This window comes from Nymphaea colorata, chromosome 1 (assembly GCF_008831285.2).
Source record: "Nymphaea colorata isolate Beijing-Zhang1983 chromosome 1, ASM883128v2, whole genome shotgun sequence".
Taxonomy (NCBI): domain Eukaryota; kingdom Viridiplantae; phylum Streptophyta; class Magnoliopsida; order Nymphaeales; family Nymphaeaceae; genus Nymphaea; species Nymphaea colorata.
The window spans coordinates 39,725,100-39,849,692 of record NC_045138.2 but is presented as its reverse complement, the minus strand read 5'-3'; the positions used below and the strand labels follow the sequence as shown (position 1 = coordinate 39,849,692).

General features: G+C 38.6%; 14 protein-coding genes and 5 non-coding genes across 27 annotated transcripts in view; 7 read left to right on the top strand and 12 right to left on the bottom strand.

The window, feature by feature from the left end:
• Positions 1-3,808: 3,808 nt before the first annotated feature.
• On the bottom strand, positions 3,809-3,882 carry TRNAT-AGU (transfer RNA threonine (anticodon AGU)). The gene has a single exon. It is a non-coding gene; the product is annotated as a tRNA-Thr (tRNA).
• A 2,436-nt stretch (positions 3,883-6,318) lies between these two features.
• LOC116252225 (50S ribosomal protein L34, chloroplastic) lies at positions 6,319-7,978 on the top strand. Its single transcript, XM_031626356.2, has 2 exons — positions 6,319-6,556; positions 7,612-7,978. Exons 1-2 carry the CDS (start codon positions 6,367-6,369, stop codon positions 7,860-7,862), a joined length of 441 nt encoding a protein of 146 aa, XP_031482216.1. The 5' UTR covers positions 6,319-6,366; the 3' UTR covers positions 7,863-7,978.
• A 946-nt stretch (positions 7,979-8,924) lies between these two features.
• LOC116246087 (uncharacterized protein YNL011C) lies at positions 8,925-28,085 on the bottom strand. Its single transcript, XM_031617784.2, has 14 exons — positions 28,037-28,085; positions 27,699-27,800; positions 25,695-25,811; positions 25,428-25,560; positions 24,133-24,229; positions 23,451-23,494; positions 19,651-19,807; positions 19,414-19,485; positions 16,538-16,621; positions 14,513-14,614; positions 13,541-13,588; positions 13,179-13,304; positions 12,236-12,328; positions 8,925-9,506 (listed from the first exon to the last, which is right to left on the bottom strand). The coding sequence occupies exons 1-14, from the start codon at positions 28,083-28,085 to the stop codon at positions 9,387-9,389; spliced, it is 1,344 nt and encodes a 447-aa protein (XP_031473644.2). The 3' UTR covers positions 8,925-9,386.
• Positions 28,086-30,013: 1,928 nt separating this feature from the next.
• Positions 30,014-35,833, top strand: LOC116263257 (DNA replication licensing factor MCM4). Its single transcript, XM_031642923.2, has 20 exons — positions 30,014-30,161; positions 30,277-30,475; positions 30,555-30,765; positions 30,863-31,091; positions 31,204-31,332; positions 31,442-31,523; positions 32,058-32,190; positions 32,312-32,383; positions 32,468-32,605; positions 33,205-33,318; positions 33,403-33,615; positions 33,698-33,796; positions 33,917-34,077; positions 34,206-34,302; positions 34,519-34,680; positions 34,795-34,875; positions 35,010-35,088; positions 35,168-35,304; positions 35,383-35,433; positions 35,530-35,833. The coding sequence occupies exons 1-20, from the start codon at positions 30,119-30,121 to the stop codon at positions 35,602-35,604; spliced, it is 2,505 nt and encodes an 834-aa protein (XP_031498783.1). The 5' UTR covers positions 30,014-30,118; the 3' UTR covers positions 35,605-35,833.
• A 1,610-nt stretch (positions 35,834-37,443) lies between these two features.
• LOC116256433 (ubiquitin-like modifier-activating enzyme atg7) lies at positions 37,444-43,627 on the top strand. Its single transcript, XM_031632801.2, has 14 exons — positions 37,444-37,745; positions 38,444-38,661; positions 38,812-39,003; positions 39,128-39,182; positions 39,275-39,369; positions 39,548-39,737; positions 39,851-39,956; positions 40,036-40,180; positions 40,261-40,419; positions 40,502-40,690; positions 41,654-41,839; positions 41,958-42,073; positions 42,448-42,604; positions 43,386-43,627. Exons 1-14 carry the CDS (start codon positions 37,571-37,573, stop codon positions 43,545-43,547), a joined length of 2,145 nt encoding a protein of 714 aa, XP_031488661.1. The 5' UTR covers positions 37,444-37,570; the 3' UTR covers positions 43,548-43,627.
• A 466-nt stretch (positions 43,628-44,093) lies between these two features.
• Positions 44,094-48,486, bottom strand: LOC116256443 (stress response protein NST1). Of its 3 annotated transcripts, none has more exons than XM_031632820.2 (8): positions 48,300-48,486; positions 46,991-47,460; positions 46,842-46,894; positions 46,698-46,735; positions 45,466-45,513; positions 44,903-45,320; positions 44,500-44,765; positions 44,094-44,388 (listed from the first exon to the last, which is right to left on the bottom strand). In XM_031632820.2, the coding sequence occupies exons 1-7, from the start codon at positions 48,350-48,352 to the stop codon at positions 44,553-44,555; spliced, it is 1,293 nt and encodes a 430-aa protein (XP_031488680.1). In that variant the 5' UTR covers positions 48,353-48,486; the 3' UTR covers positions 44,094-44,388; positions 44,500-44,552. The 3 variants fall into 3 exon arrangements, with proteins under 3 accessions (XP_031488680.1, XP_031488672.1, XP_031488687.1); XM_031632812.2 differs by having other exon boundaries at positions 46,991-47,472; positions 48,300-48,485; XM_031632827.2 differs by lacking the exon at positions 45,466-45,513 and having other exon boundaries at positions 46,991-47,472; positions 48,300-48,485.
• A 1,323-nt stretch (positions 48,487-49,809) lies between these two features.
• Positions 49,810-59,478, bottom strand: LOC116245718 (uncharacterized protein At1g03900). 3 transcript variants are annotated; one of them, XM_050075447.1, is made up of 8 exons: positions 58,910-59,478; positions 57,618-57,649; positions 52,380-52,480; positions 52,176-52,248; positions 51,468-51,499; positions 50,768-50,858; positions 50,516-50,627; positions 49,810-50,447 (listed from the first exon to the last, which is right to left on the bottom strand). In XM_050075447.1, the coding sequence occupies exons 1-8, from the start codon at positions 59,006-59,008 to the stop codon at positions 50,133-50,135; spliced, it is 855 nt and encodes a 284-aa protein (XP_049931404.1). In that variant the 5' UTR covers positions 59,009-59,478; the 3' UTR covers positions 49,810-50,132. The 3 variants fall into 3 exon arrangements, with proteins under 3 accessions (XP_049931404.1, XP_031473091.1, XP_031473090.1); XM_031617231.2 differs by having other exon boundaries at positions 49,810-50,432; positions 58,910-59,475; XM_031617230.2 differs by having other exon boundaries at positions 49,810-50,435; positions 58,910-59,467.
• A 1,158-nt stretch (positions 59,479-60,636) lies between these two features.
• TRNAG-GCC (transfer RNA glycine (anticodon GCC)) lies at positions 60,637-60,707 on the bottom strand. Its single transcript has one exon. It is a non-coding gene; the product is annotated as a tRNA-Gly (tRNA).
• Positions 60,708-61,863: 1,156 nt separating this feature from the next.
• TRNAG-GCC (transfer RNA glycine (anticodon GCC)) lies at positions 61,864-61,934 on the bottom strand. Its single transcript has one exon. It is a non-coding gene; the product is annotated as a tRNA-Gly (tRNA).
• A 665-nt stretch (positions 61,935-62,599) lies between these two features.
• On the bottom strand, positions 62,600-62,759 carry LOC116246504 (U1 spliceosomal RNA). Its single transcript, XR_004170693.2, has one exon. It is a non-coding gene; the product is annotated as a U1 spliceosomal RNA (small nuclear RNA).
• A 2,663-nt stretch (positions 62,760-65,422) lies between these two features.
• Positions 65,423-65,582, bottom strand: LOC116246521 (U1 spliceosomal RNA). The gene has a single exon (XR_004170706.2). It is a non-coding gene; the product is annotated as a U1 spliceosomal RNA (small nuclear RNA).
• Positions 65,583-66,894: 1,312 nt separating this feature from the next.
• On the bottom strand, positions 66,895-67,859 carry LOC116245871 (uncharacterized). Its single transcript, XM_031617467.2, has one exon. The coding sequence runs from the start codon at positions 67,814-67,816 to the stop codon at positions 67,160-67,162; it is 657 nt and encodes a 218-aa protein (XP_031473327.1). The 5' UTR covers positions 67,817-67,859; the 3' UTR covers positions 66,895-67,159.
• Positions 67,860-70,095: 2,236 nt separating this feature from the next.
• LOC116245659 (uncharacterized) lies at positions 70,096-71,321 on the top strand. 3 transcript variants are annotated; one of them, XM_031617154.2, is made up of 4 exons: positions 70,096-70,252; positions 70,647-70,811; positions 70,886-71,034; positions 71,130-71,321. In XM_031617154.2, exons 2-4 carry the CDS (start codon positions 70,680-70,682, stop codon positions 71,170-71,172), a joined length of 324 nt encoding a protein of 107 aa, XP_031473014.1. In that variant the 5' UTR covers positions 70,096-70,252; positions 70,647-70,679; the 3' UTR covers positions 71,173-71,321. The 3 variants fall into 3 exon arrangements, with proteins under 3 accessions (XP_031473014.1, XP_031473012.1, XP_031473013.1); XM_031617152.2 differs by having other exon boundaries at positions 70,104-70,264; XM_031617153.2 differs by lacking the exon at positions 70,096-70,252 and adding an exon at positions 70,274-70,547.
• Positions 71,322-72,062: 741 nt separating this feature from the next.
• LOC116251900 (54S ribosomal protein L19, mitochondrial-like) lies at positions 72,063-79,118 on the bottom strand. The gene is made up of 2 exons (XM_031626086.2): positions 78,802-79,118; positions 72,063-73,266 (listed from the first exon to the last, which is right to left on the bottom strand). Exon 2 carries the CDS (start codon positions 73,235-73,237, stop codon positions 72,770-72,772), a length of 468 nt encoding a protein of 155 aa, XP_031481946.1. The 5' UTR covers positions 73,238-73,266; positions 78,802-79,118; the 3' UTR covers positions 72,063-72,769.
• A 1,417-nt stretch (positions 79,119-80,535) lies between these two features.
• On the top strand, positions 80,536-85,368 carry LOC116254938 (pentatricopeptide repeat-containing protein At1g63080, mitochondrial-like). 2 transcript variants are annotated; one of them, XM_031630609.1, is made up of 2 exons: positions 80,536-84,106; positions 84,443-85,368. In XM_031630609.1, exon 1 carries the CDS (start codon positions 80,604-80,606, stop codon positions 83,739-83,741), a length of 3,138 nt encoding a protein of 1,045 aa, XP_031486469.1. In that variant the 5' UTR covers positions 80,536-80,603; the 3' UTR covers positions 83,742-84,106; positions 84,443-85,368. The 2 variants fall into 2 exon arrangements, with proteins under 2 accessions (XP_031486469.1, XP_031486476.1); XM_031630616.1 differs by having other exon boundaries at positions 84,440-85,368.
• A 1,292-nt stretch (positions 85,369-86,660) lies between these two features.
• On the bottom strand, positions 86,661-87,616 carry LOC116254950 (light-regulated protein, chloroplastic-like). Its single transcript, XM_031630629.2, has 3 exons — positions 87,365-87,616; positions 87,027-87,188; positions 86,661-86,937 (listed from the first exon to the last, which is right to left on the bottom strand). Exons 1-3 carry the CDS (start codon positions 87,523-87,525, stop codon positions 86,859-86,861), a joined length of 402 nt encoding a protein of 133 aa, XP_031486489.1. The 5' UTR covers positions 87,526-87,616; the 3' UTR covers positions 86,661-86,858.
• A 2,299-nt stretch (positions 87,617-89,915) lies between these two features.
• On the bottom strand, positions 89,916-106,488 carry LOC116258797 (ADP-ribosylation factor GTPase-activating protein AGD3-like). Of its 2 annotated transcripts, XR_004173813.2 has the most exons (20): positions 105,773-106,488; positions 104,765-104,841; positions 104,192-104,292; positions 103,535-103,605; positions 100,070-100,132; positions 98,866-98,910; positions 96,724-96,789; positions 96,590-96,637; positions 96,322-96,417; positions 96,198-96,239; positions 95,273-95,488; positions 94,965-95,096; positions 94,639-94,857; positions 94,402-94,488; positions 93,954-94,295; positions 92,110-92,255; positions 91,921-92,017; positions 90,580-91,151; positions 90,292-90,480; positions 89,916-90,188 (listed from the first exon to the last, which is right to left on the bottom strand). XR_004173813.2 is itself a non-coding variant. In XM_031636195.2 (19 exons), exons 1-19 carry the CDS (start codon positions 105,818-105,820, stop codon positions 90,363-90,365), a joined length of 2,586 nt encoding a protein of 861 aa, XP_031492055.1. In that variant the 5' UTR covers positions 105,821-106,488; the 3' UTR covers positions 89,916-90,362. The 2 variants fall into 2 exon arrangements, 1 of the variants encoding a protein (XP_031492055.1); XM_031636195.2 differs by having other exon boundaries at positions 89,916-90,480.
• Positions 106,489-113,836: 7,348 nt separating this feature from the next.
• Positions 113,837-118,242, top strand: LOC116246783 (U-box domain-containing protein 7). Its single transcript, XM_031618649.2, has 2 exons — positions 113,837-114,610; positions 116,875-118,242. The coding sequence occupies exons 1-2, from the start codon at positions 114,165-114,167 to the stop codon at positions 117,740-117,742; spliced, it is 1,314 nt and encodes a 437-aa protein (XP_031474509.2). The 5' UTR covers positions 113,837-114,164; the 3' UTR covers positions 117,743-118,242.
• Positions 118,243-123,117: 4,875 nt separating this feature from the next.
• Positions 123,118-124,593, top strand: part of LOC116246187 (UBP1-associated protein 2C) — a 7,353-nt gene continuing 5,877 nt past the window's right edge. Inside the window, exon 1 of the mRNA XM_031617923.2 lies at positions 123,118-124,562. Coding sequence (XP_031473783.1) covers positions 123,291-124,562 — 1,272 coding nt within the window. The 5' untranslated portion in view covers positions 123,118-123,290. The remainder of the gene's footprint in view (positions 124,563-124,593) is intronic.

Sequence of the window (124,593 nt, the reverse complement as noted above, 5' to 3'; positions counted from 1 at the left end):
CATGCCGGACCCCACTTAGCTCTGCCCTGTTTCTATGTCTAGCATTGCACACGAGCCTAGTCGAGTTCAAGCCGTTCAATGGCATCTTAAATAATTTGATTCTATACGTTCGGATGATAGCACCTCCTCGATACAGACACAAAAAATAGCAAAATTCTGAAACCCATTGGAACTGTCTGTTTAATGTGATTAAAGAGATCTGGATTAGTTTTCACCGTGTGGAATAATGTAATAACAAATTCATAAATATCATTTCTTGTCAATTTTCCACTATAATAAAAGGTTAACAACGTCCCCCCTCTCACACAATAGTCTGAACCAGTGGCGGAGTCACATATAAACTGGTGCGGTCAGTTGCCCACACCAGCTCCTCAATTTTTTTTTATTTTTACATTGAGGTCTTCTAATATTTACTTTGTGATACATGTAAGCATCCCTTCAAGTATGAAAATTTGTGGATTAGTGCCCCTTCAAAAAAAAATTTTTGCTCCGCCAGTAGCCGTAACCCGTCCTTGTCTTCGAGAATATAGGCTGCATCAGCATCAGCGATGGCCTTAACTCGACCAGCTACATCATTCCAGCCATTCCTTTTCATCTTTGTGAGGACAAATAAAAGAAAAAAAAAATAAGATTGAAGCAAAAGACTAGATAAGCCATCAATAAAAAATTTCATTTTCGAACTGAAAATCCAATTTTTTTTTTCATTTTATCATCTTATGGTTTTGTGGTTAGTTTAGGACCCGGCCCACTTAAAACCTTGACCGACCTGCTCCTTGGACAGTACACTACAGACGAATCAGTCTTCATAAAAACGCCACTAAAGGTAAAAACTATCCATGTCAAGACTTGGTGCCACTAAAATATAAAATGATAAGTTAATAATGATGGCGTGAAGTTGGATCTGCCTGTCAAAGCCCCCACTGAAATCCACGCACGTTGTCCCTTGCATAAACACACGATATAAAATTAACATTATATTTTGTCCTTTTCTTAGAATTTTTTTTAATTTTTTTTTTTAATGTTAGGGAACTCATGAGTTTTTTCTCAAAAAAAAAAAAAGAAAAACCTCTTAATTACTTGGTGAAAAGCGGTCTTATGTAAATTTGGCAAGTTTTTTTACTATTCGTTTCAACTTTTTACAAGTCACGTAGATTTGAAGGAAGAGTAAGAAATGGAACTAGGAAACTTTTTGTGTTGTAAAATTACCTAAATACCCTCTAGTAAAACACCGGGAACATGTCGTAGAAAGTGTCTTTCAAACCGACTATGCCAAAAGAGGGAAAAAAAAGTTGGTGCATTTTGTATTTTGCTTGCTTTCTTGTCAAATACCAAAATAATCCCATAAAATTGAGAAATTGTCAGTGGAATAAGATTATTGCATTTTGTGCAAACGCTTAGCAGTAGGAAATGCGCTTTTTTTCTGATCAGAATTGAACAAAAGTTGTCATTTATCTACTCAAAAGTAGAAAGAGACATCTTATCTACCAGTATTATTGTTTTGTTAGCACAGTTAAAACTATCATTTTCTTTTGGAGTTGAAGGTAATAATAAGCTCAAACTTTTTATTTAGACTCATGAAGTTTCTTCAAATTAAGTGTATTTTCCTTATTAACAAAGGATATGTGCGCTAGATCTAAATGAAACACCTTACTTTGAAAAGTTTAGTCTTATATCTAAGATTGTGAAAAATTTTACGGACTTTGTAAAAAAAGGTTGTTAAACAGTTGGTTGTTCTGTTTTCTAACTTTTTGCTGGTTGAAACCAAAACTGCTACGAGACAAGTTGAGATCTGTCAATTCATGAGCCCAAGTTCAATCAAAGATTTGGTTGGGTTGTTACACTAAATCACTTGCGGCTCAAATGTCACAATCATATATGATCCACGTTGCTTGCAACTTTAATGTCACATACCTTGCAAAGGTATGTATCCCAAGACAACTCATTTTTTGTCTCAATGATTTGAAGATGAACCTTCTTAATTGTTTTCTTCATTGAATGATGAGGAAAGAGCATTCAATAGACACATTTGCATACATTGACAACTTTTACAGTTGTATGGACATGTATAACTCTCTATTATTCTCTCATTGATATATAAACAAGGAGTATTTAATAAAAGTAATTGTCTGAACTTTAAGTTTGTAATTGCGGTGATGCAAATTTGGATCTTACAACTGCGAACTTGTCAACGTAGATATGTATGTCTATCTCTTCTTTATAAAGCATGCATAATTCGATCTAACAAATGCAAACTTGTGAACCTAGATATTTATTCCTATCTCTTCATGATATATGCATGCAGGGGTGGGGAAGGAACAGTTATACAACTCACTGAATAAAATTTCTCAAAACTTTTTTCAAGGGCTAACCTGTATTTTTTTAAAGTTTTACAGGGGCCAAACTAACATTTGTTAAAATTTTAATGTGTAAAATTTAATTTTTCAAAATTTTAAGTTGGAGGCATGGCCCCTGCCGCCCCCAGCTCTACCCTCTGTGTATATCTCTCTCTCTCTCTCTCTCTCACACACACACATATATATATAAACCCAAAAAGAAAATAGCAATTAAAAATTTGACTACCACACAAACTCTATGCAAAGCTGCTTCGAGGACTAATTCTGGGAAACTGCCATAAATTTGGTGTTGAGAAGTTGAAGGGAACACTTGGTAGGAAATTTATTCTAATAGGGAAAATCAGCCTATCATAAGTGCATACTAGTGTCACTTGATTATGAGAATAGTAACAAACTTTTTTTATGAATCGGTCTCAATTTTTAGGATAGATTCGTAGAAGCTGTTATTATTGTCAAACATTTTCATTAGGCTATTGCATGTTCCCTAATCACAATGTCTTAGTTGCTGCTTGGTAGTCAGCAGAAGGAGAGAGTAGTTGTATAGCACCGATGACAATTGTAGTGGCTGCAGCTAACGCATTTACTTAGGTTGCGTTTGATAGCTTAAGATTCGAGGCTGCATAAAAAAGGTGTGTGCTACATGTTTTAAAAACCATGAATTTAAGGTCAGGTATGGTGGAAGGGTCCAACCTTAAATCCATGGATCTAAGTACCTATAATCTCATATCAGCACAGATCTCAGATACACGGTCAATAAATACAACCTTAAGGATCTTAAAGAGATCTTGGTTGAAGGATGGATGATTTGAATAAGATGAAGATCAAAATTGTTGATTACAACCCCCAAGATCAACAAATTAAGAATGAAGGATGGATGATTTGAATAAGATGAAGATCAAAATTGTTGATTACAAACCCCAAGATCAACAAATTAAGAATGAAGGATGGATGATTTGAATAAGATGAAGATCAAAATTGTTGATTACAAACCCCAAGATCAACAAATTAAGAATGAAGGATGGATGATTTGAATAAGATGAAGATCAAAATTGTTGATTACAAACCCCAAGATCAACAAATTAAGAATGAAGGATGGATGATTTGAATAAGATGAAGATCAAAATTGTTGAAGGTTGGGGATGTAATTGGTGCAAACTTCGATAGTTGAAATGCCATGAAACCAAATTTTCTGGAACTTCGCACAAACAGAAGAAAGAGCACACAAAAATAAGCATAATGGATACATTCTTTTACATCCTTGGAAGCGATCGATAGACGAGAACAAAAGAAGCCACCATGAAGAAGAGAGCCGCCATGATGATGCACAATTATTTGTGCATTGCAAAAAGATTTACATAAGTTGGTAAATGACGGCCCTTCGTCATGCACCAGTTCTTCTTCTTCGCTCCAAAGCGGCAGGAGTGGACGAACCGATGGAGAGTGCAACAGAGGAATGCTTTCATTGAGATTCGAACTCAAGACCTCCCGCTTACTAAACGGGTGCTCTAACCAACTGAGCTATGAAAGCCAACTGCTACCTCCGACTGTTTTTTCAATGTGATTAATTTAAAGGTGAAGCCCGAATGCCATGCAGGGTGAAACTTGGTCTAGACCCTTTTGACGCGCTTGGTTCACGTCCTATGGCCACCGGCTCATCACATGTTGTGTTGTTGTTGGTCTTTTAATTTGTCAAGTGATCAATATAATATCTGGTCTGCCTTGAAAAGAGACTTTGAGTGCCAAAAGAGTCGTCGAATTACACATTTTACGATGAGTGGAGAATACTAGGATCGTGTTTGAATGGTAGACAGGATGTCTCACAGTGTATTCATCTCAGCTCAAGAGCACGAATTCATGGAGGGCTCGTGGTGGAGAAGATGTAGCGGGAGAGCCTGCACTGAAAATTGGAGGAAGGACCTGTGGCTCCAGAAATGCATGCAGAGAGTCAAAAGTAAGGGTTGGTTGTCCAAGTGTTGGAAAGTAGCTTCCTTTATAAGGTGCTGGAAGCTGTGGTGCCACAGAAACAGATGTGTTCATGATTGATATCGGATTGATTGACATGAAGACTCTGGCTGCCATCACAATATGGAGATCTTGCAAGGTGACACCTTCTAAGGTGTGAAAATTTCTCCCGCAGAACAGCATGCTGCCAAGCTCTGGTTGAGGACAGGGCTTCATTGTCAAGGCAAGAGACAGGATCATTCCAAAGAAATTTTCATTCACATCAGTAAGGTGAGGGTTGATGAGGTGACTAATGTAGCTGGAATTAGCTACAATGGACTGCGAGAGAAGAAGCATATTGCATGCACGAGAAGAATGGGATCTTATTCCCAAGAAGCAGAAATGAGGGTGCTACAGAAAATTCTATCATTTCATAAAGAATATGGGGACTTGATTCATATTATGACATTAGAGATCGATTGGATTGAAGCAGGTTCAAGAGGGTCGGAGAAGGAATCCAGACTGGAGCAGTTTTTGTGGGGAGTCATTGTTCATTCTGTTCCTGGTCAGTTTTTGTTAAGGGTCAGGTTGGCTTTTGGTTTTCTATCTCTGTTAATGGAGTGAGTGGCTGTCTGTAAGACAACCCCTTTCATGACTGCTTCTCTAAGCTGAGTTGTCGAGATTCAAAAACACTTCAAGCGACAAAATTTTCAATGATCCCAAATGTATAGGTATATATTGCCTACTAAGTTTCAAATGACAGTTATGAAGAACAAAACAAAAGTCATCTGAATATTTATATATTTATATTGTAGAACGCTTATTACAAAGCGCACCAGAGATAAGTGGGTTCTTTCTTTCATTTTCAAGGGCCAATGTACAGGAGTAGGTTATTTATTAGGGCATTTCACCTTTGATGGTGAAATAGTTCAACCACCTGACACCATGCTTTAGTATAGTATGCATGTCATTAGGTGGTTGAAGCACATTCCACCATCACAAGTGAAATACCTTAACACCCGAGTCTCCCAATCCACCGATGTGTTCTACAATTTTTTTTAAAAAAAGTTTCATATATACAGAATGATAAAAAGTATATATTCATAAAATAATTTTGACAAAAAGACGTGCGAGCTGTGGTGGTTTAACAAAAATGTGCTTAAATTTTTACTTTCTTTCAGCCGCCTCTTCTATGTGCAATTTGATTAGGCGGTTAAAGGAAAGAAATTTAAATTTAAGCATCTTTTTCTTACACCAACAAATATTTTATGCATTTTCTCTACATTTTGGTTTATAAAAGGGCAACCTAGATATTCATTCACTTGGTTATTCTTATCATTCCGGAGTTTCAGAAAGGAGTTTTTGAGTGCCAAGGATATGTTTCGTGATTAATTCATTAGTTAGTATGAAACATATGGCTAAGTTAACATAAAATGGTTGAATCAAAAGAATTCGAGCTCACGGGTTCTTCTATACAGTTTCTCTTAGTAATTTAGCTGACTAGTTTCATCTCTATGTTCAGAAGCTACAAATGTTCTGGTCCTTTAAGCATTTTTCGAAAAAATTAACATAAAATCTATATGAAATACTTTTAAAGCTAGAAGAATAGGAAAGGAATCGTCAAATTCAGATTAGTAAGTCAAACTACACGAGTCTAAAAGGACAAGGACTTTAATCTTAAATTTTATATAAGCACATGGATCGCGTACCGAATTTAGCTTAAGCAGATCTTACATAAATGGATTTAGATTCGGATTTTATTTTTTAAAATTTGATCGAGATCTCACTAGCATAAGAATTGAAATTTATATGTAACCCCTGTTGAACTTTTATCAGGTCTCTGAATCTTACATCTCATCTGCCAAACTCGGATTCGAATATGAAACTACGTAGTGGACCAAATCCGATTCAGTTTCTTTTATCAAATTCGACCAAATGGATTCAAAATCGAATCGGTAATGCATTATATCCGATCCATTTACGTAGGGAGCGAGAGGGAGGGGCCTTATCCTCAACCAAAAGAAAACGGGCCATTAGCCCGCGAGGGTCATGTAGACAAAGAGGAGGAAGAATGGCGGTCTCTTTGACGCTCGCTCGCCCACCACCAGCAATGGCCTCTCTCCCTCTCCTCACCAGGACGGCCTCTCCTCCGAAGGCCGCAGCGCTGCCCTGCTCCACCTCCTCCTCCTCCTCCGGGCTCGGCTCTTCCTTTGTTCCCTCCACGTCTCTCTCCTTGCGGTCATCGTCCTCCTCATTCTCAGGTACCCAGTAGACGCCCATTCTCCTCTTTGCTTTTCTCCTCTTTCTCCTTTATCTTCCACATCTTATTTTCAAGATCCCATTGACTTATTGATGGACTGAGAGCTCTCTTGCCGCAATACCCCGTTCATCTTTTCGAATTTGGTGGTCCTTGGGTTTTTCAAGACGGAAATTTCAGTGGGTTTTGGTCTTCCCCTTCTCTTTCTGATTTATGGGGGCTATATAAGATTTTTTGGGCAATGCAATGCTATGGTGCAAATGTTTGTAAATGTTGAGCGCGGTTAGTTTGGCAGCTACCATCGTATTCGTTTTTTCTTTCTTTTGTTGGTAATCATCTTAATAAGATTCAGACCAAATGCCAGTCGCATCTGCACCTATAGCATGGTTCTTTTTTTTTTTTATGAACATTGAATTGCACAGTTGCTTTTACTTGATTTTCCACCACCCAACATGTTCCAATGTGCCACAGAAAATGAAGTTCCATTTCTCTCTTTTGATTGAATATGTCTTAACTAGAGCATGAGATTTTGGATGGCTATTACAAACCTACGGCTTGGAGAGCTGTATGAATTTTATTTTGTGGAGAAAAGGCTAGTTATGTACTACCGACACAATCACATTCTTGGAATAAGATATCCTGGCAGTTAAGCTCTTTCTTATCATGTCTAAGCTATTTAGCACGCATGTGAATGTGAAATGCAACTATACATAGTAGAGCTGGACAAAAATTTGCTGTTTTCTTCATTCATCGATGAGTTATTCTTCTGTGGCAGAAAAAACTAGACGGTTCTCGACTAGAGGAGAGTGCATTTCGAATTATCTTAATGTTCGGAGAGTCCAGAAAGTTCATGTTTCAGGATTCTTTCTTTTGTTCAAATTGTATCATCTGTTCTATGTTCTCTTTTTCTTTCTTTTTGTCTCAGAAAATAAGCCCCGTTTAAGAGCTTAGCCGTGAATGTCGTTACTTTTCCACACGCGTATGAATGATGTGTCCGAGCATGAAAATAAGGTAGGTTATCTTGAATGGCCTCTAAAATTGTTTCTACCTCGTATGCAGGCCTGTCCTTGACAATTAATTTGAATTTCAACAAAGTTGTGGAGAAGAGTCGCACTCTTCAGGTTAGAGCTGGGAAAGCTGCTTTGTGCCAAACCAAGAGATCCAGATCGAGGAAATCACTAGCTCGCACCCATGGCTTTCGCCGTCGAATGAGAACAGCTACTGGAAGGGCTGTATTGAAACGAAGACGTGCGAAAGGCCGGAAAGTCCTTTGCACCAAGTCCAATCCTAATAGCGGGAAGAGATCTTGATCAAGTAGTGCCCAGTCTGAAGCTTCAATTTTTAGTTTTCTTCCAAGCAATTGTAGTTGGATTCTTTCTGTCTTGTCAACGTTGGTCCATATAAGGTGCTTATTGGTTTCGCTTTTTCCTTGTCTCCTGAATTCTGTCATTTCTGGTTTATACTGAATTTTTCAAATCATTCTGCATTCCTTCCGTTGGCATTTGCTTCATCTGTCACTTGAACTGCTAAATCGAAAATGTGCAGAAGAACATTGATTTCGTGTACGAGAACGTGGAAGAGAGTGGTAAAAATGTTCCAAGAAACTCTTTCTGTAAATGGTTCAGAGAAAATAGCTCCAATCTTCTTCTCCCGAATGAACGTTTTACCATGTGATCCCACTGTTAGGTCGTCTTGACTTTCTCTTTTGATTTCGGTTCTTGCCTTGGCTTTTTCTAGACTAGATCGAGCGTGCACTTCCGTGTTGAATGCACCCGATTCAGAGAGTATAGTATTATAGATGGCTCGCGTTTTCAGTGCTCAAGTTCTTTTGCTTGCTCAAGTTCGCTGAATCATTCTCTGGATGATTTTTCAGGTCTGTGTAACTGTGTTTGTTAATTCTTTCATACTTTCTGAATAAAGATGGAGAAGGCTCTCCCAGCAGATTGGCATCGGAAGTTCTCTGAATCATCAAGTCGACGTAAGGACGGTACATCTATAAAAATGATGACGCTGCCCTTCTTTCTAAATGAGCGAATGGCCAACTGATCAAATTCTACAATGCTTTAAATTTTCCTCGCTTAAAAATTTGTTTGCGATTATAGAGTTTCACGAGTTTGCCTCTTAAATTTGAAAAATGAATTAATAAGGCATCTGGATTATGTATCATAACGCGCTGTGAACCATTAATTTCTAGCTTTATAAGGGCACATAAATATCAGCAAATTAATAAGCATGTTATCTTTAACAAATAATAATATTTTTATAGTCTGACAAACAAAAGTCTTTTCATGTCATCAAAAACTATATACTTCTCTTCCATGCATATACCCTCAAGATCCAACAGCTCCAACACGCAGAGATGCACAGGAAACTTAAATATAAAATTGCAAAAACGTTTTACTTATATTCTAACAAGCTCACTAAGGATCTTTCCACTCCATAAACTTTGCGAGGAGTTGGACCGAATTGTATCTGCTTATTGTTCCTTTTCCAACAGATGGTTCACATGGATTAGGCATTTACATGGTACAACATAGTCATCCCTGGTGCGCACGCCCAAGTGCGCATGCATGCATGAAATGCCACACCAGCAGCGTCCATCTTATAACGATCATGTCTCGATCGAAAAAAATTTCAGACAAACCTTTGTAGTGACTGAAAGAATGGCACGATAATGGCAGAATAAATCAGACAAGGACGACGTGGATAACACTGAGGAACAACAATAAGAATGAAACACCGTTACCGATGTGAAAGTGTCGTACTCAAGAAACTATTTTCAGCCAGATAAGTTTGATCACAGTTTCCTTCTATTCTTGGCTCTTGAATGCCTTCTATGTAACATCATCATGTGTCCTTCTGTAGTCGTGTATTAGATCAGAAAGAGCATGGATCAAGGATGCTGGATCAAAAATCCTTCCTACTTTATCTTCAAATACAGAATCAACTGTCACCTGCAATGGAATATAATGGAAGGCTTCAAAATGGGTCTTTTGGTTATGTTTATGCATATGGGAAGGCTTTGTCACACAGTAGGTTCCAAACCTCATCAGCAAAATTTCATAAGCCATAACCACGTGTTTTCATGAAATAAACCATGTGTAGACAGAAGACTTCATCTTAAATTTTAAGCTCTTTAATTTTTAATGTAATGATAGGATCTCATAAACATTTTAAAATCAATCGTCCAAAAAAATCCTATTTAAATGCACACACCTGATTTTCGCAGTCAAACCCTAGCTTTCTGTACAATGAAAACCACAACCATATGGTTAATTCCAAAAAGGAATGGGTTTTCCGCTTGGAACCTCACAAATAGAGATGCTTCCTAGTAACATGTTTGCATGTGTATTTATAAACGTGTGCGTTTTTCATGAATAGTAGTCAATAAATGTGACAAGGAAAACACTGCTACAATATTATAACTTCTGTACATGCAATTGCTACACTAGAACAGTTCCATCAAGCAGATCAGAACAGGAAACCTGAAAACTTGTTGGTGAGTTAAAATAGTACATCATTAGGCAGGAAAATAGCATATGGGTTTCCTTGATTTTAATGTATCTATTAAGGATGGCAAGAAAAAGAGGTTAGAGAATTAAGCAAGCGACAATTTCACACATAGGTTCACTACTGAACATATAAACAATCCAATGATCTTTTGTCAAGAGGCCTGAAGTTCTAAGGAGAGATGCATAAGGCCGTGTTTCTTTTTCTTTTTTTTTTTCCTAAGAAAAGACAACGTTGCCATTCCATAGACAATATTAAGCTACAGTCAGAATATAAGGTCTGAATATTGAAACTTCCAAAAGAAATGATTCAGCAATAAAGTGGCCTTAGAATTTAGATTGTATGGACCTATGAAGATAGGCAATGAATACCAAGGATAGTTAAATATTGAAGGTTAGCAGAGTATGCATAAAAGAAAAATGACACCACTAGAAAGAAGGAAAGGATAAAACATGCACAATTAGAAAATTAATTAAATACAAGGCTATGATAATCATAATCATATCCATGTGCAACAAATAATGGGGTGCAACCTAGGGAGACAAGGGATTGGGTGGAAGGTTCGGCTCTCTGTCGAGCAGTGGGTCTTCCCCGCTCACCCGAAAATAATGGGATGCAGCATTTATTTTCTTCCTTCCTTTATGTACTAATTTTGGTAGATAATATGAAATAAAGAACATGGAAATAAAGAACATGGTAAAATAAATAAATAACCACCATCACTCAAGGTGTATAGTCTGTGTGAAAGCATGAGTCCAGTGGTGGAGCCAGAAAAATTGGCCTGGGTCACTCATTCAGAAACTCTCATATCTTAAGTGTGAGCACCTGCCCATATGTGGCTCCACGACTGTGTGCATCATAAACTGGCAGAAAGTACAATTCCTTCTAGAAATAAATATTCTATTGCATATAGGTAAAATTCTATAAAGCAAAAAGAAAAGAAAACATATGGTACTAGGCCAATTGGATCATTAAGGTAGCATTTTCATCCACTTATAGATTTCGTTATTTGTAATGACTTACAATTAAATTGAGATAATTTGATAACACCTGCAAGGGCCAGCAGCCACCTTCCTTATCTATCAGAATCTGTTCAGACTTATCTCCACTTTTTCCCCTTCAATTCATCTACTCACATGAATGCACACTCAGGTTGACTCCAGCAGGCCAGAAATTAAAGATTTTCCTCTCAAATTTCCTGGTCACAATGAAACAAAGAGATGCACGTTCTCCTCCTACTCCAATAACCATCCCCTTTCTCCTCATGCTGAATGGAAAAAGAGACACAAGTCCACTAGTTTTTCAAAACAGGGTTCTACCTCGGTCAGATCAAGGACCATGCTTCTCTTATAATGGCTGGTTTTCTCCTTTCATATGTTTATCAGAAAGCAGACTTAAATAACTTGACACCCAAACAACCGATTACTTAGCTTCTTCATTCATAGATATGCACACCAGTGTTTTGTGGATCATTACACAATAATAAGTGCAAGTGATCAAGACAGGGCCAAGTAACCACGAAGACCCAGGCTTAGAGACAAAAGCCTAGCCTGCTAGTTAAACTAATAGACACCATTCATTTTGAAAGCATCAATTAAATAGGGAACACGAGGAATGAAAAACCAGCAGTAAGATGCTGACCAGTGATTTAGTATAATATTTTTCATTAGGTCTGCACATCTAAGCATATTGGGAATATCAAAGTCCCAGGTCCTAGCACTAAAAAGATTAATAACTAATCTGTTAACGTCAATCTTGGGGCATGATACCCAAGTTCACTTGAACAGTAATAATGCAGAGAATTCCTCTCGGAAAATTTAAAACCAAAGTTTAGGCAGATTTTTCCTATCAAAAAGCAACATAAGAATGCATATGGAAAATGCTAACCAATAAGAAGGACCTGCTTGTTTTTGACAAGTGTTCCTTTGTTTTTGTAGGAAACAATTTCTTTTCACATTGAATATGGACGCTGTTGAGCAGAAAAAAATACCATTGATCCCCAAAAAAAAGGAATATAGGACGTGTATGGTGGCTATATCAAAGTGGCATCATTGTGCAGTTTTGAAACAGTAACACAGTAATACGGTACAGTAGCACCATGGTGCAATCACATAGTCATATCGATATACCAATCAAGATTTAGAAAAAACAACTACAAAGAGGGATTATTTACCACATGGAAGATTCCTTGAGTAGCCAAGCAATCAATATCAACAGTAACCTCACCATCCTTCGGCACTAAAAGGGCATTAACATATGCGTCAGGCTGCAACATCAGAAGAATTTTGCAATCAGGAAATTCTTGCAAGTAAAAAGAAGTGCTCATGGAAGTGGTAATGACATTCATTATTCCATCAAATGTGGATAAGGGACACTATAGAAAATTTTATCTGCCTTAAAAAAAATGGAGAGATCAAACTTTAACAAAGGAAATATAATTGGAACACAATGTACAGAGGGCACTGTATTACAGTTTCCTAGTTTTGCAACATGCTAGTGTAGTAATGTGTCCTTGTTCATGTCTAGTATCGTATCATGAAAAAATTGCTGCTTATGAAATATCTTGCACTGCCTTTTAGAGATCTAATAATTACATCCAAATATTATCAAGTCTATAGGGGTAAATCATGAAAGAACCAATGAAAACAAGAAATGGCGTAAGAAAAAGGTTTATAAGGTTTATAAGTTGTATTATGTAAGGATTGAAAAGAGAAAGGAGATTGAAACCACACTTCTCAATAGATTTGATGTGGTGGAACTTGGATTAATAAAAAGGGGGGACACCGTAATAGGAACATTTACAAGAACACCCTCAGACATATTGGATATTTTCAAATATGCATATGCAAACACTTTAATTGCAAACAACAGAAATTAGATCCATAACTGAACCAGGTCCAATATCAATGAAATAACAAGTCCCTTAACAATGCATTGCCTAGTCTGCCCTATCTAATGAAAAAAAGTATACACTTCCCAATTATGCCATCAGAAAACTTTGTAAGACATGAGAAAAAAGAACAAAGAACTATAAGAATTGTCAGATATAATGGAAATAAAAGCATGAAAGGCAGTATGAGCATAACGGTATTGCACTTAAGCATGACCTAACATACAAGATTATTGAGATGCTTAAGAGGATTCCCGTGTGTATGGTTTAAAGCATCAGTGATCGCTGTCACAAATCCGGAAGCAGATAACCCAGCAGTTTCTCTATCATGAGAACCATTCAGCATAAGCACCTACACGTGAAAGAAATCATGCAGATGAATTTTGTCAGCAGAAGAGAGGCCATTGCGGGAAGAATAGCCAAAAATCACTGTATTGAAGAATATTTTAATGGGAGGCAAAAAGGTTCAAGAAAACCCATGCTAGCAGTAGACTATGAAACGTGAACAAAAGAAAATCCAATTCAGCACCAGTTAGGCAGTTCAAGAGACTTCACAAAAGAGTATCAGGTTTATAAAAAGGGCTTGACCTTCAGACATGATCTGGAAGAAATTATCTCCCCAACCCCGTGCAATACCTACAAGAGGGACATCTGAAATCCATCAAAAAAAGGCCATAAGTGAAACGTTCAATCATACATATGCAAAATTGCACAAAATGTAATCGCACAATAAGAATGGTATCCAAGATTGCACTTAAAAAATCAAATCTATACAAAAGCTAAATATCTCCAAAATACATAAACTTGCAAATTTGTATACAAACATCACATTACTGGCACAAGGCTTCTAAGAAAATAAATAGCTTGGACTAATCTGTTTTTTTGGAGAAATCCTATCAAAACTAATAAACTATCCTCCTTATATGCTTGTCCACTAAATCCTGACACTTAAAAAGATTATCAGTTCTATTCACACCTAAACTTACTTCGCCCTTAATGTTACAAATAATCTCAACCAAAGACGCCAATAACTCCAAAAAAAATAGACTTTCCCAATTCCATTGGCTGTGTAGTAACTTAATCTTCCCCTTGCACTCGTCCTCCACTAAATCAGCAACTTATTAAAATAACTGAAATATAACTTAACGCATACACAATATGTATCAAGAAATGAATAGGATCATTATGGTAATATCACAATATTTTTGCAAGTTTCTTAAAGAATATTTTTTATTTTGCTTATATATTTTGTTCTTCTTTTTTATTATTGGAAGCCTAAGTTTATTGTTTCTAGCTTTGCAGGAAAAACGTTAAAAGCCTATTGAGACAAGCCAAACTTAGCAAAAAACACATGCAGCTAGATTCATTTCCAATCTTAATGCTTGCTATTAAACGAGCCTTAATTGAATTTAAGAATATTTTAAAATATGAAGTAACAAATTTAAAAATTGACATCTCAATCAAATATAGGAAGTGAAAGAAAATACAAGAACACCAGCAAACTAAATTCACATCATCATGATAATAAGAACCATAACACAACAGCGGGTCTGGAATTACCAATGATGGGCAAACTGATGTAAATAAAGAGCCCATAGCATAAATTATACAGTCCACTTTTCTTAACTGCTCCAGAACCATAGGGTTGACATTGGGAAATACCTTCACAACAAGAAAAACATGCTTAAGAGTAACTTTTCATGCAACTTGTAGGTATCTGACATGAAATGATAAAAGGCAGTAAGAACTAAGAATAACCAAACAGCTTAATCAAACTCCAACAGTACATCCTAGAAAGGGTAAATCCAGTAAAATCTTTTTACTAAAATAACATAGGTTCCCAAATGTGATTGAACCATGAAAGCTATCATCATCCATGACCATTTGCAGAGGCACTCAAGAGAACAGTTCATTTATCATAACTTTGCAATTCACTGGCAAGGGTAGTAATTTGAAAAGCAGGTCACAGCCTCCACCAGTGTTTGTTGATCCTTACAGAACCTAACAGTGTCAATAACTCATGCCCTTATTTTTGCAAAATCTCAAGGTCAGATGCTTAGAGGTTCATATAAACCAGGGTGGGCAACAAACTGGTCAACCCATATTTCAGCTGATCCATGGTCTGATTGACCCATCCCACCTAAAGGTTGTGCTGGTTCAATAATCTGCAAAATCGCTAGACAGGCTGAACAGTCTACGACAACCTAATTGAATGACCAGCATGTTCATTGGACACACGTTAATCAAGCTTCTCTGACTGACAACAGGCCAAGTCAGGCTCAAACTGTCTGCCCATGCATGGCCCTTGTAAGCAAGGGAATTTGAGGGTGAAAACTTCTATTGGTTTATTTTAGTGCAATCCCAGTCAAGATCGACTGATCCAGCTTTTTAAATGCAGTTTAGGTGAAAAAACTTTTAGTATAACATTTGCTGGCAAATAAACCGTAGAGCTTTGCACACAGCCACACAACAATATATGCTCTTAGATAGTACAGTTGCAAAAGGTAATTTCTTCAAACAGAAAGCTCCTTGGCATTTTTATTAAAAACATACTGAGCCCATGCAATTTCATCTAGTTTCCAATACAGAATCAAATGGATGACATGTCAGCAAGCACTTCTAGGGTAAACTCTTAAGGCATAATTTTAACAGGTCGTTGTCAATAAATAAAAAAGTAACTGAATTTTTTTTATGGCTTGACAAGCAATTCATTAACGAAAAGTTAGCAAGCAACTGAAATACCATCCCAGTATTTTAGAAAAACTTTACATAGATCAATTCAAAAATACCTAAGTAGTCCCATCCTGCACTGTGTCAGCAAGGTGGAAAATATTAAGAAAAACAAGATCAGAGAGAATCAAAGTATAATAAATGCAGGTAAGTCATGGCAAACTAGATATGTTAATTGATGATAAAATACCCCCAACAAACTGAAATATTGTTCCCGAGTCTTAAAGTTCATTCATGAGTCCATAAGATGGAAAATATTAAGAAAACAAGATCTGAGGGGAATAAAGTACACATTTTCCAGGTAGGTCATGAAAAATCAGGGGGGAGAGAGAGAGAGAGAATCCTATTCCACACACACACACACACACACATATATATATATTAATGGCAAAATACATAGACACAAAAACAAGACTACAAGAGTTTCCAACCTATCATGTGAAAAGGTAAAGAATTCAAGAATGGACCAAGAACAATTAACTACCATACAAGACAATCCACTTTCCCGTGTTGAATAAGGAAAAACCATGACGTCCTAACTTTCTGTTTCAAAACAGACATTCTCTAGGTGTAGGAATAAACAGCCTAATCTATTCAGTTAATGACTCAATAATAATGAAAGAACACCAGCAAATCTTTCAGAAATATAAACCTGGAATAGAACCCTTGGCCAGAAATAGCACGTCCATGTGAGAAAATATATATCCAGGATAAATAAGTATAAACATGATAAAGAAATAACTCGATGCTTTTCGCCATACAGTTCTGTTGTTTTCCATTCCATCGAAAGGAACCAGCGCAAGAAAAGAAATAACAATAATAGCAAGAACTAGATTAAAAATAACTTCAACTTACTTCATGTAATAGATTATTTCCCTCACTTGATAAGTAGAACACCCGTTTTATTCTTGATGGAAGTGATGGGATTAATGAGCCACACTGGAGAAAAAAAATGTATACCTAATCTTGTTAGTTTGAAATACAGAAAGAACTTTTGGAATGCTAAAAATTCAAGAAAGGAACTCAGAATATACTAATAGTGTTTGCAGAAAAAATGTTTATAGCATGCCGTTCTCCACTAGTTCTGCAAGTGTAGTACAGCTATCAAGAAAGAAGATAATCATTCACAAACATGGGAAGGCCATGCAAGGAACTAGATAATGCACCTCAGATATATCAAACAAAACAAGGAACGAACTAAAGAAGAATTTGTGCTCAAAATTCTTCATTGTCTATGCAATAGTAAAAACCTTTTATTTCTTTTCCAACAATGCTCATAAGTAACCCATTATGCTATCTGTGTGAACCAGGTTGTTATTTTAGCATAAATGTATGAAGGAGATCTAATACTGCATGTAATGTGGAAGAACGATTAGAAAACATAGCCATGATGTCAACTAATCGAAATATAAGAGTAATAGACTATAATCAAGGTGCTAGCCTGCCAGGCAGGTGGCTAGGAAAGAAATTTAAATGCAATAACAGAAATAACAAAAGCAGCCACAGTATTTAATGTAAACATATCAAAAATACGTAGAAGGCAGCAACCATGTTTTTAATGTTGATATTTATAACCAAAAAAAAAAAAACTGAAAGGGACATAAAAGGCCTGGAGTAATCAAACATTTATATAAACTCTTCATCCTACTGTTATTACATCAAAAGCACTAAGGTATTCATGTTTACACACTTAAAATAGACAGTACTCCAAGTCTTCATGAGTGAACCTTTTTTCAAGTTCTTCTATAGTTCTATTACTCTATATATCATGGCAAGTTGGCAACCCTATGTAACAAGGACAATTGCAAAAGGGCAGGGTACCTGTGCCTACACGACATGACACAAGTATGGGTGTGGGTTTGGACATGCCTTGGGTGTGGCTTTGACCATGTTGGGTGTGTAAACAAAAAACAAGGCCAAGTCAGTCAAATTTTGGACTTGGTCAATTTTGATCAAGTCCAAAATCATCCAAAATTTAAGGTCTTTTTTAGTTCACTGTATATATACACAGTAAACAGCCTTTGACCAAAGTTGAGGCTGTTTTGGTACTGTGTGCTACCTGCAAGAACATGGTCCAAGCTATCTTTGATTGCCAGAAACCTTCTCCAGCAAGGTGCCAAGTTCCTGGAGTGAAGACACTCTTCTCCAGTAAGCTTTTTCAGTCTTGTATCCTTTCTTCAATTGCCTGTTCAGATTTGTGACAAATTTGTATGTTCAGTGAATTATTTAATTTTTCTTGTGTATGTATCAGATCTGTCAGATTTATGCTACCAGATTTGCTGAGTGTTCATAAAATATCCAACGTTGTCTAGTATATCTGTGTTATCTTTTATAAATTTCACATGTATGTCTGTGTGTGTATACAGCCATGTCCTAGTACCCAAGTTTTCTAAAATTGCTCCAGACTCTTACCCCTACCAACACCAATACCAGCACTTGTACCCACACCCATCTGACAAAGTGACAAAGCCTCTATGGACATGTTCAAAAATTATTTTCTAAGGTTCACAACACACAAAAAACAGAAAATCTAACAGAAACTACTCCTGCCTCCTTCATTAGCTTAATTGCATCGATCGATCAAGTTATGAGTAAATTACATAGCATGGATGCATTGTCACAAATGTCATTCTCAGGAAAAACTTGGTGAGGTTTTTCTTGAGCATTTTTCTGCAAAGTTGTTCTCCTTGAGAAAATTTGGCAATTTGTAAAAATTAAATAAAAAACCATAAAAAAAATAAATTGCAAAAAGATAAAAATATTAAAATATCAGGAAAATCTCAAAAAAATAGCGAGATTTTCATTTTTGGTGAGATCTTCAAACTCTCACGATATTTTTCCAATTTTTTGGTTTTATTTGATTTTCTCATAAAATATCATGAGATTTTCAAAAATCTCGCGATGTATGACGCTGCTTGGATGTAAGCTGAAGAAACAACAACAAACATAGATTAAGTTAAGCTTTTGAATCTCTTTTGCAAGATTGGACAACGACAACTGCATAAGCTAATTTATGCTTAAGGAAGACAATAGATTCTGAAGTCTTACCCATAGACAAACAGGTTATTTGGTGATAGACTGCATAAACAAATAAAAATTTTAACTAGCAATTCGTTTTATTTATCAATATGTGGAAAAGCAAACACAGAGACCAAGGACTAAGGAACATCTTGCACTCAGTTCCATTATCCATTTGTTAGAAATCCACACACATTTGCACACAAAAACACACACCCCAGTCCACCCAAACCCATGGCTCCCACGTCAGAAATGCACGGCACAAGGACATGTATCCACAATAGGCACACACACACACAAGTACAGGACTTTCTAGTTGTATCCATGCCTTTACATTTTGTTACTACATCATTCTTCAAACTAAACAATATCCATTGACATATGTATGAGAGTTCAGCTGTTCAGAGTTATAAAATATGCCAAAGCAGGCAATTCAAATCTGTTAGAACTTAGGCCATTTTTGTCAAGAAAAAAACTAAAAGATATTAATGGTGGAACAGTGTGGCTATGCCTTAAAATATCAAACGGCATGTAAAGCAGTAGAGCTATTCCAACTGCAAATCATGATCTTTACCATTAGTCCATATTTGACACAAACAATCATCAATGAATGCACTCAATAATGGAGGTTTTTGCTAGACATTTCAATAAAACTAACATCTTTAGGCATCAAACAAAAGGGGAGAAGAACGAGATGGAAAACAAAAGAAGACCTTAATTACAGTATCAATTTGACTGTTTGCTGGATGAGAGATCTCATTTTGGCCTCTTATTACAGTTCCATCCTTTGAAAGGGGAAAAAAAAATCAAATCAGTCAGGTCTTTTTAACTCCTAAAAACAAGAACAGACACTAGAAATAAAAGAATTGTTCCAGTAACGTATTATAATAATCTCCACAGAGGGTTTTCTTTCATAATCTTGTCCAAGAAAAGAGTAAGAGATCACATACCCACAATTCACAGCCCAAGGTAAGTCGATCATTGGTGGTTATTACCGGAAGAACAAGGCTTTCTGTGGGAATATGTGAGACACGAGAAAATAAAAATATTGCCGCATCTAAGGATTGAAAGAATATCCGTGCTCCAGCAAAGAAAAAATTCCCGATACTACAAAAAAATTCCTACTTTAGTAACCAGCAAATATAGAACAAAAAATCACATGAAATTACAAAATCAAATTCAGGAAGCTTCTCTATAGTACACAAATAGACCTATTGTGTCCTCAAGAAAAAAAAAAACAATTAGCATATCTTGCCATCAATATAAAACCAGAAGAACGTTTTTTCCCTAAAACTAGAAGAGAAAAGGATAACCTTACTATTGACTTTTTTAATGATCATGATTACTTCAACAATGCTGATCTCTCCTTCTCTTGTAAAAAGGGGACTGATCATGTTAAGACTATTCAATACACTATGGCGCTGGAACTCCATCCTTTGGTGCTAAATAATTTGATGTTAACCATCCGTTGGTTAATTATGTGCCTAATATGTGCATACTACTCAATTGTTCAATGTTGTTGATTGCCTTTTGACTTTAGCTAGTAAGGAATTGTCATTTGGTCTTTCATGACAGCATCTTCATATTTTATTTTCCCTGAGGTTATGTCATTATTTAGGTAGTATCTGTCATTTGCTAGTACTGAGGACCAATAATTTGCTTATATATATATATATATATATATATATATATATATATATATATATATATATATATATATATATATATATATATATATATATTAAAAAGTATGAGGGGGGCTATTTGTAATTCTGAATCTCTGATTATCTTTTCAAGTTTCTTTTTATTTTTTTTAATTATGGTGGACCTATTTGTAATTTATTACCTATCCCTTTTGAGTTGGGATTATATTTAATGCGACAAAATAGAATCTTTCTCCCTCTCTTTTTTCATTCTCCCATCTCTTTCTCCTTCTCCCTCTACCTTCTTATCTCTTCCTTTTCATGGACTTCAACATGGTATCAAAGCAGGTGATGAACCTACACACATAAACTAGATTTGAACGAAGGGACACTGTCTTCTGCTGGAAGAACCATCATTGTCGATGTTGAAGATCGATCTCCCGCAGGAATTTGATCAAATTCAGATATTCAATAAACTTGACCAAGGGCGTTCGGTTTATGCTTCAGTTTCACAAACAGATCTCTTGCTGTAACTATGAATAGTCTAAATAAAACCTGAGAGGTGTGCTTCCAATCTGGTCGATGTAAACCAAAAGATCCAGGATGGTATATCCTGCTGGTGAGGCGAAAGTTATGTTTGAATTGTCCTTCACTGTGGCTGTGGGCGCCTCATTGGAAGAAATTTTTTTTGATATGAAATGTGATTTTCTGCTGTGGTCATGGAGGTCTGCCTGAAATATCTGTTGTGATCATGGAAGTCTAAATGGAAAATCTTTCTTTGGGATGCAGAATCTGATCGAGGTAGTTGGATACATATAAACAATGATACTGTGTACTGAGGTTCCTTTTGCCGTGAAAATCAGATTCTGTTAAGGAATCAGATCAGATTTGATATATGAGGAAAATTGGATCTTGTGATTTTTTTTGGTGCGGAATCAGATCTGATGTTGCCTGATAACGACTGAAATGCAATTTGATTTGTTGCTAAAGCTTTCTGGTGTTAAAAGATTTAACTCTTTGTTTCAGTGAAACTGATTGTGACCTTTTAATCAGATCTAATGATTAATTCAAAATTGTGAAAAGGTATCATATAAGGGGTATTGGCATGTTGTCCTGTTTGCAGTATATTATTGATGTGCAGCATACTCTCATAGAGGTTAAAATTAGAGTTGTCTCCTCTCTAGTGGCAGAAAATTTAATTTGATTTGGTTGTGTAATGCCCTGTTTTGAGACCATATATTCAATGCAGGAGAAACATGGCAGATTCTCAAATTCAATCCAGTGAACAAAAGATGGAAGTCTTGGGCAAATATAAAGTTTTCACCAAACAATTTTCGTATGGGTCTTCTATGAAACTAGATGATACAAATTATGCAATGTGGTCATACATATTCATGATGCCTATGCCTGGACATTAGAAAAAACATATTTTGTTGGAAGTGGAGGCCATTCAAAAGACAGGAAAACATGTCATTTGGGAAGAGGACAACGATACTGTCATGTCTTGGATAATGACTAGTATACAGCCCCACATTGTTAAAGGGCTCATATATTATACTACTGCAAGAAAAATATAGGATACCCTTCATGATGCATATTCTCATGAGACTAGTGTCACTCATATTCTACAAGTTGGGCAGGAAATTTATTAATCGCATCGAGGTCAGACATTAGCATAGAGCCATAGACTATGCCTCTAATAAAGTCAGCATTTGAGAGACTCAATGAACATAGACCACTGTGTTGCAACAAACAGAAAAATGCATATAAAATGGGTTTTAATAAAGTCAGCATAGACTATGCTCTAATAAAGTCGGCAATCGGCATATAATTGGGTTTTCAGATTCAGGTAGCCAAGAATCAGAGTCAAAGAGATGGACCTTCTTTTAAGACAAAAAGCTGCGAATAAATGCATCAAGCAAAGAATACAGTCAGATCTATGAGGAACAACCTTTGGACTTATAGGAAACTATTAACGAAACAAGCAATAAGAGGTAAGAAAAGAATCAAGAGAATAGGAGAAGAAAATAGTTTAGAGAAAGGATTATTAGAATAAACGAAAGATGAAAGGACTAATAGAACTACGATATGATTACGAGATGATAAAAGAATGAATAACTATATATAGAAGAACCAAATGATTTTGTAAATATTACCAGAAATATTGTGCCAAATTGCAAAGCACAATGAAAACTAAACATGAACACTTGGTGTGTGCCAAGGCACACAACAGGAGAACTTTATTGAATAATAAATCTGAGTGCAAGAAAGACCTAGAAAGATTAAATCCCAAAAGGGATAAGAAAGAAGGAGCTGCCCTCTTTTAGAGGAGACAGCCAACGGGCTAGCTATTGTGCTAGCTCCAACAGCTAGAAAGCTAGCCGCTGGAGCTAGCTAATGGCTAGTTTTTTTTTTTTTTTTGAATAGTGGCAGCAAAAAAAAATATAAAATACAGAAAATAAAAAATAGAAGATAGAAATATTACATAAAATAACAAAAAAAAACTTTATAAAATAATCGATCATACATTATATATTTATTCACAAATACATACGCGTGTATACATGCTCACTGAAATGCATTTGCACATATTGAATATGTATATAGTATATAAAATATGTATCAACCAACATATAATACATTTACATATATATTCTAATAAATTTTGATGAAGATGATTAAATGAAAACAATTGAACAATATCAAAATCATGAAAAAAATGACAGTAAAGAGAAGATTAAATTATTTCTTCCATACCTAGCACAGTTCATTCTAAAACCATCTCAAAAATGTGGTCATTCTTGAAATAAGAAAGAGCAGTACAACTGATTTGGCTGGAAGACATATAACAATCAATTTCAGCTTTGTCTTGTCTCATTACATGATATTATGTAATGACACAATTAAACGCAATCAATAAATATGAAATTTCTATCTATTATCAATGCACAAAATAAACAATAAATCAGAAATGACTCAAAAGTTCTAAATACGCAGCAATAAAGACAGTTCATAACTCATAAGACCAAATAACAACATTAGATCAAAGAGAGCACATAAATTACATGACAAACTTTTAAGCAAGTAGATCTTGTATGATAAAGCACCTTCCATTTTTGAAACAAAATGCTTCACTTGACCTTTGAAGGATCTGTACAACAAAAAAAATATACACCATAAGGCTCATAGTCTTCGGGCACAAAAGAAAACTTACCTGCAAATAGAACTTGACATTTATATTAAAATTTTTATTTACATATTTACACTTTTGTTCATATGAAATCTGCATCAATTGCATCCATCACTAGAAGGTGGTATGACCAACATAGCCTGCTTTCAGATGACTTTCAGTTTCATGCAAGATCTAATGGTCTAATCAACTAGGGCATGATCCAAACGACTACTAATGCAGGGTGAGCAAAAGGATACGAAGTGGAACATCGAGATGACCAACATATTAAGCATTAAGAATTCACTTTTCCAATTTCAATTACTATTATCAAGATCCTTTGGATTTTGCTCAATAAACTAGAAAAGAAAACCCCATATCATTTGCTTGACAAATGTGTATATATATATATATATATATATATATATATTGGTTAACATAGAATAAAGTTGTATATCAGAATTCTTGTAACTGAATGAATATTAAGCAATAGTGCAATACACATATTATTCTCATTCACCTTTTCATTTACACTTGAGCTGGCAACTAGCACAAAGGAGCATCAGAAAACAGAATCAACCACGAATTCCTTCCAAAAAGATAACAAGATGGATCTTTACCTGGTTCTGAAAATAAACAAGAAATGCACGTATTGTTTCCCTGTAAGGTTTCGATACCCCTGTCCATAATAAATGATCCCCTTCAACAATTTCGTACCTGGAACCATTTTCAAGATAAGTGGAAAATTGGAAATCCAACATAAAAGGACGTTTACAGTGCATTACATGATCCATATTTAGCAGGATAAAAAGTGTAACCAAATATCATTATTTTGATTGGTTAAAAGACAATTAAGACCCATTTTGATTTGATCCATTTACCATACAAAGGATACATATAACTATTACTTGCTTTTATTTGAAAAAAAAAGGAAGAAGATTTGTGTTTATCAAGAAGTAATACGTTAGTCCAACTATCCCTCTTTAAGAATTTGGCAAAAAATCAGAATTTCACATATCTAAACAAAACTTCTTTGAAAGAACAAACAGGACCATTTTTTAAGGTAAATGATGTAACCATTTCTTGCATGTATATGTGGCCAACTAAAAACAACTGTTGGTCCTTTTGTGCCCAGGGAATGACTCTTGAGATCTGTCTTCCCCCATCAGATTACAGTTGACAGTATCACAAAAGAAAAAGAAGTGATGGCTGCCACAATCATCTGCAAAGCTGACAATAAGCTGAATCCAGAACAGCCTTCACACTGAAAATGCATGTGACAAGCAAGCACAGATAAAGCTGCTAAACCACCACACATGAAGACAACAGGAAAAGAGAAAGGATCCACATGTGATGCAGGGTCAATAAGGCAACTACATGAGCAACAACAATCAAGGCTTCTTCAAGTAGCAGTTAAAAGAAAAATTCTGACAACGTGGATTTCCCACTCAAAGCATCCTTGTAGCAACCCAAGGAATCTAACAGACAAAAGTTGAATGGTTCCAAAAAGCAAAATTGAAAGGTCCAAAATTCATGCCAAAAGAACATAACCGACTAGGTAAAACAATGACTGACAACAAACACAAAGCAACGCAATCGTTATATAAAATATTAAGCCCACAATCTAACTATAAACCAGTCACAAAATATCACTGACATTTTCATGCGATCCCATTATTATTACCATTTTGAAAGCAGCCAATAATATCAGTAAATATTGCAATATTATGAGCAAGAATATAAATAAAAGATCAAATAACCATCAAACAGTCTATTATGTAACGCAAACATAAGCAAACATGTAAATACAAAAACGACTGTACTTAAAAAATTATCTTTGCCACCATGAACTAAGCAACATATTGCACCATTAAGTTTGGAAAGAAAATAATGAGATCTTTTAGTTAAGGACAACCATTCCAATTTTGCTTGCAGAGAATCAAGAGGTAATCGGTGTCCGAGCAATCTTTTCACAGCAACAGCCTCACATGTGCTTTCATCGGACAATCTCAAGCATCTGGAGCGTATGTCCCCAACAGCAGGACCACCTATCTTATTTTACATCAAATGATCTCAGATAACATACCAAATAAGATATTCTACAGCGAGAAATGCATTGAGAAAACCTAATTTTTTAGAATGAAAATTAATACGTATAGAAATTTGAGGGATTTCCACTAACCAAGCACACGAACAATCTCTGCCGTACTTCCACCATCATCAGAAACGGGAAGAACATGTGCAACTCTAATTGTCAGCCTTTTCAGCTCTTCCACGACACCATTGAATGCAGTGCCACCTGTGATTAAATTAGGTGTCAGTAAAAAGTTCATTTGGACAACAAGCATGTTGTAATTTCAAGGACATTGTTCTGCACAATGAAGAGCAGATTTTTAATGAACGTGCTAATGTTGACAGAGGTTCCAAAAACATATTCAAACCTTCTTCAAGATGAATTGAGGCCAATACAATTTGGTCAGATGACCATAAGCATGCCATTTTAATCAAGCAATTAACCAACGTGTTAAAGCAATTCAATTAAATAATTCAGATGCAATAAAAAATGCAACAAATATATCAAACGTCAACAATGATCCAACCTGCTGCTGTCCCATGGTACATTAGTTTAGTGCTCAAGCAATTTAATAAATCACGAAGCACTAGAGATTTAAATAAAAAGGATACAGATATAACTAAAACTACAGCATTGTCCCCTTCTCCAACCCCACTCTACCTCTCTCGATAGGCACTGGGAAAACAGGGACACAGAAAACACGCAACATAAGTGCAACCAACCAGAGGTTATGAGGAAGTAAACCAGCAAGGATCAGGACGTGAAGGTGTGACAGGGTAAGACAATAGAGGGTAGATGTTGTGAGGGGAAGTGGTCCTACTCATGAACTTAAGGGAGAGTGCAGGTAAATGTTTAGAAGACACCTTCAAAGTTAAAGCTATCCAAGAATTCAAGAACGTTTAACTCCACAACAAATCCAATGCCAATAACAGGTGAATGCATGAAGTGTATGTTATTCATTGCCGCAAAATTTGATTGATCAAGAACTAACAGAGACCCATCAAATTTCTAAAAGAAAATTAAAAACTTTAAAATCGACACATCGCTCTCTGTGATGGAAATGTGCGTCACAGAATCTCAATGGTAATGAATTCATTAAGGAGGGCAACGGGCATACGTATGCTTATCAAACTGGAATTGAAGGGGAAAAAAGAAAGAAAAAAAAAAACTCGATTCAAACAGTAACCTTAATTCTTTTGATGAGTATGGAGGATATTCAGTTCACAATATAGTCGTTAAGAACTATCACAAAAAAAATATACGCAACATTGACGCATTCTCGACCAAGAAAGCAACTAAGGATCTAGGAGACTAACTCGTACAGCGTTTGCGACTTTCACCCAGGGATAATTGATTATATTGAGCACCAACACAATCGAACAAGAACCACCGGAAGACAGTGTAACAACAGATGAGATGCAATGGCTCCCAAAAAAAAAAAGTAACCATGGGCCAATTTGTTTATTAAAATTATGTGACAACAGTGGAATATATTGCGCTCCAATATAATCGTCCAGTAACCATCAGAAACAGTATACACGACCTGCGACGCACTCTTAAACAATAACCGCCAAACATCCATGCAATGGGGTGGAAGCGAATCTAGTCATGAAAACACCTTATTGTTTGGAAAGAGCTATGTCATCCTACCTTGGAAGGAGTAAGAATTAAAACCCAACTATTGGTATGCAAAAGTAAACATGGTAATGGCTTCACCCCAGCCAATAAAAAAAATAAAAAAACGTTGAAAAAAATAAAATTTTTTAATTGTGCCATGTATTTTTTTTGTATTTGCAGATTCTTGAACTTGGCTCCGCAACTTATAACAACTTATAGTCTCTCTTTCATATGCGCTCGGAAGAAAATAAATGCGTCCAACCCCACACCGATTCCACCCTAACTCCCCGCAATGACTACGAACCACATTGAGTGCAGGTATAACCCATCAAGAACCACTAAAGAGCAAACATAAATCACTATATGCAACACAGTAAGCACCATTAACGATCCATGGGAGCTCGTCTGCAGGCCACGTGACCCGCTCCTTCTTTCCCGTCTTCCGCTGAACGCCAATAGAAAAAGAAAAACTGGATGCAGAAAACGGGGACGCACCTGAGAAGACGAGCAAGGCAGGCTGGTGAGGAGCAGGAGGCGAGGGAGCGGCAGGGGGAGAGAGGCCATGGTGCGGGTGGATCTGGGGAGAGGAGCGAGGGACTTACATATGAATGGCCCCAAACAAACCGCCATCTCCCGCGCCTTCCTCTCCGCTTTGTTGCTGTTCACCCGCGGCCTGTGGAAACGTACGAAAGTAGGACGTTTGCTGAGTGGGGAACTGGAAGTGAACACAATCGGGAGGAGCTGACTCGGTCGTCCATCAAGCTCCAGATGCAATCCTTTATCCTACGTTTGGCTTTTCGCTTTTTAACTTTTTACCGTTCCCTTGGCCAGACCTTGCGGAAAACTATCGCCGTTATTGGGTGGCAATGTCGCTAAACGCATAGACCGATAAAAATGCCGGCAGATAAATTGATGCAGGGGTTTCTAATAATATGGTATTCTTGAAGCACATGATCTTAATATTTTAACAATATTGTGTTTTTGATATAAAAAAAAAAGAGTGTTTATATCTCGCGCCCGTAATGTGCTTGGATATTATTTTGCTTTGTTATCGTAGTTTGGTGTAATTTTTTGCTTTATTTTTATGGAAAAATTGCAATCAAGTGTAACTCATCTAATCAGAACTATTCACAAAACAGATGGATGGTTTGGTTGATAGAAAAATAAATAAACAAAAAATATAAATTAGAAATAAATGACGAAAATGTACATCACAGACAGCCCTTGTTAGCTGGGTGGACAACTTATTTAAAGTCACAATTCAATCTTCACAATAAACTTACAGATAACAACAAATACAAAGTTTAGGTCAACGAAGTTAACCGATGATATGTAAAGAGGAATAAGATGTGTTAATTGTCTTGTTTCATTGCTCCACACTATTTTTTTTCAAGAATGTCATCAATAAGGTGGCATTTGATGGCCTGGAAAATTCTAATTGGAAATATATTTCTATAAATATAATTCTTGAAAAAAATGAATGGGAAAAAAATTTTCGATTCTCATTTTGATGTGTGTGTGATGAATGAGAAATATAATTCATAAACTGTGTTTATTAGTTTAATAAAAACAAATATATATTTCCATAAAATTATTTATTAGTTTGATAATAAGAAAACATATTTTCATATTTACATAATCTCTAAATAATAAAAAAACTCGAAAGTTTTTAACTCATATAGGTTTTTAACTTGGCCTTAACAAAATTTTGGCACGTCGAGGGCCAAGGTGACACACCAAATAAATAAACACCCAACAATGTCCAGTCTTATTAGTACACAAGTAATCAACCCTCCAAGAAGCAGTGAATTGTAACGACAAACAACCATTAAGAACAAGAAGCGTCACACTGTTCAGTTGCTTCAGTTATAAATGCTATTGCCCATTAAGGTTCAATGGCAGCAAACTAAACACAAGCATCAAAGATAGAACAGATGCATATGCAAAAGCACTGAGATGACTATAAAAGTGAAGGAAGAGATTAGAAGGCTAAAAAAAAGCTCATTTTAACAAAAGGCAATTCAACATAAAATTGATTATCTTAGTTTAAAAGCTCCCACCTTAACAAAGCAAAAGCAAGATCAATGTAGATTTCATCAATAGCATTATGGTTGTAAACAATTTAACATGCTGATGTGCAAGAAATAGAAACTATAAAAGCCTTTTAGTCCAAAAAACAACTCTATGTAGTCTATCTTCTTACAATGACCACTTAAATTGGAAAAAAAAAAACTTGAAAAATCAGAGAGGATCACAGCTTAATTGTAATTGATAGAGCTGAACGACCAAAAAAACAGATTTCACATGGATTTTTTTTTTTTTTCAAGTACAGAAGGGCGGACAAGCAAGGCGAGGTAACCCACGCGAGTATACAGCCCGCAATTACACACTGCCACCTATACAGATGTTACTAGGAACAAGAGGAACGCATTGTGAAGACGGCCAAAGGAGTAACGTGTAAGAACGAGGCGACTGGCCTTGTTCCTTGGGCGAAATCAGGCGTCACAAATCACAATAGGGTAAAGTTTTTCTGCGTGAAGATAAATTTATATTTGGAGAAGGGCTTGTTTCCGCAGTTACTTTCACAACCATTTTGGTTCATTGTGAAACGGCAACCAACTAAACGTAGAGAACCGTCGATCGCGAGATGGACGGACAATACCGCAAATGAACAAAAAAGCAGGGTGTCAACGTCAACCGTCCATCTCCGGATAAACGGACGATCACAGACCCGGACTCTTTCCACGTAGACGAACACCCCTAGATAAAGCCCTAACGTCTCCCGCGCTCTCTCTCTCTTCCCCACACGCTCGATTTGGCGGGAAAACACAGTCTTTTCCCGCCTCATTCATTGTCTCCTCCTCCTCCTATTCTCTCTCCATCTCTCTCTCTCCGTGTCACTCCAGCAATCGGCGATGGCTTCCGACTCTTCTCCTCTTCCCAACCGACGACGGGCCGGTAAGCAATCGGTATCTTTCTTTGCTGGATCTCGCGTACAGAAGCGAAGAACGCGACGAAAGCCCCATTTCCCCCCTCCCCTCAACGCTCCTATTGATTTTGTTAACACTGGCAGGTTCGTCTTCCCCACCGGATTCGATCAGAAGAACCCCCTCTGCATCGTCACCCGCCACTGGCAGACCGCCTTCCTCGACGCCTCGGCAACGGAATCGTCGGGGCAGGAGGAACTCGACCGCGAGCAACTCTTCTGCTGGCTATGACACCCCTTCTTCCATCTCCGCGACGCCGTTGACTCCTTCATCCGTGCCACCAACGTATTTTCATCTCCCCGGATTTCATGTTATTATCGAATAGTTCGAAAGATGAGTTACATTTGGCTGGGTTTTGTTTCAGAGGCTCGAATTTCGGTGGTGGCGGATTCCCGCTCCCCAACACCCCGACGGACGATGAACCCCCTTTTTCGTCGGAGGCCGGAGACACAGCGGATACCCAGCCACCCACGCTCGTCTGGGGTACCACCATCAGCGTAGAAGAGGTCAATGCTGCCATTCGCAGATTTCTGAGCTCCCATGACGGTGGGAAGTATGCAAAATACATCGAACAGGTCTATGATCCTACCGGATCGTGTACATTCATATGCACATGAACCTGTGCTTCCATGGTTTATTCATTTCTGTACTCGCATTTTATTGAACAAGTAGGTGATAGAATTGGAGGGGCATTCCTTGAACGTCGATGCTCAAGATATCTACACTTATGATCCAGACCTGTATAACAAGATGGTGAAATATCCGCTAGAAGTTCTCGCTATTTTCGACATAGTAGTGATGGATTTCGTGATTAAACTCAACCGCATGTTTGACAAGCACATCCAAGCAAGAATATATAATCTCCGATCAGCTACAAACATGAGAGACTTGAATCCATCTGGTTCGAACCTTACCATTTAATTTCGTTTTGGTATATTTTTAATAGTTAATAAAGTGGTCATGTCGGTGATTTTTCCTAGACTCTTAATCTGTTTGATTGATGTCGTTTATAGACATTGAGAAATTGGTGATGGTAAGAGGCATGGTCATACGTTGTAGCTCCATAATTCCGGAGATCAAGGAGGCCCATTTCAGATGTCTCGTCTGTGGTCACTTTTCTGATCCCGTTGTGGTTGTTAGAGGTGATTTTGATGTTGGCACTTGATGCTTTTATTTCTAAACCTGAAAATGCAACCACAGTACGTTATAGCTTTTCATGACCATTTGTGTATCTATCATTGTGTATGACAGGTCGGATCAACGAGCCTACTCGATGTTCTCGACAAGAATGCCTTGCGATGAATTCAATGACGCTTGTTCATAACCGATGCAGGTAATCAGAATCAAAGTGATTTATCCTCTGGGCAAGTGTTACGTGTCATTCTAGAATGCAAACTAAAAATAGAATGATACTTCGTTTTACTTTATGAACTTTTGCTCATGGTGTCTATATGACGTTTAATTGAAAATGAATTGTAGTTTCGTTGTCATGGGATGCTTGTTTACTATTTTATACGTGACTTAAACATGATTCCGGTGCGATCTGAGCTTCCGGTTTGGCAAACCAAAAACGCCAGCAACTTCTCTGTTGTTTACTAGTTTACGTGTGCATTTGTTCTCCCGAAACTCCTTTTTGCGCTTTTTCTCAGTGGACCTTCATGAGACTCATGACCCTACCAGTTGCATCTGGCGTTGAAAGCCTTTCTATTCAACGAATTAAAAGTTTTTTTAGTTTGATGGCACTCTTCATCACATTTTTGTTTGAGTTTTACCATCTTCAATCTTGCATTAAGCGTGACACATTGCTTCATCTATTCACGGTTTATGGATCATCTAAAGGTCGTCCTTTTGTTTTTGTTGTCCATAGGTTCGCAGATAAGCAGATCGTGAGACTACAGGAAACACCTGATGCTATTCCACAGGGAGAAACACCCCAGACTGTCAGCTTGTTGATGCATGACAAACTCGTGGATGCAGGGAAACCTGGTGATAGAGTTGAGGTAAGAAACTTATCCGATTCTGGAATTTCACTCAGGTTCCATTTTTTGGGGACGCCCAAAAACTTTGATGGCCAATTCTCATATCAGTTGTAGCTATAGCCTTTTAATCTATCTTTTGTAGATAACTGGTGTATACAGAGCTATGAGTGTTCGAGTGGGACCAGCACACAGAACTGTAAAATCTTTATACAAGGTTAAGGATCTGCTGAATTAAGCTTATTCTTTCTCTTTGACCACAGAAATCCCTTTACTTAAACGTGAGAACTTGCTTTGACAGACATACATTGACTGCCTTCATGTGAAGAAAACTGATAAATCACGGATGCAAACTGTGGATGACATCAGTTTAGATAACAGCGATGTTGCTGCCTCATCAAAAGAGGCTGAGGATGCACCTCTGGATTATGAAGAAAAGGTTTGCCACTTTACATGACCTATTGGTGTATTTTTTGCAAATGAAATTCATTATTTATCCTATTTCCTTCATAATATGCCCTTTTTAGTTTTTACGCATTATTTTCAAATAAGAATGCTTCTCATATGCTTAGCCTCTGGTCCTAGCAATGCTTTACTTCTCTTGCTGGAGATGTCTGTGTATTTGCCTGAAATTATTTTCATAAAGTAGCCAATTTTTGTGTTGCAGCATCCAAACAAATAACCCGGCCTGCTGCAGCTATTCAGTGTTCATTGTCACACCCGTGGATGTAGGTGTTCATATTTATGTTCGTACCTTATAGTTATACTGCCAAGCCAAGTACAGTTATGAAAAAAAAAGAATAGTTATTCAAAATTTGCATCTGGTTAGCAACAGGTTTAATGCTAGAAATGCTCATCACCTTAATGTGTGAAAATACCAAAAGTTTAGCAAGTTGCAATTCAAGGTCTTATTTTGTTCAATGAAATTAAATTGATTTATCAATATGTTTTGATGTGGTTTATGGCATCAAAATATTTTCATTTGAAGCTGTAATCTTGATATGTTCTCTGGAACATAATTTGCAAACTTTGTCTCAGGTAAAAGAGCTGCAAGAGTTGGCAAAACAGCCGGATATTTATGATAGGTTAACTCGTTCATTAGCACCAAACATATGGGAGCTGGATGACGTGAAGAAGGGGCTTCTTTGCCAGGTCTGATAATCTTATTTTATTTGCATTTTCACTTCATCATGAGAAGTTCAACTGCCCTCTCTTAATTTCTGCATTTGTATTCAGTTGTTTGGTGGAAATGCTGTGAAGCTAAGTTCTGGTGCTAATTTTCGCGGTGACATCAACATCTTGCTTGTTGGTGATCCTGGCACTAGCAAATCTCAACTTCTACAATACATTCACAAATTATCACCCCGTGGGATTTACACTAGTGGCAGAGGCAGCTCTGCTGTAGGCTTAACTGCTTATGTCTCCAAGGATCCTGAGACTGGTGAAACTGTATGCTTTGCCCCTGCTATTTTATGTCTGCAAGTTTTAATAATTTTATTTTGAGCAACTAATAATGTTTATAAATGTACAGGTGCTTGAAAGCGGAGCTCTTGTTTTAAGTGACAAAGGCATTTGCTGCATTGATGAATTTGACAAAATGTCTGACAATGCACGTAGCATGTTACATGAGGTCATGCTTGTTGTGCCCTATTTTTTTTTTCTTCAAATGTGTTCATGCCCACAAAGTCTATTAGATGCTCTGTTGTCAGGGAGAAGCTCTTTCTGATGTCCTGTTTCTACTATTATGCAGGTAATGGAACAGCAAACTGTCTCAATTGCAAAGGCTGGTATTATTGCTTCACTTAATGCCAGAACATCTGTTCTTGCTTGTGCTAATCCTAGCGAATCCCGCTATAATCCACGTTTATCGGTTATTGATAACATTCATTTGCCTCCTACTTTACTTTCCAGGTAAAGGTTCATGTTAGAATTGTCATTCCTTTTAGTTGAAAATATTGGTCTCCTTTTCAAAAAAAGTATGTTGGCATGACACGTAGCCAGGCTTTATCTCATTATTTGCTCATGCATCTTATCATCAGGTTTGATCTTATTTACTTAATTCTGGACAAGGCTGATGAGAACACTGACAGGAGGTTGGCTAGACATATCATTTCTTTGTTTCATACAAGACCTGAGGTTAGATACTGCTTTATATATATATATATATATATATATATACATACATACGCTACTCTTTCCCATGTTCCATTTAAAACAATCATCTTTTTCTTTGCTCTCTCTCTCTCTCTATATATATATATATATATATGTATATGTATATGTATATATGTATATATATACACTACTCTTTCCCATGTTCCGTTTAAAACAATCATCTTTTTCTTTACTCAGAGCAAGTCACAGGATGTTTTAGACCTGCCAACTTTGACAGCATATATTAGCTATGCAAAAAAGCATATACAACCCAAGATTTCAGATGAAGCTGCACAAGCATTTGTAACAGGTTATGTGGAAATGAGGAAGAGGGGAAACTTCCCAGGTAGCAGCAAAAAGGTGCTGGAGTTGTTTTTTCTGCTGACTAGTAGTTATTGCTTACTTTTCTAGATCAAGTTATTGCAACAATCTTATTGTCTTTCTGCTTATTCTCCTACAACACATGTTTAACAGGTGATAACCGCAACACCCAGACAAATTGAGAGTGTAATACGTCTTAGTGAAGCTCTTGCTCGAATGCGTTTCTCTGAGTTGGTAAGTGGTCATCCTGGTTTGTTGTCTTTGAGTAAGTGGTCATCCTGGTTTGTGGTCTTCGAGATAGAAAACATGCTTGAGCGTGCACAAAAGCATGCCTATACTTCTCTTAATATTTTAAGTCTGTATGTCAGGTTGAAGTAGAAGATGTGGAGGAAGCATTTAGACTGCTAAAAGTTGCTCTACAACAGTCAGCAATGGATCCTGCTACTGGTACAAAAATTTTTGGAACTCTGCTTATGCAAGTAGGATTATAATGTATTCTGAAATTAATAGAGTTGTCACATCACAGGAACAATTGACATGGATCTCATAACAACTGGAGTGTCTGCAAGCGAAAGATTGCGGAAGCAAAACCTAGTGGAGGCTGCAAGGAATCTAATAACGGAGAAGATGCAACTTGGGGGGCCATCCATGCGGATTACACAGGTAATATTGATTCCTCGTGTTCTTTTTCAAGTATGAATGACAGTTTACTGGTATATACTGAATCTGTGAAAATTTTAGCTGTTGGAGGAGTTGAGAAAGCAAAGCACAGCCGAGGTCCACCTTAATGATGTAAGTGTTGTAGGTTGGATGAGGAGTTTATGTCGATGCCATATTGCTAATTTGTGGTATCAAGAAGCTAACTTCTGATCTTTTGTTTCATGGCAGCTTCGTGGTGCATTGTCAACTCTCACAACTGAAGGTTTTGTCACTGTTCATGGAGACAACATAAAGAGGCTATGAGTGTGGACAATTATCTTTGAGTTAATGGGCCTATCTAATTGTTACAGAGGATGTGCTAAATGCTCCTTCCCAGCCTGTTGTACCTTTCAATGTTTCTTGATCAGTAGCACACAAAATAAAAAAAGAAAAGCTGTCAATTGAGAACTATTCCCATGTGAAAACGCACTTACAGGCACACAAATGAACAAATTGTAATCCACTAATATCTTAATTTTTTTTTATTTAGATATGTGATCTGACTCATTATCTACTCTACATTCACCTTTTAGTTTTATTTGCGTTGCTCGTCCCGGATAACAACCCTAACCCAACTTTATTATCGTCAAATTCTCCGCCCTTTTGCCTTTTCTCTCTCCTTTTTCTTTGGCAGGGAAAGGTTTGTTGCCGAGTTCAAAATGATCTTTGAGGCATCACTACAATTCCAGGAAGCATTGTTGAGAGCAGCTGCAAATCCTACTCAACCAATATCCCATTCTCTATTTTTCCCCATTTTATGCCATATTCTCTATGAATTATTAGTAGTATGTTCCAATCTGAGCTGAAAAACTGTTGGTGCAAGTTATTTGGGGGTTCGCCTAAAACTGGCGCGGATCCATATTCTGCGTATAAGTAGAAAAACTCGGTCATATCATGAAGAATGAACTGATATAACCATTGTAGGAATAATTCGATCCCAAGCCAACTAACCTTTTTATCGTCTCCCGTCTGGCTCAATAGGCAAAGGTTTAATAAAATCCCACAACATTTTCGCTAGATGTACACTCCTGCGTTTCCTAACTTGCCTTCTTTGTACTCTTTCAATTTAAAGGTCCTAAAGTGAAAGATGGCAAGTTGGAACCCCCCTCACTAGATTGACGAGCCTCTTATTCCCCTAACTGACTTACCTACGGGCAGAGCCACATTGGGCTTAAGGTGGGCGAGTGCCCACCCCGACCTAAAAATTCTGAATTCTAATAGAACGAGTTAGGGCGTGCAGTGCTTACTCTGAGTTCCACTTGTGGCCCCTCAGCGCTGCTTAGCCTGCAGGTTTCCTACCCATTCCACCTGTCTTACATCTCTTTCATTCTTATATTGCTATAGGATGGCACCATTTACTCTCTCTCTCGTGATAAAGGTGGGCTACATTCAAGCGATTAGCTTTGCAAAATATGGACTCTTTATGTTTTCAACTTAATGTAGTGGACTAACTCAAACTAGGTCACCTGACGCTTTCATGGCTTAGAGAAGTAGTCCTGGGTTTGCCCTCATCTTGAAAACTTTTTCATGACAAAAATGTGGACCCTTACCCACCTTTTGATCACACAAAGGGCCAATTGTGAGCTGTAGATAATGCCCTTAGAAAACTTTTTCATGATACAAATGTCAAACCCTTGCCCACTTTAAAGTTTTTGCGTTAATTTTAATAAGGGGATCTATGAATAATAAGGATTCTTAATCAAAGCCTTGAGGAGAGTTAATGTTGTTGGTCGAATTGGTGGGCTGGTGAAAGCACAGTAGTTTCGATTTTTTTGAGTGCTATTCTTCTGAATTATAAATAGTGGATAGTTAAGATGTGTATTGTTTTTAAACACTGACGTCAGCAAAGAAGCAAAAACTTCAGCATTAAAAAAAAACGATGTCATAATTTTTGCATTTACTTAGTTAATATATTTTCATGGTCTTGGGTTAGATTGCATTGTGTATATAATAAGTTTGCAGTTGATAAGTTGGCAAATAAGACTTCGCCACAGTTGCTGGTTAAGTGACCGTGGTTTATGAAACGACGTTTACCTCAGCAAGTCCCACGACCGTTGGCTTCACACCGGCTCGATTACTCACAAGATTCGACTCCATACCCGCGTCTCGGGGTCGGTGAGCCGCTGCTTCGTCGGATGAGATTCATAATCGTCACTCCCTTGTTGAGATCGGTCTCCCACAGAGAGAGAGCGAGAGAATCGAGCGGCTTGTTCCTGATCGATCGTTGACCATGGCGGCCTCTTCTTCTTCTTCTTCCTCCTCCTCCTCCGCGGGAAACGCATCGAAGAATCCGATCCTCCAGTTTGCGCCTTTCCAGAGCTCCGTCGATGAAGGGTTCTGGAGACGCCTCTCCTCCCTGAAACTTAATACTCTGGGTCTCGATCAGGCCCCCATCAGCATCACAGGCACCTTTCTCTTTCTTTCCTTTCCCTTAGGAAAAAGAAAAGAGTTAAAGCCCTATTTTTACCGCTTGCCTTTTGGATTCTTCAGTTACACGAACGCGAGATCGGTATCATCGTCCGGCCTGCTGTTGTTTTATTCATTTTTTCCTTTTGAGTGGTTGTTTTTTTGGATGAATTTTCTCTTCGTATGCGATATATTTTGTCCCTCCCTCCTTTCTCGTTGTCACTTTGTTCCGGTGAGGAATTTCTTTTTCTCATGAGGAACGTCTTGATTTGCTGAAGCTTCTTTGTATAATACAGTGTTTTTGGTTTTTCAGCTAATTCTGGTCAACCCTTCATATTAGATTTTAACCCATTCTTTCTCTCGTCGTTAAGCTGCTAGAGGGTCGTCATTGCTCTTCAGGATCGATAATTTGAACTCCTGTTTAGCCTGAGGACTTTTGATTTCAACAATGATTTGTGCCCAGATTGTTACCATGGTTATTTTTCACATTCTCCTTGCATTGTGAACGTTGAAGTTGGCCAAGCTCCATTGATTTCCTCTGTGCCCTCTACGTTGGTAGTTGGTGTCTTCTTATAGATATGCGCAACCATATATGTCACTAGAACTATGGACTAAAATCAATTGTTCCTTGAACTGGATGCGTGATCCTTTCCCTAGTTGATGTATGATTACCTGAAAATGTACAATAACTTGACAGGTTTTTATGCACCATGTTCTCACGATCAAGTTTCAAACCATTTGAAGCTTCTTGCTGAATCATTACCACCCGATCCAAATGGTCAGTCAACATCAAATGAATTGTCGCTAGGGAATAGGAACCGGTGTCCCGTTCCAGGTGTCCTCTATAATATGAATACACTGGAAAGCTTTCATGCACTTGATAGACAGAGTCTTCTAAAAAGTGAAGCAAAGAAGGTGCTGTATCGTAACATTCACATTCTTTTCTCTTAAATCTTATTATAATTTTATTGTCAAGCTTTGTCGTGCAGATAATTTTTCTTCATAAGTTGCTCATCAATTTCATTTGCTAGTTGTTTTACATGTTCTAATACATTGGTACCTCAGATATGGGAGGATATTAATTCTGGAAGGGCGGAGGAGGATTGCTCTGTTCTTTCACGTTTCCTTCTTATCTCATATGCTGATTTGAAAAAGTGGACCTTCCGCTACTGGTTTGCATTTCCAGGTCTAGTACTTGATCCTCCAGCAATTGTCACTGATTGGAAGCCAGCCACAGATTTCTTTAGTCCTGAAGAGGTATGGACATGCAGATCCTTCCTAGTCATGGTCGGCCTGCTGTTGCTTTCTGCAAAGCAAGGCAGTTTCTTACTTTATTCACTTCTTACAAATTACATCTACATGGTAATTGTTTGTCCCACAGAGAGAATCTCTATCAGCTGCTTGCAATGAATGGCGCAGTTCAAGCTTGACTGCAGGTTTAGCATTCACCTATTTTCATATGTTTTTTGATCTACTTTTCCTCTCTTGGATGGTTTGATCGTGTAATGAATATTGAATTTCAATGCAGCCACGCCATTCTTTCTGATAAGTATATATTCCAATTCACGTGTAACTCTTAGGCCTCTCAGAGATTGGGCAACTTGCCAGCATGATTGTAATAAGGTTAGCTCACATAACTCTAAGTTTGTTAATGTATTATCTGTGCCTAATCATTCTCACATATCCTTTTTTTGCCTTGAAACTTAAAGTTATCAAATTTTATGCGAGCATTAAATGCATAGATATGCCAAAGGATGAAAACACTAATTCTTTCTGTTTCTTTTTGCTTGATTACTTGCAGATGTTGTTTGGCTTCTATGACCCCTGTCATCTTCCCAGCAACCCTGGTTGGCCTCTCCGAAACTTTCTCGCATTTATTTGTTCAAGGTGGAAGTTAGAGAAGGTTCGCTTTCTATGTTATCGAGAAAAACATGGTTTAGCTGATTTGAATAACTCCATTGTTGGCGAAACGTTGGTTGCAATTCCACAAGGTAGCGAGACAGAGAATGGGTAAAGTCTCCTTTCTTCATTTATTTACTCTTGTATAATTGCTGAATTTATGTTGATAGTCACTGTGCATACTTAACTGGCATATCTCTTTCAGAGTGGAAAACTTCTCAATTTTTCCCTAAAGCAGTGGGATGGGAATCATACAAAGGGAAGTCTACATCCAGATGTATGGATCTTGCTTCGTCCCTAGATCCAATTAGGTATTTATGGCATTGGCAATTTGACCATTTAAAGACTCTCTTTCTGTTTGCAGTCTAAGTTGTCAAAAGATTTCCTCAGGTTGGCGGTTTCTGCAGCAGATCTGAATTTGAAACTTATGAGGTGGCGTGCTTGGCCAGCACTTGATTTACATGTCCTTTCTAACACTAAGTGTCTTCTCTTGGGAGCTGGTACACTTGGTTGCCAGGTTGCACGAATGCTAATGGTAAGTGTGTATGCTTGTTAAAAATGTTCAATTATCACTCTGTCCAGTCAATGATGCAAATATTTTATGTCCACTTGAAGGCTTGGGGTGTTCGGAAGATCACACTGCTAGATAGTGGTCGAGTTGCTATGTCAAACCCATTGCGACAATCGTTGTATACGTTTGAAGATTGTATCAACGGTGGTGAGTTAAAAGTCATTGCGGCTGTGAAGAGCTTAAAGCACATATTTCCTGGTGTGGTAATGTCCTTGACCTTTATTTTATTGGTTGGTAAGTTGGTATGGTGTGTATCATCTACTAATCCTCATGTTGTTTTTTCAGGAAGCAGAAGGAGTTGCAATGGCCATTCCAATGCCAGGGCATCCGGTTTCAGTTAAAGAGGCACCTAATGTCCTTGAGGATTTCTTGCGTCTTCAAAGCTTGATTGATTCACATGACATAGTTTTCTTGCTTACTGATACAAGAGAGAGTCGTTGGCTTCCGACACTTCTTAGTGCGGCTTCTAATAAGGTGAACTATCCACTTTTTGTTGTTCATATTGTTAGCATGGTCACAAAGGTAAAATGATCAATTTATGTCATTTTGAATATTGAGAACATCTTATTTATGCCATATTTGTTATTAAAGGTTGCAGAAATATCTGTAGGTGAAACTAAGGTAATTAACCTCCATACTAAATCTTGAAAATGCCTGAAACAAATTTTTAGTGATTACAAGTTTTAAATGTATCTGCAGTGTGTGTAGTTTCATCAATTATTATCTGGATCTGAAAATGATGCTTTTATATTTAGCACATATGGAACTTAAGAATGAGCTGAATTGAAGATTTAATCATGAAACATGTGTGTTATAAATTAATGAAATGATCCAATGATCTGAATACTGTGCTTCTGCTATTAAAGATTTTTCTTTCCTAACCAAGTAATTGCTCCATAAGGAAAACCATGAGATTTTATTCATCTGAAGTCTATGTCATCCTTTTAGTTCCATCATTCATTGATGTGTCAATTGAGGATATTTGATGAAATGTTATCTTTGAGACTTGGTGCTAACTTGGGATGATGAAGTTGTTTTGTGGGATGTTTTGGACGAAAACTTTTTGCTCGAACATTGGGAGTATGACTTCATACTGATCGCCTAAATTTATTGTCACAAGCACAACGTGCACTTACTTTTGTTTTATGTATTTTGGAAGCAAGGAATCGCTTTGATGGCTGTATTTTTAGCATAAACTTGTCTATGCACATTTAACACATACTGTGTTGATCTCAATCTGAAATTCAGCGGACATCATGCAACAAGGACATGCATGTTTTATCCATCTTTATGTCGGATCCTTTTCAGTGGTGTAGAACACTAGCACTACAATCTTTGGCTTCTATTTGTGCATCTAGTTGTTTTGTCTTATTGTTGTTTATTGCTTAAGGCAGGGTGATTCTTTTAAGTTGATTGATTGTTGCACCTTATTTGCAGATTGCAATAACTGCTGCGTTGGGATTTGACAGTTTCCTGGTCATGCGCCATGGTTCTGCACCACCTTCTTCAACTCCTACCCTGTCTGGAGCTAAAGGTGGAGAAACTGAGCACTCTGGTCTAGCCTCCGACCAACGACCTCGTCTTGGCTGTTATTTTTGCAATGATGTTGTTGCTCCTACTGATGTAATTACTGAAAAACCTAATGATCATTAATTCTACTTATGCTGTTCTTACTGTTACTGGCATGCCATTTCAGGAATTAACACTATGAGACATTTTATTTTCTTTCTGCTGTCTTCAGTCAACTACAAACCGCACACTTGATCAACAGTGTACTGTTACACGTCCTGGCCTTGCTCCAATTGCTGCTTCTCTTGCTGTGGAGCTACTAGTGGAAATTCTCCAACACCCAGATGGGTACAGTTCCTACTTCCTAGAGCTGGATACTTTTAACTGACAGTTTTGATATCTTCATATACCACACTTAGACATACTTGGGGAGATGTTCCAACTCAGAACCATCTAGGAAACAATATATGCCTCTGACTATTAATCATTAAGGTGCTTAACGCTGCCAAGATATCTGGAGCTATCATTTTGCCAACATCTAGAGCAGTAGGCTCTAGTGTGACAAGGTGCATAAGTGGCTGTAATTGACACTCATTCTAGGTTATGGGCATGGGTAGTTCTGTTTTTATCACAGCATTTTGCCGACTGTTAAAATTAATATCTGGGTTACATTTCATGTTCTTCCTTTAATTGAGGCTGATGCATATATTGGTAATTAACAGCATAAACGCTCCAGCTGATGCTGCTAACTCGTCTTTGGGAGATGACGGGCAATCACTGGAGATTTTGCCACATCAGATTCGTGGTTCCCTTTCTCAGTTTTCTCAATTTACCCTCATTGGACATGCTTCTAACATTTGCACTGCCTGCTCTGCAACAGTGAGTTTTTTTGCCGTATTCTAATTTTTCTTACGTCAAAATTTAAGAAAAAGCTGTTTTCAATGTTTGTATGTATGCAATTTCTCCCTATAGTTTATATGCTCAATTAATCAATTGTTGCTCCTCTCTCTCTTTCACACCCCCCCCCCCCCACACACACACACACACACAGACACACATAGCAGAATCTTGGTCTGTTTGCCTGGTGCTCAATAAACGCATGGAAATGGATGCTGGCATGTAGTTCCTATTCTAAAATTTTTTTGTGTGGATATGTTATTAAATGAATTCGACCAGTATTAAAGACATCCAAAATTGGTTTTATTGATTAGCACGTATTTCCAATTTTTTTTCAAGTTATTTGAAGCTAGTAGCATCATAACTTGTATCCCACTTTTTACTGGGATATGGTTTTTGATGAATAAACAATGGCACACACACTTACAGATTTGTCTGTGTGGGTGCTTATGCTCGTGTGTTGTTTTGAAGTCATTTGCTTGTAGTAGGATGTATATGGTACGTATTTTGAAGTTATTTGATTGTCCTAGGATCATTCGGAGCGTCTTCACCTAATATCTCATAATCAGGCTCAGTTTTTTTTTTCAGATTTAGTTAGTTGAATTTCTTATTTCATATATATGTGTGTGTGTGTGTGTGTAAAGCAATTATTATTCACTGTGGAACTCCTGGTCAGCATTCTTTTTGCGCCCTTGAAGTTAAAATAACATTATTTTATAGGTATGTAATTTTTCTCATTAAATAAGTCTTCACATGTATACAGGTGGTGTCAGAATTTAAGAACAGGGGAATGGATTTTGTTCTCGAAGCTATAAACCACCCTACGTACCTGGAGGACCTCACAGGGTTAACGGAGTTGATAAAGTCAGCAAGCTCTTTTCAATTAGATTGGGAGGGTGAAGATGTCAGCGGCACAGAAAATTAATGTAATTTATCATGTGCCATTACTTTTACATGTCGACCACTAAGTGCATAAATTCATTGCAGCAAATGGTTCTCTCGCTCTCTCACTCTCAGAATGGTTCATCCAACGCTGCCGTTGCTGATGAACAATTTCCGAATCGCGCCAATTGAGAATACTATGTAGCTTACCGTTTAACTTTTATGAAGTCTCGTTAAGTTGAACGAATGTCGCAAGGCCAACGTGGAGTATAATTGCATATCTCCGTCCAGAACTAGGGATTTAAGTGCTTTTGAGTTGGGTTGTGTATCTTGAGTGCAATTATTCATGGAGAGCAATTATTCATGGAGAAAAGAAAATGTTTCGACGAGTCAAGACGCACTGCTGATGGTACATATTTCGTAGGGCAACGGAGGGGCTGAGCCTAGACTTTTTCTTGTGGGGGTAATTATGTTTTTCAAAATTTTTACAAGAGGCAAATCAAATTTCTTGAAAAAAATCTCAGGGGAGGCTGTGGCCCCTGCCAGCCCCACGCCCGTTAACAGAAACCGATCTCGTAATTCAGCACAGTTAGATGGAAACAGATTCATCAACATGTATAAGCTTTGCCCACATCAATGTCATTTGTACAGGCACAACAGACACAGCTGAATCAAAGATTAGAGGTCGTCGGCACCAGGATGGGCGAAGTATGTTGCTTGCTCTCATCGATGAGTAACATACATGGCCGTGCCTTAAAATTGCCATGGAATCCTATACACCCATGAACACTGGTTAAGTCGAGGCAGCCTGCTGGGTCAGCTGGAGATGGAGGCAGCTTTCATCCGCCCCTCTTGGTCAAATTTTTGCATGTTGGGGAATAAACCTGAAAATTTCAATGACCAATAAGAGAGAGAGAGAGAGAGAGAGAGAGAGAGAGAGAGATGCCCGAAGGAAGGCTGAAAGTTGAATCAGAGACCAAGGGGGAGGTAGGCACCTAGTATTCTCAAAAGAAAGCTTCATGGCAGAAGAAGAATTTCCGTGACCATCTCAGGTTTCAGTCTCCTCGTCAGACCCTTTAGATGTTAATCTTCCAGCTGACTGTGCCCTTTGAATTTTCGCAGCTCGTATCTGGTCAGCAAGTGAAACTCCCCTTCGCATGTTCTCCTTCTTTACAAATTCCAGATCCCATTTCTCAGCAGCAGGCTGCGAGCGACTTGTAACATCCTCACTGCCTGCTGTTGCCATTGAAGATTTCTTAACCTGAGACAAGAAAAAGCACTTGTGACAACAGGTAATTCACTATTGGCAGAACCAAAATATGGATCAATTATCTCTATATAAGTTTTATCTGCAAAACCTCATACTGATCTTAGTCGGCTCTGCATAACAGCTGTTACCTTTGGTAACTTGGCCATGACTACCAGCTCTCTAGAGAAAAGGGACCCCCTTCTTTCTTTTTCCTTTTGTGCCCTCTTCTGTTCAGCTCTTGCTTTTGCTTTCTCTGCCTTTTTCAATTTTCGCTCTTGGGCTAACAATACCTTTTTCTCTGCCTTATCCTTTGCTCTCTTTTGCCTTGCAATTTCTTTCGCCTTCTCTTGCTCTGCTTTCTCTTGAAGTTCTGCTTGGCGAATCTCCAGTTGTTGTTTGTCATAGCTATCCCATTCTAGTTCCTGTTGTTCAATTCCACCAATTCTTGCTGCTTCAGCAATGATTCCTTGCCATTCTAAGCAACACTGCTGTTGCATAGACATTCGCTTTAACCTTCTTTTCCAAGCTCTTTTCAGTGCAAAACCTATCCTTGCCTTACTTTGCTCACTGCAAGAATGTTAAATTAATACAGTTAATGGAAAGGATGCCTTTTCAATTGATTCAGGCTCCAAAATAGACTTCAGTTATCTGACTGGGGGTGTGCCTTTTGAGCAAGCACCATCCCAATTGCACAGAGGAAGATATTACTAACAAGTGGAGTACAGTAGCAGCCAAACTCACAAGCTTGAATCCGTGTTTGCTGAAAAAGATTTCCAAAATCAGTAAACAATTGTCCAGACTGTTGCAGACATGCTTGGAACTTTTCAATTTTCATAATCACATCATCTGAGCATACATTTAGGCATTTCTCAGTGTCGTCTTTAAACAACACTTGTTCCCCTCAATTGCATGTCAGTGAAATACACTAGTGACTATCCTTCCATGCTATAATACTTGAATGAGATCTGACTGGCAAGCAAAACCAGCCAGGCTCTATTTGGATTCATCCCTACCTGATTGGAACTTAGCCCATCAAACTTTTTCGTAGGCAGGCTATTATTGTAAAACAGTAACCTTATCATTTCTCTTTTCGAAAATATGGCTGTTAATGATGAAACTAATAACGCTGCTTTTTGGTGTCATTTTCATCTCACCTTCTTTATATAGTCTTTGGCTAGTGGTGGATATGAACAGCGTAGCACAATGTTATAGATAATAATCGGTGGAGTAATTCATGTCACCAACTCCCACGAGATGCACGGAGACTGTTACACATTGATAACAAATGCGCAATTTTCTTTTGTGATCTCACCGTACAGAACCTAATGAGAAGTTTGCCAACGCAAAATCATCTGCTAGATTACACTTTTTTCCTATGTGAAAGTATAGATACACATATAGATACTACAGGGAAGAGTAGGAGGCATCAGAGAATTACCTTCTTCTAGGATTTTCTATCAGCCTCCATTTCTTGCCAGTCATTGAGACTGAACCACAGCGGACCCTTTGATAGCTCAGAGTCCAACATTGGTAATCTCATTAATGGAGGTATCAAGTTGAATATCTGTATGAGAGGCATACCATTTTTTGCAAGGCCACGCTCTCCAGGACTTTAAACTGCATGGTGCAAGCTTCATGCAGTATAGTCCACAACATTGGGATATTCTAGGAACTATAACGAAGATAATGGTGAAAATATGAGAAGCTATATTGATTTTGTACTTAAACAGCCACAACCGTGGTCTGATAATCTTGCTAGATAATTTTAAAGAGATGCATTATTACACATACATGATAACACCTCTTTGGTGGAAAGGGGGCCATCTGCAAGTTGTTGGAAGAATCAATTTCAGGAATCCTGAGAAAAATTCCATCCCATTTTCAAAGGGGTACATATGACCATGTTATCAGTATAAAGGCAGTTTTCCTGTTAGTAAATCATACCTATGAGAACGAGGGCACTCCACCATCTTTTTCCTCACCTAGGAAACAAGAAGGAACTTTTAGTTGAAATGAAGGCTGAAGCGCTTTTGAATACAGGGTTACACACACAAAGCATGTAACTTCCACTTCTTACATGAAAATCACCTTGGGATCTCTCAAGGCCTCCAAAGTTCTCCTCTTGATAAGTTCACGTGTTTCTACATGTGGTAAAAGGGTACTCATTGTAACTTCTAAATGAAACGAACAAAGATTGTTCTTTGAGAAAGAAGCATGAAAAGGTATCCAGTCATTACCAATTGAATGCCGCTTGCCTTTGTTCCACGGTACCTTTCCCTTGTTAGCTTCTGATATTTTCCTCCGTCTTTCCATTTCATTAAACTCTTTCATTCGCTTTCTTTTTGAGGATCGCTCTTTTTGTTGATCAATTACCTGTTGCACATCATCTACTAAATCTTCCACATTATTTTCAAATAATGTGGAAGTCATAGAACTGATTCCTGTTGGTTCTGTTTTCCTTCCATGCAGATGATTTCCACCAAGACGTGAATCATCCTCACCGATGCTAAGCTGAAGTGCTGCAGAGCCTTTCACTCTACTAAGTGAACAAGAACCAAACGCGTAATAGAAATTTCTCCTCTGCATTGTGATATAGTTTATCAGTGTCTTAGTAGGGTGGAAATGAGCCGTATCCATCTTGTAACTCCAGTTTGGACCAAAATGTGAATCTACAGCAAGATCAGGTGGCCGACTTGTGACGGGTATCCTGTTAAACCAACTAAGCGGAAAACAGAAGCGGGGTGCACAATGTCAGCAAAAAACATGAAACCTGTCGAGTAAGAAATAACACATTTCATGCTTAATAGGCCACAATATACTGTCTGCAATTCGGTCCTATCTCTCTTGGTTTTGTGCAGGCAAATCACAACGTTCAAAGCTTATTACAGGAAAACCAGTATTGTCTTCGCAAGTTTTGCTTGGTATTGCGAAAAGGAAAAAAAAAAAACGATAGAACTTAGGGGAAAGCCAAGATCCTACTGAAGGAGAAAAATAGCTCATTGAAACATCACGGCACTGACAGTCGAGGGAAAAAAAAAAAAAGAACATCAGCAACTACTCCCATCGCCGGCAGAAAAGGAAAAACTCATCTGCAATGCAATGAAGTACAGGGGAAAGCTACTCATTCATGAAAAGAAAAGCCCAAGATGCAACTCCAGCAGTTTTCCAACTCCAATCACAACAGAATGAAATACTATAACATTCACAATGTCTTCAATTAAATACTATAACACGCCTTCTGTAGCTTAAAAAGGATAAAACAAGTGTCAAGAATTTCACCGCCATTATCCACCCCAACAATAAGCACGAACTCTAAATGTCACCTACAATCCCAAACATCCATCTTGCCGCAACCAAGGCATGAAAACAATCCCTTTAACAGATATTCCTCACAATACGCAGAAAATGCCGAAGAAGGCAAAAGGGAAAAGCTATCCGAGAGCCCACTTCATCAAATAAGCAGACCGAGATACAGGTGAGGATAAGTTTTATGAACAGACCCAGATGGTAGAATAGAACCAAGAAGAGCTAATGCAGGCAACTTACAAATGAAAGCACGGCATCCTAAAAAATAGTTGGGTTCCCGCGACCAATTTCATTGACGAGCCTCACCATCCAAACTTCATTTCCTCAGAGAAATAGAGAGAGTAAAACCTATTCAAGGCAGAAGGACGAAAAGGGATTGAGGGCAGGAGCTCGTTATTGTTCAAAGAAACAAATGAACAGCGAAAACAAGGGGAACTTATATTATCGGGTTTTCCGAAAACCGTTTTCGGAGTATTTTTCTATTTTCTCTGGTTTTTTTATTATCTATGGACGAGACTGGTGGGACCGTGGGAACGAAGAACGTGAGCGGCGAAAAAGAAAAGAAAAAAAAACCAGTACGACAGAACAAGGGACGTAAAAATGACGGGAGGAGACTGAGATTTGTCAGATATTCATAAAATGCTGCTCTTTTGAGCGCTTTTCTTTCTCACTGCGTATGCCGACTACAATTAATTTTGTTTGTATTTGCTGAAAGAAAAATAAATGATGAACCAAAGAACATTAAAGCCAATACAGTAACAAATATCGGCGATCTTTTTCTAATGTCGCTATTTTTTCACCGTATTCTCAGGGTCCCTTATGTTCCAGAAGTCAGGTTATCAGGTGCTTTCCAAAATATCAAATCAGATAGAGAAAGAAAATGTTAAAAAGAAAAGGGAAAAATAAAAAGCCCACACACTCGTTTTAACATGTATTCTCAGCTTTCACATTTTCTTCGTCAGCCAGAAGTTTCATAAAACGATAAAAAGGCAACACGCGTGCAACTTTCATTTTTCCGGCCGCTTTTTAGTCCAATGGCTGGTCAATGACGAAGCCTACATGGACCGATAATTGCCGATGCAGCCGTGCAGGAAACAGGGTCTCGAGAACTTTTGGGAACTTCCAAAGGATTAGATTACAAAATATTGATCAAAATTGGCGTAATTTTCTCTTTCACGTCCACCACCCAAATCGGCATTCACGATTCTCTGGAGCTTTCGATGCTACCTTGCCCATCATCAGAAGAGAAACTTAACGGTTAGAATAGAGCCTTCAAAGTTTTATTTTTCTACAAATATATTGATCCCCACCGAATCCAATCCTTTATATCCTTAGATTTTCTCAATTCTAAGTCATTGACACCCCCAACATCAAGAAGAGGCCTATTATCTATTGACCATACTCCACCCTTTGCATAAATAGTTTCCGAGAGGGTGGCAAGAGATACATTCACCTGCCTTGGATGCTTAGGATTAGGTTGTTAAAAGATGAAGGTCGAAGAAGAAAAAGGCAAAGGGAGCTTAGCATCTAGAGCGCATTTCTTGGCATTATCTAATAGGCGTTTGGAAACCACATGTTTGCTAATCTTCAAAAAGAATATCATGGTGTAGTCAATCTACTTCTCCAATGATGGCTAATCATTGCAACTAAAGTCAAGGTCATTAGAAGATTAGAGAGAATTAAGATGACTAAATTGCAGAATGTCCAGTAATTATGGTCAGGGGTGGCCAGATCCAAACAAGTAGAACCCTTCAAGAAGAAGGTCCTTTATGCATGTAAAAAGAACATTCAAAATGTGGTTAAATTGATGACAGACTAAACCCAGAACACTCGGTTTAAAGAATAATACAGAGCTATTATCTCAAGACACCAAACAAATTTCATACACTGCGAGTTCAGAGTCCGATGTGCCATAGAGAAATGGCAGCGCAAGACCAAACCAGAGGCTCATCTCCAAAGGTTAGCCCCAATGCTTAACACTCTTGTCGCTCATCACCAGATTGCAGTGACTCAGAAGGAAAGAACGGGCCTGAGAAATGATTCTCAACTGTAGAACTTATGCAAGCGTTGGGATCATTGTGCAGCCTGAAAGTCACCAAAATCATCCTCCACATTTTGTGTGGCAGACTCCTTTGCAGAATTAGAGGCTTCATTAATCTCTAGTTCTTCTGTAAAATGTGGGAACGAATCATCAAGGCTCCCCTGGGTCCTCAAACCACACCGATAGGGTGGTGATTTCTGAAAAGGACTGGAGGGTAGACTCTTCACCGCCGGTGGTGGAGGTGGAGGTGGCTTAAGACTAACCGTTGGCTTGTCATCCGATGAAGGGCGATTGTGGTTTTGATCGATAGGTTTGGCACCAGAAGATCCTGTCTGCTGCAAGACAACCTGTATCAGCATCAAGAGAGTGGTAAACATGTCCAACAATAGGGTCTATGAAAAGTTTAGGTTCTAACATTCTTTATGTGGAGAACAATCTTCTCGCCTTCTTTCAGACTGTAATCGGTGGATGGCTTTGAAGAATAATTCTGTTCCATCTCCTCAGCAGCTTGCTTTTTGTTCAAATATCTTTCTCGTTATCAAGGAGAGGCATCCATAAATACTATTACCGTATTACCTTTGGCTATTTTTCATAGCTTCAGCAGCTATTTGATGGTCCATTAAAAATTGGAACTAAAATATGAGAAAAGCAAATGCTTGAAGGATACTTCATGTGGTCATGAAGCGCAGCTTGAAAGTCATAAGCTTGAGGTCTTTCTCGGAAACCAATTCCAATGAATGCATGTCTTATGCGGCCATCTGCATGAAAGAAAAAGAAGGACCTTTCAAATAGACAGAAACTGTAAACAAACATGAAACAAAGTTAACATGGACATTATTAGAGGTTATTTGTATGCTTTTCTTAACACAATTGCACAGGAGTAGTCGGGGGAAAGAAAGGGGTGGGGGGGCGGGGGGTGGGGGAAGAGATTTAACCATGCATCTTTAAAGTGGAAATGACTTGTATTCTAATATCTTTTTGTTTGTTTATCTATTTACTCTGAAGTAGCTTCATTTCAGGAACTATTAGATAAAAGACTACCTTAATTGACTTTAACCCATCCTCCATGGAGAGTACACTTTATTTAATGTGAAATGAAGGAAAAAAGTTTCTAGAGCTTGGCAATGTTGATATCATCTAGGCCATTGCAAAAGCAAATAAGAATCAGAGAAACAATAAGAGAATAAAACAGACTACTGCTAGCAATAGTTTTACAATGAAACAAAAAGTAAGGTTAGATCCGTCAAATTTCAGAGAAGGCCTTGTTAGAACTCCAAATTCCAACATGTAAAAGATATCAAAGAGCAAAACAACACAGATTTTAAGACATCATTAGAATAACTCTTAAAGAAGGATTGAGATGATACCAAATTCCTCTTCGACCCGTAAAACAAAGTATCTGCACACGAAAAGACAAATGGATTAGATGAATGCAATATCATTAAATGATAAAAAAAATCAGAATAGATTCACTACAAAGGTGGTGTATGTGCAGTCTGCCAAAAAGATGAACAGAATCAGCACTACCTTAGTACAAAATGTGTTGGCATCAATCCTTATGCAGACACTTGAAACCCGTAATACCCCTATTCTAATCAAATAATGACGCAAGCTACTTCTCTCATTAGTTTAGAAAGTGGCAGTAAGCATCAATGACTACAGAATGATGCCTTTTGGAAAGTGATGGACGGGCTTGTGCATTATATTTAACTACCAAGCAAGCCCAATCTTTGTCCACCATTAAGAGGAGAAGAGGGGAATAAAAGGTAAGAGTGCATAACTGTATCACAAAACAACCTTAAAATAAAAAACAAATCTTAAGAGTTTAATAACTATGTCCAAAACGCTGGTCCATGAAAACGACAAGAACAAAGGTATGAACCATATAAAGAACAGAAATGTGAGCTCTCAAATTTGAATTAAAAAAAAAAAAAGCAGTTCACCCTGCAATTTAAACAACTACATCTGAGAAGAAGGTGATCTACTAATTCATTTTGCAACAAAAAGTGTTTTTAGTTTGACTACCAAAAGAAAACATTATCGAGAAAAATCTAGGGGTCCCAAGTGAACCTGACCTGCTGCTGTCTATTACAGGCTCCACTGGATGTGGCTCCCCGTTTCTTAAGAAAGCTTGCGCATAAAGCTCTCCTGTATCAGAGAATTGTATGTATTAAAAAGAGTGCAAGACAAACAGATGCAACCAGATGAGGGAAAGCTTGGAAATAAAGCACATATTTACTTTCTTAAATATTTTCTTAGTCAATGCATTGTTATTGCACCTGTGGATTTGTCTTCAAGTCTTATTATGCATTCTTCTCCTTTGCTGACAACTTTCAATATCCCCTCCCATGCCCATTTGTTTACATTCCACTCATCAGCCCTAGAACAATAAAAGTGTTCCATCCAATGAGCATGACAGCATGAGCTACCATCACAATACATGCTAACAAATGCTGAGTATATGTAAACAATCATGTAAAAATCAAGAAATAATCATTTAAATTTTAAAGAGCATATGTGACTACATGATGCTATTCTAGTAAATTATCCAGACACCTTACGTAGACTGCAATCAATTGGCACTTTTTTATTGTATTTGGCTTAGACTGAAGAAATCTCTTGGTGAAGAAATCTCTTGGCATAATGGAGATCAAGAAAAGTTCTACCCTCACAGGTTTGCCTATCTTAACGAATCACAGTTTAGTTTCTAGAGAAGGAAGGAAGTGCATTCTTCACGAGGAACACTCATTAGATGGAGAACCATCTCAGAGTCACCGATGCTGTTGCGAACCACACAGAACTAGATAACATCATTAATATCATGATAAAATAAAACAATATGTGGCTTATTTTAGTCAACATAAAAAAAATACAACATTTTAATATTTGCAATGGCTTAGGACAAATGCACATTGCAACATTATACTTCCAGTATCTTCAAATTTGATGATTAAGTTATCAACAACATTTCACAATGTAAAAGGGGCAGTACGGCTTTATTCTTGGGAAAGCTGAGGGCTCGACCTTGATGTTTAAACAGCAAAATATGACAAATATACCAACCAGTCCCTTGGTTGGCTGACCTATGCTGCGATAGGCCAAGGAAATGGCCAGCCTAATTTGTGGAGATTTAGTGATGCACACTTGAATCACAACTTCATACAATCACCAAAGGAGCATAACCATGGTCTATATTTGCTGAATGAAGCTGGAGTGCAGATCTGGGTAATGGCAATATTGAGACACATGCACTGTGCACCTACATAAACAGAAGTCAGAGAATTGGACATAAGCACATGAAAGCATGCACACTATGTCACATGGGTGTGGGTGCCGGTGCGGGATGCGGAAGTTCCAAAAAAAATTGAGTACGGGTGCAGCGATAGCATATAAATAAATAAATATATGTGTGTGTGTGTGTGTATGTATACACATATCTTATATAGATATATATGTTATTTGTCATATAAGTACTTTTGTTTGTCTATATTGTTAATTTTTTTTTTTTTATCAAGGTTACTTTGAATCGATATATCAATAAAAACTCAGCCAAAACATTTTTCAGAATGGCCAAAACTCATTTGATGCCGTGTCAGGCCGCACCAGCACCTGCACCGATGCGGGTGCAGGTGCGCCACCATAGTTGTCTCACCACTGTGACTTAGATGCACAGTTACTTTGAATCGATATATCAATAAAAACTCAGCCAAAACATTTTTCAGAACGGCCAAAACTCATTTGATGCCGTGTCAGGCCGCACCAGCACCTGCACCGATGCGGGTGCAGGTGCGCCACCATAGTTGTCTCACCACTGTGACTTAGATGCACACCCCTGAAAGCACAACTACGTACTACTCAGCAATTGAAGGCAATAAAAAAGTGTTCATAATCCATATAGCAATACCTATACATTGTTTGCAGTTATTTTCTTGTCAGTACCATATTATTTTCATTGTTAATTTACATGGGAAAAATCATAAACAATGTATAGAAGGAGCAATCCAAAACTAATATACAGAAAAAAAAACTATATAGGAAATAGCATTATAAAAAAGTCTACAGTACTAACTGAATAAGACACAAATAAACAGAAAAATAAAGTTTACAAAAGACTTAGAAACAATGCAACAGATGAAATATAGCGTGTCTCACCTATGAGGCATCCCTAGCCTGATAAGGTGCACTGTGCTATTTATAGGTTTTTAATGTGTTTCAGTGCATGCTATACTGGAAAGTACAAGAACATGTTTCATAACATGCTCTTGACAACTGACTTCAACCAAAAGGTTTAAGACTTTAAGTTATTATTTATCAATAATATCATCATATCATGTTTCATATGAACAAGTTTTGCCAGACCAAAACAAATGTCCAGGTATGTGCACTCAAATAAATGCAAATGACTTAGTTTATGAAGCATGTGTTCTACTTAAAATGCAAAGAAAGTTGAAACCATGCTCTAAAAGCAATTAATACTATGGCCATTGCACACTTTAACATATCAACTGAAGGTTGTTTCTTGGAAGCCACACGGCTACGACTTCAGAGTTAGGCACTTTGAAAGCTTGGCTTCTTGCCACAAAATAGACTCGTCTTCGTACACTAAAAGCATAATTGGTTTCTGTTCCCATGGAAATTGTAACAACATATACTTTGCACTTTGAAAAGGAAAAGGTCATTAACCTTATAAGAGAAATATCCTAAATTAACAACCTTCAACTTATGGGTTGTAAAAGACGTTGTTCAGGTCCAAAGTTAGAGACATGGATAGCATAATATAAGATAAAAAAATTTCACAAATTTTATTTCTTAATATGAAAAGAACACAAAAAATAATATAAAAAATAAAAGTGGAAATGAAAACATAAAGTATCTTTGAAAGCATAGATTACATAAACATAAGAAAATAACAAGTATATGCTATTCACAACATGCACATTTTTACTAGAGAAAATTAAAATTGACCACTTAAATTACTCTCAATATCTAAAGAGATATCAAACAATAAATTGTCTTATCTCTTATCTATGACTTGTTAGAGTGTTTTATTTTATTTTTTCCATTTTGGAGGATAGAGATAGACTCTCGTTCGAAAACCACACAACTTTTTGCATGAAATCAGCCCATTTTTTAAATTTTTAAATGCATACAGATGCCATTCATGACAAACTTATTTAAGTTCACAAAAGAATCTCCTTGACATCTTTTGGTGCTGTAAAGGTGTAACATAAGATACATCTTGTATTGTACCATAACATAAGACACAAGCAGTGCATCATAAGTTACACCAGATACAATACCATTAAACCTTTGAAACCAGTTTCAGCAAGGGGTGTAATTTACTGATTTCCCACGGTACATATTGTCCAACATGCTATGAAACTCAGAACACTGCCTATGGATAATGAAAGGAGACCTCCTACTCACTTCCTTCACACATCAAGTCAAGTTATGTGGTAAAGTAAACTAACAATTAGTAAGGCCTGACTAACTGCTTGTCAACTCTAGTCGCTTCAGCTCTGGTCGGTGGTCGCCAGTATACTAACTAGCCTCCAGCCTCCAAATACCCAAGCCCTAGGTTAGGACTAATAGGTCAGGTTGAGCAGCTAGTGGTTGACCAACTAGTAGCTAATCTGAAACCATTAACTTTGCATTTGGTAATTTTTTTTAGCTGTTTCCTTTGTCTTCTGTTATTTAGTTTTAGAAAGACAAGTTTATGGGTTTTCCCTTTTTGTACAAGTTTTGGAAATAGTTACATAATTTGCTCTACCAGATGCAATTCCCTAATCCATCCCATTAATCTATTAGGAAGGCATTCACTGGGACTGGCTGAACCAGTCCTCTAATTCTATTTTTATCCTCTCACAATCCCGTCTCATCGTTAATGGCCATTGAATACTAAATGAGAAGAGAGGGAGGAAGGGGTGGGAGAGATAATGAGAGAGAAGTGAGAGAGACTAGAGAGGAAGAAGAGAAAGAGGGGAGTGGTTCAGCCAGTCCCACAAAGGATTGGCTATATATACACACACACACACACACTCTTGGTGGTAGGGGAAGGGAGGATTCATCCCCCCTCAGCCACTGGACAGCAGCACCCAGCCCCTCACCGGTGCCGCCCAATTCGATCATCTGGCGGGTTACTCCTCCCTCTTCCACTGTCGTGCAGTAAGTGCATAGCATGATAAAGAAAAAAAAAAGCATTGGCAGGGCCATCCAATCAAAATGATGGATGGCCATAGCTTGTTGTCCCCAAATGTCAGGGGGTCTAGAATCACGATTCAATTTTCCTGCGTGTGTGTGTGTGTATATGTATGTATGTATGTATATATATATATATATATATATATATATATGTTCTTATTTTCCTTTCTTCATTCTATTATTGTTATTATTATGATCATCATCATCATTATTATTTATCAAAAAATTTACATACATATAGACTATGTCGCATCGGTGCTTTTAAATGTCTGCTGCACCCATGTCGCACTCGACCGATGCTGGTGCTGGTGCTTCTCCGACACAGCACATCTGGTTCGGTCAGCCAGACCAATCCAAAACTGACCATTTTAAATGTGCACATAACTAAACTATCGCTAGTACAAAAAGTTTATATCTAAATATAGATAATGATTTATATACATATATACACACACATGTATATACATCCTCGCCGCACCCGCACCTTTTTTTTTTTGAAAAATTGCTGTGTAAACACCCACATCCACAGCCGCAGCGGCACCAACACCCCACACTTATGTAACATAGCATATAGGACACTGCAACTTCACAACCACCAAGCCTAGCAACTCTCACTTTGATCTCTATCTCTATCATTACTTGATGTGATTGAATAGAGGAAGGAGAGGAGATGAAGAGATATAGAAATAGTAGTCAAGGTTGCCTGGATCAGTAGAAGTCAAGATCCAGTTCCCTTTCTATATATATATGTGAAACATTTTGTCTACGTATCTCATGAATTCAAATTTCTGACATATCAAAGTATACATTTATTATGATTTATAAGGATATTTTTATGTTTTCTTATTACTTTTGGCATTTTAAACGTGTGCTCATACCTCATTGATTTTTACTTTAGTCAACAGAATTGGACTGACAAGTCGCTTCAATAACTTGTCTCTGACTTTCAATTTTAACAACTTAGAAGTTAAGTACCAGAAAATGTGATTTTGTTGATCATCAAACTATAGTGCAAAATGATTTGTTGAGGTTATGCCACCCCAGAAACACATTCAGCAAAGCAAAATGGCTTAAGTTAGAATATACTTTTCCTGCTAAATATTCTTCCAAGAATAAACTTGTGAGTGCATGTCAGTATAGCAGTTAAAAATTTAAAATTGTCCTCCTTAAAGAAATTTATAATGTTTAGGGGATAAGAGTCGTAAGACTATCTGGAGCCTACTTACTACTCTAAGACGGCAGAAAAAAAAAATCAAATAGAAAGTCTGCATGTTTATAGCATCTGATCAAAAGAAAACAGATAAAAAAAATATTACCTGCAAGAGGCAGCACTTTTTCTTGGAGGTATCTACCAAAAAAAAAAAAAAAACATAAGTTTCAGCAAGATAAGGGCAGTTACTTGAGCCACAAGAACGAGATTTACTAAAAAATTCATGCCAAAAAAAAAGTGTCTAAGAAGCATATATGCTGGGACTTTTTACACAGGTATCAGCAGCAAGACCGAGTAAATTTCGAAGGCCGAAAGCAAACTACATTGTTAATACCAAAACCAAAATTTGCATTATTTTCTGTTCAAAGAGAAACTATATATGCTGATGTACCATGCTCAAACAACAGCAAGCCTGATACAGAATAAATAAGATAGTTACAACTTATATAGATAAAAAAAAAAAGAACAGTAATTGCTAGATATTGGACATCCCACCAACAGAACAGTAATCACATAGAGATATACAGAAGGAAAGGAAAAGAAAACAGGAAAAGCAAGCATGCAGCATTCTTGTAGCTGCCAGCAAATAGTTCAGCAATGTGTATGTACATGAAACTCTTTGAAACTAAGCGCTTCCGTAAAAAGAATCCCAAATGGTGTAAGTTTTGCTACAACTTTTCACCTTGCTTTTTTCTCAATGATGGAAACCCAAAGAGGCATTTTCCGGTGGTTTGGTTTAAGACATTCAAGTTGCAGGAGCTCGGTAGTACCGCACCCACAGGTGTGTGTCCCTTTAGAAGTGGGCACTGGAGGTGTGACTTTTGGGCGGATTATAAGTATGCCACGATGTCTGTGCTTAATATGCAGTTCCCACTTGAAACCGACAGTGAATTTAACCATGTACAAGATATCAAAATTGAATGTGGGTAAGAAAGTCCTCCGTCGAGAACATTTGCTTCTATAACGTTCTAAAGATCCTTGGCATGGAAATATAAATGCGATGTTAAGTATTCCTGACAACGGAATGCGACTTTTTTTTCAACACCGAATTGCAAAAATCGCGTGGCAAATATCCTCAAATCAAATACGAGATACTTTATCCCCTCAGGATATCAAACTAAAACGACCAACAAAACCAATTCATCTGTGTGATCGATGGCAAACAGATTTAGATCCAACCTTAACGTTTATACGATTAATCACGATTACCTAATCTCTTCAATCACCGAAAAATAATATACCCACTTTCGCATCACACAATCGCAACATCATGAGCACCACAGTCACAAATTAAGCGAAATCTTTAAAAGAAAAAAAACAAAGACGGCAGTCCAAAAAACTCCAGGCTAATCAACAAAGAAATTAATCTTTAAGCGAAGGCCGTGTGTCAAGGCCTACCAGATATACATAGCACTCATTTACATGAAAGAGCACCAATTCCAGCGACTCCGCTGCTTCGTCGTCCTTGTGGCTGCGGGGATCGAATTCTTCCTCCATAAAATAAGCAACAAGCGGCGAGATTACGTTAACTTCTTGTCCCTTGTAGACAGAAAAGGGACACCACCAACGATCGAATCCTCAAACAGAACTTCGAAGGGAAAATAGTAGAATCGGAGATGGGTGTTCGAGAAAAAATGACAAGATGGAGAAGGATATCCGGTTACTTGTTGCAGAGAAAGAGACAGCGAAAGAGAAAGGAATCAGGATAGGAATGATGCCGCCTCCCGTTCGGTCAGAGGCCACAACACAGACAGAGACACATAGGCCAAAGCCGGCATTTCTCCCAGAGCCTACAGATTCGAGCGACCAGCATTGGGCTGGCGCTTGGGTTAATAGAGATTAAGTGGAAAAGGTGAATTTAATTCCAAAGAGGCCCCGATGTGAATCTGATGGCCCGTCCTGAGAGCGTAGGAAAGGGGGAAGAAACTTCCTTCTCTGCTATATTTTGGGCCCTCTACCGCCTAAGCAATTTTATCGGATATCCCCGAAGAGACCTTTACCGCCTTAACCAACGCGGGAGAAAATTCACCCACGGAACTATTATAGCCCACCGCCATGAAATTCCTTTTTTCCATCTACTTTTTCCTTTTATGAGATTTTAGTAAGCACTTCACTTCCATGGAAACTGTCAAATAAAGATCTGAAGTGAAATTTTTTAAATTCTTTTTCTTTTTCAACTAATAGCTTTCTGTTTTCCAAATTAAGTTCATACCTCTCATTAAAGACCCGCAAACAAGATTTTTTTTTTCTTAAAATTATAAGTAAAAGAAAACCCTCGAAATTTTCACCTGCGGTCCATGACGGAGCAGGAACGAAGGCTGGTAGTTCTGACTGCGACCAATAAACATCGTGTGAGCCCCAATAAAAATCAATCTCTTCTCTCTCTCTCTCTCTCTCTCGTACTCTAGTCAAGTCCATGTGCGCAAGTGCGTACTAAAAAAAAAAAGACTACCACAATTGATTAAGTCAATTTACATATGTTAAATTCCAATAAAAATATGTTTTAATTATTAGATATTCTTCAAGGTCATCCCGCTTGTATTAATAGAACAAACCATGCCTCTAATTCTTATCAAGACAACAAATACACGTTCCTCAAGACAATAAATACACATTTCTTGTTTGTTTGAAACGTTGATCAGACAGCAAATAAAAGTTCGGAATGTATTACATTATAGGTGTACTACTCTCTACTAAAGTCTCAAAGTAAAAATTGCAATGAAAAAAAGAGGACAAACACTCCCAAAAAGTTTTCACCATTAGTTTGGAGCAAATGTATGGTCACATATACGGCTTTTTATGTTATTTACATATTCTCATATGCAAATTACTTGAGGTACGAATATTTTCGAATCAGATGGTTTCATCTGCCACATGTTGGCAGGTTTTACGTGTGTGCACCTATGTATTATGATGTCGATCAAATTTTGCAAGAGATCAAAATCCATGCTTCATAATGTTCAACAATAAGTAACAAAATAATCAAAATTCGCGCGCTCGGGTGTGTGTGCACCTAGCTATTGTGAAAGGAGAAGTTGGGTTGTTCCGCTTAAAAAAAATGAGGAAAACGCGAAAGTGAGCTGGAAATCGAAAGGAAAAAAAAAAAGATGAAAGGGGGAAAGTTTTGCACCAGCCGGGAATCGAACCCGGCTCTGTACCGTGGCAGGGTACTATTCTACCACTAGACCACTGGTGCCGATGTTGAAATGGTCAAAAATAATATAAATGAACGTTTGCATATTAATGAGGCTAAATCGTCGAGCACCATGATAAGGACGTCAAAACCTGAATTCCCTATTTTAGATTCCTAGAGAAAAAAGCTTTAGAATGACGATACCCACAAAATGAAAACATAAAAATAAAAAACCAAAAAAAGCTCCAATAACCAAATGACAATGTTGAAATAGCATACCAACTTGCCACCCAACAGCATTTTTTACCAAACTGTAGTTTTGAGAATGTCCTTTGTTTTTAATTCACTAGAAAAGAAAAAAAAAAACAATGTTTTGCCCAATATAAATTTTGGGGAATTAGTGAAGCAGGAAAGATGAGGCCTCCGATTTACACATTGGACGGTCATGATGCAATTTAGGTGGGAGCTAAAGTGGATGCTCGAAATGGCATAATATAGTTGGTTAAACCGACAGATTTGTGACAACCTGAACGAAAGTACGATTGTTATCGGTGTTATTTAATTGAGGTGCAAACCCACGATATTCAATGGAAAAGTGTACCATAAGTAAATAGAAGTTTCGAAGCAGCCTTCAACCCTGAAGATAAAGGAAAAGGGGGATGACTTTTACCTCTCGCGAATTGCCTAAAGTTAGGTGCAGTCCTTAAAATCTGGAACACATAACGACACCTACACTCAATTATAAATGTGCACCTTCCAATTTATATTTTAATTCAGAGTATGAGTCTATCACAGATCTGACGAAAGTTATTCCAGGCGATCTAAAATGCAATTGTCTTATAGATGCGAGCTTCCTAGTTCGCCGTTGTATCTCGATAAACATTGTGAAATATATATCTCGATAAGCAAGTATGAGTTTTCTATTATTATGGACATACTTTTTTTTCTATTCAAGATTAAAAATTGTACTGTATTACTCTCGATCTTTCCGTTCATTCAACGTTTCTCAGTTTTCTTCAGGTTCAACCAGGAAATACGCCGGCTGCAGTGCATAACTGTTAAGTGTAACAAGAGCTAATGTGTTAATGGGCGCCCCGCTTCCCCTTTTTCATGTCAAAACTCTTGGTACTGCGGCAGTGGCACCTTAACCTACGAGCAAAGAAAAGAAGTGAAAAGGTGAAGTAGAAGTCTGACAGGGTAAAAAGAAAACAAAAATTTATGCACCAGCCGGGAATCGAACCCGGGTCTGTACCGTGGCAGGGTACTATTCTACCACTAGACCACTGGTGCTACTTAATAAACTGGCATTTGATAATTTTATCTAATAAATAGTATGGCGAAGGAATTGATGTTTAATAGTTCTTTTTGCTTGCTGGCTGGTTTGTCTCAGAACCATGTCAGGTTTTAGGGACATACTATTTAGATCTTGGATTAGTTAAGAATAAAAAGTCCTCGCTTTTTTACTAATTTACCTAAATATTATTTTCTTAATTAGTTATCTTGGTTTACAAAAATGTTTTGGGAGTAGAAGAAGTCTTCAGTTTCTGTTTATTAGAGGTCCCTCCCCTCTCCAAACTCCGAAGGTCACTCAACACTATATATATGAGCAGGAAAAAACATTAAATTTCTACAATGAACGAATATCATAAGGTTGTTACTGAATTTTGGTCTCAAAACGGACCCAGAAGGTCGATTCATCAGAAGACAAATTGTACCTCACTATAATTACATTAAAATGAATGCAGTTTCAACATTTTTCTCATTGTCCATCGGAATGAACTTGAGCATCTATTCTTCAAATCTGATAAGCCGAAATCAAAATTATAGATAGCTTAGAAAGCCGGTGCTGAAAATATTCAAACATTGTTATTATATCACACCTACTAACACGGAGAAGGTGTTGAGATAGACTAAGGCGGCATGAAGGTGGACGAAGATTTTTCATTAGGTAATGGTGGGGGCCGCGCGAACGCGTTCCCCCGCTACCACAAATTATGACGTCCACTCTCCCACTTGGGGAGATGGTAGAACAACTCTCCTCCTGAGTGCAATGGAGGCAGTTGCCCTAGGCAATCGGCCTTTTTGATCACCGATAGACCCCGTCCAGGTAAGTATGAGTTTCCATTGCATCTTCAAGCCCTTTTATACCTCTCTTCTCGGCTGGCCTTTTTCCATTTCATCGATACAGGACTATTTTTTCTTTCCCCATAGCGTTCGACGGACAACCGCATAAAGACAGCAAACCCCCACTCACCAGAATATTTCAAACCTCAGCTGTCTCATTATCAAACAGTCATATGCAACCCGAAAATCCTTTGTTTAACTAAGCAATTCGGACCTGGTTTTGGTTTTGATCATTCCTTTTCTTTTCTTCAGCAGAAGTGAAATACAAGCTATTAACGTCTTGAGAATTTTGGTTCTGTTTCAACCCCGTAGTTGGCGTCTGATGGCCTCTTTCTCTCTCTCTCTCTCCCTGATGTCCCTTTTCTTTTCAAATGGCGGGTTTTCCCCAGAAAGAAATCTGTTTTGCAGAAAACTAACCATGCAAGTGATGAAAGCAAATAGTCGTAGACGATCCTCCTACTTAAGTACAAGACAGGATCCACAAAGCACCTGCCATGTTGGAAGAGGTTAATTCATGCAGTGTGTCAAAGAAGACCCAGTATTGTCTGAATGGAGATAATAATAACGAAAGCTGGCTTTTGAATTAATGAATTGTCAATACATATGCATGCTTTACATGGAGAAAAAAAGGATCAGGCAGTGATTGCATGATAAGGTCCAAAGTTCATATTCTGTCGTACGTTTTAGGAAGAACTGGAATCGATCTGGAAAGAAGCAGTAGATTTCATACTCCGGTGTCATGGATAGCGTGAAAATCTATATGAACAGAGGGAAGATTGAACTGTTACTGCTCACGATAAATAGTTTGACCTGTTGCAGTTGTTCTAGGCTGCAAAGAAGTACACTTGTGCATCTGATGCACTCTGTTGCTGCTGCTTTTTGATAGAATGAACTGGTACTCACAGTTGATACTGTAAATGGCATATCACCTTTTGGAAGATCTGTGATGCGAGAGACCAAAGGCTATATGAGACTTGGGTTCACAAAATTCATTTTTAGATCTACAATCTTTTAAAAGTTCTTTCCTTATTTGCTTGATCGGGTGCACTGTTTCCTCAGATAGAGATAGATAAATAGGAATTGTTATTGTGCAGCTTGGCTGAAAGTAAGAAATTCTTCCTTGAATATTCGTCAGCTTCTCCTTTTTCCTTGATTTCTTATTCTTGCGAATGAAGTTCTGCAACTCCGTTTACGATTTTCAGTCATGATTCGCCCTTTCACAACATCAGTGGACCATGGCTGTGAAGAAAACTGTCAGTTAAAAAAAAAAAAAAAGGAAAAGCTACTTTGCTACTATCTCAAAACGAATATGAAGAACATATCTAATTCACAAATACGCCTAAGTTTCTTGCATAAGTTTACTTATCTAACTTTAATCTAAGAAAGAATCACTTCGATATAGCTTAATATTATATCCCACAGAAACTAATCTGCATGAGATTTGTCAATGTTAAGCGTATCTTTGGGCATTTTACCCAATTAGGGCCCCCCAATTAAGTTATTGGAAGGCTATACCTTTTCCTCATCTAGAGATAGAAAGAATCACTTCGATCATGCCTTCTCAACGGCAGAAATGAAATACAAGTCATTTGTTCAGGGTTCTGATTCTGTTTCAACCTCTTTGTGGGTGGATGGTGACCTCCTTCTCTTTCTCTCTCTTCAGAGCTGCCCCTTTTCTTTCAGAATGGCAGATTTCCTTCGTAACGAAATCTGTTCTGCAGAAAGATAACAGTATAAATGCTTAAGTCATATGAGCCCTTCCTCACCTTGAGTACGGAACTGAAGTGACAGTAGGATCCAAAGTATCTGCTATGTTGGTGTAGATCAAAGCATGCAATATGACAAGATGGATCCAGGAATGGTGAAAAAATTATAACGAACAGAGGTGCTACTGGTTCATTCACGGTTCTTTGGTTTCTGAATTGATGAATTGCCCGTAATGGAGAAACATGCTTTACATGGGGAAAAAGAGGATCAGAATGTGATTGCAGCACATTGGGTCCTCGTCCAACACGACAACTTTTCTTGCTTTTTCTCATTAATTCAATCAATTCATGACCAATGAGGATGAAATAATCAACGGAGTGAGGCTTCTGTCATCATTTTTCATGTTGTTGAAAATATGTTGTAGGCACAAACTTCTTGGACTTTGCGAAACACCTTTGGGCCTTGAGAGCGGGGGAACAGTCTCTATAAGATCTCATGTTTGGATTTAAGGCTGGGAAATCGATGCAGGAGCACAATCTTGAATTTGGATAAAAGTTCCTTGGATTTTGCTAATTACCTTTGATTAGATAATATTATTGAATTAGTTATAATATTTTTTGAGAGTAGAAAGTCTTTTGTTTTTGTTAATTATCACATTAGCAGCACGCAGACGTAAAGAGGTCCTCCATCTATGCAACGAACAAATACCTCAGGCGAGTTGTTTTGATTTTTACGCATAAGACGAGAAAATCTGAAGGAAAGCAATTTCAAAGGGCTCAATGCCAATTAGTTAAGAATTACCGTGTTCCAATATTCTTAAAAAGCTAACTATAAATAAATTCCGCGTCCCTGGATGAACTCAACCAATCAGGTTAATCGACCTACATAGCTCATATGAAAAAGTCATTAAGCTATAAACAAAGACAAAAAATTTAATTAGGGAATGGTGGGGGCCGCGCGAACGCGTTCCCCCGCTACCACAAATTATGACGTCCACTCTCCCACTTGGGGAGATGGTAGAACAACTCTCCTCCTAAGTGCAATGGAGGCAGTTGCCCTAGGCCATCGACCTTTTTGATCATCGATAGACCCCGTCCAGGTAAGTATGCCTTAACCAAGCCCGTTCAATCCCTTTTATATGCCACCTTTCGTCTTTGCCCTTTCCCATTTCATCGATACAGGACTATTTTTTCTAGCCACAGAGAACGTCACGTACACAACCGCATAAAAAGAGCAAACGGTGCCGCGGCTTCTGCTGCTCTTTTGCCTGAATATTTCAAGCCTGATCCATCTCATATTTCAATGAATCAATTATATGCCGCCATTTGTAGCAACTTTTTCCTTCAAATTCATCTTTAACTAAAGCTATTCGGATCTAGTTTTGCTTTTGATGATGGCTTCTCTTCAGCAGAAGCAAATGCAAGCCATTTCTTCAAATTAATTTTGTTTTTTTAACTTCTTTGTTGGCGGATGATGGCCTCTTTCTCTGGGTGCGCTAGGAGCTCTTACCTTTCGAAGGGGAGGTTTTCTTCCGAAAGAAATCTGTTCTGCAGAAGCTCATAGCAAAAATGCTTGAGGCATAATGGAAAGCCCTCTGTCCTCACCTTCAAATATGGAATTCAAACGACAGTAGGATCCACAAAGTGTCTGCTATGTTGGTGAGATCAAAGCGCGAAGCATGACGAGGGCGAGCAAATGTTGCCCTGAACGGTGAAAAAATTATAACCAACGGAGTACCACCGGCGCATCCACGGTTATTTGGCTGAACTAGTGAATTATATTTTTGGGGGAAAAAGAGGATCAGATGGTGATTGCATGACAAGGCCTAAAGCTCATACTCTGGTGCTTTAGGAAAGACAATATCAACATGGAAAGAAGCAACAATCTAATGCTAGATCTCATTCTCCCGGGCTCTGTGGAAGGTCTGAAAATCAATATGACCAGAGGCAAGATAGAACTGTTCACGGCAAGGTTCGACTTCTTGCAGTTGTTTTTTCTCGATGTGTAGTGCCAAATGGAATTGGGAAAAAGAAACTTTTGATTTCTTAGTAGCCCTTTATCATTTTCCCATTCTGTGAGATTCTGCAAACAACTACTAGCATACCATGTTCTGCATATTACAAGAACTTCAGGATTTCTTATAGTGCATATCACCGGAAAGAGTGGTGCTGCAATGCAAAAAATTGCGGAGAGGAAGACAAACAAGTTAGCTAAAGCCATATGCGTTTCTTGTATATAAAGTTTCCATCCTTGGCAATCTGTTGTTATTCAACTCAAGTTACAAAGTACTAAGCACTTTAAATCATTCGGATAATCTTAAAAAAAGAAAGGTGGATTTAGTGGAATTCAAACTACAGCCAAAAAACCAAAATCCTAAAATCATATCCCAACCAATTGCATCCCAAACCAGGGACTTGGATGCTGCCATTATTTTTCTTCATTTCAATGTGCAGAAAAATACATTTGGTATCATAAATTTCAACTGTAACAGAAATAATCTATGTGGATTGCATGCCCTGAACATCTTCTTCTTTTGGTTGATCTTTTCTTCTCTTACAACCAAAGAATTTTGGCTTTTGCATTGACCGCCATTTTTATAGCTTTTGTGTACAAAACAAATACCCTGCATTCCCAGGCATAGAAGAGGAAATGAGAAAAACGAAGAGAAAAAGAGAAAATTTCCATTAATTCGTTCTGCAGCTACGGCCGACCAAGACTCCATTAGGTGGGCTTGTGAGCTCAACCAAGCACTGTCTATTGACCCAGTACGTGATTTGGCTCAGCCCCAACCCTGCTCTAGTTTTGAAGTTCCCCCTGATCTCATACTGAATTCTGTTGTTCCTCACCTGCCGCTGGAGTTCCAACAAGACCATCGGCGGCAGAGGGACCTCGCTCGACACCATCTGTATCGTCTGCAGCCTCGACCCCCCGCTCCTCTGCTCAAAAGGTTTGATCGCCCGGGCAGCGATCAGCGTGCCATGGAAGAGGAGCTCGATGTTCAAATACTCGAACCCAACATCGATTCTCTGAGTTGGGTTCGTGAAATTGGCAAGGATGAAGAGTTCTCCATTGAGCAAGCTCAGCGAGTCGATGTAGATGCTGTTGAGGCTCGCGTTTGCGATATCGAAAGAAGGGTGTTCGGGCTTCACGGCGAGGAAGACGATAAGGGTGATGACGCTGGCGAGTATGAGCAGGAGGCTGCAGATTGAGCAGAAGATGGCGAAGCACCAGACGACAGCGTTCGTCCTCCGCGGAGGCCGCAGCAGGCCTTCCTCCTTGTAGAGGCATTGGCCGGCTTGTTGTCGGACGGTCGCCGAAGGCGGCGGCTTCTCCTGCTCCATGGTGGCAGCTGCTGTTGTTTGTTGCAAGAAGGCCTAGTTTCAGGACGCCCAGTGCTAAAGAAAAACCAGTTAGAAAGGAGTGTGAGGCAGACGCTTCATGGAATTGCAATGGGAGGGAAAGTATAAAGGTAAAGGTTAAGCTTTTGACATGCAAAGGCCAAAGGGGCGGGCATAAAAATTAATACTATTTTTTTATTATTAAAAATTTATTAAAATAATAAAATGACTAATTTAATATATATTTCTGATTAAATCACTCTTACTAGCATATTTATATGGTTAGATCGTAAAAAAATTAGTAATTAATTTTAGTAGGTTTGATTTTTATCAAATTATGCAATGGTTTGATATACTTTCTTTGTATGTGTATATATATATATATATATATATGTTAATGAATACCCGACCATTTAAATTTGTGTTAAAAAGTATTTGAAGCAAAACGTGAACCTCCTAATATGTTTATAAATAGTAATTTAATGTCTTAGTTCAGCTTAAGTTATTTTTATACAAAAGTTGAATTTCTAATATCAAAATTTGGATCTTAGGAACCGTTCATTTTCAATTATTAAAAAATCATTATGAAAGTCAAAACATGACTAACTTAATATACATTTTTCACCAAATTACTTTTAAGAACATGTTTATAAGGTTAGATTGTAAAAAATATTTTAATAATTAATTTTAATGGGTTTGGTTGTTGTCCCTTACCTAAGTCGTATGGGGCATATATATATATATATATATATATATATATATATATATATATATATATATATATATATATATATATATATATATATATATATATATATATATAAGATAATCTGCTATATGTGTAATGTTGTCATATGGCTAAAAAAATTATGAATCATAAACCATTGTTAATTGGTTTGTCATTATTGGCGCCCATTCATATTTGATTTCTCTAAAACTTGGAGAATCTAAGCTTACATTATTGGCATTTACTATAGTAAGAGAGGATGGAGGAACATGAACATATCAGCAAGTATACATTTGATAAGCCTTAAAAAAGTAAAGGGATTTCATTCGAGTTTTAAGGATCTTATCTGTCACTTTTTTGTTTGCCTATTTAGTTTGCAAGATTTGCTCTTTTTCAATGTTTTCTTTGGATTATTCCACAAGCAAGTGACAGAGCTAGAAAAAGTCTTAACGACCGAAACCAGACAAGATCTAAACAAAGATAGACACGAACATAAAGCATAGAAAAAATGTTAAATAACTTAACTAATAATGAAGTAGAAAATTATTCGAAATGAGAGATTTTCAGTTTTGAGCTTGCTTTTTTGCTGTAACTCTAAAACGAAACCACCATTTGTGTTTTGTTATTGATACCTGTGTATTTCCACAAAAATTACAAATAAGAGCGCCGTTATATTGGGAACACAGCTTGTTCTTATCCTTAAGGGGGTTGGTTCAATAGTTGGGGCGAGGGCTGGTAGGTTGAACTCCCGTAATGTCAATATTTTGTGCTGCAAATATGAAATTATTAATATGCAAGTTGAAACATAGCGGAGATGACACTTTGAAACACCAGAAAGCAGTCCTGAACCTTGAGAGGATGAGGAGAATGGAGGAGGCTTCGGCCTTCGGGTGGTAGGAATAACCTTCCGCTCACCCGAAAGAAGGCTCGCTACTTTTTTTTTTTTCAACAATGTTCGCATCATAAATTTCCATCTTTACTCCTATCAATTTTTAATATACCCTCATGGAATAGAGGTGATTCCTCAACCTGTTTCAGCCTCGATGGTCTTCTCAAGTAATGTTTTTCTAATAAAAAAAAGATCAGAAAGTTTTGTATTATTAGGGAGGCCAGTAGAGGTGGCAAAGGTCTTAAGATAATTCTTTTTATAAGAAGCAATGATAACCGAAATCGGATTGGATTCAAACATGATATAAACTGTTTCATACAGCTAAACTCAAGCTAAAAAGGAACATTCGTTTATGAAATGACAGAACCGTAGCTTTTTCATTTGTCATTCTTCTAGTTTATACACAAATTACCTAAATTTTTAGTAGGTTGGGTATAGCATTTTAACTACGTATAAAAAACAACCTGCTGTGTCTAAAGCTTGATCCAAACTCATTAAAACATTATATGTTAAAGATTAAACTGCTTAATGGTATTTTTTATGTGTGCATTTGGCAATACGAAAATTGGTTTTACCCCTATAAAATTTTGTAAAATATATTTTAAACCCTTTAAAAATTTTGAAAAATATAATTTGACCCCCCTTAGGAAAAATTCAAATGCTAATGTCACGGGTCTAGACAAATTTGTGGAACTCGCTAGGAGAGGGTTCCAGAAAGAAACTGAGAATTGGAATAAGATCCGAAATGCAATTTTTGACGACGAGTCTCGTGAGGCACCTGAGCTTGTTTTCATGACAAGCATCCATGCTGATAACTTGTTCGGTTCGTGACCAGGTTCTCCCTCTCTATCTCTCTGTATTTCATCTGTGAAACCAACCATGGCCTTCGATCGAACGAGTGTTGTTCGGGAAGGTTATTGTTCGTTTGGGTAGACCGTTCAGACTGCAATTGTTCGATGGGTAGCACCGTGGCAGTGGTGCCCGTAACTTGTTTGACGAAATGATTGACAAAAAGTGACCAACTAAATGAATCTTTCCATTTGTGAGAGAGAGACCGCGCGCGAGAGAATTCGAGTGTAAACTTAGCATTCTCGTGTCATGTTGGTAATGTTGAAGCAGTAGGTGTCAATTGAAGCATTTTTGTCTTTGTTCTCTCGGAATCCCGCCTTTAGACATTCTCACGAACTCTGTCTCTCCTTCTCTCTCAACTGTGACAGTAAGGGGGCATTGGTAGTGAGGAGAAGGAAAAAATGGGTGGTATCCCTCGGCCACTGCGAATCCTGGCAACGACGGCTGCCGTGTTTGTCGGTGGGGCATTCACCCTCTCCCTCTCGTCGTCTCTTGCCATTCGTGCACTTCAGTCTGTTTCTGACGCCAAGAAGGTAAGATCCATTGCCCGATGTCTTCTCTCTCTTGAAACCCCAACTCTGTTTCTTCATTTTTTATGCTGGCGCAGAGAAAGATTGCTACAAAATGTGAGGCCTGCAAGGGAAGCGGCTTCTACCCATGTAAACTCTGCGAAGGAAAATCAACCATTGAATGGTCGCCTCTGTTTGATCCAGTGGTCATGAATCCATGCCTTTGTCCAACGTGTGAAGGCAACAAGTAAGTCAAATTCTGCAAATATTTTTTTCACCATAACGATAGTTTTTTCTCCAGAAGAATGTGATTTAGTTATGTTGCAATTTTTCTGGCTTCAGGGTGCAAAGATGTCTCAACTGTCTTGGCAAGGGTTATGCCTGAAGATGGGTCCCCTTTCTTTCTATGTTCTTATCTTTTTCCTTTCTGATCCTCCGTTATCCAGCTCTATTTGCGGGATCCTCTCAGTGAAATGAACAAGGGTATTGTAGATCTGTATCTTGCTTGATAAAATGCAGTTGACGATCTCGGTATTGCTTGTGTCATAGGCGATATATGTCTGGAAACGAAATCTGCAACGACTCCTGTGGATGTCACTAGGTTGATGGCGTTGTGTGCTTGGCCGTGAGGCTGAAGTTCCCACTGTATCACGTGGTTGCTTAACTCATTGTATTCGCCATTTAGAACTGGGCAACGAGCTAGACATTAGCCGCGCAAAAGGGAAATATTCGCTCATATACCGTAAACAGATTGTTAGTGCAATTCCATTAGAAGACCATAATTCAACACCATCTTGAATAATCATTTATCGTGCAATGCTTTGAAGTGGTTTAAATGCTCATGCATGTTTTTAGGAAGTAGCATCAATTTCAAAAATTACCATAACTACTTTAAAACCAAAAATGCTTTCAAGCATCTTGTGACCTGTGGGGTTTGCAACTCAGAAAACTTCAAATTGGTGCTGTCTTTTTCTTTCTTTCAAACAAGTTATGAAGAAAATCCAAACCACCTCTTTTGATGGCCGTGATATAAGGACATTAATAGAGTTGTTATGGTGTAAATATTGAGAAACATAATAGTTGTCAGGGTTTCTTAGGTTCGAAGTTGTTAGAATACCAGTTGATAGAAAGTAAGAATCATGGTGGTAAGAGGGTAGGGCTAATCGACTGGTCCGCCTAGTCACATATTCTTACGTCTTTTACAAAAGCTGGTCATGATATCAACTGATGAAAGTAATAAATTTTGTAGCATCGCTGTGTCAACTGATCATGAGATAATGCAAGTCAAACAAGAAATTCCAGATCAATATAATGAAATAAGGTTGGTCCTCTTTTTCCAAAGACGTGATATATGCTCCATTCGCATGAGACCAGGTTTATCCAGTAGCCCCTTTAAAACCATTGCAATCACACTCCGCTCTATTTGGTAGGCAAATATATGTGCCATTGAATCATGTCAGAAGACATCTCATCTGGAACACCTGTAGCTTGGCGTTGCATTATGCAGCTGTGATTTCTTCAGTACCACCACCTCTGGGTGAGCAGGAGGGACCCCATCACCTGGGTGAGAGATCAAACCATCCCCCGGCCCGCTCCCTCCCTTCTTCTGATCCACTTCTTCCTCTCTTTCTAAACATGCATCAGCAAGAGAAACTTGGGTATTCCAACATGCCAGAAAACACTTGTGATAAAAAAAGAATACAGACACAACATAGCAAAGAATGACATTTTTCAACTTTGGTGCTTAAGAAAGAGGACGGTAGCATACATGTGTTAACACGACATGTCCAAGCACCATGTCATTCAATCAAAAGCAAATCTACAGAGAGGAGACAAAAAAGGGACACGACCATAAAGGAACTAATCAAATATGGAACAATAACAGTGTCTTTCACTAACAGGCATTTGTGAGGCATTTCTGCAAAGTTACCAGATTTTTTACTTAAAATGGGTTTTCCAGGTAACAGTAGCTCAGAAAAAAGTTAGTCCAGTTCCTTCTGAACCTCAATCCCCATTGTCCTTGCAGTCCCAATAATGGATTTACAGATTGACTCTAGGGGCATATATTGGCAATAAGGGTCAGACTGCTTAATTTTGGCAATCTCATAGATGTGCTTCAGAGTGAGGGTACTGGCCTTGATGTGACCAGGCCGACTACTACCAGATTCTATGCCAGCAGCTTTCTTCAGGTACCATGTCACAGATGGAGACTTGACCGTGAACTCGAACGTGTTATCCTTGAAGGCAGTAATTGTCACGGCCATTGGAGTATCAGGTTTGTATTTTTGAGTCCGAGCATTGAAGTCTTTACAGAAGGCCATTAGATTGAGCCGATATTGACCAAGTGCTGGGCCCACTGGTGGAGCGGGCCGAGCTCCACCTGCAGGCACTGTTAACCGAATTGTTGCTGCAACGGGCCTTCTTGTCAATATTTCTTTGAGGGTTGACATCTCTTTTTCACCTTCGGCCACCAAAAGACCTAGCAGGAAATGCCACAATCTGATGAACCAGTGAAATGATAGATAAAAGTAACTAGCATGGTTTGACGCCCATAAAAGAGGAGTTAGTTTGCTTTTGATGTCCACAATACATTCTCCCAAGAAATTAAATTCCTTTAATTTTCTTGTGCCCTTCTCCATCATCATGAAAACAGAATAACCAAAAGACTTAGTGATAAATGTTCTAGAAAATGTTATGACTTGGATCATCGGTGATATCTTACTTGGCCTAGCTCAAAATGCACCTACCTATCAACTAAAATAATTAAGTTAAGAACATTATACCTTTTTAAGTAAGTTTTCATTTGTTTAACAATTTTAAGTTTTCATACCAACTTGGAAAAATGAATTGATCATGCACATGGAAATTTCAAAATGCATTATAAACATTATACACCACAGTCCACAATGAACACAACAACCTAACATCTTGTCGACCATATTACAGATTGCATAACACTTTTCAGCAGAAGTCAGTCATGAGATTACTAAAAATGTCTTAAAGCAATAGATTTTATGCTTTCTGAAAGATCAGCTCTGCCTAAAATAGTTGGAATTGCATCAAATTTGACAATCTGGCCCAAAGTTGACCCAAATGTGTGGACTGATTCATCCCAATCATCCCCCAGCATACTTCAATTCACACGCAAACAGGCATAAATCGGGACAAAGACAATAAGAGGTTCAGTATATAGGCATCAGTCTTTCTTAAAATCTTAAACATAAGTCTTTTCTCAAGTCACTTTCCCACTTGGAATGTAATAATCCATCTTAAGGATTGGGACTAAAAATGCAGACTGGAAACCAGGTATACGATGCGGCACGCAGGCTGAAAATACCTCAATAACATGCAAAAACCAACCAGGCTTCACAAAATAACTGCAATTTTGTGGCAAACTATGTAGATTGGCATGATTGTTTGAACCTCCTTGTGGCATCTAGGTTGGGTGGATCATGAGGATGTCTTGCTCTCCAAAATGGAAACAATATACGATAATACGAAGACCTTAGTCCTATCTAACCACCTCCAAGTAAGCTAGTTTTATGAACTTTTTGAGGCTATGGGCAAGTTAACTTGAACATTCAGGGCCATAATAGAGTCTACTTCTTATCAACATGCTTGAACCATGCCCCACCTCTGGAGCCTATGCATGTTTGGCTTGTGCAGAACTGATGCCCATATAGCTCAAACCACAACCTTCTGTCTTATAATGGAGGCCCAATCCCACTGTGCCAAACGCCTTTCAAGCGAAGTAGGCATGCTTAGCTTTTGTTAACTTAACAATAATTACCATATAGTATTTATCAACATTGATTTTTTGCATGTTTAAGACACTATGGACTAAGTACCAACCGTCCTCAATCAAGAGTGTTAAGGGAACATTTTTGCTAATCCATCCTGCAAGGCAGAATGGAGGCCCTCAGGGTGCTTCGCCATGGCCCAAAGACAGCTGGGGTGTTGCCATGACCAACATAGTTGTCCACCTCAAGATGCACCACTAAGCAAACAAGTGCATAAGTTTGTGGACAATGATGTTAATAATTTTTGGCTGGAGCACCATCATGAGCCATACGAGCATAGGCATGCTTGCATGTTCATGCATGTCAAACTAAACTCTTAGAGTGATAAACGATGAGTCCTATATATACAATGCATTTGAAGAAAATTTGTGATGGCAGACCATGTTGTGTTCTATGTCTTCACATAGGACACATTGTCTCCCAGTGAAGCACGATTGCCAAGTGCACGAGCCTAATGGAGCATGTTGATTGTGATTAGAGCCAATTAAGCCCTGATGAAGAACTAAAGGAAATAGTTATTAACAACAAAATCATCTGCAAGATTGTGATGTCAATTTCTTTGGGACAAACCATCCCCAACCTATGAAGGATCACACAAAAGCATCTTGTGAAAGGGAAAAATGAAGACAAAATTTCTTTCTATTTGTTTGGATTTAGATGCTTATTTCAATTCAATTTGGTTCATGATTTGAATTTATTTTGTTCTGGATTTGGACCTTAGTATGTGCTTCTGGACCTTTGATTTTGAAGATCTGCTATAAAGCTAGGGTTTTAGTTTCATGCTATTTAAGTTTCTTTTCAACATGTTTTCAGCAGTTTCTTGGGATTGACAATTAGTGAAGTAGCTTTCTACTTCCTCTAAGTTGGATTTTCTCTAGATTTATAGCATAGACAAACCATGAAGATGCCTCGCTCTAAGGAACCAAACGTATTTTGAAGTCTTAGAAAAACCTAATCTCTAAGTGAACTATTGTTAATAGCTTTCAGTATAAATATGTATTTTTCAGCCAATCAATGCTACCATAAGGTCCAGAAGCAAATCACTCTAACTGTAGACCATGAAAATGGAGCATGCTTATCTTTCTTTAACTTAAACCTGGGTAACCCAACTTAATAATATCGCTGGCAGTTCCTTCATCTGCATGTTCATGGCACTATACCACTAAGAAGTCATTGACCTCAATTAAGGTCTATGTTGTCAAAACAGTGGCTAGTCGATCCAACAAGTTAGTAGTCCTTTTAGTGGTTTGATTAGCTTGTGTCCAACTTCCGCCTTTAGCAACATATTTTAAGGTAGATTGTAGACTTAGTACTTACAAAATTACAATACCTTAAATATTTCTAAAGAATTTTGTTGTGGCCCAATTAGGAGAAACTTCTGGAATGGTCCCAACCTGGGTCTGTTTTGATGCCTCAATTCTTCAAGATATATTTGGTTTGCAAGCTAACCAAGTATTGGCTTTGCAAGTTTTGATCCTTGCTTTGCTTCTACCTTCATTGCTTCCTTTACTTCTCAAGAACCTCCAAATTTGAACACTTCAGATCCAACAGCCTAGTTTGTTCTCTTTCATTAAGACAACACATATCTCTCGTCACTTGCTTTGGATAATACCTTATCATTCACGTTTGCTGTCTTTCCTCCCTTTTTTCTCATATTCCAAAGCACCTTATTTTAAGCATTATTCTTCCAAGGTCTTTTGCAAGAACTAACCTAAACTCAGTCAAAATCACTGAATTTCATTTGTAGTTTTGGATATCCACAATTGATTGACCCAAAACTTAGCTCCAATCATGTCTTACTTCTGTCCTAGATAAAGTTGAATCTTTGTCCTAGGAATGCTAGCAATAGAATATCCCATCCTAGTGTTCCAAAGCACAGAATGCTCAAGCGTTTTAGCCAAAAGCATGTTTGGAACAATTTCTTTCAACAGGAGCACAATAGAAGGTAGAAGCAATGTTGTTAAAAGCATTAGGCAAAGTGAGGCATTGAGCCTATCATGAGGTAAGGCATAAGCTCAGGGCATGGCGGTATGAAGCGTAAGCTTGAAATCAAGTGTTTTAGGCTTTTATTTACAAACCTAATGAGAAAAGTGTACCCTGGATCAGTATTAATATGACCTTCACCAATAAAGATGAAACAGGCAAGCAGTTCAGCTAACTTTCTTTAGACACAATCTTGAAAATAGGTGATTTTCTTCATAGTCACCTCAGGGTTTTGTTTTGTTATAGATAAGGCTAGCCATGACAAATATCAACTGCTCAGTTAAAGGGTCTTCCTTGGCGAATTTCAGGAAGATCAATCAGAATGTAACTTGTAAGAGAATCAGTCATGAGTACATGGACGGTGTCTAAAAGTCTATGCAAGTACAGTTTGATTCCTAGACTCATAAAACTGAACAAGTTTGGCTTCCACGGAAAGTAGCCTGGAAGGTAAATTTTCATATGTGGATCCATATGCAGAGCTGAGAACAGACTTTCAAAGAATGCAGGCTCTGAGCAATTCTGTCAGTTATTTCTGGGACTTGATCCCGCATATATAAGAAGATGCCTTTCTGTTTCGTCTTTTAGCTTCTACATTTTTTTTGGTACTTGCGTTCTCTCATAATCTTAACAATGTTTTTATGTGATTGTACAAGAAGAGAATTTCTTGTTTACTGGGCTACCTCTGGAATAGGTTGATGACTACTCTAATAATAAACTTTGAGGCTGCACCTTGGCCTTTGTAATGATTAAACTTGATTTGTTGCAAATATCAATCAGATTAACAGTTAATGATTTCTCCTGATTATTGTCTCATCCATTTGCTTTTATAAATAATCATACATTAATCACGATCATCATTGAACAGAAAAATGGAAAAAGAAAAGACAAGAAAGAAAGACACATAAGAGGAGATGATCTTCGGTGCACACAAAAAAAATCAAACATGAAGAAGAATGATGACAAATACGGACACACCCACTCGACCATTATAAACATGACTTTCATTTCCATGTAGAAAACAAACTCTTCCTGCAGTTTCCTTGCCCTCCATCGCCGTAAGTTATTCGTTTCCTTAATTCCCGTCCAACTGAGAACACGAACAAAAAAGGGAAAAAACAAGAACCTAAAATATCCGAGCATTCTTCATGATGCAAACAATCGACGCTGGTTTAGGTGCTGCTGTTGCTAGAAGCCGGCCTGGCATTGCTGGCTGGCGAACCTCCATTCTTGTGTGTGCGTGTGAGAGAGAGAGAGGGGTGTGAGCCATGATGAGAAAAGAGAGAGCGGAACGCCATGGAGAAGCTCAACAGCAGTGCCAACTTCTCCATGGCGCTACTCGACGCAGGTCGGCCGCCCTCCATCGATAGAGAGAGAGAGAGTAACCTTCGGGTGTTGTTGACAAACCCTCTTCCAGCAGCGTTGAGAATGGTTGTTTAACCGAGAGAGAGAGAGAGAGAGAGCAAAACGCGTGCTGCAGAACCAGGAAAAGAGAAAAGTAGGGTTGTGGCCTTGTAGGACGAGGAAAATAAGTAATATGGACAATTTCCTTGTTGAAATGAAGAACTAACAGAGCCTGCGCGTCTCGCAGCGAGGGCTCTTAATAATAGAGGTTTGCGCTTCGAGGGATGAACAATAGATGCATAGATTGTATTTGCAAGAAAATATATTAGACCATCATAAATTGCCACGATAGGAAGCTATGATCACATTGTAGTCGAGAACAAGCTAGATTAAACAAGTGTACCATACACCATTCATTCGCAAAACTAAAAAACTAAAATCAATCATCCGATCACAATGAACACTCTTGCAGATTCAACACCATGTTCAGATATGGCAGAAATTCAGCAGGTTGGAAGAACAACCATGTCGCGCCAAACCAGAAGAAATGGATGGCCGTTCTCAAGACTAAAAAGCTAAAACTATCATCGGATTGCAAAAGCAACTTTCACAGGCTCAACGTAACCGAAACAAAAATCAAAGCTCAAAAACCAAAGGAAAGGAACACGAACAGAAAACAGATATCGGAAACCGATTAGAAAAGCCCTCGGTCAAACACCAAAATGCCGAAGCAGAAACCAGATCGAAGAAATGCACATAATCATTCGAAATCAAAGCGGCACGACAATGATGAACAAGACTTAGGAGAAATGAAGAGATTCATGGGCTCGCCGAGAGTGGAGAAAGCTACAGAGGATCAAAGACAAAAAAGCAGAGAGAGATGAGCTTACCAGATGGGTAGCCCACGATAGAGAAATGGGCGGCGATAGTGGCTCCTCACACGCGGCGACAGTGGCTTCTCATTAGTCGCTCCCGACGGCCGGAGACAGACGGTTTCTGCCAGTGGGATTCGGAGGGGAGAGTAGCGACGGAGCACTGGCAATGGCGTTCGGACGCGGTGGCCCAGCAGGCGGAGGGAGCACCCAGCGATCGGCAGCGGGAAATGAGAAGTGACGGAAGAAGAGGAAAGGAGGGAACGAGTAGAGACGCGAGAGGGAGAGTGAGAGCACCATCGCCCCTTAGCGTTCCATCCCGAGTTAAACACAAGGGCCAATTAGGAACGCACGAACATAGTGTCTTGTAAGCTTTGCATCTCCAAAACGGAACACTTCTGTTCCGTCCCGACCTTAGTCGTTTAACGGGTCGGACAGAATGGACCCAGACGACAGCCGCTTCCTTCTGCATAAGAAATCAATAAAAGGTTCGAGAAATTTCATCCGTAGTTCAACCATTGCTCATAATACCATAAAAGAGCTTCCATTGATGCTGCTTTCCATATACGACGATGCTGCGGGACTATAGTACCGGCAGACCCAAAATCTAAACCTTATTTGTTTTAACAAAATATTGCACAAAAAACAAGTGATAAAAACTAACAACAATCGGATATTATAAGCTCACTCAGACATCCAGTATTTTCTTTGCGAGAAAAAAATCATAATTGTGAAAATAATTTCAATAGTAATAAAATTATAAAGCCAACAACGTTCGCAACAATTGACCAGTCTACGGTAATCAGATATCCCTTCTTTAACATATGTTGTTTGCGTCATTGACTATAAATCTTTAGATTATAGAAGCAAACGGTTCTCTCGTATCGACAAATTAATCAGATTCAAAAGACAATCGCATCATGGTAATAGTCATTTGAAAGTCATGAATTTAAACAATCATAATAAAAAGATTAAATAGCAAAGTCTAATAGCAACTTCGCTTGATCAATCGCATTTTGATAAGATTCATCTCAATTTATAGTATCACACGGTCCTCAATGATGACCAACGACTTGCTTTTTACAACCTCATAATGCTATTAAAATAACTACTAGCATTTTACATTACCAACTAAAATAACTTAATTTTTCATAAATTTTGTTATAAATAGGAATCACAATAATATGAAGTTTCAACCCTCTCGCCCAAATAACCCTCTCACTCACTAGAAACTTGTTTGAGGGTAGGGGTGAACAATGAGCCGAGCTACTCGAGCTCGACTCGTGAACGAGTTCGAGCTGAGTCATTTGTTTAACGAGTCGAGCTCAAGTTCATGAGTCGACTCATTCAAATAATCGAGTTGAGTTTGAGTTCAACACGTAACTGCCGAGTTGAGCTCGATCCTTCGTCGAGTTTGTCGAGCCTTAATCAAGTCGATATATTTAAACGAGTTTGTCGAGCTCGAACTCAACACGTAACGATGAATATCAATTCTATTGAAACGAGATTGACGAACTTTAATCGAGTCGAGCTCGAGCTCAACACATAACTGCCGAGTCGAGTTCGAGCTGACTTAACTCGGGCTCGGCTCATATTCACCCCTGTTCGAGACATTTATTTATTAAAAGAAAATAAATTAGGTTGAGGGGCTGAAATGAAATATTAAGTAAATTTGTCCGCATGAGTGCGAATGTACAACAAAGAATAAAACGGATATAAGATCACTTGCACCGTTTTTCCTAACCCGACCCGCTTCCTCATGAGCAGCCCGCAGAATCACATCTCTCTCCCTCTCTCTCTCTCCCTCCTGTGCGGCGCAGATGCGGACTCTCAGAGCAAGAGCTTCCGCTTCCGTGCTCAGACACCCGTGCGTTCCTTCCCGCGCCTCCAAAAAGCTAGGTTTCTGCGGCTGCCATTCTTCCGGCGCCCTTGACGGCGACGAATCGGCGTCGGATCCCAAAAACGGCGTGAAATGGGCTGATGAGATCTGCGATCTCCTCCGCCACCGCAAATGGCAAGACCTCCTGAATTCCTCCTCCAATATCCGATCGCGACTTCGGCCGGATGTCGTCGAGAACGTACTCCTTCGCAACCAGGTGTCCGATCATTATCGCCTTCTCGACTTTTTCAATTGGTCCGAGCAGACGATGGGTTGCCCCCCAACCTTGGCTTCCTTCTCCTTTCTTCTCGTTTTCTTGAGCAGTTCTTCTATGTTCAGTCTTGCGCGAACCGTCGCCGAACGGATGCTCCGTGCGTACGAGCGAGCCGGTCCCGGTGCGATCCTGGAATCTGTCGCCGGAGCTAACGCCAAATTCGGATTGAACGCCGTGGCGTTTGAGACACTAATGGATGTGTATGTGGGCTCTGGTAGGATGGATGATGCCGCTCGAGCTCTGCACGAGTGCAGAAAGGGGGGGTTCGCGCCTGGTCTGCGTTTCTGTAATTCGCTTATGGGATCGACTCTTAAGGTTAATCGGATGGACATATTTTGGAAGGTTTATGATGATATAGTGGGCCTGGGGGTGGAACCCGATGTCTATACGTTCACCATTCTGATCAACGCGTTTTGTAAGATTGGGCAAGTTGATGAGGCCAGGAGGATTTTTGCGGAGATGGAAAGGAAGGGAATCGAACCAAATGCAGTTTCTTACAATTCATTGATCGGCGGCTTGTGTCGGGCAGGCGCCATTAATGAAGCTGTGGTGCTGAAGAAGAAGATGGAGGAGAAGGGTTTGGTTGCTGACGGTTACACGTATGGTACTCTTGTGAATTGGTTGTGTAAAGCGAAGAGATCGAAGGAAGCGAAACTCTACCTAAATGAGATGCAAAGTATAGGTCTGAAGCCGAATTCCGTTGTTTATACGTCCTTGATAGATGGACTGATGAAAGATAGGGACGTTGAAGAGGCATTTAGGATTTGGCGTGAGATGGGGGAAGCCGGAGTACAAAAGAATGGCGTTACATATAATATCATTATCAATAGTGCTTGTAAGATTGGGAGAATGAAGGAAGCCCAGGAACTCTTGAACGAGATGATAGAGAAGGGGTACAAGCCGGACACTTTAACTTATAACTCCCTCATCGAGGGTTACTGTTACACGAAGAATTCTTTGAAGGCGCTTGAAGTGTTTGATGAAATGAAGAAGATGGATATTCCTCCGAATGTGGTAACTTATAGTATCTTAATCAATGGGCTATGCAGAAATGGGGAATCGAAACTAGCTAGTGGTGTTTTGGAGGCGATGGAGGGATCATCAGTAAGGCCCAATGCTGTTACCTACACAACGCTTATTGCTGGATATTGCAAGGAAGGTAAAATCGAAGAGGCTCAGAACATTTTTAGTAAGATGCCTGGAAGCGCTGTTCCCCCTGATGTGTTTTGCTTCAATGCTCTTATCAACGGCTTGTGCAAAGTGGGAAAAATGGAAGAAGCAGTTGCTTATCTGAAAGAAATTGTACAAAGAGGATTGACACCCACTGTGTATACGTATGGTCCTCTAGTTCATGGTTACTGTAAGGCTGGGCAAATGGATGAGGCTGATGGAGTATTTGAGGATATGATGGCTCGGGGATTATCTCCAAATGAAGTTATCTATACTGCCATTATAGGCGGGCACTGCAAATCGGAGAATATGACAAAAGCATTTTCTATTTTCCGTTCAATGTTTGCCAGAGGCATCGTTCCTGGAGTGCAGATCTACAGTGTCTTGATACATGGCCTTGCTAAGATTGGGAAGATGAATGAGGCATTGAAGATATTTGCTGAACTGAATGAGAAAAACCTCGCTCCTGATGTTTACACTTACACAGGTCTGATATCTGGATTTTGCAAGCAGGGTGACATGGAGAGAGCCTTTCAGTTGCATGATGAGATGCTTGTCAAGGGAGTATATCCCAATATCGTCACATATAACGCTCTTATTGATGGCCTCATGAAGTCAGGTGACATTGCAAGAGCTAAAGAAATATTAGGAAACATTAAAGAAAAGGGCATAATACCAGACAATCGGACGTATACAATAATGTTTGAAGGTTACTGCAAATTAAAAAATCTTTCAGAGGCGTTGATGCTGTATGAGGAGATTGTATCAGACGGCATACAATTGGACCAGTTTGCATATAACGCGCTTATTCACGGCTGCTGCATGGAAGGAAACATGGAGAGGGCTCATGAACTGATTCAGGCCATGTCGCACAAAGGATTCGCAATGACGACTTGTTCTTTCAACACACTAATAGGTGGTTTCTGCAGGCTTGGGAAGCTTCAAGAGGCTGCACAGTTACTCGAAGAGATGACAACGAAGCAGGTTGTACCTGATGAAATGACCTACGGAACTCTGATTAATGGCTACTGCAAATCAAGCAACATGCAGGAAGGCTATCGCCTATTTAAAGAAATGCAGGAGAGAGAATTAGTGCCCGATGCTGTTGTCTATACCTCCCTTATTGATGGATATGTTAAGGTTGGAAGCATGGAGCAAGCTTTTAGTTTGATTGATGAAATGTTGCTTAAGGGTTGTAAAGTCGATGAAGCTGTTTGTTCTGTTCTTATCCGTGCTTTATGTCTGGAAACAAACTCCATTAAGGCCTTGATGCTCTACAATGAGATCTTAACAAATGACATCAGACTGAATAAGGTTCTATATGACCAATTCATTGGTGTTCTTTGCAGCATAGGAGAAATCTCCAAAGCTTTTGAGTTGTTTAATGGAATGGGGAAGCATGGAATCGATCCTGAAATGACTGCATATAGAACCTTGATTCAAGGCTTCTGCAAAGCAGGTGATATGGTTAAAGCCTCTGGACTTTTCCAGAAAATGATAGAACAAGGATTTACACCTGATGAAGCTACTTTGAGCATAATGGTTGATGGTCACCATAAAATGGGCAATATTAGTGAAGCTGAGAATATAGCAAAGCAAGTTACAGAGGATGCTGCTTGCGGGGGTAACTCATAGCACCGTTCACTTGCTGCTTGGATGGCATTTGGAAGACCTTGGTACCCAACCATGGCGACATAATGTGCTGGGAAATCTACTAGCTAATAGCTCAAGCGTCTTTGGAGCCTAGAAAGTATGCCATGGAGATAACACTTTGTCGACTTGCTCTTCAACATCATTGTGGTCATCCTACCTTCATTTGCCACTTGTCAGCCTAGCTATGCAAAGAACGCAGAAGATAATTTGGAGACCATTGCAGTTGCTGGCTATGGAAAATATCAGGCATTTGAATTACCTGTTAGCTGTACATATGGTAATTTAGTCGGCAGAAGTTTTCTAGCATCTAGAGTGGATGTGCTCAACTTAAACAACGCGATGATCAAGTATGTAAGCAGCTCCAATAAATAGAAAATTTATGCGTGTCCCGACTTTTATTCCTTTTGTAGCTTCTTGCACATATTCTTGTTTAATCCCTTTAAGAGCTCATGTACACGTCCTGGCAGGGACAAAGTTCTGCCATTATTGTGAAGCTAGTTAGGAGACAGATAGGGGTTAGGATATGTATCCTCAGAAGAATCCCAGCTACTAGGGGTTGATTCTCGCCGTAAGACCTAGAATTTTGTTTAGGTTAAACAAGTGAAACTTTACAGCATTTTTTAATTTCTCTTGCTTTCTTGATTTCTCAAATAAATTTACTTCTTTTTCATTGTTTTTAGCAGGTTGCATACAGCCATGCGTGGCTGTTGGTTAAGGGTCAATATCTTCTGTAAGTGAGAGATCGTAAAGGTTTAGAGGATGATTAGTTCTACACTTAAGTGAGTTTCAAGGATGGGAAGAGAATTTGCTCTTCATGTCTCCTGGTCCTCTTCATCCTTATATCAGTAATATGGCCACTAAAATGGTTCAGACAATGGTGTACAATTGCAGAACATTGACTGCTGCCGCAACATGCATCTTGGGTCCTTGCTCTCTGTTGGCTATTCCAATTACTGTGGTCAGAGATGATTAATGGATAAAAGTAGGTGAACGACAAGAACCAATGTGGAACTCTTGTGATCCGTTGCCCGTACCATCCGTTGATCATAGGTCAAGAAGCGATTAAAGCAGATGTCAGAACCATCACTGAAATGGTTCAGACAAGGCACAAGGGTGTACAATTGCAAAACAGTGAATATGCTGCGGCAACATGCATGATGCATCTTGGGTCCTTACCCCTTGCTCTCTTTAGGCTGTACCATTTGTTGCGGTTAGAGATGATTAATGGATGAAAGTAGATGAATGACAAGCACTAATGTGGTATTCTTGTGCTCTATTGGCCGTATCATTTGTTGATCATAGGATGAGAATGGATTAAAATAGATGAACGTCAACCAAGTATGAAGTACCTAGGTTGTACATATGTAGCAGCTGGGAGAAGATACTTGAAGAGGGAGGTGGGAGAGTGGCTTCCTATAAGAAGTGATGGTTGATAAAATCCTCCTGTAAAACATTCTTGTGATAACTTTGGTATGATAAGATCTATTAACTGGAACCGCATGTACTTGGGAAATATTACACTGTAACTGCGAATTGTTTGTGGCGGGTCTTCCTGCCTTGTCCTGCTGTGCATTTCCTTGCTAATTGAAGCTTTATTTTTTATATTTCAGTTGGAAGAAAAGAAAACAATTTTTTGTGGTTTTATGCATCACTTTTAGGAAGTGCTTCTTGCAATTGCATGTATGTGTGCTGTGCACGCTGCCATCACCGGATGCTTATTCATCTATACGAGCACTCACATATTGGTAATAATGATAAGGTGCTCCAGCCTCCAAATGTACTTTCATTTATTTGCATTTAACCCCACAATTAAATGGGGAAGGAGAAAAAAATGTCACGCAAATTTCCATTGTGCATGAATTATTTAAAATAGAAAAGTTTCCGATACAGAAATTTCTTAACTAGGAAGGTCTCCCTCTCCCTCTTTCTCTCAGACGACATACCAAGGATATTTAATTTTCTAGAAAAATTGATTGGTAAGATGAACTCATGCAAGTCTTCCTCTTCTGAAGACATTTACTATTAAAGCACTAAAAAGTACTCAAGTTTCTGACTTTCTAAAAATTGCTTAATAGAATTTTTAATTCACCTCTAGTTCCCAATATACAATAAGGATCATATAATTTAAACATTATATAAATTACTAATAAAAAGCATGAAAATAGACCAGAAAAACAAAGATTACAATTTTGCCTTGTCTCCTACCCGTACTGCTAAGTTCAGCGCTCTTCCAGGCATGTCTATGTGACATAGCCGGATATGTTCAACTGCTCAGGGCAGCCAAAATGCAATGATAAGGAAAACCTGATATCTGAACTTGAAGACCATGTTGGCAAATGTACTGCTGCTGCTTTACAGGGTTGGATTCCCAGCCTTTCTGGGATCATCAACTACTATACTGGGGGCTTTGATTTTGAAAGACGAAATTTCTGACCATGCAGCAAAGTTTTTTTTTTTTTCCCTTGTGAACATTTTTTTTTTCTTTTTTGGAAGAAATGCTTGCCAGACTTGAAATCCTTCTGTAGGTGTTTGCATGTTCCAGGTAAGTTTTAATGCTTAATAGCAATAATTTCCTACCACCATTTCTAACGCGATATTATTCTTATGCACATTCTTAGTGTTTCATGTGTGAATCTAAGGCATCAAAACCTGCAGCAACTCTTCAAGTCTAGGGGAAACAATCATATGATGATTGACATTGACGTTCAGGCAAGAGCTCCTGTCCTATGATTCCTATTGAACCTAGTTTCTGCAGTTTCCTGCAGATGTTGGATAGCCTGTGAAGCAAGAGCTTGAGAGGACACTCCCTCCTCTTGTTCTGTTTTTTCTCAGAGCTCCCATTTTTTTTTCCTGATGTCCAGCCCGAGGAGCTTTTGTGGTTTGTAAACAGCAAAGTCCCAGTTAGAGATTTACACACCAGTGGATATTTTTGTTTTTGTCAAAACCAGTTCATCTACAAGCTATATATGATAGTTTTAAAAGGAAATAGCACGTACAGACACGCCCCGTCATCTTGTTCACATTTCATGATCCATCATGTTGGCATGGTAGATAATGCTACAGTGAAAGCCATGAAACGATTCTCTGTAAGTTTTCCATCTATGAACTAACTCCCTTCTGGTACTCTGCTTCACAGAATTCCCCACCGAGATCATCGCAGGCCTCATCTGGAAACACCCTGGACCACGTAAACAAACGTGAGTGAAGGTTTACCATCTCTGTGGACTTGGATAAGCAGAGGAAAGTCGAGAGAATGCAACTGCTTACGTCTTGGGCTCATTGTACTCCAAGTATTCTCGGTCAACTTCCTCAGTGGCATTTTGGCCTGCTCTGCTGCTGACCATCTCTGCTGTGGGCTTCACCTCTGGATACATGACTGCATCACATGCTTCTCCTCCTACCACATCACATGCTTCTGCTGGAAAGACGCTACAAAAGGTCCCAGACAAATATAAAATCTCCAACGCAGCGATTGCAAGAGGAACATGACAAAGGAACTGAGCCTAGTCAAAAAATTGGGGTTTTCCCCCAGTTGCTGCTGTATATAATTAAGTATATGCCATAACAAAAACAGTAGAAACAAGAGAAAGAACATGAGAGCTCACGAGGTCGCAGAGCTATAGTCGGCTGTGACAGATTCAGCAGCAGAGGTGACTCGTGGGCGCAGTAGAATCGAGTTCTTCCTTGGCTTGGCGGTCGTCCATGACAGAGGGTTCTTGTTTCTTGGGATAGAAATGGGCGTGCAAAGACTCAGAGCAGCCTGCATTTTGGTTACAGTTTTTGGCTTTGCTGCGAGATCAGGAAATCAAAGAGTTCTTCAGTTCCTTTTGCTGCTGAAATAGAAATGGCTGTGCAGGAGATATATAAATCCATGACGCGACTTGGATGAGGTTGCCGTTTAGGTGAAGCCACATGGTAAGGTTTGTCTTGTGTGGATAAGATATCTCACGGGGGACCCATGAACGTTGTGATTGAGAAAGACCCATCCAAGTTTAACCAAGAACTTGTCTTCTTTGAGTTGCCATAACTGGTTTCTGTAACGCTAGATAAGTCACGACAGCAGAGATTCATTGGTGCTACCAAACAACTTGAAACTTTTGGCTGGTGGGAACTATACTTTCAAAATTTTAATAGGAGCCCAAAAATATAATTTTTAAAATGTTTTAGATGTTTAAACTAAAATTTTTAAAATTTACAAATAAAAAAATTATTTTCTAGAAGTTTGAGTGGAGGCCATGTCCTTTGCCAGACCCACCTTGCCTCCACCCTTATTTGGCCTGATCTCAACCGATTATGTCCATGCACCCTCCAAATATCACCTGGATAGGCATGGTTGGGAACAGGGGCAGAGCTAAAAAATTTTTTGTTAATACTTTTCGAAGTCTTTTCTGGGGCTAAAAATATGTGCAAAATTTTTAAAGCGACCAAATGAAAATTTTTAGTCTGAGAACCCAGTCTAGACAGGGGAGTTAGATGTATGAGAACGAACGAGTTTCAGACAAAATTGAATACGGGGAGAATCTCACAGATCATGATCTTCTGAATTAAAATTATTATTACATGGTCTGATAATAGATTCAGGAGCAACAGTTCCTTGTACAAAATGAAAATCCAGCTCAACATGCTTCACCTGGAGCGATATGCTGGTTTAGTTATTTGCCTGTAAGCCGGAAAAAATAATGCATAATGGTAAAGTTCGTTTGGATAGGTAAATGCCAATGTCTTGAACAAGAAAGGTAAGCTACATAAGCTCCGCAGTTGCACAAAAAGAAGCTTGGTATTCAGTTTGGGAAGATGAATGAACAAACAACGCGTTGTTTTCGAACACAAAAAAATGCAATTGGGACCTAGAAATCTGCAATGACGATTGCTGTTAAATTCTCCTTCCTTGTCTATTTAATATGTTTTTCTGTGCCTCCAAATTGTGCTTGTATCATTTTATGGAGCTCCAAAAATTCGCCAAAAAAATCGTGCTTGCCTCTCAATAAGTAGATCCATGAATATCTCGTGCAATGAGCTACAAACAACACATAGTAACAAAATCCTAGAGAGGACTTGATAGGGGCTGGTCCCCATAAATCACAACGAATTTTTTAAAACATTTGAAAAGTTTCATTATTTATTTGTAAGCAACTAGATTTGCCCAGTTGGCAACTTGAACAAGTAGAAAAAGCAGTGTCATTAGGTTTTAAATTAATCAATGACCTTGTTCTTAGAAAGAAATTTAATAACACGAGTGTAACAACGGCCTAGTCGGTTATGCCAAACATGAGATGTGGCTATATGAAATCGTGTGGAGAATAGGATGCATTTGGTTGGTTGGACAACTGAAGCTTAAAGAGATCTTCTCGTCTATTCCCTACCAACTGTGTTCTTAATAAAGAGGAATCGGCAGTAAACTCAAAGGTGATTGCACGTCACTTGCAAGATTAACGAAAGTTTTTTTTTTCCTTTTTTTTTTTGGTAATTTCAGGTACCACCAAAACATTCTTAAGAGGTAAAATATTTTTTCCAACTAGAAAGTTTGATAGAACCAACAGAGTAATTGGAAGTTGCTCATTACTCCACCATCACCTTGGCACTAAGGATGTGCATCTATCATGCTCTGCTTCCATTATGCCCTGATGTAAAACGTTTGGGTACTTATCTCTTGCTTCACAAAAATAGTCCTTTTGTTTAGACTGAGGAGAGACCACATGTCCAATCCTAGACCTCCTTTCCTTAGATAAAGAGTTTGTTTAAGCTTCAGCCTTTATAGGCATGGGGTCTACATGTCAAGTAAAGTTAGCAAGGTGTGAAACCTGTGCAACCGTAAGCAAGGTAGGTACAACAATCCATGTAGGTCTTGATTCATATTGATGCTCTGTCATTTCAGACTATTTATGTATCAGTGGTGGCAAAAGTTCAAACTTCAAAGTCGGCTCAATCTGGATACAAAATCTTGACACTTTTTCTAATCAAACATAACTAATTGGAGGCGCTTATAGAGAAAAACCTTTATAGTGGTTGGTTAATCCTCAACTGCTCTTCACTATTTTGAAATTTACTAGTTTGCCCAAAATCTGAACCTTTCCAATGAAATATGTTGGCAGATGGGCTCCCAACCTATATTTTTTGACAGAAAGCTTTTTTACTTTATACATTAAGAGAAGGATATAGTAAAGACCGCCAGTACTCTTCCATCGAGGATTTCAACACAAGTCGAGTTTACAATAAAAAAATATGAACAATAATGATCCATCTGTGAAGAAAATACAGGTGGGAGAACCGACAACAGGACAAGGCTACAGGCGAAGAGAAAGTATACAGACTGAAAACGCAAACCATAGTAACTGAACGGGTGGTGGTAGGGCCCGATCACAAACTTCACGACTGTACCCATGAAAATAGGCTCAAGGCTTCCGTAGTGGATAAATCTATGAGGACCACCTTAGTTGGACATATATAATTGACGTATTAAAAACAACTCCTGTTTTTTCCAGATAAGTAAACCAAGGGCAACTGCTAGTAAAGTAATGATCGAGACGCTCACCTCATCCTGGAATGAACTGGCACAGACCCTTAATCTTACAGAATAAATCTGCACTATTCGGCGCCCTCAAGTCATCTGTTCATATCAGATAAAAGAATGAAAAGCTCTTCATCGTTGATGGTTCCTGCATCCATACCTAACTGAAGAGGGGTCTTTCCATCTCCATCAACAGCCAAAGTATCGGCACCTCTGTAGCATTATCAAGTGTCACAAAACTAAGATTCATTGGGTAGAAAGGATCAATGAATGTGAATAAAAATGAGAAAAGGGAAAAAACTGATATAATACCTAGAAACAAGCAACTTTGCAGTTGCATTATGGCCTTCAAAAATGCTATGGTGAAGAGGTGTTCGGCATTTAGCATCAGAAGCATTTATTTTAGCACCATATTGCAGGAGAAGCTCTATCATGCCAATATCTGCAGTATGGCATGCCAAGTGGAGGAGGGAGCAGCCTTCAAGATCTTCATCCAGCTCACCACTGTTCTCATTTGTACCCATCGAGCTCAGATTGCTTATGGACGGTGCCCACTCAGAGTGAGAGCAAGAGGTTCCCCAGGTTGTCTGTCTTGACAAGGACTCTACTGCCAGTGACTTATTAGCAGCATCCAATTCTATGTGTGGAGTTTCACAATCATGCGGTAAATTATGTTGGTCATGCAAAAGCATAACATTTGCTAGAGTCAGGACTGGACTAATTGATCCCTTCCCATATACAACATTTACATTAGCATTTGAATCCACGATGAGGCGATACACAGCTTGCTTGTTGTTGGCACGAACACTGTCCCACATCTGTTGAGCTACAGATACAAGGTTCTGACTTGAGTTCGGACTTTGAACAAAAAGCTTTTCTGCGTACTGAAATAATTTTTACTCTCAGTCTTAACAAGAATCATGAAATATACTTTCTGGCAAGAAAGATTACTTGTGTTTAATGTAATTAAGAACGAAATAAAATCACATATTCATTTTTAGAGAAGAGCAATCTTAAAATCTCAGTTTTTTCATACTGTCAAAGTGTCAATGTACACCTTTCCAGAAAAAAATCCTACTTTCTATACCAAGCATACAGTGGTTCAAGTTCCATGATTAAAGCACATCTAGGATGACATTCTTTGTATCAAGTATCAACCAACATGTTTCAATTGCATAAGGAGTTTACAATTTTACAGTACATTTAGGCTTCCCAGACTCTTAGTTAGTCCAATATCCATCTCAGGCACTCTGTGAGCTAAACAGATGATAAGGGTCAGTTAGGAACTATAATGACAAAGAAATTAAAATGTTACAATTAAGGAGACTAATTTCATTAGTTAAAGGGAAAAAATACAACTTTTCAGGTGCAGGTGCTGCAAGGGTGTATATATATATAAATATAAAAATATTATATACATATATAGGTTCAAGCAGTCCTATTTTAGGACTGGCCTTTTCACCCCTCTTTCCTCTCTGAGTCACCTTTTCTCTCTTCCCACTTTTTTTTCTTTTTTCTCTTCACAACCATTCTCCCCAGTGAATATGCCATGCATATACTCGTGCAGCCTTGGATGTTACCACAATTAACAAAGAGAAAGTAAGCCAACTTGTGCAATTTATTCAATAAACTGAGAAATCTGGCTGCAGTTACCTTCGATTGAATGTACTTTTCCTTAAATGAAATTGGATCGCCAGGAGCAGGTTTGCTCATCAGGATTGGGTGGTGGTTCTCCTCAGATTCACTAGAGCTGAAAGACAAGGAAAAAATAAGTTTCCACAAGTTGACATTAGGACACGTGATACAGAAAAAAGAGAAATGACTTTCAAATTATCATTATACCTCGTGTCAGCATCATCTGAACTCAATTTATTTGTGAAATACAACTGCTTCTCCCAAATTGAGTTAGCATATGTATTACCAAGTGACTGGAATAAATTGATTACGGAGGACTCCCATACCCTGACATCAAGTGTCAGAGACCTAACCTGAAAATGTGTATGGAACATCAATAACAGCCAAAGCATCTATAAGAAATATATAGCAGAAGATGACTACACAGCTATTCACACAGCAATTCCCAGCCAAGATTGAGAAGATGGCCTATTCCAACAGGAGATGACCAACACAACTATACCGCACAGTCACAGAAACACATTGACATATAAAGTACAAAACGTTGGCCATGTCTTTTCTGAATTTTTCATAAAATTTCCCAAGCTAAAAGAGACAAACTATGTCACCTAGGTGTGGGGTGCCGGTGCGGCACATCCCAAAAAATGCGGCGGTGCGGCAAGAATATTTATTTGTTATTGTTAATATATATATATATATATATATATACACACACACAAATTAAGAAATTTAGAGTATACACTATAGTCTATACACTCTACACTACACACTTTATAAATTATATATGAATATTATATATTACATACTTATAAGTTATAATGTACTGTGTATATGAATGTAACATATTAAGCATTAACATGCTTACAAAGTACAAACGTTAAACAAGTAAACAAAAAACAACAGAACACAAAAATGGAAAAAAAAATGTTAAACCCTCCTTTTAACGTTAAAATTTTTTAAAATAAAAAAATATCAAAAAAGGGCAAAAATAGGCTTGACGAGGTTTGACCGCACCCGACTTGCATTTGATGCGAGTCGGGGGTGCGTCCAAAATGGACAAAAATGATCGGGCACGGTCAGCCGCACCCAACTCTTGTTGACCCGAGTCGAGTGCGAATCCGAGCCGCACCCGAGTCGTGTCGACATGGGTGTGGCAGTTAAATTGCAGCGTCCAGGTGACTTAGGAGACAAACTGTAAAGTATCTCACTCTCTCCCTTATACAACATCTTGAGATAGCATTAAGGGCACTGTCCGTCGCACAGAAACTAACATTCATATATTGATGATGGGGGGATTGGTAAGTAATGATTGTTAAGTTAAAAAAACATGTTTCGGAATGACCCTGTTCTTTCCTTCATGCAAGGAATTGGATATAACCCCAATTTCCTAATCAAGTTTCCTATTTGCAGGAAATTTTCTTACACCTATTTGCTTCATACGAGCCTCCAGCCAGCCAGTGTGCCTGCCACAACCAAGATTACCTTTGAAGGAAATAAACATTGTAATGAACCAAGCCTCTGAAAGGACATTATCCATGTTTGCTTTTTTGCTTCCTCATGTTTCTTTGAAGGAAATAAACATTGTAATGAACCAAGCCTCTGAAAGGACATTATCCATGTTTGCTTTTTTGCTTCCTCATGTTTTTGCAAGCTGAAGCAATCAGCTGGGATGGTTTTTAATCATGGCATGTGCACGACTATATTCCAGTAAATGGCTCAATTACTTGTATGCACACATAAATAAGTGCTCCTACTAGAAAGACTTGAAATTGATCCACTAGTAAAATACATATTTTTGCAGAAAGTAAGCACAAGTGCACATATGCATGCAAATGATGGAAGAGGATGTTGATGCTTTTTCTCATGCTTTCCTCTCGAAACATTAACTGATGCAGCATAAATGTGAGAACCTGGGATAAAGAGGTCCGGGAAACTTAACCATCAGCCCATCGCAGTATAATACTCAAAACAAATTTTCATTTGCCAATTACTTGTTTATGAGGGGAAACAATAGGTTGAGTAACTACTCCTGAACATAACTATGAATGTACCTTTGATATATGTACACCAAGATTACGGTGGACACCAGAGCATTCAATGCAAAGAAGAATGCCAAGGTTCAAAGAGGCCCAATCTGGCTCAGGAGCCCCACAATCTGCACATTTGTCATTGCCATCAACTCTCCTCAGCACTTCAATGGGCTTCTCGCGTTTCATGCTGGACCTGTGCTGCTGTATGCTTCTAGTAGAATGTTCATGATTTCCTGTAATCAAGTTCTTGTCTGAAGTACATTCCCCCAAAGCTGCATCATCAGCATCAGAAGGGATTTCTAAAGAACTGCTTTCACTAGCAGTATGATGATGACCACTTCCCATTGGGCTAGAAGGCAGTCCCTGGAAAGCTAATAAATCAAAGAAGGAAGAAAGAAGAGGAATTGACACATGTATAGTTTGAAGTTGAAAAAGAGTTATTTGCACAAAAATTTTGTGGACAACCTACCAACTCAGGCGATTGGAAACTAAGCAATGATGCAATTACTCCAGTTATCTTTTCAATCCAATCCATTTGATCCAGTGCGCTCTCTGCCTGCAGAAAAAAAATGGAAATATCAAAGACAGAAATGGTCAAATTTCAGAATCTTGATGCAGAAGTCCAATGCTTGAAGATTGCTAAAAAGATCAATAACACACTGATCAGCACCACAAATCAATCGATCATAATGATACAAACTATTACCTGCAATGTGTAGTTCTTTGATGGAGAAATAATCCTAAAGCAAAAGCGAAGATCTGATTGTTCTGCATCAACCTTAATTGTGGACGTGAGCAGATTAACTGTATGATGTGGAACAGACTTCTCATCATGCACACCACCATGGTAATGGGAAGAAAGCCATCTGCCCAGCAACCCAGAACCATGTTCAGAGGAACTATAAGAATTTTGGCTTCCACCTCCCTAAACAAATAATGGAGTGTTGGGGAAAAAAAAGAAAAACTTGAGTAAACAAAAGTAAGAACCAAATGCCTGAAATCTTCTATCATATTTTATGGTAAACAACTCACAGATGGCCTTCCAGATTGTGTGCGATAATAATATAACATTCCTCGGCTATCAAGAACAAAGAATCTTCTCTTCCAATCACCCCTCAGGTTTGATGAACGTTTTGAAAGATATCCTTGCCGGATAGTTTGAACCTGAGTCACAAAATACAATCATAATGGAACAAAAACAAAATTTTCAGAATTCATTAGAAGGAAACATATAGAAGAATGACAAGTGAAAAAATTTCCTGAACACAGAATGCACAACAGCTATCAATTAGGAAAATGGAAAAATGTTCATGCCAAATAAATTCAACTTCAGAAGCCACCTTTCCCTTTATGGCTGATTGCATAACTGCCTCTATCATCTTATGTGAACTCCTGCCAATGGTCTGTATTCCATCCCTTGTAGGTGAACCATGAGAGCCACTAGAAGGCCACCTACTTTCACGATCTATTTGTCTTCTGTATTCCTGCATTCTCTCAGCAAGAGCAGCCTGGTCATAGTTGGATTTTTCTCTTGACTGCTGTCCATAAGTCAACACCTACAGATGTTTTAAATAAAGAAACAGCTGAACACTTAGTGACAAGTGAAAAAAGTACAGTCAGGAAAATGCATACATAAAGACATTTTACAAAATACCTTTCACATCAGTCTCAGACAAATTACAGAAATAGTTGTGTATTTTTATTTGCCAAGTGTAAATATCTACTTAGATACGTGTCATTTTCATGTTGTAGATGATTGGTTGTACCACTGTCTTCCAGGTTCCACCTCATAAAACTTTCTTACTCTCATCCTTCAAATGATTCAGCTAAACCTTGGTTGCCCAGGGCATTCAAATTGCTGACAGTTTGTTAACTTTGGCTTCCATACCAAAATGACTATGACTTCTCCTTTCAATTCACTATGCTATTTTAGGATGCTCAAATCTCTAACAGTCCTAAGAATCAAAGTTCAGGACAGGGCGATTGGTAAATGTTATGTTGTATAGATGATGTCATTGACAAGATACTTGGAGCCACTTAAATTAAGTAGTCTAAACTGCAATTTGATAAAACAACATTCATCAAAACAATTACCATTCCTCACATGAAATTTTTCCAAGGCTTTGACATTTGATCTTAGCCAAAGGCCAGAAAAGTTCTTCTCCATAAAAATTTGGCACAAAAAATACAGTTCAGCAAATGTTTCTGAGATGCTTCAGTCTATGAGAATGTCCAGAGATAACTGCAAGATCAAAAAGTGCCAACCTGATGGATATAAGGCTCCATTTGGTGCAGCAACTCGTAACCCTGCAAACAAATATAAATAATGAGGAACTCAATGCTTCACTTAAGCTACCATATGTTCATAAAAATAGGTTGACTGACACACTTGCTTAAAATAGCGAAGATGAGCTTCCATTGTTAAACTAACAGCCTCCAAGAACTCAAACCTTTTCTTTGATTCCACATTTGATAACACAGTGACCTGTAAAGAAGGCATGTTAAACTCAAGAAGGAGACACACTAAGCAGTAACTTCAACACTTGTTCTTCCCAGTCGCTGTTTAATAGTAATAACTTGTGACTGGTGCATGTGTGTATATGTGCTGCCTGAATGTCGGTGTCTGATAAACAAAATACTGTACAAATCATATATACCAGATTGAAGCGGGCCTGTTCAAAAGAAGCTCTTGCACTGTGAAGTTCCTGGAATACATCTACACCCAAATCAGAACTTATACTAAGACAGGCATAAGTTGCTAGAAATTTGAAGGTTAACATAGAATCAATACCTCCTCTGTAACAGCAACAATATCCATCTTGGTGCTTTTCCTAAGTGACAAAAACTTTTCTCGTGTCTGTAGCAAAAAATTGGAATTTAGGATTAATGAACCCAAAGTATAAATGACAAAGTCAACAGATGAATTGTTTTTTATAATTTATACTATCAACCTGAATAGCTGCAAAAATCTATCATCTGACAACCTAGACTCTTTACCAACTGACACTATAAGTATGTAACATAAATACTGAAAAATTAGCAGACAACTACATCCTTCATCATCACATTGAAGTACAGAAAACACGTCTAATTCCATAGCACCCCCAAATAAACTCAGAAACTTCATTTACATAAGAAAACATATACGTGCCCATTGCGTATAATCATCCTAACGGTCCCACCCACAGTGGATAATTATTGGACACTATTGCTACTTATGGGACTTATCGCTCATGACCACATCACATACTTTCAAAATAATAATAATATTAAACCATGATCTCCTTAGGACAAAGATTACTTCCAGGTGGAAACGAGCAACTTCAGTAAATTTCAGCAAATTGTGGAATTTCCAATAGAAAAATAAAGTCTTTGTAAAGTCTTTGTTTTTCGAATTTAGGACAAATGGGGATTAAACAATAACTTCCATTTTCAGCTTCTGAAAACGCTTGTATATGCCCACTAGGTTGTAGAATCTCACCAATCTTAAGGACAAAGAATAGGCCCAGAAAGTAGCAACTGTGATAAAGAAGGATAATTCTGGGCCTTTATTTGAATAAATTAGCATCTGTAGCAGAGTGCATTAACAGAAGACAAACACCATGTGAAAGCAGATTGTTCATGCAACTCAGTTCACCCCCTTTTTCCTGAATTTTCCTGCCTCCTATCAAAGGCAAACGGACTTAAGCTGCATTCAGCAAGACAGAAACATTACCATTATGAAGATGGTTTCCCTGGTTATACACATTCCAGAGTTTCAATTTTTTTTTAGTCATATCTGCTTGGTTTTCAATTAGATAATTCCATGAGGTCAAATGGGTCATGAATATGAACAAATGGAGGAAAGGGGCTTCACAGCAAGCTAGAAGCACCTGCTCAAGCCCCTGATGAGCTTTATTTCAGACACAGTTTCCTGAGTAACATAAGCAAGAAGAATATTAAGGAAAAAAGGAAAAATGCTTGAGAAAAATGGGAGATCAAGGCAAACCAAAATTCTCTTTTGAGAAAACCCAACACATGAATGGAATTCAAACTTCATTTTCTGTTGGTCAATCCAAAAAATGGAATAAAGGAATTGAAAGCATCACCAATACAAACAGGAGAAACAACATTAGAAGACGAAAATGACAACCAAAAGAACATATCACCAGACTACCCAAGGAGATACAAACAACTGCACTGTTAAAGGACGGATGACCAAGATGGCACTGTGAGTACTAGTTGTGCACCAATCTCAACCATTGGATTATGCTAGATCTACGGCTGTAACTTGTAAGTCTTCATCATAACTCAAAAGGAAACTATCAACTAATAAAGTTAAATTGTTAGTTGACTTTTTGAAAACCATCTAAGACATGTTCATTTCTGTCATAAAAAAATATTAGTTACATGGTTGAGGTTAGTGAATGCAAGTGCTCATACTTGAAAACTTTATATATATATATATGTGTACATTTCAATTTTTGGTTTTCTTACTTTTTTCTTTTTTGTATTTCATTAATTTTTTTGTACTTTTCCTTGTAAAGGGTAGTTTGCTCATAAGTCTTATCACCAAACCTGCTGTTCAACTGATCCCAACGTCTACAGTTCTAGCAATCTGGAGTCTGGACTGGCAGAATAGATGTTTCATATTTTTCTTTTCTACATAATGCATGTAGGGTCCTGAACACCTTACTACATCATGCTCTTAGTAACATCTTGAAATTTGATAGAAGTAACATTTTCATGTTTGTTTTGTGCCTTAGAACCCTCCAGATCGTAAACTTTTTGTGTTTGAGCATAATTGCTTCCTTGTAGCTCATTTGAGCACAGTGCTCTGTACTCATGCCATTGTATTAGCTTAAGGGATTGCATTTTGACAGGCACCTCACACTATACATCTGGTTAGACATAGACAGCAAAGGTAAAATCAAAGAGAATCTTCAGACTGCACCTGGTCATAAATGAGGCTTGCCTTATCAAAGCGCTTTCGTGCTTCCTGTAATGAAAGAAATATATGTATGACATGTTAACAACCCAAAAAAATCACATTTACCACTTCATCTTTGGAACATGAGCGCAAGTCTAGGGTGAGGGTGTGGGTCCACCATTATATAAGGAAATTGTAAGGGATGTAAGGAAGACTTTTGAAAAAACAAAAGCAAGAGAATGTTGTTCAAGAAGACTTTTGTTGCTAGGTTCATTTTCACCTTTAATATTTGAGAAACAATGAACTTACTTCTAGTACTTCAAGAGACACCCAAAACTTTGCATGAGAATATCCCACGAAAAATGAAACAGAAAAAAATCTGCCACATAGTTCAAGGATGTCTACACAAAGAAGACAAGAAATAAAATGGTCTCAGGTAGAATACTTACAAAATTAAGGACTCTTTATGATAGAATACAGGGAAGAAATACGTTCAAAGATCAAGGTAGTTTGTTTGTTAGTTTAAACGAGGAATGGGCACAATTATTGAGTTCAAAAGAATGCAACCAGACATATCGCTTTCTACCACAACAGGTAACTGCCAACAAGCACAGAAAAACTGCCTCTACTGGACCTGTATATCACACAATTATACAAATCAAGTTGTCAAACAATGGTAAGCCACTAATATGCTTGGTTGGCACTATATAAAAAGGGAAAACAAATTGTACATGTGCTAGAATTCCTTCTCATAAACATTTTGCCCAATTAAACAATGTCTATGAAAGTTTTGTACATAGACATTTTTTCATTGTACATGTGCTAGAATTCCTGGATCATGATACATTCCTAAGACCTGCATGAAAGAGTTGATGCCTTTTGGCTCAATGAAGTTATGGGTGATGGATTTCTCCACAAGCCTTCCTAGCAACTAAGCAAACTGCTGAAATAAGGCGCACTTGCATGCATTCATGCATATGGAGAAGACATGCACAATAAAATAATTTTCTTTTTCCATCTAGGTGCTTTGACATATTTTAATCACAACTCAGTAAGTTCATACTGTTTAAACTGTCAGTGGCCACACAGCATCATTCACAACCAGAGAAACTCAGGAGAGCAACAATACTATTTCTCTTTGTTAACAATGGTACCAACATATATTGTTTGCATTAATTATAGGAAAGGAAATTAGGAACACAGTGATGAAATTCTTTGGCTGAATTACCTTGACATCCTGCAAATTGATATTTACAAATTGCAGTAACCTATCATTAAGCATATGCTCAACCTGTCAAAACAAGAGGCTACATATCAGTATGCAAGAAACAAGAATAACAACAAAAACCAGCAAGAACAATGCTTTAGAATGCACAGAGTGCCTCCACTTGCATGTACGTAGATTTCACCAAAATCATGAGTCATTATCCAAAATAATTGAGTGCACATATACATTCACATGACATGCCTGCAGGAATAAACCATCAATCTAAGTTTTCTTAGAAATTCATGCATGTAACCAGTGTGGGCGATAACCGTACCCAGAGAATGAAAATGTTGCCATTTGGACACCACTGCCTGTTCATCAGCCAGGGGAAAATATGCTTGTCTGGGGTTTCCTTACCATGACCTTTGGGCCTAAGATGCACAAGCATGTTCCTATGCTATTGCAAAGGTGAGGCCAACCTTGCAGTGAGGTAGAAAAGAAAAGTGGTAATCTGGGGATGTTAGAGAGAAAGTGATAAACAGAAACGTGTTCTAGTGGTCCAAGAAAACAAGTGTCCTCCATTACTAAAATAAGTAAATAAAATCAATCTTGTTACCTAGATAAGCTTAAAAATGCTTTTGTACTCACATACCCAGATACCGTACATATCTTGTCACAAGAAACATACTAAACACTGGCATAAAAGCTCACTGGGAACTATAAGTAGAAGGATTAAACGATCAAGAAATTTGTCCTAATTATTTGGAAACTCATTGCATCTGTACTAGAAGCTCTTCCCAACTACAATTTAAGTGAATCTCAACTGCATGGCTTTTTCATATGTGTGAAACCATCAATACCATAAAGACACCAATAATACAAAGACATTACTTAAACTGAGTTTTTCTATGTGACTTTTAAGAAATTATGGTAGCAGTGGTAGCAGTGGATGCAAATGTTTCTGAAACTAAATTAGTCTTCATCTTCAACTACCCAAAATTTTTTAAACCTTCTATGCCAGTAGTACATTTTTTTGCACCATTTCAACACCTATAAATCTATAATCCTATATCAGTTACTAGCAACTATAGGTAGGGAAGGGCATTGTGATTGCTTTGATGATAACAGGCCCATCATGACACAAAGAAGAGCATGGAGCCTTATTGCAAGGACTTCCTTAGATTTTTCTAAAAATGGTCATGTTTGTAACTTAGTACCATATATACTAAGTAACGTGGGGGAGGCGTACCCGGCCGATACCGGTACGACACGGGTACTGGTACGGGTACGGGCCTGGGTATGGGTACGGTGCGGCGTTGACCGTACCGGGTACGATCAACGCACCAGAGACTGTATCCGTCCAAAATTGGACACGGTCAAATTTGACTGAGTTCAATTTTGTCTGTTTTTTTTTAACGTTTATTTCATTTAAACTTTTAAAAACATTTTAATGTTAAAAAAAAAAACTTAAAACGAATGTTACGAAACCCTTTCTCGTTTGTCTTACCTCTCGTCTCTCACGAGTCCGGCGACGAAGGCAGCGGCAAAACGCAGCGGCAACAGGCGACGGCAGGGGCGGCGACGACAGCGGCGACGGCAGGAGGTGACTGTCACGTTGCTTTTTTCATTTTTCTTTTCATTTTCATCGGCTCCACCCCTGCCTTCGCCGCCAGCGACAGCCGGTAGAAAACCCATCGCCTGAAAGCCTATGCGATGGGTTTTCTACTCGCCCCTTCTCTACCCGAGAGGGTTTCAAATCTCTCTCTTTGTCTGTTTTCCGTGTGATGGGTTTTCTGCTTTGACCCATGTTCTTGTTTTAATGATTCATTGATTTATAAATTGCAGACATATCCTTTCTTATTTTGATGTGATATATCATCTCTAGTATTGATGCATTTCTCATATTGTTGTGATATATCATTTCTTATTTTGATGTTGAAAAGGTTTTAACTTTTAACAGTGAATATATCAGAAACTGTTGGCACGAGAAACGGTTTTTTTCGATCTGTTAGCAAAATTTTTGTTCATTAGAGTATATGAGGTGCTTCGCTGTGTACGCTTGCTCCAATGGTGATTATCGCTTCAGTGGTTTCTTGTGCGCAGAGACGATACTTCTTGATTTTTGTTGTTTCTGCTTTCTTTTTCTTGTATGCTCTTGAAGGCATAATCTTCAAAGTATGGCAATTGGCAGCATATATGCTCATTCTTTATGTTTGGTTGTTTCTATTGGTTATGTTATTCTGTTTGAAATTTTTTGATATATATATCTGCGTGCGTACGGCCGTACCCCCGTACCCAAAATTTTTGAAAATGGTCCGTACCCGCACCCGTACCCGTACCTATGTGACATAGATATATAACTATGATATCTTCAAAAGAACATGCAACACAATCCATACCTTCAGCGCCTATCTTGAACTATGTAAGACACTCTTTAGAAAGGTTGCTACTGACCCAGTCGACATGACTCCGGTGCATGTGCAGCTTTGCTTTCCTCTTTAGAATCATAATATATATATATATATATATATATATATATATACAGTGTCACGAAAAAAAGCGAAGAAAGAGCGTTCTTTTTCAAAAAAAAAGGTAAAAAAAAAACATGTATGATTTTTTGGTCCTTTTTAAAAGCAATTTTTTTTTTCAGGTGGTGGCATCAATTGTAATTTTTAAAAATCTTAAATGGTAAATTTGTAAAAAAAAGGACTAAAATGTAAAATGTAAGACGTTAGAAACATTTCATTGATAGATGGGAAAACAACTCGATGCAATTTAGGGTTTTTGTTGTTCAAAATTGGGGAAACTCAAAACAGGAACATTTCCAACTTATGGCGACGTTCCCAACCTACCGGCAGAGCACATTGGCGGCGTCCATTGAGAGGCAGCCACAGGAAACCTCCAATGGCTGGGTACATTTTCTGGCACCCAGCAAATCTCTAGTGCTCTGTCCTTGTGCAGGTAGGATTTGCTTTGGTTTTTTCAGTAGATTTGCAGATTTGCCTTGAATTTTTTGAGGTAAGCAGTACTGAAAAGAACATGATATGTAGTTTTTTAGTTTCTGATTTTTGTCCTGCTTCTCTTAAAATGTTCTGAAAAATTACCGCTTCTCTTAACCGTCTAACATGATGGATCAGACAGTTCTAATTAGATGGTTGAGTGATCAACATTCAATTATATAATATATATATATTTATTTATTTATTTATTTATTTATTTATTTATTTATTTATATATCCTCTTTGCATCCACACCCACATCTATGTGACATAGGTCTTCAAATTCCAATCAGGATTTTACCACCGAGAACTCATGATGCAACATTTAGTCACTAAAACTATAACGAAATTAATAGATCTAGTCAATCAAACCTCATAGAATAGGTTTAACGAAAATGGTTGTATGTCTGATCAAGTAAGATCTACACCATTGAAATCACAGCTACGTGAAAATTAATAATTGTAGACATTAGATCCAACCATTTACCTGAGAACGTAGAACCTCTTTGTAGGTGCCAATTTCCCTCAATGCAATAGTAAATTTAGTCATAGCAGGGCCTAAAATGACAAGGATGTTATTCCCTTTCACTAACCACTACAACAGAGCAGCATGGTAACACAGATGAAAACTTGGTGCCAACTGCCAAATTTACAAAATGGTAGCAAGCCTGAACCATAATCACAAATATTACTATAGGAACTTCTAGTACCCATAAGTTTTTCTAAGATTTTTGTTTTTGTTGGAAAATCTCGAAAACTTTAAAAAAATCAAAAGCTTTTAAATATAAATAGAAAAAATTATGGAAATTATAAGTTTTCGACTAATTCCTTACAAATAATATTGACAAAAAATCAGATTAGTTTTAAACATTTTAAAAGAACAAAATATATACTTAAAGTACACAATAAAACGGGACTTTTTAAGAGGGGGGTGTGGGGAACATTGAAAAAGTTAAGTTTTTGAACTGACAAAGAACCAAAACAGATACTGACAAAAATTTTATATATATATATATATATATATATATATATATATAGAGAGAGAGAGAGAGAGAGAGAGAATCCACAGTCCGTACATAGAAGACCTGTGTGTAATAATTCGTAACAAGAGAAGCAGTGCAGAAAAAATTTAAGAGAAGCAAACCTCCAAAAGCAACACTAATCGGATCATTGTGGCCTCCACCAAACATCTCAAGAGCGCTTGCAAAAGCAATGTCCCCATCATATGCTTCACCAAGTCCTTCACTGATGTCAACACCAAAAACTAATCAATCATAAAGAATTCATACATGCACACACGTACACACATGCATTTATACAGTTCACTATGAAGTAGGTGTATTTATCTATAGTTATGCACACCACACAGTAACCATATACACTTTTGACCATGGGCCAAGAGGGCTTGCATCATATAATGGTATTATGCTAATAAAGGAAAAGGAGACATGCACCGCTTTCACTTAATAGGATGCAACATTCAATCCTCCATGCGATGCATATTCCTTTTCTGATTTACCATGGTTCCCCATTTTTTATGCACAAAGAAACACGTGTACAGTGTACATGTATCTAGATGCATATATATCACATAGGTATTTATATAAACAAAACAAAAAAAATCTACATACAAATCACACACACGTAGGTCCTGATGCAATTTCTTGAGCACGACAAACCATAATAAGTTAAAAGAGATAGATAAGAGTACACATACGTGTATTTGCGACATCCTTTGTAGAACTTCAGACTTCTTTCTCTCAAAGACTCTGTACTTTCTTCCAGTAACTGAATCTGATCAAATTAGTAAAGTCTATTAGACACAGATACAAGTTCAAGTTAGGAAGAGGAGAGTGACCAAAGTCAGTAAACAATTACAATTTGTAAGCTTCTATCAGACTTCGGAATATGCGAAGTGTATGAAAGCAATCCTAACATACCTTAGAGACAACAACGTACAAATAGTACCGGTAATAAACGCATGCAGAAAGCAAACATGCAGGCAGCTAAGATAAACATTTTTGTTTCGCAATGAACATCAAACATATTGTTTTTTTTTAGGATGGCCAGAAGAAAAGGGGGAAGGGAAAAGGAAAACACTGATTTTGTCATGAAAGTGATTAACCCATGCCTTGTCTGCTAGCGAACTTGGGCGGTAAGATCCAGATGTTCCCCGACCACCAGGGAGCTCGACCCTTATTAGACAAAAACTATAAGCTGCGTACATCCAAAAAATTCAGAAACCTTGACACACGAATTTCAGAAATAACGTTACCCCCTTCGCCCGTTAACTTTTCAACATTTATAACACCAGTTCCCACCTTGAATTGAAAGGCCTGTCCAGAACTAGCAAGAATTAGACAAAAACGAATACAACTGGGAGGACATAACCTATTCCCAGAACTAAGAATGAGGGACTACACTATAGATCGTCACAAGAGCAACCGCAAAAGCAGCTCCTCGGAAACAAAACGACGTAAAAAGGCAACAGTGGTAGCAGCTCTCGGAAAACAAAACGACAACAGAGAATGTTCAACCCACTCTTTCTCTGAATTCACAGGGCAATCCAATCGAAGGAAAAAAAACTTCGACATTAACGAAGGAGCAAATGACGGATCTCGTCGCCCTTTCAAAGGAAAAACAGACGCCCAAAACCACCAAAAATTACGAATCAGCAGCAACTACAAGACACAATCACGCCAAACCAGAACGATCGATCCCTAACCTGATTCCGAAACATCGGGGAGTCATCGAGCTTCGCGAAATGCGTCATGATGATGACACAATCGTCTCTTCTCCCCGCACTGGACCCCTATCAACGTCACGCTGCCAACGCGATCCCGCCTTCTTCCCCCCCTACACCGTGCATCGACTCATCTCTCGAATAACCGAAGACAACCTGAGTCCTCAAAGCGCTAAATTTCCAGAAGATCGCGGGAGAAAACCACGTGTACCGACTCCCAAGAAACGCGCCTCAGTTCCAGAATCTCGTCCAGTCGGAGCTCCCTTGGCTCCTCCGGCGATCGAGTAAGCATCGAGCGGACAAGAGAAGAAGGAGAAAGAGAAACGCACATCCAATTCCCGCCGGCAAGGTAACGCTGGTCGCCGGAAAAGAAACTGGCAGTCAAAACGTAGGCACGCTCGTTTTGGCTTTTGCCTCTCTCTGTCTCGACTAACGAGCCAAGCATCCGAGGCAAGGAGAGAAAGAAAGAGAGGGAGAGGGAAGGCTCCCGCCTCGATCCCTTTTCTGACGGAAGATCATGAGGCCGACCGGCCGGCCGGCGAGCAACCGCTCTTTTTCAGTGGAAGTGGGTCCCGCACCTGAGTGCACCCAGGCTCCAAATCCCTTCTCTGGCGCAACTGAAGCGACTGTGACCAATCAATCCCTTCTGGCTTCCTCCCCTTGGGACCCACGGTCATTCTCTCTCTCTCTCTCTAACGGCGTTGGCTGCCGTCGACAGCGCGTGCGGTTGCTCCCTCCTGAAGTGAAGCGCGCGTACGTTAGCCTTTGGTTTCCCGCCATAACCGATTCATCCGGTGGCCGATGCAAACGGATCCGGGCATTTGGATTTCAACCCGACGGATAATGTGGAACTTAGGTCCGACTCCGGGTTGGAGTTTGGGCTTCAGTTCAGCCTTAATAAAAAAAAAAGAAAATTACAAAAATATACAACTTTAGATAAAATAGCAAAAACGCACTTAAGGCTTAAAAGCACCCAACTATCAAGCCCAAAAAGGGTTAACGAGTGGGATGCCAAGAGAGGGTACGAAAGGTTAACGTAAGAGAATGGTCCATCTTTTACTGCAGTAGCATTTGGTAAATTGTATATTGTAAAAAAATTCAAGTTCTATTTCGTCTTGCAATAATCAATCATTTTCAATTCATAACACATAACACATAGCCTCTTGTTCATCTCATTCATGTTCTTATGAGATTGGAATTAGTACAATATAATTGCGGTTATTTATATGTAACACGGGTCCGTGTTTTACCTTTTTAGAGATGGTAATTTCAGTAATTTTAAAAATAAATGTATATCGCAACTAGAGTTGATTTTATTGGTGATCTCATAAAAATCAAGCAAAATCATTTGTTTATCTTGGTCTGGTAAGACATCAACACGTTTTGAAACATCTTTGGAAGGTTTTCATGTCAAACTCTAGTGAGAGCAGCAATAAAATTTCTCCCCAATCCCAAAATCTCATTAAACCAAACAGGGATGTTCTTGTGCCATTCAAGTACATAGAGTAACATTATTTTAGTATTCCTGTTTGTGGGATAAAAGCAAAGTTTGGGAAATATTTTTTTAGTTGGCATAGGATTGACGTCCTTGAGCATGCCAACTAATTAGGCGGTTTCCAGGGTTTTAGTATAAATTAAAGATTAATTTTAAATTATTTCTTTATTTTTTTTTGCCTCGATTTTAATAGCTGGAAATTTTCTTGGTAATTCTGTTTGACTGTAAATGGATAGTTTGAAGCTAAATCGGCATTTTGTAAACAGTTGCACCGTAAGTATGGTCAGCTCAGTAATGTGGTATCTTCATGATTGTCAAGTGTGGCTCCCATAAGTATAGTGTAGCTAGTGGAAATGATATGCTTATGAGAGCCTAATCATCTATTTGATTTCTAGGCGTTAATCATTTGAAATATAAACTATAGTTGTATAACACTTTAGTTAATGGGTATACTGAAACAACTCTATAAGTTCTATCCCAAACCAAGAACCCTCCAACAATTACAATTACAATATTTAGTCTTATTAAATCACCAGTATGCATGCATATACATGAGAGGATGATCATCATCTAGTATTAGTTACATTTTTTATTTTTGTTTTTATTTTAATCATCCATTTTTTTTATATATAGACGGTTCTAACTAAATAGTTGGGTGACTCTAAATAACTAGAGTCATAATTTCAATCATCCATTTGACTTTATTGATTTAAATTGACTTGGTATATTTCGTCTGGCCCGTGAGTCCATGACCAGGGGCAGATAGAAGTGTGGGCAGATGCCCACACAGACCCACTAACATTAGTAATTTGTATGTCGACATCTAAGATTCATTTTATTCATTTACATATTCTCACCTCTTAAAAATCCTAAAACTTAAGTACTACTGTTCTCAACTGAAAAATCAATGGATCGGCCTCTGCTCACGACTCAAATAATGCGACGGGGTCGGCCTTCACTCATTTGTTATCGGGTTAGTGCTAAACTACCCCAAAAGGGGGATGGGAGCATCTTAAAATGTTTTATAAAGTAGATGACATTTTAAATTTTTCTTTTTTTTTTTCACAATCTTTGTTTACCCTTATAAAAAGAAAGTTTTATTTTTTATTTTATTTTAATGGGGACATTTTGGTTACAGCATGTCCCTATATAAGAAAAAAATAATGCACATGAGTGGCGTATATAACCTGCTTCGGGACTTTATGGGTTGGCTAGCAACACGACTCGGCGGGCTAGTGCACTTGTACTTCATTTGAAACTTGACTACGAAATCAGATCCAGAAAAAGAGATTTGTTTAAGATGATGGAATCCTGGTACGAGCCTTTTCAGCATTCAACTGTTCCCCGTTCACTCGATGATTGCATCCATTTATTATGCTTCGTTCAATTAAAACGTGCATTACGTGACCAACTTTTCTGCTCGCTTTTTTGTTTTCTGCACTTTCTCCACGAAAGTGCTACTTCCTTTGGACGTTATGATTTAAAGCTGCCGCTTTGCCAGCCATTTTATTTTCCGGTGGAAACTTTGGAGTTCTACATTTTTATATTGAAGTTATAAGATTCAAAATTATTTAGGACTCAAAAGATCATTACCTCCAAGTTTAATAATTATGTCTTCCACCTAGAAGGCAGTTTGTTATTCTCACCAAGAGAAAATCTGGCTATCACCAAGAGAAAATCTGGCTGTCTTGTGTTCCCCTGCTTGGTGGTTGAAAGAGTGGATTTGAGATATAAATCACATGGATGTTTTAATAAGATCTATGTACCTATGTCGCCATACTCATATCTAAAGTGGATACTTGGGCGCAGTTAGACACTTTTTACCTTTAAGGTGATCAAAACTATTGAATTTTAGTTGATTTATTGTTTTACTCAGTTTTCATTTTTTTTTTTTTTTAGAGTTGCTGTTCGTTAACATGTAATATACTTATTAATATCACTTGTTTATTTAAATGTTGCTTTCATTTTAATTTTTTTGTGTGTCATTATATATATATATATATATATATATATATTCAAACTATCTTCAAAGTTGGGATTCAAATTGAATAACGGAATAGATTTGAACCCTTGACATTCCCAAATACGTCAAAAGATGGATGGTCTATCAACAAGTAAAATATAGATGTGTTACACATATAACTCCATAAACACAAGAACTTTGAAACAAACGTATGTGTTTATGAATAATGAACATCAAAACTCTATAACCTCATAACAATATTTCTCGAGAATCGTATTTTCTCTTTTCCGAGAAAAAAAAATCGACGATTATCTCAAGAACTCGTCATGGCTAACAAAATCCAGTGGTCGTTACGTTGGACTCATGTCCTGTATGCACCTGACAGTTTATCACGTAAGATAACGGATCTGGATAAGAACCAAGCTGGGGTCCACATTGTTCCGTCTTGGAACTGATAAACCGTCCGGATCCAGCCCGCCGTGAGGTCATTCTTGCAGCTGCAGGGTCCCGTGCTCACGTCCTCCCCCAGGTGACCCGGGTCCGATATTCGTGTCATGGGTCTTGGATCTCTCGAGATCCAAATCCAATTTACGAAGGGGTCCGCCGCGCATGGGTCGGCTCGACCCAGAAGGTCCCGCACGCGACGCGCTACGCGACAACGAATGCGTGGGAACGAGGCGGTCCACGTCAGACGAGTGAGTGGGATCCGAGCTTGCCTGACACGCTATGAATACTTCATAGGCCAGTTTATTCTTCCGGTTCGACTCTCAGACAACAACCCGGTTCGACGCTTTCTTTGGTGGGATTTTTGGACCCGAAGTGGGGTTGGCTACTTGGCTACTTTTTACTTTGACCAAAGAACCCAGCCGTGGCATCTCGTTGACCGGCCAGGAGGAAAACCTAACCACGCAAGGGAAGAAAAACCTAAACCTGAACTTTTAAGGTCAATGGATGAAAAACTTTGAGCTAACGGGACACGCCGGTTCAAAGCCTATAAGACCAAATGTGGGTCTATCATTAGGCACGTTGTGACTTAGGCATGGGCGTGAATAGGTAGGGCCTTCGTGGGGCGTATATCTTGCGGAACCTATTTTATGAAAGCTTAAATTAATGGCTTAATTTAGATGAATCTAGGTTTAGTTATATAAAACCACTCGATAAAAGATGACTAATTAAAAATTTGTTAACTATACATATACATTTAGTGCGTGCTTTTTCTCATCGACACAACAAGTTAGACCTTGTCCTGGTTTTCCCCGAATCGGTCAGGCTTCCGGTTCGGCTTCAAAACCGATTCCCATAACATCGTTAAAAATAATCATACTCGGTCAAACACGGCTGGCAAGAGAAGAGAAGAAACGGGACCAAAAATCTGTTCGTTGCGCCAATTGCTTGACCGGGACTGGGAATGTTGTGGAAGTGCTCGACACGTGGCATGAAATCACAGCCACAACTTTTCGTCCCCACATCTCGTGGCGTTAGGTCGCACCCGCCTTCAGGCAACCCCTCCACAATTTAGGTAAATTACTAAAAGGTGCTTTGTTTACACAAACTACGAATTGGGAGATTATTATTATTATATTACGTCTCGGCTCCGGTTAGTTAGTAGCGTATTTGGATCCGGACCTACAACCCAAATTCAAACGAAAAAGTCCGACCTCAACCAAATTCAATTCTTGGAACCGAATCCAAATTCGATCCAGAATGCAAAGGAATCCAATAACGAATTTGATAACGAAGCAAAGATCCAATTTAAAAAGTTAAATTGGTGTCCGGAACCTCCGTGGGATCTAATTCAAATATCTTGGAGTCAGCGGCGCACATGGGGGACGTCAATGTTCATTGACATCATCGGTCTGCCAGCTTAAATTCAACACTTTTAAATAAATCTGAAGGAGATTAAGCCGTTTTCTTTATTGAATGTACCTACTTAACTGAGATTTGGTCGGTTCTTGCATCAAACTCGACCTATTAACATCCCTAAGCGGCAAGCACTCGACAGGTCCAATTTTTTCTTTTTCTTGCTTTCCATAATTTAGGAGACAAAAAGGTGAGCTTTTTCGGTAAATATTATTATTTCAAGATTGTGTTGAAAGCTGAGCTAGGGGCCCACACGGGCTTTGGCACCCCTAAATAAATCTTTTAAAAAAATTTACATGTAAATTATTTATAAAAATTTTACTTGTTTTATATACAAATTTTAAAAAAAAATTTAGCTCCCCTTATAACATTTACAAGTTTATGCTATTTAGGCAATGATGGAACAGGATGTTTACAATATTTTCATGTTCCCAACAAAGTAAATCCGCAAATCAAGGTCTAAAAAAAGTGCAAAATGAAAATGCAATTTTGGACAAAAAGTGAGTCCAAACCATTGTCATGTGCATTGCCCATTTGTATAACTACTTATAATCAAACATGGACCTGTTCATGTTTCTCTCTCTCTCTCAATAATAAGAGAAATAATATTGGCTTTATAAAACAACCAATTGCAATATTACCATACATTATTTATTGGTTTACAATTTGAAGTCCTTCTAACTGCTTTGACCTTGTGATAAATAATGCAAAGTTTGAACAAACCTTGTAATAAGTAATGCAAAGTTTGAGCAACGAACTTGGGGCATCTAAAGTTAAATTTCTGGAAAGCATAAGCCCTGCACTGCAAAAAATTTAAGAACCTGCCTCTTTTTCAATTAAAGGTAAAAAGACAGTCCTTTCGGGAAAAGGTTCAGGCCTCGGGGCGGAAAGAAACGACGGATTAGGGGCGTCGTTTTCCCCCATAAGGAGGTGAGCCCGAACTCGAATGCGCCTACCGGAAAGTCAATGGTCAAGTGGGTCTGGACCTAAATTCCGGTCGGGGTTCGGTTGGATCCTTTGACGTACTCGAGAGAGAGAGAGAGTGAGAGAGCATGAAAAGAATAGTGCCTCCGATGGATTTACTTGAGATCTGCTTTTACTTTTCGAGGAAAAGTGGTTCAGCTTTTCTGCGACCTCCATGATCGCCTCACAATGCCTTTTATAGCCCTCGTCGCCCAAAATTTTAGCTCCCCTTTCTAGGGAAGAAAGTCTCGTACTTTTCATCTAATTTGTATCAAGAAATGCATTATCTGTTTTGTCATTTCACATAATCAAACCGTGTTTGATCTGAGAAACTTTGTCTCTAGTTGGGCAGCATTTGAATCTAAGGGCAAAGCTATCATTTTTAGCTTAAGTGGAGAAATTGACTGTTTAGGTTAATATTGTTTCGGTAAAGTTGAATCAGGACAACCAATCACTTAAAAGAGAGAATGCATAGCTCCTATTAGCTCCATTGACTTCGCATTGATTGAAACCGACGAACCAACTACTGTGTTGGCCCACTAGGTGCTCTAAACCCTTTAGGGTTCACAAAATAAGTTGTACTTTATAGCTATAAAGGGGGGCGAAGAAGGTGTAGGTGTATTCGTTAGAGTGGACAACGTCTGGAATAAACACGACACTCTGGTCATACAAAGGTGAAAACAAACACAAACACGAGACTGAGAGTCACTCAGGGCATTATTTCTATGGTACTGTTGCACCCGTGGAGATTGGACAGAAATTTTGAGACGTGATGGGTGGCCCTTGTCGTAGAGGAGACGTCTTGAAACACGCCCTAAAAGCGGTCGTGTGACATACGGTCCATGAAAACAATAAGAGAGGAAAAGAAATTCCAACTTTAATCGGGTCAACAAAATGCTCAAGTTTAAGGATTGCAGACCCACCGATCCCCTTTGGAAGTCTATGAAATGTAGAGAAGCAAACAGGTTGGATTCATTTTCCTAGATACCATACATAAAGAACAGGTTTTGAATCGGATTCAGATTTGAATATAACAGAAGAGAACCAATTTCGAAGCTGATGAGAGGTTATTTTCCCTTATTGGTTTATTCAAAATTTATATCTCAAGAAGGTAGAAATCAAATACAAAAAGTCCAATTTCAATCATAACCGGCCAATTATTCAGCTTCCAAAATCTGACTAAATAAATCCTTTGAAATTCAACCGATTCAGTTGAGAAATTTCTTTCGATATCATGAATGAGGGACCCTTTCCTGCTAAAAGAGAACTAAACAAATATCTTTAAAGGATACACTTATAAATTTTAAAGAGCACCAATATGTAAAGTAGAAAAATTATCCTAATGTGTTGATATGAAAAGAAGTATTCTTTGGTTTATGTGGGCAATTGCCCACATAGTAGTGCCCATACCTGACCAACTAAATCATGTTATAGGAATGAATTCGCCATGGTGGCATGAAACTTTCGGTTAGAATCGGTATTAAGTCATTGAAGTACATTTACACTTACAGTTTCCCATAAATAAATAGATGGCTGTAATCTTACAAGAAATCGTACTTCCAGTGAAAAATGCAATCTAGAAATCCGTTTATGAGAGTTCGACCATGGTGAATTCACCTTTGCTTTCCCATTTACCTAAAATGATCCACAGTTTGAGTCATTGGATATGATGGTCATTTTAGAAACATGGGCCTGAACATGACTCTCTCTCTCTCTCTATCTCTCTACTTTATATTTATCAAGGCATAGAGTGGGGAAGGCCTGGTCTTCCTTTTCATTATAAAACTTCTCATTGAGAGATTAAAAACTGCGTTTCTGCATGTGATTCCTGCAATCTCTGTTTCCTCTGTCCGCGGAGCGAGGGCCTTGTTCTTCCCTCTCGGAAACCGCAGCAAACTCCTTCACAGTTCACACCACGCACCTCATCTGAGGCATATATGTTTCTTTTGCCGCTCAAGTGTTAGATTCCCCTCCCTCTTACCCCATCAAACCTCTCTCTACCTCTCCTTTCATTTTTCTCTCAGATTCTTCTCTATTGGCGCGACCAATCTTCCCGGGAAAGATCAAAGATCTGAAAGCAACTATACAGGGAGATGTATATCAAGCTAAGGTTCTTCATACGCATTCGCCGGTTTATCAGAAGCCAGGCCGGGAAGAGCTATTGCACCAATGAACCGGCCATGGCCGAGAAGGCCGCGGCCGTCCTCCTGGATGAGAAAGAAGATAATGGCAGCGAAGAATTGTTGGTAGACGTGAAGGCAGAAGGCGATGAAGAAGAAGCAGAGCGACTTTCTGTCGATGATGGGTTGTTGTCCACTCTGCAGAGGTCGGTAAAAGAGCTCCATTTTGGCGGTTCCGAGGAGAAGGAGAGAGCGGCCGTGGCGATCAAGAGGCTGGCCTCCGGTTGCCTTCAGACGAGGAGGTCGCTTGCCCAGCTGGGAGTTATTCCTCCGCTTGTGGCGATGTTGGTGTCGAAGTTTTCCGGCCACCGGATTTCGGCGTTGCAAGCGTTGATCGAGATCGGCAATGGCAATTACACGTAAGTTTCTGATTCAGTCGTTACATTTTTTCTTTTCCGGTGCTGATAGTTAAAAGAGCATTAACTGTTTAACGTGTTCTGTTTTGATGTTTTCGGCATAAAGCTTTCCCAAAAAATCCTGCCAAACAAAGAATAAATTTTCTCAGTCGTCTCGAGTTTCCTTTAGCCTTTCATCATCAAGCCTTTTCACGGCGTTTGTTTCTGCCTCTCTCGTAAGAAAACCTCTTTTCATAACCGTCGCAAAATAATAGATCTCAGTTTCCTTTGGCCTTTTTTTTTTTTCCACACATCCTACCTAGAACACTTATTAGGATAAGGAATGACAAATTTTCCCTAGTTTAACAAACAGCATAGCTGAGAATATAGGCGGGGATAAAGAAAAATTTCCCGGCTCATGCCATTGTTTTCTTGACATGCAAAATCAATTCCATGATTTTCTTTGTTCTCAACTTCGAAAATCTTTAAGACCAATCGTTTATCTAAGTGGCGGGAACTTTTTCATTCAGAAACCATTTCATAGCTCCATTTAGTTAAAGAAAACGATAAAATATACTTTCTTTGATAGGAATCTCTTTCATAAGCAATAGTTTTCCCATGCATCCAGGCACACCTTAAAATGATCTAAGCCTGCTTCATGTAGGCCGTCTCGGCCGATACACACATCGGTTCACACCTTCCCAATGCGACATGGGGGCTGATATGAACCCCTTGAAAAAGTTGGCCGATCCGAGATGGTCACCGATACGAATCATTTTCCAAGGTCCCTGATATGAGTCGGAAACCATATTTACAACATTGTGCCTAGCCCAAAAAGCAGGTGAGATTTAGGGGCATTTGCTCAAAAACCTGGCACTCCAAGTCCAAGCTATCCCCAAGTGGCCATAAGATATCCTTACAGAACTGTCCGTCTCTGAAAGTCAATTGGGACAAAGACAAGAAGACTCGGTGGAAAATGAACAAGTTGGTCTGAATATATATATATATATATATATATAGAGAGAGAGAGAGAGAGAATGAGTATATATGGTATGGCCCTAGTAGGAAAATGATTAATCAACAAATATCATTGAGGCCTGAAAGTCAAGTATGAGCTTGCCTTCCTCATCGATGGTAGACTCTGAAGAGGGAATGTCAAAGATTCCTACCAACCATTTTAAAAAAATGGTGAGCTTCACAAGCGCTCGGCTCACTAGACAAGGCGGTCCGTTTAGATTCAGTATGGGGCAAATTGAATGATACAACGTAAGGTTCTTCGTTGTGAAAATTTAAACAGTTGAAGAGAACTTTCCGATGAGCAAGAGAGGTATATTTTGCTCTCGACCGGAGACGGGAATGTACATTCTGTCATTGGAAATGGAGTCACGAACAATGCAGCAGCAACCATCTGCGGCATTCAGAGTGTCTGAATCGTCAACATTAGTTTCCCTTCATCAGATAATCATGAAGTACTCCACATTGGTCTAATCGCCATCCAGTACAAGGATTTTGGCAATGAAAGGGAGTCGCCACCTACCATGCATGGCGCTATCTGGAAAAGGATGCTGCTTGAGATGCCTTTTGAATTTGGGTCCCCACTGAAGGCAGCATTTTTCAGCAGCTATTGGGCCTACAGGAAAGCAACTATACAGCGCTTACTGTTGGCCATGTTTCGGCAGGTCCAATTTGATCAGTAAGTTGCTAGATTGTTGTAAATAACACATATTTATGTAATTATGTCAATCCCCCCAAAATAGAACTCTCTTTTAGTCGATATGTTTTTTGGCAGATGAAAAAGGACTATGAGTTCCCATCTGCACAGCAATTTCCTAAATGAACTAGAAAATTCCTGCAATGGAATGTAAATACAGTTCTCTCTATGGAGGTTGCAGATAACCAACTGAATATTTATCTTTCATTTTCATCCTAATGTCGAGTAGATGCAAGAGGAACTCTCATAAGGTAGTCTGTTGGCTTAAAAGTTAAAGCCTTCAAGTTGAACAAGGTTGAGCGCCCAATATTTGGTTTCTGTTCTGTAGTCTGGCAGAATCTGCTTACTTGCAGTCTGCCACAAAAAGAAAACCATGCTCGGGATCAGTGACTTGTCCCTGTTTTCTCTCAAGTAATTCCTTCGCTGAAAAGGGGAAAGAAATTTTGATATTCATATAACAGAAAGTTACAGAATGGAGATTTTATAGTTCAATAATACTATATCTGAAATCTTAGTGGTGTGCAATTTGGAATTGGTCGTTTAATTGATATCTGAAGGTACAACTTGCATTTTTCAGGAATAAGGCGCTAATGGTGGAGGCTGGAATCCTTCCAAAGTTATCAGAGGTTCTGCAGAGGGAACACGACCAACCTGGGAAGCAAGAGCTAGCAACCCTCTTGCTGTCCCTATCCACGATTGCAGATGCTCAGGGTTCAATGGCGTCAACTTCAATCATGTTATTCCTGATTAACATGCTTGATCCAGAGGTTGCAGATGAAAAAACAATGGAAACATGCCTAGAATCCTTGTATAACATCTCCACTGTTCTGGACAATTCAGAAGCTCTGGTCTGCAACGGCGCAGTCCCAATACTCATGAAGCTACTGTCAGAGAAAGCCTATGCAGAGAGGTCTCTAGCCATTTTGGGCAACTTGGTTGTGACTGTGGCAGGGAAGAATGCAATAGAGAGCGAGCCCATGGTGCCTGACAAGCTAATAGAGGTGATCTCATGGGATACCAAACCCAAATCCCAGGAGTTGGCTGCTTACATACTGATGATTCTTGCACACAAGAGCTCATTCCAAAGGGACAAAATGGCAGAGGCTGGCATAGTTCCTGCCCTCCTAGAATTATCACTACTGGGGAGCCCATTAGCTCAGAAGAGAGCACTGAGGATATTGCATTGGTTCAAGGAAGAGAAAGTGACAAGAACAGCTCCTCACTCAGGCCCCCAAATGGGTGAGCTGGTGTACCCAGGATCGCCACTGACTGTAAAAGAAATGAACGAAGGAAGAAGAGCCATCAGGAAGATGGTGCAAGAGAGTCTCCACAAGAACATGGAGTCAATTATGAAGAGGGCTAAATCAGACTGCAGCAATGCTCCTGATGCCTCTAAAATGAAAGGACTTGCCATTAGTACGAGCTCCAAGAGCTTGCCTTACTGAATTCCTCGTGTGAACAAGAATTGACCATGTAGATGTTTTTTTATGTGTAAGTTGCAGTCGGCTCATACTGATTTCTGGGTATGCATATGAAAAGCTGTATGAGTCAAAAGAAAGTCAATGGAAACAAAATTGTACAAAGCAGGAAGAAACAGTAAAAGGCGATATGGGAAATCTGGCTGTTGAATGTAATTGGGCTTTTGAATCTTGAGGACGGAAGATGGAGACAGGATAAATAAAACAAAATTGGTTCAACATCTTTGACTTCTGAAAAGAGAAGGATTTGTTCTTCATTGTCTTCGACCAAGAGATTTTGGTGTATAGTGTTATAGTCAGATGCTGATGTCGATGAGGCAGAAAGGAAAGAACAAAAATTTTCAAATAACTAAAATAAAAGATTTTTTTTTTTTTTGGCTCCCATGATGGAGGTTTATTGTTTGTAGATTTTAAAAGGAGATGAATCAGTTTACTTGTACCTACTGGTATAAACAAATGGTGGTTGCAGGCATGCACTTGTGCTGCCACATGAGAAAGTTAGTTCCTAACTATATCGAATATTGGATCTTTGTTTAAATAATTTACTGGGCAGTCTAAGTCAGGTTATTTCCGTATATGGGTTTTGGATCTAACATCTAGTAGCGTATTTTTTTGGTCAGAAACTCTTTACAGAGAAGACCACTTGATGTACATGCTTTTTGCGGCCTGTGTGCTTCTGAAACCTAGAGATTTCATTTTTTCAATACCCAGAAAGAGAAGAAGATAAAGCTTATCCAGTAACCAGTCAGAGCCAAAGCCGCAAATATAGAATCTAAATCCAAAATGCTGATCTTTTAGGGAGCCAGGAAACTGATATATGGGAACTTGAGAAACAAGGTCCTAGCAGTGATAATGCTCTAAAACGAAAATACTGACTATGGTTGAACCCTTATTAGCTTAATTATATAATGGTAAGCTCTAAAAACAATTGATTCGACAATGAGATTCAACTATTGCAGAAGATTTTAACTTACAAGGTTTCAGTTAAACCCTTATTGGGATCAACTTTTTATTGGTAAGCCATAAAAAGAATGATCCCAAATTGGGATTCATCTATTATAAAAGAAAGGTTCAATCCCCAAGTACTTTTTTTTTTTTTTTCAATGGTAGGGGAGCCAATGTGCTTTTTTTGGTCCATTGAGCTTTATTGACTTAGAAGGTGCACTGAGTATGAATAATTCAATTAACTTGATTTAATTTACAACATCTTAATTTCTTAAAAAATAAATAAGGATTAGTACTTTAAGCAGTTTTACACGTGGCACATTCTAAGCCATCCATCATGATAATCGGATCGCACATAATATTCAGATTTGTTTAGTTCATATATTTCATGAACTCACACTTTCATTGTTAAATCTCATGCCTCCTTTGTTTGAAGGTTTTAAAGTCATCCCACCTGCCTCACTTGTCATATGCAATTGCAATCATTTGAAATGCTGGAAAAAAAAAATGCAATCAATATAAGGATGCCCTTGAGATCCAAACAATAATTAATTGTGCATTTCACATTATATCACTTCATTTTTCAATGATGCTTCAGTTGCTTTTTGACTCCTCCCACAATCCAAAGACTCTATTTAATTAATGATGCAGAAATCACAACCACACATATATCAAGTTGGTCCATCTTTTAAGTCAATATCCAGATTGACAATGTGCAATGGGAGCATTATGATGGCATGCTAAAGGCTAAAGGACAGAGGACAAGCAGAAGAAGAGTGAGGTCTCCTATGATGGGGTGAGTAACTAGGGTTGTTGTAGAACATGGGCAACAAAAAGATGGTAGGTGAAAGATTTCTTGGGACTCTCCCCTTAACTTAACCAATGTCAAGCTTCTAGTTGCTAATCAAGATACATAATAGATGTTGACTTAAGTTGCTTTTCATTGAGTATGACTTATATGAAGTGTTGAGAAAATTGGTTTGGGTTGTCGGCGGTAGGCGTTAGGTGAAGCCACCCTTTTTTTCAGCCCTAAAACTAAGTATGGGCATCGGGCCGGGCCACCGGAGGTATCCGGTACCTGGCCAGACTTGAACTCGCTTGGGCCTTTTTTAATATATATTTTACTAATGTATATAATTATAATATTTTATTACGATTAATATATTTATATATTATTTTATATTAAAAATTTATATTTTTTAATTTAATCGGGTTGGGCTCAAACTCGGGTTTCAAGCGTCAGGCTGGCTTAAGCCTTATTGGGCCTAGGCCGGCCCAATCCCAAGCTTACCTAAACACATGGCTGTTGGGTGGTCTCACTGAACACCCTTGAACTTCAATGGCGCACATGCCACATATGCTTTGTCTGCACTTCCCTTGTCTTTTTTATTCAATGGTTTTAGCTAAATTGGCAAAAGTCTCAAAGTTCACTCTCTTTCATTCACTCAAACTGACGCCCCTTGTCTTGTCTTGTTTTGTTGATTCAATAGTTTTAGCTCAAAGTTCACATTGACTCCATCACGTCAATCATGTCAGGTTAGGTCATGTCAATTCTTGTTTTTTTAGAGGTCGGCCAAATAAAAAACTAAAAAGTAATTTTTAAAAATAAATGTAAAAATGTATAATAAATGATTGAAATTGAAATGTTCTTAATGAAAGTAGTTCAAAGTCGGCAAACTCAAATTGTTGATCGCAATTTGATCCAAATGGACGGGTTCCGGTTTATAGATTTGAACTTAGAGTATATTATATACCCAATTCAGAAATTATTCAATTTGACTCGGAGTCAAATTTGTTTTCAATATAAAATATAGAAGCACATTCAAACTTTCACATGCAAACATCCAACTAAAAAATTACAAAAAATCAGATCTCTATCAGAAACCCAAGACCTTGCTATTACTTATGAAAAGTGACATTCTAAATATTCAAATTCAGCTTAGAATTAGATATCGGATTATTATATCAATCATTCACATATTTACTTATTTTCGTCTATGAATTTGCGCAAAATTTTGAGAGTTCATCCATGTGCTCTCAGATTTCGGCTCCCGGTTTCCCTGTCAATCGCATCAGAACAATTAAAATTAGGATAGAAAAATAATCCGGTGATGGGTACTTGTCATTTGCCTGAGGTTAGGCTTCTTCTACTAAATTCGACCAAGAAAGAACCGTCCTAGGTGTTGAACACTTTACTTTTTTTAATTTAAAGATTTTAGGTGCATTGAACACTTTATAGAAACGTATTTACGATCAGTTTGGAAATTCCGCGTTTGATGAAATGAGGAAACTTTTGAAAATTTGAAATTTATTTCCCTTGGATTTCCGGCCCGTCAAACGCCCCCTTGGGGATTGCTTTACAATATGACTTATCTTCTTTTTTTTTTCACATTTATTTGGGATATTTTGGTACCGCAAAGAGGAGGATATGAACTCCTCTGACCATCTTTAGTTTCGTCCAACCATGTAAGAAGCCACCAAACTACAAATATTTGTATATAGAATTTCATTACGTTTTCGGCTTAAGCATTTCATAGATTTTCCAATATTTGTATATAGATATGTGCATATGACCAACAACGAGAAAAATAAATGTCACGTCTAAAAGATTGTGGACAATGTTGGATTGGCCATGAGTCCATGCCTTTAGATATTGGATCGTATATACTGGTCAAGTCACAACTCTGCCTTAAAAAATTTAGGGCCCCAAATGCTTGAGGTTCATTAAATCGAATCCATTGAAGGTTGGATAGAACTTATATCCTTAGATCCAAATGAACTTCAATATAAAGAAAGAAACATTCATTTCAACAAGACGAATGACAATGAAGTTGCTCCATGGATTCATGATCCGCCCCGTGAGGTCAATGAATGATGAACTCAAATTGGTTGAAAACTTGAAATTGTTGGCCTCGGGATGTAGGAATTTCTTTTATTGGGGTTTCCACTTATCATTCAATGAAAACTATGGAAAGGCAACAACACATCTTCACATTGTTCATATGGAAGGCCTTTTCGGTGTTTTTTACTAAGTGATTCCATTTGGAGATGTGAATGAATCAGTTTCAGATGAAACATTGCTACTTTCTTGTTTGGTTGCAATTCATTTTGGATTCAAGTTCTAATAGAAAAAACACAATAATCCAGAAGTATCAGTTTTATTTGAACGTAAGTCATGTAGAAAAAGAGAAGTGGGAGGCTTCTGCATTCGCTTTGACAGCGGGATGCTTCCCGGATTTTCGGGGTCAACCCACCATCTAGGTGAGAGTTCGAAGCACCCATCCTTTCTCTTAGCCCAATGTCTAAAGTTGCAATGGTACCAGGCGGTAAGACGACCACATATTTTCAATGGGATCCACCAATAGCGAAGCTACTTGTTGGTTGTGGTGGGCCACTGCCCACGCCAGCCCATCAAAAATCCCATTATACTATGTTAACATTACATTGCTATGACTTTAAAATTATATGCAGTGCCCACACCAAATTTGTGTCACCAACGCAAGTGTCGCATGGATGAAAAATCTTGGCTCGGAGATCCACCCCCTTTAAATTAAATTTATCAAAGTATTTTTTATGCAATCTAATCTTAATCTTAGAGGTGATTTTTAAGGAAATATGTATCATTGAGTCAATTAGCCTTTAAGTACCTTGGAGTGAATAGGTACTCTTCATATATGCTTCTGCATAGTTTTCAAATACATTTGGGCCAATGTCATCAAACATCAGATACTTTTCAATTGAGATTTGTTTGGAAGGCATGCTGGTATCTAGTTAGACATGAATCCAAACCTGGCTCTAAATCCAATATCCAGTTTGTTATCTTAAATTGGCGACTAGTGCGCTTAAAAATTTAAAATTATAGGACTAGTGCCCTCAACCAAAATTTTGTGACTCAGTTCCTACGCCCATAGTTATAATCGGCTGAGCCATGAGCCTTCATGCTTGTGCAGAGTTCACAAGAAACCAAACAAAAACACAAGTCTTATTTTATGATTTTCATCCACCTTCAACCTTGTTGAGCTTGTTATGATTAAGCGTCTAATAAAATTAGATCGGTTTGCACAAAAAGTCATTTAAAATGGGCCTAAATCAACCAATTCAAATTGAATCGGTAACAAAACAAATTAATTTACCTGTCAAATGTCATCACTAAGTGTTTCCTAATTTTTTAATGTTTTCATTTTATATTTTTTCCATTTATTATTTCAAAAATAAAATTTTAATGTACTTCACCAATATAGAACCTGGCCGATTCACGGAAGCCCGGTAGCAGTTGGGGTGAAATGTGAATTGCATGTAACAGTTAGGGTGAAATGTAATTATGTAAAGGTTAAAGGAGCAGGTATGAATTGTTTCAGGAAAAATCTTGGGGTTTCTTTTCTTTGGGGTCGAGGGCACCAAGAGTCGGGAGAAACATAAAACCCCCTGCGCTAGGCTGTTTCCCTTCCCCGAAAACCCTAGGAAAGAACAAGAACCCTATAAACCATTTCCATTTCTCTATCCGTCTAGGGACAGATTGGGAGAGAAGAATCAGGGAGAGAGAGAGAGAGGCGGCTATCTGAAGGAGAGGATGGAGGCGACAAAGAAGAGGAAGGCGGAGGAGAACGGGACGGTAGATCTATCGGTGGAGGACGCCCGAAAGATACTGGAGCCCTTCACCCAGGACCAGCTCCTTGAGATCCTGCAGGAGGCCACCGTCAAGCACCCTGACGTCCTCGATGCCGTTCGCGCCATCGCCGACCGCGACACTACCCAAAGGAAGCTTTTCATCCGCGGACTCGGTTGGGACACCACCACAGACGGGCTCCGCACGATCTTCTCCGCTTACGGACAGCTCGAGGAGGCGGTCGTTATCCTCGACAAGGCCACCGGCAAGTCTAAGGGCTACGGTTTCATAACTTTCAAGCACATCGACGGCGCCATCAACGCCCTCAAGGAGCCCAGCAAGAAGATCGACGGCCGCATGACCGTCACCCAACTTGCGGCCGCCGGCAACCAGCCGTCGGCCGCGGCAGCGGATGTCTCCACCCGCAAGATCTTCATCGGCAACGTCCCGAACGACATGCCCGCGGACCGCCTGCTCGCGCACTTCCTCCAGTACGGGGAGATCGAGGAGGGGCCGCTGGGCTACGACAAACAGACGGGCAAGTCGAGGGGTTACGCGCTCTTCGTATACAAGACGGCTGACGCGGCCAAGGCGTCGTTGGTCGAGCCCACAAAGGTGATTGACGGTCACCAGCTACTCTGTAAGCTCGCTGTGGAGGGTAAGAAGGGGAAGCCTGGCCCTGGGGGAGTGCCGGAGGGAATGCCTGAGGTGCCTCCCGTTGGTATGGGCGTGAACCCTGTACCTGGTAATCCTGGAGGGATGCAGTATGGTGGTGTGGCGGGTTATGGTGGACTGAGTGGTCACCCCAGCCACCCACCTCCCAGTGCGATTGCCGCCGGGCACCATACACTTAATTCATCCTTGCCGTCTTCTGTAAACCCGAGTTTGTCGGGGGTTTCGGGACAGGTTCCATCTTCTCTCGGAAGCAGTTACGGTAGCGCTCTGGGTGCTGGTGGATACGGCGGATCACAGTATGGAGCGTCGCAATACGGCGGGCCCGGAGCGGGAGGTTATGGTGGAATTGGAGGTGCATCATCCTTGTACAGAATGCCGCCAACCTCCGTTGGCGGTGCTGGTGGCGGTCCAGCAGCTGGTGTTTATCCAGAGTCTGGCCCCTATGGATTGTCTTCTGCTTCATCATATCCTAGCCAACATCACCAGCCATCTGGGACGTCACCAGTTCCCCGAGTTCCTTCTGGTGGCATGTACCAGAGCAGCATGCCACCGTATTATTAGGTGAGTGCTTCCTCTGCCAGCCTTTACTGCC

Coding starts and splice junctions, on each gene's coding strand:
- LOC116252225 (XM_031626356.2), top strand. CDS start 6,367: ATGGCGGTCTCTTTGACGCTCGCTCGCCCACCACCAGCAATGGCCTCT. Junction 6,557..7,611: donor ATCGTCCTCCTCATTCTCAG/GTACCCAGTAGA, acceptor CCTCGTATGCAG/GCCTGTCCTTGACAATTAAT.
- LOC116246087 (XM_031617784.2), bottom strand. CDS start 28,085: ATGCGTTTAGCGACATTGCCACCCAATAACGGCGATAGTTTTCCGCAA. Junction 16,622..19,413: donor AAATTGATACTGTAATTAAG/GTCTTCTTTTGT, acceptor TTTTTTCTCCAG/TGTGGCTCATTAATCCCATC. Junction 12,329..13,178: donor TTAAGCATCTCAATAATCTT/GTATGTTAGGTC, acceptor CTGATGTTGCAG/CCTGACGCATATGTTAATGC.
- LOC116263257 (XM_031642923.2), top strand. CDS start 30,119: ATGGCTTCCGACTCTTCTCCTCTTCCCAACCGACGACGGGCCG. Junction 31,524..32,057: donor CTTGTTCATAACCGATGCAG/GTAATCAGAATC, acceptor TGTTGTCCATAG/GTTCGCAGATAAGCAGATCG. Junction 32,606..33,204: donor CTCTGGATTATGAAGAAAAG/GTTTGCCACTTT, acceptor ACTTTGTCTCAG/GTAAAAGAGCTGCAAGAGTT.
- LOC116256433 (XM_031632801.2), top strand. CDS start 37,571: ATGGCGGCCTCTTCTTCTTCTTCTTCCTCCTCCTCCTCCGCGGGAAAC. Junction 38,662..38,811: donor TAAAAAGTGAAGCAAAGAAG/GTGCTGTATCGT, acceptor TTGGTACCTCAG/ATATGGGAGGATATTAATTC. Junction 39,183..39,274: donor CAGTTCAAGCTTGACTGCAG/GTTTAGCATTCA, acceptor ATTTCAATGCAG/CCACGCCATTCTTTCTGATA.
- LOC116256443 (XM_031632812.2), bottom strand. CDS start 48,352: ATGAAATTGGTCGCGGGAACCCAACTATTTTTTAGGATGCCGTGCTTT. Junction 45,321..45,465: donor GCTGCTACTGTACTCCACTT/GTTAGTAATATC, acceptor ACATTCTTGCAG/TGAGCAAAGTAAGGCAAGGA. Junction 44,766..44,902: donor TCATGGCCAAGTTACCAAAG/GTAACAGCTGTT, acceptor TTCTTGTCTCAG/GTTAAGAAATCTTCAATGGC.
- LOC116245718 (XM_050075447.1), bottom strand. CDS start 59,008: ATGGAGGAAGAATTCGATCCCCGCAGCCACAAGGACGACGAAGCAGCG. Junction 52,481..57,617: donor AAAAGTGCTGCCTCTTGCAG/GTAATATTTTTT, acceptor TTATTGTTCTAG/GGCTGATGAGTGGAATGTAA. Junction 51,500..52,175: donor CCTGTAATAGACAGCAGCAG/GTCAGGTTCACT, acceptor TTTCGTGTGCAG/ATACTTTGTTTTACGGGTCG.
- LOC116245871 (XM_031617467.2), bottom strand. CDS start 67,816: ATGGAGCAGGAGAAGCCGCCGCCTTCGGCGACCGTCCGACAACAAGCC.
- LOC116245659 (XM_031617154.2), top strand. CDS start 70,680: ATGGGTGGTATCCCTCGGCCACTGCGAATCCTGGCAACGACGGCTGCC. Junction 70,812..70,885: donor CTGTTTCTGACGCCAAGAAG/GTAAGATCCATT, acceptor ATGCTGGCGCAG/AGAAAGATTGCTACAAAATG. Junction 71,035..71,129: donor CCAACGTGTGAAGGCAACAA/GTAAGTCAAATT, acceptor TTCTGGCTTCAG/GGTGCAAAGATGTCTCAACT.
- LOC116251900 (XM_031626086.2), bottom strand. CDS start 73,237: ATGTCAACCCTCAAAGAAATATTGACAAGAAGGCCCGTTGCAGCAACA.
- LOC116254938 (XM_031630609.1), top strand. CDS start 80,604: ATGCGGACTCTCAGAGCAAGAGCTTCCGCTTCCGTGCTCAGACACCCG.
- LOC116254950 (XM_031630629.2), bottom strand. CDS start 87,525: ATGCAGGCTGCTCTGAGTCTTTGCACGCCCATTTCTATCCCAAGAAAC. Junction 87,189..87,364: donor GACTATAGCTCTGCGACCTC/GTGAGCTCTCAT, acceptor GACCTTTTGTAG/CGTCTTTCCAGCAGAAGCAT. Junction 86,938..87,026: donor GAGTACAATGAGCCCAAGAC/GTAAGCAGTTGC, acceptor TACGTGGTCCAG/GGTGTTTCCAGATGAGGCCT.
- LOC116258797 (XM_031636195.2), bottom strand. CDS start 105,820: ATGACGCATTTCGCGAAGCTCGATGACTCCCCGATGTTTCGGAATCAG. Junction 100,133..103,534: donor AAGAGGTTCTACGTTCTCAG/GTAAATGGTTGG, acceptor TTGTTTTGACAG/GTTGAGCATATGCTTAATGA. Junction 95,489..96,197: donor TGGAGCCTTATATCCATCAG/GTTGGCACTTTT, acceptor AAACATCTGTAG/GTGTTGACTTATGGACAGCA.
- LOC116246783 (XM_031618649.2), top strand. CDS start 114,165: ATGTATATCAAGCTAAGGTTCTTCATACGCATTCGCCGGTTTATCAGA. Junction 114,611..116,874: donor ATCGGCAATGGCAATTACAC/GTAAGTTTCTGA, acceptor TGCATTTTTCAG/GAATAAGGCGCTAATGGTGG.